Here is a 144,179-nt window from a genome sequence, read left to right on the forward strand (position 1 = left end):
TTTCCATCAATCCCTATCTTGCTTTTAATATATTTTAATCATTGTAAAAATCATTTTTGACTTAATATTGTATGAGGTGTGAAGCTTTGAATAGACAGACATTGATTGGTATGCCCCAATACTTTCCATACTTAAATAAAATGGTAGCAATTACTCATCTATCATATAACATACATAAACAACCTTAGGGATAATTCTTTCTCAAATCTTTACTTAAATAATATCTAGATTCAGATTCAAGATTCAATTTTTTTTAAAGTCTCTTACTCATCAGTACCTTTCCTATTAAAGCAATCTATTGAAAAATAATACCATTAGTTACTAATATTCACTGAGACTTGTTCATGTGTAGTTTAAATTTGTTAAAATGCTTTATGTAGGTTTTGGGTGTGAAGAGTTTCTATATGCTATAACTTTCATAAACATTTTACAAAACAAATGAAAAACAGCAATTCTTGTTATTCCTTCGAGATACATTTCCTACATTTTAAATCAGTAGGATTTTTTCTTGTAAAAAATTATATTTCTACTAATGTTCATGTCTCTAACAACAAGCACACAAATACACATTCATTTTCAATGATTCTAAATGTATTTTATATAATCTAATGACAAATGTTGATTTTGAAAGCATATTTAAGCATGACTTAGAATAATTGAAGAGACCAAATCACATTACAGACGATTTCAATGAGTATGTTGCTACAGGTAATATCTTTGGTTATCTTGCTTGCTAGCTGAACCGTGAAGTCATTGTTAGGTTAGGTAAACTAACCTCGTTTAAGAGTAGACTAGTGCAACAAATCTATCTGTCTGTAGGACTAGGCTACTTCTAAAGAAGGGTAGTATACCTTACCTAACAATGACTTCACGGTTCAGCTAGCAAGAAGCTAACCAAAGATATTACCTGTAGCTACATACTCATTGAAATCAGCTGTAATATGTAATTAAATGCAAACATTGCTCAGAATACTAATATATTGTAGTTCTATTCCACCTTTAAGCTGCCCTGCCTTGTTTCCCTTACTGGATGGCTAGGAAATGGACACCTGAAAAACAGAAATAATTGATTATCACATGTCAGTAATTCAAAGTTTAGAGCTTCTTGTATGGATGATTGATTGGTGGTTGCTTTAAGTCACCTCAGCACAAAAAAAGCTTGGGCGAGGTTTCTTGTATGGTGCATTCTTTTCATGTTTATGAATTGACCAATGTCTAAAATAAGAAGGTTTTGGTACTTTATGTTCATTAAGATATTGTTCTGAACATGCGTTAAAAAAATTTACCACTGGACTTTAAGCTACCAATAATCAATCAATTAATTCAGATATTTTTCTGACCAAAGTTGATGTAAATGAGTGCCTGTGTTTTCTTACGAGATATTTCAAATATTAATAAAGACATCAAGTGATGGCCATAGCTCTGCTGGCCCATAGTGCAAGATGAAATAAAAAATAAATCACTAAAAGTCTTTTCTTAAGCTTAATTAAATGTATATTGAACAAGAAAGTAGTTTTTAAATAAGGGACTCAACTCTATCAAATGATATGCCATCATCAGCTACTAGTGGTATTATAAAAGTTGTCTAAAAAACTATACCGTATATTGGGAAATTTTGGCGGTTTTCACTCAAAAAGCATGTGTTTTATTTTGGTGTGTTTAATTTTTGTGCTTCTTCCAATTGATGTGTTTTATTTTGGTGTGTTTAATTTTTGTGCTTCGTCCAATTGATGTGTTTAATTTTAGAACAATATAAGTGTGCGAATTCATTCATATTTGTCCTTATCTACCCGTTAATGTTATGACAAAATATCAATGGCCTTCACAAACTAGAAACAAGACAAAGTTAACTAATCGAGGAACGGATAAGAATGCAATTGCAAATAATTCTGTATCTCGGGGTTGAACGCTAAACAAAAGGTCTTTTGAATAGATAATTATTTTTTTTACAAAAATCATATAAAATAAATTTTAATCATTATCTCTTTTGCAACTACAATGATTAATGATTAATGATCAAGGATTTAAATTTTAATATGTATGTCTCTGGCAGTACTTTTATTAAGGTAGCACAATACAAAGAATTTTTCACTCCCAATCAGACAACTTTAAACTGATGTAATTCATTTCATCCTTCTTTATATTTTATAAATGAGGTATCAAAAGAAAAAAGAAAGATTAATTTTTCAAATTGTGATAATTTCATTATGACATAATTATTACATAATTAATTATTATGTAATTAGTTGCTATATTGTGATGTCCATACTTGAATGAATTTAGAGTCTTTGTTCTTCATAGCATCCCAAAATATTTTATAGATTCTTGTACAACACATGTACAGCTTGACCTCCAAAACTGTGTCTCAGATTTCCAAAAACATCAATAGAACAAATTTTATACCCAATTGAATTTAGTGGTCTCTTATGAATTGATGTCGCAAACTTCATTGAAGATTTATAAGAGAATGAAATGCAATAGGAAAAATCTGAGACACAGTTTTGGAGGTCAAACTGTGTTGTGCAAGAATCTACAAAATATTTTGGGATGCAAGGAATAACAAAGAAGCTAAATTCATTCAAGTATGGACATCACAATATGACAACATATTACATAACAATTAATTATGTAATAATTATGTCATAATGAAATTATTACAATTTGAAAGATTAATCCTTCTTCTTTCTTTTGGTACCTCATTTATAAAATTTAATGAAAGATGAGTGGAATTACATCAATTGAAAGGTATCTGATTGGGGATGAAAAATCTTTGTATTGTGCTACCTTAATAGAAGATAAAGAATTACAATGATTTTTTATATTCTAATTATCAATAATGATCAATAATGGTGTTTAATCAGCAATAGCCTGGCATATTTAGGACACATATGGGTTTTTTTCAAGAGCTATTTTGGAAACCTCTATTATAGACCTGTTTGTAAACAAAAAGTGCAATCTTAAATACTCTTTAAAATGATATAATTTTCATAATTTGTGTACTGCTTCGTAGGGGACTTTTGTCCCCTACGAAACTGCTTCTTAACACACATATTATTGCAATTTTAAATGTTTCCTATAGACATTCCAGTTTGTTTACTTTATATACTAGAAAATGTCATTTTTTTTTCTGAATTGGAGAACCATTTTTTATCGATAAAGATTAGAAAGAACTTCACATATGAAGGTACAACTCATGTTACATAGTGGACATTTTGATGCGTTTTGTAGTTGACAAAACTGTTTCGTAGTGGACAAAAAGTTTCGTAGTTGACATCAACCCTATTCTATGTTAATAAAAACATGATAAAAATCACATGAAACTAACTCTTGTTATTTGTTTTGCATGAATATAATTAAAAAAAAAAGAGTAAAAAAAAGACTGCATGGTAGTTAGTGGTAGTGTCCACTACGAAACGTTTTTCTCCCATACTTGTTTAGTAGGTGACTGTTTCGTAGGGGACATATTCATATGTTTTATTTTTTCCCCACAATCCCTATACTGCAATAGTAACAAGACTGATTGTATTCAACAAAGCATGTATTAAGCTGTACACTGATATTTTTTCATAATTTTAAAACCAGATACTGAAGGAGATTTGACCCGTTTCGTAGTGGACATTAACAAAAAAAGGTATCACTCTGGTCCATTTAATGTGCTCAATTTTTCTTACCAACAATTTAATTGCCGTTATAAAAGCATCACTTCTTTTGTAAGACCCTAATGTTTATATCTCTTGCAAACAAAATTACATTGATTTTATAAAACTGTTTATTAGCAAATTTTAATGACTGTTTCGTAGTGGACATTTTGTCAGGGTCACACCTTCTGAAATTAAAAATCCTATGTTAAAAGCTGTTTATTAAAATATGTTGGCTCTAATCATACTTTTGAATTATTAAAGAACTTATATTAAGTAAAAATAACATTTATTTCTACGTTCTTTTACAATATTTTAGAGTATGAATGTTGAACAGGCAGTCTAGGGACATGCCATTTTGGTTGTTTTGGACCATTCAGGAATCAATATCTTATCAACCCTCTAAAAAATAAACTGTTTCTTTGTTTAAAAATGTTAAATCTAATTCAATGTACTGACTGCACAAAAAATTACTTGCAAAGATCAAACACATTTTTTCAAAAGTGGCTAGGACAAGAAAGAACGTTTTTATTAAAAAACGCCCATGTATGTGAATACAAATTCATATTGTGTTTTCTTAACGATTTCAGAACATTGACAATTAAATAAACATTATAAAGTGTTGTTGTCAAATTATACCCAGTATTTCTTTGCAGAATTGGCTACATATACTCAGTAAAATTATATGAAATATACAGAAGATCTAATAACAGATGATATTTCCCCCAGCAATTAACATATGGATATTGTCATACCAGCCCTGGATTTTGGCATTTCAATATTTAGTGTTTGCTTTTTTTTCTTGTGTTTAATTTTAGCACTAAATAAACCAAAATAAAGCTACTACCAAAATAACCCAATTAACGGTATTTGTTTTAATACTAATACAAAAAACTTACATCTAGATACAATGATGAAACCTGACCAAGCTCTGAACTCTGTGCTATTGTTTCTGAAATCACGTTTTCCTGTGGCACAACAGCTTCTGTTACCACTGAAGATGAACTAGATTCCTTTATTTCCATATGTGGCACAGAACTTGATGTGGCTATCTGTGGTGTTGAATTCACTAGAAGGTGTGGTGTAGAGTTTATCATCACTACTTGTGGAGCAGAATTGTTATTACAAATTGGCTGTGAATCAGTTATAGCTACCAGTTGTGATGTAGAGTTTATAGTTAGTGGTTGTATAATCATATTTTGTGTTAAGCTGTCTACATTTGATGATAATTTTGTACATTCTGTTGTTTTAGAATTGATCTGTTTTGCAATGTTCTCCAACTTATTTTGTATTGAGTTTTCCTCAGGTTTAGGTGATGGTTCTAGCTCTAGGTTGTTTGAATCAATAATCGTTACATCGTCTATATAGCTTACTGGTTGTCTGCTTGTATTTATTTCACTAACATCAGTTGAATCTATATTTGACTAAAAGAAATATTAAAATATACAATTTATAATAAATATTTGTGAACGATGGGTATGAAATACATCTCTTTTGCTTCTACTGGCATTAGTTATACATGTATATCCGTTTCAAAATCATTAAAAGTAAAGATTTTTTTATAATTCTAAAAGTTTTCCACCTTAGTTGCAAACACTATATATTTTGTACAATATCAAAGGTGTTAGTTAAGCTGATTAAAAAAAAATAATCTAGTGGGTGACACTGTTTCATGATTGCATGTAGCTAGTTTTTTTTACAACTTTATTGCCAGAAAACAAGCACTGTTGAAATTCTCTGCTGAAAGATTACTCAAGATTTCTGCGTAATAACTGATGAATAAGGCATTTTACATTAAATAATAATATGGGCTTTCTGCTATTATGCTGAAGAAAAATAATTAGGGTTGGTAAGTATCAGTAAGGCAAACATTTTTTAATTTATTGTGATGCAAAAATAATTTCAGTGTTTCAGCTAGGTCGTTTTCACAATGCAGTCCTCCCGCCCTATCCCTAGTGCCGCCCTGTGCTGTTTTTTTTTCATGCCCTATGCCCTTTTTTAAGACACCCTGTGTTTTCACCATATTTTGATGTAAATACAATTATTCTACCTGTCTTCATTATTATGACAAGTTTATGACCCTCAGCTAATTAACATTTACAGCAGGTGTAATAAGTTGTGATTACAGATTATCCACTTATCAGCATCAGATGGGTCATCAATCCGTTAAATAAACTTCATAATTGACCATTGTAATAAATTTTCTCATTAAATTCGGTTAAGTCAGCATTTCAATTTCAATATTTCTCGAAAGTTGACAATTTGCAATTTGTTTATCCTTAGATCGTCTGTTGTCAGTTATGATGTCAAAGAATTTTTTTTAAATTGATCTTTCAGGTTTTTTAGTTATATTCAGAAACCTGTGTTACTTCACTATAATGCACTACAAACATCTGCTTTACTTTAGATGATGAAAAATATATTAATGCATATTGTGACTTAATTCTGAGAGATATTTCATAAGCTGAAAAACGGAACCAAATCTTGAATGAAGTTTGTGCAAATGTACAAAAAAAGTAAATATTTAGTCATTTTTAAGGTACCCAGGCACGGATCCAGCAGGGTTGGTTCCGGGTGTTGGAAACCCCCCTTTTTTTTACAATCAATGCATTTGAATGGGGACATGTAGTTGGAACCCCCCTTTGTCCTGAGTAAGGAACCCCCCCTTTTTAAAATGGCTGGAACTGCCCCTGGTGCCTTTCATAGCTTGCCATGCAGTTTGGGTTTTGCTCATTGTTGAATGCCATTAAGTTATCTATAGTTGCTTATTTCTACATTATTGAGTCTCTGGTGGAAAGATCTCATTGGCAATCATACCACATCTTCTTATTTGTTACGTAACTTACTACTTCTGTTGAATCTGGAGGACATTTTGCTATATCATCCTGTTCTTCTTTGGGCAATGAACCATTACACAATATATCTATTGGACATTCCTTTGATTGATGAATACCACCAGCAAATCCTTCCCAACCCTCTATTGTAATACCACTGATACCTGTTCCATCCTCCTCGTCACATGTCATATCCAAGGTCAGGGCCACCTTTTTAGGTCGACCAGGACCTCTTTTGATAACTCCATGTTGATCTATGTTTGATTTACTGGAAGATTGTTTGCATTGTTCAAAGTCATCTTCACTAGTCAGATCTATACTATTATTTATTTTTTTAGGTCTCCCTCGACCTCGTTTTGAAACTTTTTCTGGTGCAGAACTTTTCTCTTGTGAATCATCACTAATAAAACTGGCAATTTTCTTTGGTCTGCCAGGACCCTTTCTTTCAGAAATTTTTGGTCTCCCTCGACCCCTTTTTTCAGAAAAGTTTAAGTCTATATTGCTATTTAATGCTATTTCAGGACGTATAATGTCAGTTTTTTTGGGTCTACCACGGCCTCTTTTTTCATTAATTATTTTTGTGAATTCCTCTTCTTTACCTGACAAACTTTTAATTAAATCACTGTCTTCAGAATGTGTATAAGACACATCCCCACTACCCATTTTATATTCAAAATGAGGCTTGTGGATGAAATTATCATTGTCTGTGTCATCTTCAGAACTAACTAAATCTTCCTCTTTGTCTTCAATGTCCAACCCCTCTGCCAATGCAGCATAGTTTATATGTGTTTTGGACCTCCTGCCTATGACTAGATCCTCATTTTCCTTCTTATTTTCTTTTTTCCTTGGAGTTGTTACTCCTGGCTAAATAAAAATTCATTTGTTAGTAGATTAACACTTGCATGTTATTTTCCAACAAAACATATGTTTAGTTTGATAAGACAATTTTGACAGTTAATAGCAAATGATAATAAAAACAAAATGCATGCAATATTCTATCTTTAGTTATTGAACATTTATGAAAACTTGCTTACTTAGTAAGTAAAATAATGATTCAAATTATTGTCAAACAGGAAGTGATTGTCATGTAAATCTAAAAATTGCTACCATGGTACAACTGAACATTAAAAATGCCAAACCAAATATCAAATCCAAAAACATAAGCTGAGTGATATGTTACAAAAGTTATGAATAAATGAACAGAAGCCAATTCATGCAAGTTAGTGAATCGAAGTATAGTTTCAGTTCAATATCGGCAAGAACAGTTGGAAATGACTAATGTATTTCATATGGCAGGGGGTAGATAGGTCAGCTGTATGTCAACTGATAAAATAAATATCATAGAAGTACACAGCTACTTTTGCATATGTACTATTTCTGTACTAAAAATTTGTAGTACTTAAAATCTACTTTTAAAATTCAGTACTGTTTTGTTACCCTAAAATTATTGTAATATTTAGGTACCTGTATTTTACAGTACTTTATTTGTACTAGAAATTTAGGTACTACAGATTTTTGGTTACTACTGTTACATTTTCAGCTTTTTGAAAGGTTTTTTTTATTTCAAATCTCTTACATGTAAAGTTATGATTTTCAAACATGGAATATTGTATTATTTCTCTACCAAAATATTTAGTACAAATCAAGTACTGTAAATTACAAGTACCTAAATGTTACATTAGTTTTAGAGTAAAGAAATAGTATTAAATATTAAAAGTAAATTTCCAGTACTGCATTTTTTAGTACAGAAATAGTACCTATGCAAAAGTAGCTGTGTAACTGATCATTACATCATTGTACATGGCTGGAACCTTTTTCTTTAAGGTTCCATGTGTACTCCTATTAAAATAAATTTGCATTACAAAATCTTCTTTGAATTGAAATGAGTCTTTTGAATGCCTACAAAGAAGTATTTAATGTAGTTTGCCAAATTTCGGGTTTTACCCTCGTGTTTGAATTTGACAACTCAAACATCAGATATTTAGTATGTAGTAAAGAATTGCCTCAATGACATAAGTCCACATTTCATTAATTAAAACTTTACTGGTTTGAGGTGTTAACTCATTAAGTAATATTTTATATTACACAAGCAATTTCAGCAAGTCAGATAACGAACTTACAATGCTTAATCTTAATTTTTTGTTTTCAGATAAAGATGGTCGACCTCTTTTTCTCTTCCCAGGTGAATTAGTACTTTTTGGAGGTCTCCCAGGACCTCTCTTCAATGGATGTATATTTTGGTCATCATGGTCACTTTTGGGAGGTCTCCCACGACCTCTCTTCAATGGCTGTGAATCTTGTTTCTCATCACTTATTTTTTTAGGTCTCCCTCTACCTTTTTTGACTGGCTGTTCATGTTCCTCCTCAGATTTATATTCATTTTCACTGTCAGGTTTTTCTTCAAAAATATCTCCAACACTCTCTGTGTAACTAACATCTTGCTTTTCATATGGATTTTTTCGAGGTCGCCCAGGACTTTTTTTCACTGCATGTACCTGATTTTCCTCATAAGCATTTTTCCGAGGTCTGCCTCTACCTCTACTTACTGAATGTACTTCTTTCTTCCCATAATAAGATTTTGGAGGTCTCCCAGGGCTTTTCTTTATTGAATGAACTTTTCCGACCTCATCTCTAACTTTTCTAGGTCTCCCTCTGCCTTTTTTAACTAACTGTTCTTCTTCGTCCTCAGACATATATTCATATTCACTGTCAGATTGTTCTTCTATATCATGCACATCATCTGTGTAACTAAAAGCTTGTTTTGGAGGTCTCCCACGGCCTCTTTTTACTGGCTGTTCTTCCTCCTCCGACATATATTCATTTTCACTGTCTGATATTTCTACTATGATATCTTCCACAGCTTCTGTGTAACTAACATCTCCCTTGCACAGACGTGTTTTACTCTCATCGTTCTCCCCCAAACTTTTAGGTCTACCAGGTTTTTTAACAGTGGGTGATTCCTCTTTTGATATCTGTAATTAAAATATTTTTTTATTTCCACAGAAAATATTTATATCTGGCTCTCAGACATCTTTTATTGATTCAAATATGTGACTTTTTCAGTTAAATTATTACTTAGTTAACCACAAAGTCCTTACAAGTTGTTTTTAAATTTTTCTGTCTGTAACAGATGCTGGAGACACATTGAATGTCAACAACTTATAATTGATGAACATATACATATCAAAAGAATGTTACCGAATTCTATTTGCACTTAACATTTACAAAAGTTTCATATTCAAATGCTTTTTACAGTGATAAATCAAATCAGTATTATTATAATATACCAGTAACAACAAAGAAGAATGTATGCTTGAAACAAATAGATTTTTTATTTGGGAAACCTTTCAAAATAGAAGTAACAGTTTTTAATCTGACCTGTTGTGTGTCACAGGTGAACTTACAAAACATGCCAAACTAACAAAAGCCCAAAACTTCAATAAACAACGGTGTATAATCTTGATTATTTAAATATAAATAAACTGAATACAATACTTGTAAAGATTTAGGGGGTCTTCCTCTGCCTCGTTTTTCTTTCTTTGGTCTTCCACGTCCTTGGTTCTTTTTCTTTTGGGATAAAAGCTTTTCATCTTTAGGTTTATTCTTAGAACCTGGAGGCCTTCCAGCACGACGTTTTGGTGATGGTGACTGATCTTCCTGAAGTTCATGAAACATATTACCATCTGTCCATTCATCATCAGAGTAAGTATCGTCCCTTTCATCATCAGTGTATTCCATTTCTGTTGTTGTATCATTGTTTTCAGTGATATCCTCTTCCAGGCTTGTACCATTGATAGCAGACAACTCTTCATTTACTTGTTTCACAAAATCTTGATAACTCATAGATTCTTTTGATGTGAATTTACTGTACGATTCTTTTGAAATACATTGACTTTTGGTTTCTTTTGAAGTAACTTTTAAACTGCTATCAGATTTTGGAGGTCTGCCTCTGGGTCTTTTGATGACATCCTTTAAGGATTTAACTTTCTTCTTATTTTTAGAACCTGGAGGTCTACCTTTCTTCTTTAAACTATCTCTTACTGTACACTTCACTAATCTTACTTCCAGTGATTTAGTCTAAAGAAAAGGAAAACAAATGCATTAAAATTAAAATGTGCATGCAATTGAAATAATAAATCCTTATTACATTTAAATATTGATGGCAACAGATTTTCTATTATTCAGTCTTATTTATAATACATTGTATTAAAGGCAAATAAATAATAAAATAGTCATTAATTAACAGTTTATTGGTCAAGCAACTGAATTGATGTTCGAATTGACTGATCTTTAGGTTTGTGAAGCATTTTGTTGGAGTATTTGTATTGATATTTTATCATGTTGATAATTTTTCTAATTTTTTTAAATAGTTTACAAGAATCACTTGTCTGCAAACATTTCTATTTCCTTTTTATTATATCTTTATACCAAAAATCCTTCTCAAATTTTATGTATTTGTGAACAAAATGATTTGTGATTTCTTATTCTGTCTATGATGGTTTATAGAGAATTTGTATATATTACATGACAAAAAGCAAAAAAAACAATAAAAATTTAAATTATAGAAAGTAAAATTCTTACCATATTAAATGGTCTTGAAAATCTCCTACCCTCTGACTAAAAAAAATATATTGAACCAATCAGAAATTTCTCTACAACCTACAGTGCATGCATCTAAACTTCTTATTTTAATTTTGAAGAGATTTTTCACAGATATTTGCGCAAATAAATCAAGTAAAAATTTCATTATTTTTCTATTATCAAATTATAAAACATGTAAATCAAACCTTATATCTGGTTGGGTCAGAAATATTGTTATCAAGAGTCTGCCTTTGAAGAGTTATAGATAGGAAACTTTAACATGCTATGTTACTGTCGAAACACATCGGATTGAACATTTTATTTATACCTTTAAAAGAATGTAGGGGAATTTTTAGCTAATGTCAAAACCTTTAAGACTTCATTAAAACCTAAAATTCTATGAAGATTTATATAGATTACATCTAAGAACCTTTGTGAGCACACTCATACTCCTAGGGAAAAAAATAAATCATAATTTCCTTTCGATATGCTCATCTTCACAGTATGTCCTTGTTTTGTGAAATCCTGTTGTGTGGTTTCAGATTTGTAATGACAAAACCAAGACTGACATACTAAAGGATGAATGGGTCATAAAAATATACTCAACGGAACAAAGTTATATGTACCTGAGGACTAGGAGGGTGTATTCTTGGTCTTCCCCGACCTCTACCACTGGGTATTTTCTGCAAAATATACCAATTAAGAAATCTTATTATATAATAAACTTATAATAATATCTAATATTATTTATCATATAATAAAACATCAAGATAGGTCCATCATGACATTTTGACATGAGATGGTTGAACAAGGTAGGTTGAACAAGTATATATCAAAAGAAATATGCAAACAGAAAATTCTATAAAAACATCATACAAAATCTGATCACAAATGCAGGCATTGAAAGAAAAAATGTTCAAGCTTGAAAACAAGCCACTATGCAGGTTCAAGATTAGCATATAAACAATGTAATTACAAGAAATGTTATTATTATTTACTACCTGAACTGAATTGTGCACATTCAATGCTGTTTTTGAGTTATTGTCGGACATGTTGGACATGGAGAGACAGATGGACAACGGTTTACCATAATATGTAAACTAGCATTGAAGACCTGCTCTGTGGTCGGGTTGTTGTCTCTTTGGCACATTCCCCATTTCCATTCTCAATTTTAGCATATAGCAATGAAAAGACTTCAACAAGTTTCTAAATACTTAAATATATGGTAAATTACCGGAGGATGAATTCTTGGTCTTCCTCTTTGTTTTGGACCATCTGGTTTCTACAAAAAAATTTTATCAATCTTATGAAAAACTGCTAAAAATTATCAATAAATTATAAACCTGAGTTAATTCTATACAATCTGAATCTACATAAAGTTGTTTTTAGTTTGTGAATGTAAAAAAGGTTTACATTACTTTCTAATAAAATAAATATTGTTAAACTTCTGAATTTTAGGCTGCTGTTTGGTAAATCTTTTCTTTCTTCAGACTTGCAAAAGATATTGCAATACCATTTTCAAAAAGGATGATCATTTACCGCTTTCAATCACCACTGCTTACATCCAGAAAAACAGATTGTGGTTAGTTATGTGAAAATAAATATTAATAAATGTATTAGCTATGTGTGAATGGTAATAGTACATGATATATTTTGTTACAAATATTTTAAAATTTCTCAAAAATTATTACTTACAGGTAAATTATTACTTACAGGTAGTTTGAATGGATTTGGAGGTCTTCCTCTTCCTCTTTTTAAAGACTGAAAAAATACATAAGTTAATATACTTGTATATTGGTGAAGAATTACATATTAAATTCTGACATGGAACTTTGTTTTCATTGAAATTATATCAAATTTTCTACTGTGTGTCTGCTTTCTATGTCTCCATAAATTGTAGCAGACATAGACATCTTTCAAATTGACACATTTTCAATAACATTTCCAAAATCAGTCACTATACATATGCTATTACGTCACAGTAAGAGTGGATTGTTGACAAAGTCAATTATGCTCCTTGAGCATAACTGTGCCCTTCGAAGACAGAAACATAATTAGTGTTTGCCTTATCTTAATGCTCAAAATATTTAGAGAATACAAAATATATCTTTGATTGCTTCTGTTTAATTCATTTACAACTTTTATAGAACAAGTAATAATATTGAAGACTTTGCATTGCCCTTTAGATGCATATTAAGTTGTATAATTGTAGTCATGGTTTGAAATATCTGTCTAAATTTACATTTTTCCTTTTAATAATGCCTCTGATATTCAATTCCTTTTCAAAGGCAAATATCAACAGAACATTTCAATCAAAAAAAATATAGTAAACTATAATATGTCTAGTTATGTCAAAAAAATAACTACAGATGACAAGTAAAAGTTGACAGCTTCATACCCAAAGACAGAGCTAAATGCATAGGAGTCAAACTATTAGCCTAGGTTTCAATGTTCATGAAAATGACAACGAATAAAAAGAACAACAGGAGCACCATTTTTATACAAATTGGACAGAATATTTGTGAAGCTAGTGTTATATGATATATTTTGGTATTACACATACTGGGGTAACTAACATAAAATCTGTTTTCCTTTCCCTGTCGGATTGTTGTACATCATCCTGTAAATAAACAAGTTACAATATCAATCAATTTTTAATATATTTAAGTGTATAATAGCACACTGTAGCATTAAAACATTTGATACTTTCTGAAATTGATTTTGACAGTAAATAAAATTGTAATCAATGTTGTAAGTTCTGGTAATTATGGACATTAAAGAAAACTTATACATGAATGTTGTACCGGTAATTTCCAAATGTCAGCTTCAATGACATTTTTTTTAAAGATAAATCAATTGGTGCTTTTGTAGTGTATAATATTTACAGGACATATTGGTTGAATAATTTACAATGCTTTGTAATACATCAACATGATAAGGCAGACTTAACAACACATTGGCCCATGAGCTAAAAAAAAATGTCTGCCTGTTAAGGAAGTTGACCCCTTTAATCTGTACCAATTATCACTCCTGCTTTTGAGTTAATGTTTATAAATTAAGGAACTATAAACATGATAATATTCAGTTGTTTAGACTTCATCATAAACAAACACTACAACAACAAAACATGGAATGTTTATCTTTGTGTTTTGTCCCCCTTCAAACTATATTGATTACCCTTAAACACTTATTAAATTTATACTAACAAGTTTTTTAGGAGTATCTGATTTCCTTGGTCTTCCACGTCCAGTGCTGGTAGGTTCTTGTAACTGTAAAGATAACATATAAAACGAATGCATACCAATAGATTTAAATTGGCTAAGGTTTAAGATATAAGTAGTTATTAATCTTATAATTTTTTTAATGAAACTGAATTATTTTTGTTCTACTATGAGTTACTCTTATTTTACAATAAAATTTCTGTTCCATGTATCATTTCTAGTAAGATTAAACAATGTTTAAATTATAGGTAAGTCTATATAAGGTACATGTATATAATCTAACAGGGCCGTAACTATCCTCTTCTAATAGTGAGGCAAAATGTAATCGTAAAATTTTTTTGCGAAGGGCCGCTCAAGACCCGCAGAAGCTCTGAGAAAAATAACGCAAAATCGTGCATTCTGAGCGTTTCACAGACTCTTTCTGCCATTGAAACGAAAATTAATTTTTAACTATTTTTTTCGACAATATTCTAGTCTCAAAGTAAAAACATAGATTCATTGTAATTTAAGACTTTTAAGTTTTATGGACAACATTAAAAGACCGATATGTAGGATAAAGCAAAAATCGTAATTCTCATAATCATTAATAGCGGATCTGTCTGTCTGTTCTTGTCTTGTATTGTGCTCAGACTTTGGTGATTTTTTATGACTAGATTTAAATATAGTGACAGTGCAGTATTATACTTTAAGTGCTAGTACTGCTTAAGTCGACATTAGGTACTTTCTTGATCCTGTTTTACGGTATTAATGATTCTTTTATTGTTGAAGATTGTGTGCGATTATATGTTTCGTGCACATTTACTCCATATTCCTTTAATTTCTGTTAAAGGGTCTGAACATGACTTAATGCAAGTTTAACCCTTCAAAGTAAAAGGTCATATGGCAATACATTATTGTTTTTTTTTTTAAATAATTTGATACCGGGAAATTGGTGACCTTTCTTTAATTTAAACCATGTCAGCTATCTAAGTTTTATATACCAAAAAAAACAAACTTAGTATATCCTTAAAAAAAATTCTCGCACAATGTCTGGACATCGGTGGGCATGCAACATTGCAAAACCACACGTTTACAAATGAAAATCAACACTCAGACTATAGTCATAAAGTAGAACAATAAATGAACAAAAGACAAACCCGGGACACAGCAGTACAAACAATAGGTAAACAATAGACCATCAACTCTGAAAACTAAAAGTAAAATAAAAACATGGATCACGAAAAACATGCAGGGGCGACACCCGAGAGTGAAGAGAACGTGCTTCTTGCTTGACACTTTCCGTGAAAACAATTTGATATTAAGACAATCTTTTGTTTCAGTTTTTTTTTTTTTTTTTTAAATTTCTATCATGAGGCATTTGCCACATTTGCCTCAATGTAGTTACGGCCTTGTCTAACACTGAATAAAACAGCTCAGGCCTTGAGAAAGTTTCAACAATACTATGACTTGCTTGAATTATTTTTTTTTTCTGGCTACCTTCTTAGGTTTTTTAACTGATTTTTATTTGTAAAGATAAAATCATTGCATTACAATTCTGTTAATAAAATATTTTTTTAAGGTTTACACATTGTCTTTACTATAAGACATACCATTGGATCAGGAAGCTCTGAATCGGTTGACTCCTCCAGGAATGGTTTTGGGGTTTCAGTAACAGAAATAACATCATTATCCTCATCATCTGGTAACTAAGTGGATTGAAAATATATGGATTATGTAAAACATGCAAGTAATGTAAATTATGAGTACCAGTCTATTATGTATTGTATTAAGAACAATGTTATATTTATTAAGATATTGTAAGTTTCAAATCTGGTATTTGCTGCTTTTCTATTTTACACTGTATTACATTATCTATATACAGGCGGAAACCCAGTTGAAATAGAACAAAAGAATCAAATCTCTTTGTTAGAGAAGGCAATAAATACTTACTTACTTACTTACTTAAGTTAATAGAAACAAATAAATCGACAATTTTCTTCTCAATTACAAAGTGTTCTATTTTAAAAACACCATTTGCACAAGTTTTCAATTATCTATTACATGGTAATGCAGAACAATTAGATATCAAGTCAATGACATAGGTATCTATCAAGTTGAATGTAGATAATGCATAACCTCTGATGTAAAAAAAAAACCAAGAATGTGTCCCCAGTATATGGATGCCCCATCCGCACTATCATTTTCTATGTTCAGTGAACTGTGAAAATGGGGGAAAATCTCTAATTTGGCATTAAAATTAAAAAGATCATGTCATAGGGAACATGTGTACAAAGTTTGATTGGACTTCAACTTCATTAAAAACTACCTTGACCAAAAACTTCAACCTGAAGCAGGAAGAACGAACGGACGGACAGACGAACAGACGCACGGATGCACAGACCAGAAAACATAATGCCCATAAATGGGGCATAAAAAATACCACGGACGGAAAACATATCAATCTATTAGTTCAGTAATTTTCGTGTCTGCCCTTCCATTATGTGACTCAAGAAAAAATTCCCAAAAATGGGTAACAATATTGTATTGAAAAGAGAAAATCGAGTACACCTTTTTATGTTAGGGCGTGTTTAAGGTGTATATTTTGTCTTTAAAACGTACAAAGCAAGAGTATTTGATATATCATCTCGCTTCAGATTCTATCATTTTTATATATCAAAGCTACAGGTTGACTTTATAACATAAAAAAGTCACAGTACAAAAAGATGAAATATATAGGTCAAGTGAAATACCTATCTAATGAATCACAAAAACAGAGTAGGTGTGTTTGAATAGCTATTTTATTACTTAAAGTACTGGACGACAGTCTTTTAAGTTGGATGATGAAAATGTATATCTTCGAAAAAATATATTTTTTTGTGTGTGATAACTAGGGTTTATAATCTTCAACCACTGAAAAAATTTAGTCTGCCCTTCCATGAAATATTTCTTAATTAGAATTTTTTTAAATGTTTAAGAATTTTTTTATATATCAAAGCTACAGGTTGACTTTATAACATAAAAAAGTCACAGTACAAAAAGATGAAATATATAGGTCAAGTGAAATACCTATCTAATGAATCACAAAAACAGAGTAGGTGTGTTTGAATAGCTATTTTATTACTTAAAAGTACTTGACGACAGTCTTTTAAGTTGGATGATGAAAATGTATATCTTCGAAAAAATATATTTTTTTGTGTGTGATAACTAGGGTTTATAATCTTCAACCACTGAAAAAATTTAGTCTGCCCTTCCATGAAATATTTAATTAGAATTTTTTTAAATATTTAAGAATTTTCGAAAATTTCATCTGAAAACCGATCAGACAATAGTTTTAAGTTAAATCAATGCAGACAAGATCATTAATTGATGCTCATTAGCTAGTAGATACATTTGTCTTTTAAAAACAACTGACATTTAAGGATCGTAATGGTGCTATGTGATACATTGATCGTTTTTCAAGAGCAAAATTGGCAGCGCATCATCCCTACAATGGCTTCCATTTCTACGATTGTGAAAATGAACTGTCGTCATGGGGAGATAATTTTGACGAAGTAGAATCCTGACTGTATATTCTTCTATAATTCTGATCAGAACTGTTTCATTTTTCATTTTAAAGTCATTTGAAATGGTTTTTTTGGTAATTACAATGTTAGGAAATTATTGAACCAATGCATGCAATACTAAACAAGTCCTTTGTGCATTTTATATTACTTTGGGTAATGATCGATAAAATACTTATAATGTAAGTAATTTTGGGTTTTATTGCCAAAGTTTACAAATTGAGAACTTGATTCATATTGTATACTGAATATTGTGCATGGTGAGCATGTAAATAATAAGTTTTTTTTATTAGATTATCAAGTGATGTTTAACTTATGCAGTGTGATTTTCAAATTTCCCAAAAAGAGTAACATTACTAGATTACTTTTTAACCGGATTTTTGTGTCAAAAATGTCGGTTATTGATTTGGGGATGTACGGCGGGCGGGTGGGCGGGCGGCAACCAAATGTTGTCCGTGCATTTACTCATGAAGCGTTCAACCAAACCTTTTAAAATTTTGATATGTTGTTACTGACAACAAAATGGAGGTCAAGTTCAATAATGACTATTTTGACTTTTACCGTTCAGGAGTTACGGTTCTTGAAAGTTTAAAAAATGTTGTGTCCGTGCATTTACTCATGAACCGTTCAACCAAACCTTTTAAAATTTTAATATGTTGTTACTGACAACATAACGGAGGTCAAGTTCAATAATGACGATTTTTACTTTTACCATTCAGGAGTAACGGTTCTTGAAAGTTTAAAAAATGTTGTGTCCGTGCATTTTCTCATGAACCGTTCAACCAAACCTTTTAAAATTTTAATATGTTGTTACTGACAATAAAATGGAGGTCAAGTTCAATAATGACGATTTTGACTTTTACCGTTCAGGAGTTACGGTTCTTGAAAGTTTAAATTCATTTTTTTTAGATATTTTCAAAATCCTAGGTAGGTGGACTTAGTAATTTTTTCTTACTTTATGCATTAAGGGCACACAGTTTGTCCTGCTAGAGGGTCATTTTCTATCTAGTTTATATTTTGTTATTGTTGACAACATGGAAGTCAAGTTTTATATTGATAATCATAAATTTTACCTATTAGGAGTTTTGGTCCTTGTAATATTGATAAATGCCAGAACACAAATAAATGTTAAAGAATCCGGTTTACTGTCATTTTGACAGCTCTTGTTTATAAGAAGATGTTGATTTTAGATCAAAATGAACCGTCTTTGTACTGGACTGACAAGATCAGCCATGTTTTTAACGTGTATATATATGCTCACAAAGAAAGTACAATGTAGACATAACACTCTATCCTGAACACATTATTCTGACTTTGAGTTTACCAGTCTTACTCCTAATGGCAAAAAAGAAGCAGAGACAGAAAAGTTGATCAGCTATTATTTAGGAACTTGTCAAAAATATTGCGGACATGAACCATTGATATAAGTTTGATAAATATATAGTAAGAATTGTACACTTGAGAGTGTTACAAGTAAATTTTCTTAAGAATTCATTTTCATTAGGTGACATACATGTAACTCACATAAAAATAATAGATCAGCACTGATTTTGGAACGAATAGAAATGGCTACCATGAATGTATTTATGCAATACTTCACATATGCTAACTCTCACAAATAGTGAAATTAAATATTCCCCAAAAGGAATTTTCGTTTGTTGGCTGTAAAATATAGCATAATCTAGAGATGAATATTTTTAGCAATAGTGCACACTAATTTCTCAAGTATTCAAATACTTTTCATTATTTCATTAAAATTAAATACTGGTTGTCTTAAACAGTTTAAGGTTGTCCAATTAACTTACCTCTTCTATACCAATCACAGGATCTGGTTCCAAGATTAGATTTGTCTAAAAATAGCAATGCATCTGTTGATTTGACATTTATCTTCATTGCTTGACATTGTATGTTACAATAAATGAGGTAAACATATTTGTCTTCTTTTCAGCCAGATTTTTATTTATATAATATATAAACACAACAGTCACAGATTTACTTGAAAATCCATTCAGAATTCAGAAATTTAATGTTAACCTAGAATTAATGAATTTATGGGTATAATATTTCATTTTTTGTAAAACTGTACGGCAGATGTGTTTAAGTGAACATTTATTTAAATTGTGTACACTCACCATTCAGTCATATTTCAGTATAAAACTTTTAATAAACTACAATGTACACTTAAAGCTTTTTTGAACACATAATCATGATAATGACATTTCTGAAATTTTGTATAATATTCAGTAATTCCTTTTGAACTTAACACAGATTATGAAGCAAAAAACATCAAAAGGGGGTTGATTGATTGTTGTCTACTTAAAGTTAATTACAAGATGCAAATTTCTGAAAAGGGAAAATTATATTTAAAATGTTGTAGTACACGTTTTGTAAATAAACAAGAAACTTACATCATTGTCTGATTCTTCTTTCTCATCTTGACAGTTTGTTACCTCCATTTTAAGACCTAAGCGTGGTAGTTAAACTATCTACAATAAAATAAGCAAGCAGATGTTAATATCAAAGCCTAGAACGAATTACATCTATTATATTTTTCAACTTTTTTAAATTTGTCATGATATTGATATTGTATCATATTGAAGCTGAATAATTAAATTACTGAGTTTGCACAAAGGATTTGTTCTTGCAACATGACAGGTGCCATATGTGGAACAGGAACAACTTATAACCTTTCCAGAGAACCTTCGATTTCAGTTCAACCGAGTTTTTGGTGGGGTTATTGTTGTGCAATCTTTAGTTTCCTACAATGTATATGGTATTTTTCTTTTTATCGTTTTGGTTTATAGTCAAGGGGTTGTTAGTTTTTCCTTGACTTAAAGGAGATGTGACATGATTTTTTTTTTTTTTTTTTTTTTTTTTTAAATAAATATTTATTTATACATAATTACCCCCAAAAAACATCGATAACAATATAATTATCGTTTAAATAAAAAAAAAAAAAAATTTAAATGTATCGATCTGTCGACATACTAATTATGCATATTTCAATCCCGGAAGTCACTCAGAACGAGGCTGTGACGTCAGTGGTTACATCAATCATATTTGACTGACGGGTGTAAAGGCATAATAAGCGCAATTTCATATTCGAATATCTTCCAACAAAACCCATGACAGTGATCAAAAATGGTTCTGTGTTCTGCCAGTAGATGCAACAATAGGCATAAGGACAATTTGATAAAAAAAAAAATCCGTTTTCTGAGTAACCCGCAGACTAGTCCCAGGAAGAGATAGGACTTCCTACCAAGCACTAGTCATAGACTTTGTTCCGCCCACTTTACAAATGCATGTTACGATCGTGACCCAGAAGTTATGAAGAATCTCGAGGGATGTCCTACCATGAAGCCAAAACTTCGTCCAAATGCGGTACCTGACATTCCATTGACACAACCAACAACAGCTGAGCCCCACCTAAGCGGGGAGCTTGTGAGAAGCGGAGAATGGCTGAGGGAGAAAAAAATCTTTTTCTTCGCAAATATTTTTTGTGTCCCTTATTAATAATTTTTTTAATAGTTTAGTCATATTTGTGTATAATTTTATAGCCAAATATATCTCAATGTTTAAAATTTGGTATTGTGTACCTCTTGCGTGTACCTCACCACCTGTTCACGTGTGCAGGTGTTACACTGAAATATGACATAATAAATTAAAAGTCATCAACATCGATCAGAAGTTACAGGTAAGCGGCACACTTTCTGTGCAGTGCTGGGTTACCTTTGAAGTTGAAAGCTACAGGTGTCATGCCCCTGGGTGGTGATATATATATGACATCGTCAATACGCACTATTGCGTAACATGCGTCGAATCTGTGTACATCCATGATCACCTGCTGGGTGCACATGTGAGGTTGGAAAATATACTAGAGCAATGGTTACAGATATAAGTTACGTAATGCATATCTGTTTAACCTGTTTGAATAAACAATAGTCAATACCTTACTGTCGGATATGGGGGTTTACAGAATAGAGAAAAGAGGACTGACAGTGCAGCTTAAAAAAGGGGGCGGATACAAAATAATGTGTTTGTGAATTTACTTAGTAAAGAATGGAGTATAATAATATTAGATAAGCAAAATAAATAGAGAATTAAGAAGAATTGCTTCTAAAGTAAAAAATTAATAATAAAAAAAAAAGCCTGTCAGTCCCCATAACTAAAACATAACCTGTAGTGGGTACATAAATTTCCTTCTGAGTTTTCTAATAAAAATTAGGCAGGTATGAAAGGTGTATTACAATAAGTTATTAGTACTTATACCTATTCTATTTATTTATTAAAAATCATTTTATTTCTTAATAAAAAATAAATTGTGAAGAGATATCAAGTGATGCTTTTAAAATGACAGACCATTGATGCAAGGTTATCGTGGTGAAAAATTATATGCAAAAGGTGACTTGAATGAGAAACAAATATTTTGACTAGTGAATGTATGCAAGTCTTTATATTGCATAAGACATGGAGATGAATAACATAGTTTTAACTTAAATAATGCAGATATATCCAATTGATACAGACCTGGGAGTAGTAGATAATGTATAAGTATAGACTGAGTTAGTTAAAACATATTTTACTTGCTAAATTAAAGCAAAAAGGATTAGACACAAGTAAATCATACTTATGAAGTCTTCTCCATAATACAATATAAAATTACAATAAAAGTATGATATAATGGACATGCATATAAGGAAAACAGTTTATAGAATAATACTAGCTTTCATACGTAAAAAAGAGAAAAAGAAAGTTTGAAAAGTCATATGATTCTGTGACGGTGACGTGTGTACTGATGATGACAATGATGTTCCGTGCCAGTAACAATAACCTCTATCAAGGCATAAAAAATCTGTTTGACCATTTTATGAAATTTTGAACATGTTTGAAAATTTGAATATTTTGTTCATTCGAAAGTTCCATGTGTCCGCAAATTAATAGTTTTGTATTTAAAACAATGTTTTCGGATAGCCAGTTGAGATTATTGAATAAGGTTTTTCTACATAATGTGTATTTTGGACAAACAAAGAAGTAATGGTAGACATCATCAATATCTGACCCACAATGACAAGAAGGATCATTTATAAATTTATAATATTAGCTCTAAATAGATCATTGTTTAAGAATGAAGGGGAACATCTCAATTGTATTAGATGATATTCAATTTCCTTGGGCCGTACAAATGAAACGTTTCAATTTTACACAATGGCCTATCGTTTTTTTAATTCTTTCTGTTATGCATTACTACTCTCTGTTTTCTGTCGTGTAGATAATCCTGAAACCAATTCAACAAGTTTCCGTCAATACCATAAGCTTTCCATATAAGGCCCCTATGCCAAACTTTGTCGAAGTTGAAGAGAAGTCACAAAATACAAAACAATTTATAGACTGAGGATATACCACACGGAAAAAATATCACAAAAAATAAGCCAGTACTCATAGAACATTTTCAATGGGATTATTATGGAGGAGAAAAAGACATATGAATATATATTACTGTTTTAAAACTTCTTTAAATCTTACTTATAATACCTCCCCCCCCCCCCCCCCCCCTGTTATGTCATTCTTATTACACATTTATTTGGGGCAGCTTTAGCAATTCAAATTTTACACCCAACACTCTTGGTAAGGTGATAGGTAATTTATGACGATTGTTGAGAATTGTTTTTAAATTATAAGAGAGTGATCTTGAAATATTTTATTTTATTACATTTATTCATTTTCGAGTTTAGGAAATTTTTCATGAAGCTTGATTAATGAAAAAAAATTATATTTAAATCATGCAAAGGATATAATTCATGCCACAATGAAGCCATTTATAGATACCAAGCCACTTTGACATGTTGTTTTTATAACAATTATTTGATCATTATTGATATCTATTTTGAATAAATTTTAGTAACAAAGTTACTTAATATATAATAGATCAAGAATTTTGTATTTTTCAATGTCGGATGACGAATTTATATCTTCTACTTGATTATTTTCAACAAGTAACGGCTCAAACTGATACGGTTGAATATCTAAAGTTTGAGAATGGCCATGAAAACTGCTGTCAACACCGTCCATTGTTTAATTTTACAGGAATATGATCGACTTCGTCCTTTTTGAGACATTTTCTCAGATTGTATCCACTGACATCATCACAATCACATGACCGGTATCTCATTAAAAATCAAAGATTACGACAAGCGCTGGATTCTTTGACAATTAAAAGGCCGTTAAATGAGGTTTTGACAAGAAAAAATTATTACAATATGTTATTTGACCAATATTTATTAATTAATTAAAAAAAAAAAAAAAAAAAAAAAATTGTGTCACGTCTCCTTTAAAGAGTTCCGCATGTAGCCTTTGAATCATCAGCCTCTATTTTGCAACTTATTTTTCAAAGAAATGTCTCATGGTTAGCGAAGATTACTTTTACAGGTGTATCAAGTAGATTTGACCAAAGTGAATCTAGTTCATGATGTTAAAGTGAATAAATTAAAAGCACCAAGACAATTATGTTCCAATAAAAAAAACATGCAAATTATTTTTTTTACATGTTTTATCTGATGGTCCATATATAATACAGTACAGGGTGCTGTTCTCTGTGAAAATGGTCAAGCTGATCTGCTGTAGCAGACTGAATGTTGAATATTTAATTGAGAATCATAAAACATCTACACATTTATGTAGATAAACAGTCCTGAGTTGCTGAGGTCACAGCAGTGTACATGTATGTGTTTGTTGTATCTTATATGTATATATAATAAATCTTTTTTATTGCTCTTTCAACTTCAAACATATATGGGATAAATTCTATAAACATGATAAAAGCACTGATAAAAACTTCATTATAGAATAAAATGACCTACATGCAGTTATAAAAGTTTTTATTTCATAAATGATAAACACTTACTTAATTTCATGTAAATATTGCCATAAGTTTGTTTGATATAAACAATGTGGACATATTATCAAAGAGACAGATCAGCTACGGGTAAACAACCAGCAGTGGCATAAAATTTGAAAATAACAACATAAATCCATGTTTCATTGTACTTTACACCTTATTACAACTTTACTGGACATTAAAAACTATCCTGTAAAATTGTGACTTCACAGGAAAAAGTCTTACGCCACAAAATAAAAATGATTGTTGTATGACATCGATATTTAGTTTCACAAAATAGATGAAGTGTGGAAGATTTAAAAATAGCGACATGGTATATATATTATAGGATCAGTATACATGTGGACGACATTCACATTGGATTTTTTGCCAGTACATTTCAAATGTCCCAATGTTTATGTGAGAGCTGATTGTTCAATGACATAGTTTACTCCATTTAGTGTTAATCATAAAGAGGAACTTGAAATTGGTTTTATTCACAACTGAGACTACTACCCTGTATATAAAGTTAAAGAAGTTGTATAGTTTCAAATGAACTGTAAAGGAATTTGTCCAAATAATTATGACGTCTTGAAAGGCTATTATATTATCGATGCAAGGCGTCCAAGGCAAAAAATATAATAGCCTTTCAAGACTTCATAATTATTTGGACTATAAAAGAATTGGCACTAATAATTAAATAAAAAGGACCAATAGAAAAGTCTATATCATGTATTTCATAGATTGAGGAAATACTACCAATAATGTCATTTGGACGAAAAAAAATATAAAACTTGTAGGATTGTTCATCGATTGATATCAGAGTGTCTCATTGAAGTCTAATCGTGACGCAGGATTGACGCTTTTTATGAGCGAGACACATGAAATACAAATTATTTTGATGTGAAAACGGGAAATGAAGTCTGGCGGGACCCGGGAAATTACACAAAAATGACAATTGCTTACAGACATAGTGTAAGCGGGATACAGGAATCTGACAAAACAGTAAGCAGGATCCGGGATCAGAACCCCAAATCTCTTTTCTGGAGGCTGCAAAAAGGGGGAGGTGTCTGCATTTTTTATATATCAGTTTGTTTTTAGGAGAGTACAATTTTGGAATACATTTAAGTCAGATTTATTTTTATGCAAGCAATAAACATTTGAGCATTACCCTGCAAGAATATTAATGGGAAAGCTGGCTACAAAACCACAAGCCTGTTTGTTGTGATGCAGGAATACCAGCGGGTCTTCCCAACAGGTGGCGTACGAAGTAAACTTCCGTCGAAGTAAATTTCTTTGGCGGCAAATATGAATTGAGAAAAAATTGTGTGTGTGTGTATTCTTGTCTTTCATCTTGGCAATTTGCTTTGTATATATGCCTTTTTGTGCTTCTTTAAAACATATGACGTGGCTCTGTACTTATACATCCGGTTATTGTGCTATTGTATTTTTTTTTGTATTCTTATCTTTCTTTTTTGCTAAATGTGCTTTGTTTATATGCCTTTTTGTGATTTTTTGCGATTTCTTTGTTTGTTTTTATAGTGTTTATAAAGATTATGGCACACTGTTGACTGCTTTGTCACTTTTTTTTATTTTTTTTTTAAATCTATTGTCTGAGGTGTTCGCACATCGTTGTCATAATGGAATTTGATGCGATTGTCATATTTAAGTGAGAGGTTTGGCTGGCTGTAAAACCAGGTTTGATCTACCATTTTCTACATGAGAAAGTGCCTGTGCCGGCTCAGGAGTGTCCGTTCGTTTGGTGCGTAGTAGAGCTTTTGATTTTGCCATTTACTATTTAGTAAGTATTATATATAGCATACAATTTCAAATATTACCAGTTCAGTATTTTTGTGATTTTACTTTTTGTTAAATACGTGCTAACTGATCAAATCTCAACAAGTTAAATTTTTTCAATGATTTCAAATTTGTCAGATAATAATTTAGGATATAAATTCCACAACTGCTTGTCATTGAATAAGCTTTAATTAGAGTTGTTTGGGAAGCCAACTTAAGTAGACAAAAATAGCATTTTTTTTTAATATTAAACAAGAATGTGTCCATAGTACACGTATGCCCCAATCACACTATTATTTTCTGTGTTTAGTCAGTGGACCGTGAAGTTGGGGTAAAAATTCTAATTTGGCATTTAAATTAGAAAGATCACATCACAGTGAACATGTATACTAAGTTTCAAGTTGATTGGACTTCAACTTCATTAAAAACTACCTTGACCGAAAACTTTAACCTGAAATTTGCACTCTCATTTTCAATGTTCAGTGAACCGTGAAATTGGGGTCAAAACACTAATTTGGTATTAAATTTAGAAAGATCATATCATAGGGCACATGTGAACCGAGTTTCAAGTTGATTGGACTTCAACTTCATCAAAAACTACCTTGACCAAAAACTTTAACCTGAAGCGGGACGAACGGACGGAAGGACGAACGGACGCACAGACCAGAAAACATAATGCCCCTCTACTATCATTTTTGATATAAGAATTCATTTTATAATGTCAAAAAAGAAAAGCTCTACTTTTTTAAATATTAAAAGAAATGAATTTCTGATTTATGAAAATGAATTTATATAAAAAAAAAAAATCATATTTTAATATTAAAAGATCATTATTTAGTATTAGAAAATCATTCTTTAATATTAGAAAAGGAATTTTGAATATTAGAAATTGAATTTTTAATAAAAAAAAATGTCGTAAAGTTTTGTTCTCAACCGACCATCATTGTCAATTTCTAGACGTAAGTCAATGTGCGAGGCAGAATAATGTTTTTATGGTATCCTTTATTAAAAGTTCGATTGGATAGATGCCTCCAACATACTAACTTACATTAAATTATTAATCTATATAGAGGAAAGCAAAGTCAAAGATAGTGTATGAAAGCTACCCGTCGCACATGCACTGTGTTTTTGTAGGATGTATTTCTAATTGTATCCATCTGCCTTTTAGCCTTTTTCAACTGATTGTTAGTTGTGCTGTTACACCACTGTCCCAGGTAAGGGGGAGGGAGAGGATCCCTCTGACATGTTTAACCCCCGCCACATTCTGTATGTTTGTGCCTGTCCCAAGTCAGGAGCCTGTAATTCAGTGGTTGTCGTTTGAAGCGGAGTTGGAGTGACCAGAGAGAATCACCGACTTGCGGCAGAAAAAAAAGGAAATTCTAATCAAAAGATCGTAGTCGAACGTGCTGCCACGAATATTTTTCGAATACCCGATCACAGCGGTGACATGCTAGTAGTTGCTTTAGATGAAATATTTATACCATTTGGCAGCATACAGCCCCTCAACACGAAAAAGAGAACAGTCTGGTCCTATAGCCATGACGATTGCTTTTTAGAAGACGTACCAAATATGTTGTCAATTAAAAAAAAAAGTTTCTTGATTAAATGTTCACTAAGTGAATTATCTGACTAGCTCATTTTTTTAACAAAGTATGAACATTTTTTCATTGGCTTTGATTGAAAAAAAATCGATCTGTCTTTAAGTTTAAAATGAGGAATACTAGTATAAGACATTTAGATTTTTTAATATCCACATCTGATATACAATGCCCACAAAGTAGGAAGTTTCATGTAGTTATTTTGAAGCCTGATCCGGGTTCTAATTGAGTTTTGTTCTCATATGAAGTCGAATGCACCTACAGAATGTTCTCAAAGACAAACAGCACAAATTAACTATATTTCAAAGTTCTTTAACTAGACTTTCAGATATATTGATGCTGTCTGTTCCTTAATAACATACATTCAGAGCCATTAAACAAACAAAAAAACATGAAAAATAGCTAAGGTCAACGTTGACTGAAAAAAATAATGAAATCACAGCTTAATGATAATTTCTATATTTATAGACTCACCATTTTAGAAAGGTTTGTTATAAATCATGTCAGTATCGAAGTAGTGACTACTGAACAGATAAGTTGCTCACGGACTGATAGTCCACCAACAGACTTTTAAATAAAAATTTCCAATTATGTCAGTTTTTCATATGCAAAATCGGTAGTTAATTACACTTTGGGTCATAGCATTGTACTGTGAAAAATGCATAGTTTGGTCATCTGAAACAGTTTGTGAGCCTGCATATATTGAGCAATTTTAATGTTGTTGCAGGAAAATTGAGAAAAATTGCTATCTTAAAATTTCGACTGTAAAATATCCAGAAATAATCATTATATTTCAAACATATTTATATAACACTTTAAATTTTGCTCATACTTTACGATCATCTTAATCAAATATTACATAGCTTTGAAACTCTTCATTTCTGTAGACCCAAAATGGGCCATTAGCGCACCTTCTTCTTTTACTAGTTTTGTCAAATTTCCGATTGGAACATATTGGTAAGGGTGGATTTGCATGGCGGGTGATGCTTAATTTACCATGCATCCGTTGTCGCTCCGTTTGGAGTTTATGCGATTCTTTCGGGTTTGTTTTATTCCTTCATTTGTATCTTCTTCCTAGATGTAAGAGATTTGAACATTAGTATACTACTGCTGCCTCTTATTTAGTTGCTGATGGAATTTTCAACATATCTGAGCACTAGTTCACGCTCCATTTGGAGTATATGTAATTCCCTCTAATTTGTTTTATACCTTGATTTGTATTTTCTTCGTGGATGTATGAGATTTGAGCATCGGTTAAGTACTGCTGCCTTTTATTTTGTTGCTGACAAAACACTAAACCTGTCTGATTACCACCCGTACTTTCTCATCTTGGAGTTTATGCGATTCCTTCTGGTTTTGTACCTCAATTTGTATCTTCTTCTTTGATGAATGAGATTTGAACATCGGTCAATTTCTGCTGTCTCTAATCTGATTGCTGATATACTAGATGTTAGTAATTTTAAAATATGATTCGAATAGCATTTGGCAGACCCAGTAATATAACAAATCTTTAAGGATACATATGTAATTTGGTAATCCACTTACAATGAATGCTGATCCAGTTTTTGATCTTTAAGTGAAATCTAAAGGATCATAGAACAAACTAATGATTGTTCAGGATTTTCTCTTTGGTAAATGTCGTGAAAGTATGCGTCGATGTTCCAAGTGATTCGCCAATACCTAATCGCCCTACCAACGAGATTATATTATATAATTAATAGACAAAACTATGTTGGTTGTAGTTTGACAGCGGGAAAAACACAAGGTCAATATTTGTCATGGAGGAGGTACTGGGTTTTAAATAACTATTGGCTTTTTGACGAAAGATGTTGCATAAGTGTTCATAGCCCCTGAAGTTGTTCAATACCAAAATGTTTGAGTCTCATGGTATAAGTGTATTTATGTTGTCTTTTTCATTTTAAGTCCATAACTTGTTATGATCCAATCCTTTAGTACCTTAAAATTGTGTTTCCAAATTATGGATTTAGTCCAACGGTATTTGTTGTTGACAATGTTCAGGTCTCCAGTAACAACGTGACCAGCCTTAACCCTTTTTATTTGAAAACTGATTTTTCAAACATATATAAACTTGTAATAATGATTGAAAACACCAAATCTAAACTATCAAAATACATTTCAAATTTCAATTAATCAATATAGTCGTATATCATATTATCCACATCACTATTATAGCATCCATCGATGCATGCTCTGTCTAACACAGCAGTATAATAGTTACCAGCATTTGATACAGTAGAGCTCTCAGAGCCACAAGAATCTTCGTCATCCAACTCTTTAGACAAATAATCATAACATCTGAATTCGTCAACAGCATTGTGAAAAGAGTCGTATACAATATCAGAGCTTTCTCTGCATGAATGTTGAAATTCGGTGGTTGAATGATGCGACTCTAACAGAAATGCATTACTTGAGCTTTTCTTTTGCGAATACCTGAGTCTATCATTGTCCGAAAGTTCCAAATATTCGTCGTCTGAGTAATAGAACTTATCATCGTGTGAATCGTCAGAGATTTCTTTGTCTGAATCGTCGGAACTTTCTTCGTCGGAGTCGTCAGAACTTTCACCAAGACTCTGGTTATCATTCGAGGTGTCGGATTCGCATTCATCACAATAATCATATTCATCTTCAAGATCGGAACCACTGTCATAATTTTGGCCGTTTATTTTAGAATATGAATGCACATTTTTCTTCGGGTGTACATAATAATACTTGCTCTGTTGGTAAATACTAGTATCAACGTAACGATCATCGTGATTTCCAAATTGAAATATCTTACTGAAAATCTGACTGAAATAAGAATAAATAGAATTCATGAACATGTTGTTTGTATTTGTGTCTAATTTTGGCTTAGATGCCAAATCCTGTTCAAAATTTCCAAGCCTTAAAATCTTACTTTCATGATTATAAGGTGCGTATCTTAACATCTGATGTAGTGATGGCCTCTTGTGTATGAAGTCTGATGTATTACGGGAATTAAAGCGGTTTGAGGCTATACACTCGGGTTTGTAACTAATAGAAGGAATGTTACTGTTTTGTTGGACAACTGGAAAATGCAAATTCTCTAGCGGAATAGCATTTATTTCCATTCCCATGTCAACTGATTTTAAAGGTTTCATATTTAGGTAGTGTTTTGTTTTTTCGGATTCTGATTTTAAGATTATAGAAGTTGAATCGGGCTTGATTGTAGCGCATGGACTTCCTTTGATAGTTTCGACCGGTTTTATATGTTGATCATTGCACTCTAACTTTTTGTTGTCACTTGATATGCAATCTGTAATGCATTCGATATGATTATTTGAATGGCTTTGAACAACTGGCACAGTAAATATATCCTTATTCATATCTTTTGGGTCACTTGTATCTTGGATTTGGATGCTGTCAACCTTGCTATGCCAAACACCTCCAGGATTTTTACCTTTCAATATATGTACATCGGTACCTCCGTTTGTCGAAGAGCGTTTCCTTGAATCTATGCTATAGGTGATATAAACTGAAATTTCTGTACATTTCCTTAATTTTTCAAGGTGCCTGAATATCCACAATCTCCTATTATCTGCTGTCCACCATTTTCCATTCTCCTTCATGACACTTATATTTGGAATGCTGCCAATGTTAATTTTTCCCTCGGCTAAATCATCAAGTGTTTCTCCGATAGTTGTATTTGCATGCCTCGTACATCTCCCAAAGTTGCTACTAATTGATGCTTGTGTAAAGTAAATTTCAGACGGTCGCAACTTCATCGTTTACGGACTCGTAATCAATAATATTAAAACAAATACAAACAGTCGGACACCATGCAACAGATATATACGAGTTCTCAGAATTGAAAGCTGTACTTTCATTTTCAATTTAAGAATATGCACTGAACAAAAATAAAAGAAAAAAATAGAATGAAAACCCAACAAACGATAAATTACTTAAGTGAACAGTCACACTCTGTTTGACTGGTTTGATATCTAGCATAATAAGTGATAAGGTCAATAATTGTTTTTTATTTGAGACCTCAAAAACAGAAACCTATTGGATATGTGCCAGAAGTACGAGACGAGATATAATAAGTATATGTATAGTATACTGAATACACTATCGTTAGTATATACATATCTTTAAAACAAATCTTGTTTGAAATTCGTATCTGTGCAGCGTACTTATAACAGACGATGGCACATACAAAATATATATAATATTTGAGATACAACCTTACCTAATAAGTTTACCATGTTAATGGGGGAAAATTGTGAATCAAACAAGGTATTTGAGTTTGAACAGTCAAGTTCATCATAATCATCGTTAATGCTTTTGAATGAAATTAATCCCATAATACAACAGAAAAAAATAGTTCACAGAAATTTCAAATATATATTTTAAGCGAATAATGAAGTACATCATTAGAACTAAAACTGTCTATCAATCATGTAACGTAAGGGATGTGACAAAAAAAAAATAATTGAATTAAACAAACAAAATAAATTAGATTAGCCAGTCTTCTTTTGGCAACCGAGATAAACTATTGTGAAGAAAGTATTCGACAATATTCCATATTTAGGAACATATCATTATACACTGATTTGATTTGTTTAACATTTTGAGTCCCATTAGAAAATGAGGATGAATTAGTTACTTGTGGTCCCCTCAAAGAGTTGTAACAATGGCATTTTACACGGAGAGAGTGTAATATGGATACTTATATGTCCAGTCTTCAAAATGTTGTAGCTAGATCAGATGCTTCGAGAGAGAGAGAGAGAGAGAGAGAGAGAGAGAGAGAGAGAGAGAGAGAGAGAGAGAGAGAGAGAGAGAGAGCATCTGATCTAGCTACAACATTTTGAAGACTGGACATATAAGTATCCATATAACAATTTTGCTGCGTCTTGATTGACCTTCATTAGAAACGACAAAAAACGAACATGTTAATGTTAAGTATGTGTATATACTTTTAAAATGAGCTAAATGAACAAAACGGAACTTAAAAGAATACACAAAACCAAACAAGGTCAACGCTGATTGGGGTAGTTTGAGTTTCTTTTAAATTCATCATGTTAGATGCAGGGTATATACAGTCCACATACAGCAGCATGGACTCAGTGTTAGTTAATATATAGAACATTTAAAAAAGTATAAGGGCGTGTCCGTCATATATCAAATGATTTAAGCTCACTTTTTATGCTACGTATTATTACAAGTCTGAGGGTGCAAAATGGAGAGAGAAAAACAGATAACTATTATTTATATAACCAATGCTGTCATGATAATTTACTGATTATTGTACACAAATGTTTTTGTAAAGAGTAAAAAGTAAAAACACAAAAATACTGAACTTAGAGGAAAATCAATTTGGAAAGTCCATAATCACATGGAAATTTCAAATAACAAAACGCATCAAAACGAATGGACAAGAACTGTCATATTCCTGACTTGGTACAGGCATTTTCAAATGTAGAAAATGGTGGATTAAACCTGGTTTTATAGCGCTAACCCTCTCACTTTGGTGACAGTCTCATCAAATTCCGTTATATTTACATTGATGCGTTAACTAAACAGACACAATAAATAAATATTCAAAATATGGGTACATCAGTCATCATCGTATAACAATTTTAAAAGGGACAATTTAACAGAACACAAAAACATCTATCTACAAACACATTCATTGATTTGTGTGCCTGACGTCAGAAAATTTTATACGTCACATAAATTTGTCGTTCAATGTGCATGCAAACAATTTTAAATTTTACATAGGCAATGTTAACAATATATATAAAATTTATAAGAATCCACAAATAGTAAACGAATTTTAGTGATTCAGGCGTAATACCATTAGCGGTAATCTTCGAGACTTAAATGTGTGAAAATCAAAAGCTTATTAAAAATGGACAAAATGCACTTCTGGCGTATTAAAAATTTTAAACTTGTTGTCTTTTGTTAGCTTTTATTCGTGTGTTTCTTTGTCAATTGTGTTCTCCTATTTATTTATATTGTAGTCCTGTAATGTTGTGTTGTCATTTTAATGTTATATTTCACATGGTCATAAAAGAGGGAGGTTTGACATGCCACAAAACCAGGTTCAACCCACCATTTTTTCCTTTAAAAATGTCCTGTAACAAGTCAGAAATATGGCCATTGTTATATTATAGTTCGTTTCTGTGTGTGTTACATTTTAACGTTGTGTTTCCGTTGTGTCGTTTGTTTTCTCTTATTTTTGAGTGTGAATTCACATTACTATAAGACGTGTCACGATACTTATCTATCCCAAATTCATGTATCTGGTTTTGATGTTATATTTGTTATTCTTAAAGGATTTTGTCTAATGCTTAGTCCGGTTCTGTGTTCGTGTGTGTGTTACATTTTAATGTTGTGTCGTTGTTCGTTTATATTTAATGCGTTTCCCTCAGTTTTAGTTTGTTACCCCGATTTTGTTTTTTTAGTCCATGGATTTATGAGTTCTGAACAGCGGTATACTACTGTTGCCTTTATCAAACTAATGAAGAGCTTATTAACTTACAATACCCTTCCCTTTTCACGGATGTGACCTACCGAATTAGACTATTTACCGGATTTGTAATAACATAAGCAACACGACTGATGCCACATATGGAGCAGGATCTGCTCACCCTTCCGGAGCACCTGAGATCACCCCAAGTTTTGGGTGTGGTTCGTGTTGCTTAGTCTTAAGTTTTCTATGTTGTGTCTTCTGTACTTTTATTTGTTACTTTGTCTTTTCATTTTTAGCCATGGCGTTGTCAGTTTAATTTCGATCTATGAGTTAGACTATCTGGTTTCTTTCGTCCCTCTTTTACAAATAATATGCAACATTTTCCTATATATATTAAAAAAAATTAAAATGTGTGTTCAAACATAATTTTATACTAGTATATAGATGTTGTAAAAACTATATATTAAAAAATGAATAAACAATTGTACATCGAAACTCGGACAAAGAATTAGGGTTTTGAATGTAGAAGATTACCGGTGCTCGAACGACAACGTATGAAACATACACAGCCCAGTAGTACCGTTGAAGAACAAATGGTGAATTTAGTTTTTATGTGGATTTTCATGTTCTGAACAAGAAAACTGAGCCTCTTTTATTTGGAATTCCACACATGTGTGACCTTATGTATACGTAATCTGATGTTAAGCCTGAACTGTATTTAACGATCGATCTCTGTTTAGACCTTGCCACAAAATGCCAGAAGGCATTCATCACACACGAGAGAGTATATGAATTCATGACTAGCATTAAATTGATATGATGAATTTACCAAATGAAGTTCCAGTGTTAAAGGATCAAAGTGCTGAAAATTCGAAATATCAAAATTGCCTTAGCTAACATAAATACTTTATAATTTTTTTCGAAAAATCTTGTAAGGCAAAATATTACTAATATAGATATTTTGTATTGGAATTTACATGTCGTGCTCCTCCTTCCCTTTTAGAAAAATGTGAGATTAAACTGGACATTTGTCTTTCCAGATTATGACACGCTATTCATGCTTTAAGTGGATGCACCTGAATATTCTATGGAATATGCGCGGTGTCAGATTCAAAATGGAATAGAGCACCCAATGGTTATAGCGGATGATATTTGCGTTGTTCTGAACTTAAATGACATATTACTGTATTAGCTCTAGTTGCTTGTATGTAGCAATTTGAACATTACATGGTTAATCTTGACAATATCTGTGAAGTACCTGCAGAAAATGAAAGACTGTAGATGACTGTAAAGGTCGTCGAGGAAGACGGAGTATATTACTCCATAAATACAATTTCAAGATTATACACCGTATAGGCATAACAAATATTATTATCGATTTTCTGACAACAGTATACAAACTCAACACCGACAAATTAAACCAACTTTGGCATAACAAGTGTACAAATAAAATAAAAAAGAGTACACTGAAACGGTATTTTCTAAAAAGAAAGTGAGGAGATTATAATTGCAAAATGTACAACAAGTCATATTCCAGAACTAGAACTAATAATTATCAAAGGTACAAATCTTATAATTTAATACGCGAGTCGCGCGTTGCGTCTACATAAGACTCATTGATTGACGCTCAGATCAAAACAATTATAAAGCCAAACAAGTACAAAGTTGCAGAGCATTGAGAACCAATAATTCCAAAACGTTGTGCCAAATACGGCTAAGGTAATCTATGCCTGCTAGAAGAAAACTAAAGATTTATTGAAATAATAAGAGTGTCGATATCTGTAATTATAAGTTGAACAGAGGGAGATTAACCAGATGTTCAAGTTTTAGCCACTTCTAATTGTTGACGTATTAGAAGTTGGGGTTATTAGCTTTTTTTCTCTCAAAAGGATATATACATCATCATTAAATGAGAAATAGACTGCCGGTTTATTGTCCTTCAATGTATGAGGATATTAAACGATATGTGCAACCTTGAGCGAAAAGGAATCATAGTGCTGAATGACCATTTCTTAAATTTCAAATAAATAACGACATAGTTAGTAGATGTTATATAGACATACTTAGTGGTTTACTTAGTACTTTAGATGCTTTCAAATGGATCGGTCGAAAAGTGTGAACTTTGTCATTCTCAAACATATACTTAATGTTTAATGTCACCCAAATAACTGAATGCATTCTATAACCAAGAGTCATGATGGCATTCCAAGCCACTTCTGCCATACCGAGCTAATTGATTTCTCATAATTTGTCTTAGGTAGCAATACACAGTTAGAAGTTTAGTTTCGCATTATGGCCCTATCTTTTGTATCTAAGAAATACAGATTGTTGCCATGGTTACACCCAAAAGGGATTATATTTCATCCTTATGACCATTAGAAATCAAATCTATGGAAGATTATCTTTCTATAAGTATATAGATGCATAACACACATATAAAGCCTTCTTTGTTAGACAGGAGGGGAAAGACAAGGCCGTAGCGCATGTTCCTTTAAAGTGAAAAATTTTTGTGCTTTTTTTTTAGGGGGTTCGAGTGCCTGAAACGGGAGAAGCTTATTTCAGCATTACTATTTATAATAAAAAAATTTAAAAAAATATAACAGAAATGCATTTTTTTATAAACTAGCCTAGTAAGTAACAAAACAAGTTTCAATATTAAAGTTAATCTCTGTTGGTCAACCAAAACTGTACTATCGAAAAGCTTCAACACACGTTCTTATGTATATATATATATATATATATTATGCTTATGTCCAATAGCAAGTTATAAGCTTCTAAAAGACAAGAACGTGTTATAAGCATCAATTTATATATATATTTATTATACATATCATTAACGGTTTAACCATAAGAATAGGTACAGATAGGACAGTTGACCAACTTTTTTACTTAAATTCCACTGGAAGACATGTCAACCTACCTGGACACATTATTCTACCACATTTCAAGTCATTGGTGACCTACTGGGGTTCGAACCCACGACCTACCGCACTAGAATCAATGGAACACGCTAGCATACAACCAGACAATGTTTATCATAATAAAAAAAAGAAACACGAACAAAATAATTTCAACAATACCAAAAATATATTTCATACTTTTATTAAAGATAAATAAAAATCCTGAATTGGCTTATACATTAAAGACTTCCACAGAAAAGGCGCTTCATGATTTTGTTTAAATTAATTATAAATAATTATTATATTTTTAGTCAATGCATCATTTTATCGATTAGCATTTGTTTCAGTGAGTTGATAGTGTAAGCATTGGTAACTATAGCGTTATCGTTTCAAAGATAAACCAAGGAAAGTAATAAGCCAGTATACTTATAGGGGGTGTTTATACTCATGAGTTACCTTTTTCATCTTTTTTTCTCTTATAAGAACCCGTCTTCAACCAGTTTTGTAACGACATTAAGATTTATTGTTTCAATTTTTTTTTAATGATTTGTATTCGGAACACTTATTTTTTTCTGTTGCCATAGTTAAGCGTCCTTAAGTTCAAAGGGCACAAACCGAAACTATAGCGACTACGTCGGAAAAATATTAATTTTCTCGAACCATTTAGGTCACGGAAATTCCAAAATATGGCATCAGTAAGGAGAGATAACAAATAATGTGAATACTTAGAACCAAGTTCTTATTTCCAACAGAGGGGCACTCAACCTATATCAATATGTGCATGAAGCAAATTGGTTTGCTAGATACTGAATGGTAATCCTACAAGAAAGTTTGAACCTGTGCACATATACTTAAAATAAGATAAAAAAAAAAATATTTCTTTTTCAGGACTTCTGATCCAACCATGTAGTATGGCATGTTATTGAGATATGGTTTTGGTCGAGGGATGTTCATGAAGGACCTGTAGTACAAAGTGTATCACTGGATTTAGCTCTTTGTCTAAGTGTATTATTAAAGTACTTTGCTTTGAGCTCAGTTTATTGTTATGCAATTCATTCTTTGTGAAATAAAGATTTGACAGACAACTCTCATGAACAAGGATTTGTCAAAGTACATGCATTATCATCTCTATGTACAATGTAAGTAGTAGGGAGATTAAAGCATTCTATTTCGATTTGAACCAAACATTATATGTCAAGTGACCAAATTTAAAAAAAAAAAGAACAAATTTACCCGACAATGCTACTCCCGCTACTAGCAATATGATGCAAGGTTGTTTTAATACATCTGTACTGCCTATTGATGACTCGGTCCTGAGTGTAAATGGTCCTTCAATTATGTTTAAAAAAAACTAAGTCCTTTCTGGCCTAATCGATTTCTAAAACTATATTTCATTGTACATGTTCAACTTTTTCATTCATTTGTTTATTTCTTGATTTGTATGAATTAACATTGTTACAGTAAATGTTAATTACTACACTTTTCTACCACAACAAATATTGTATTGGTTTGGTACATGTATCACTTATATTTGTATCCATATAACAACAAAAAAAATGAAAAGAGAATAATTGTGCATTTTGAATACTATAACTTTTTAGATATTTTGACATATTAAGACTAATCAAGTAAATGTTGATAATATCCACTTGACATGCTTGAAATTCTTTCAGATTAGTTTTGGAGCAGTTATGAGTCTTTGAAGCATGCTCACTAAGGTTCTTTTAGTGAAATCATTTTCATATTGGTCAAAATTGTTCTTTGCTTCGACCAGCTATAGAGGAGATATTATCGAAGAAATGATAAAAATCAACACAAAGGTTTACTTCCTAGCTCATCTAGCCCCAAGCATCGTGCATGTCAGGCATTGTCATTACTAAAAACCAATGAATGTATTCTAATCTGAGGAACAATTCGGCATTTTAATAATTTTTTACTAATGATACTGACGATCCACCACAAAGTAATATAAATAGAACCATACAAATAGTAAGCAAATACATATAAAAAAGATGTGGTATGATTGCCAATGAGACAATTCTCCAAAAGAGATCAAAATGACACAGAAATTAACATTTGCAGGTCACCGTACGGCCATCAATGAGCAAAGCCAATACCGCATTATCAGCTATAAAAGGCCCTGAAATGACAATGTAAAACAATTCAAACGAGAAAACTAACGGCCTTATTTATGTACAAAAAAATAAACGAAAAACTAATATGCAACACACAAACAAACGACAACCACTGAATTACAGGCTCCTTATATCATGGTCTCAAATCTAGATATCATCTCCCATTTAGAAAAAAAAAATGAACCTATCATGCGTTGCTCTCCTAGCTACTAAATGTATCCAAAATCAAACATGTGGAACATATTCTATTATAATCATTTAGTAAGTAATCCAATTACTGTCTCTTCCATGCCCGTCTTTAGCATAAAATCTAAATATTAAATAAACAACACTCCTAATGCTCAGATTAGTTGTCATCGTGCAACACAGTTAATAACATCATATAGGAAAAACATAGAACTCCTTTTGTCATAAGACACTGTCAAGCATCCAAACATACTATCCACACTCATCTGTGTCCACGCTTGTTATATAGAAAAAAATTGTTTCATCGAATTTGTTTTCTTGCTATACAAGTAAAAATATAAAATTTCATTAAAATTCCTTTATGAAAAATGTATTATAAGGATATTTCCCTTACTAGTATATTGCGTAGTTAAGAAAAAATCAAACACAAACAAATATTTGGTATTTGTTTAAGCAATATGAATAATGCAATAAATCACTTATTTTTCTCTGTTTGGAGAAAAAGTCTTACAAATGAATTGCCATTATGTCTCCAAACTTACAGAAGCAGGGTAGATAATTAAGTTGCTAACATAAAATGTTATTATTCGCGACGTCAGACTGCGACATATTGGGAAAAGATGCATTTTTCGATTGATATTAATCATAAGCTTGAAAACAAGTATATAGACCCCTCTTTTCTTTTAATGATATTCGACCAATACAGTATGAATATGATGGTATGTGTTCCAATTTTTGGAGAAATCACCGATTTTACTTTTATAAATAAGATAAATATGCAGCAGAAAATGCCATTTTTTCTAATATAACTTTTGTAAAGAAGACATTCCAAATCTTTTTACGAAAACCCACATGCTTCTATCTTCTGAAACACCAACACGTCGTTTTCCTCTTATAGTTCCTTTGGTTTTAGTTTGTTACCCGGAATTTTTTTCTCTCAATCCATTTATGAATTTTGATGAGCGGTGTACTACTGTTGCCTTTATTTATACAATTAGTTGTATGTTCTTTATGGATGTAAGAGATTTTAATATCAGTATACTACTGCTGCCTCTTATTAGATTACTGATAAAGTAGATTTTAATAGTTTTGACTGATGCTTCGTAGAGAATTTGTCAAATCCAGTAATATAACTAACTTGTAAGGATACTTATGTTAATTTGTTATCCACTACAGTGAAGTCCGATCTAACTTTTCAACTTAAGTTTAAATGTAAAGGATCATAGAACAGATATATGATTGTTCAATATTTTCTATTTGATAGGTTTCGGTGGAGTATAATTTGAGTTTCTAAGTGATAAGCCAACTGATGTATATATCAAGCAGTTTACACGCAAAACGATGTTGTTGGGGTTTAACAGTGGGTTACACACCATACTTGTCATAGAGGAAGGATATGTGATAGGCAACATTTGGGTCCTTGAAAATAGATGTAGCAATCGTGTTCATATACCTCTTTAGTTGCTTAATTATACTTTTTATCAACACAGCTTAATATATTCACAAAGTGTATCTATGCTTTCGTATTTCACGCTAAATCCATTGCTTGGTATACTCTTCGACTGAACACTTTAACATCTAAAGTTATTTTTTAAATCTAAATCAATGGATTTAGGCTTACCACGGTATTAACACCTTTGATGAGAACATTTATCAGTGTTGTCGACAATGTTTAGGTCACAATTAACGTGATCATTCAAAAACTGGTTGCATGATTCAATTAACAATATCAATTTTATTGGTATTCATTAGAATGTAAAATCTAGAATATGTTTAAAATTTCAATCAATCAGTATAGTCATATATCATATTATCCACATCACTATTATAATATCCTGCGAGGTAAGCTCTGTCTAACACAGCAGTATAATGGTCATCATAACTGTCTATATTTGATATGGCGGGGTCTTCCATGTTCAAATATTTAAATGAATTATTTTGTTCGTCGTAAAAATCACATGAATTTTCCTCATCACAACCATTAGACAAATATCCTTCTTTCTTGTATGTAAGATCATAACATCTGAATTCATCAACAGAATAGTCAAAAGAGTCCTGGGAAATATCGGAGAATTCTCTTGTTGAATCTTTCAGAAGTGCATTTTTTGAGATTTTCTTTGGTGAACAATCATCATAGTCTGAAAGGTCTGAATTTTCTTCGTCTGATTCACAGGAATCATCATCACTTGATTCGTCGGAAGTTTCTTCGTCTGATTCGTCGGAACTTTCACCAAACGCTTTTATTTCAATGTTATCAGGTCTCTGACTATCATCCGAGATGTCGGATTCGTATTCATAACAATATTCATATTCATCTTCAACATCGGGGACAGTGTTATGATTGTAGTCGTTTATTTTGGGACAGGAATAGGCATTCTTCTTTGGATAAAAAGAATAATACTTCTCGTAGTGTTGGTAAATACTAGTAGGCAAGAAAGGGTCATCGGTTATAGTAAATCGTTCTTTCGAACTGAAATAAGAACTATTAAAATCAATGTGCATGTTACCTGTGTATCTCTTATATATTGTCTTACACGCCATAGCCTGTTTCAAAGTTCCAATACTTGAATACTTATGAACACGTTTATAAGGTGTGTATCTGAGACTCTGATGAGATGACGAACTTTTGGGTAGAAAGTCTAAAGTATTTTGTGAATCAACAGGACATGATAATACAAAGTCGGTTTTGTTAATAGCACAAGAAATATTTTGGCGAACAAACGAAAAAGGTGAATTTTCTGAAGGAGTATGGTGCCTTTTCGTTGCCATGTCATCTGATTTTAAAGCCATACTTAGGTATTTTTTTAATTTTGCAGCTTCTGATTTATAGACACTAGAAATCCGATCAGGCATGATCATGCTGTGTGAACTCCCTTTGTTACGTTCAACCGGTTTTATAGGTACATCATTACACTCTAATATTTTGTTGTCACTGAATGTGCCTCCAATTTGGTTGTTTGCATGATGTTTAACACCTAGTCCAGTAAATACATCCTTGTTGTTGTGTTTATCTGGTATTTTAATACTTTCAACCTTTCTGTGCCAAAAACCTCCAGGACTTCTACCCCTACAGATACTGACGTCGGTACCACCGTTTGTTGACGAGCGTTTCCTAGAATCTATGCTGAAGATGATAGCAACTGGAATTTCTGTACATTTCTGTAATTTTTCAAGGTGCCTGAATATCCACAATCTCCTATTATCTGCTGTCCACCATTTTCCATTCTCCTTCATAACACTTATTTTTGGAATGCTTCCAATGCCAATTCGTCCCTCAACCAAATCATCTAGAGTTTCTCCGATTTCTTTACTTTTATGACTGGTACGCCTACCAAATATGCTACTTATCGAAGACTGTGTAAAGTAAATCTCAGACGGTCGCAAATTCATTTTTTTACTCTATATGAATAAGGAAATAATATTGTCAACTTTAAATCAATACCATTGGCACGTCAAAATACAGGACTAATTCAAGTTTTCAGAATTCAAGTTACTTTCATTATCAGTTTTATAGGGTTATTGCATGAATATTGGGGAATATTGTCCCGAGTAGAATTTTATATTGCACGAGCTTGCGAGTGCAATATATGTTCTACGAGGGACAATATTCCCCAATATTCATGCAATAACCCTTTTATTGTATAGTAATATAATATTTAAAAGTACTAACTGGTTTAAACTAAGATTTTGTCGTTGATGACGTCATGAATTTTGAGGATTTATTGCACTAGTGCAATATTAGAATTTATTGCACGCTAACTTTTGGTTACTTTCTGTTGGAAATATTATATTGCTATACAATAATATCGTATACACCATTAGGCATGATTGTTATCGATAAATTTTGCCCTACATTAGAAATTATTCATCCCATTATACACCTTTGGTGATATATAAACGAAATTTATTAATTTCTTTGGGAGGACGAAACCTGCTTTACTTAATTTTCAATAAAGCAGCTTGTCGTAAACTAGCTGTGTTCCTCTTTTTTTTATTGTTCTTTTTATTATATGAGGTAGACTTCAGACAGTTTAGATAGGAGCTTCTCTGAGGAAAAATGAAACGAAGCTATAATTGTCCTCTAACTTACCGTTTCCAAAGGCGGATCCAGTGTGTGTAGGGAGTGGGGGAGGGGGCTAGGGTCCCTAGGGTCCCGCCCCCTTTTGATGTGAAAATTCGCTTGATTTCATAGGCAAACAAGAATGTGTCCTCAGTACACGAATGCCCCACTCGCACTATCATTTTCTATGTTCAGTGGACCGTGAAATTGGGGTAAAATCTCTAATTTGGCATTAAAATTAGAAAGATCATATCATAGGGAACATGTGTACCAAGTTTGAAGTCGATTGGACTTCAACTTCATCAAAAACTACCTCGACCAAAAACTTTAACCTGAAGCGGGACAGACGGACGAACGAACGAACGAACGGACGCACAGACCAGAAAACATAATGCCCCTCTACTATCGTAGGTGGGGCATAAAAATCAAGTGAATGTTTTACACTTCAAGAGGGTTGGACCCTACCCCCCCCCCCTTTTAGTAAGAAATTCGCTTTATTTCATAGGGAATCATTGGAGCATGACGGGATCGCAGGAGGTGGGTTCCCAACCCAGAGTAAAGGGGGGTCCAACTATATGCTCCAATTCAAATGCATTGATCGTCCAAAAAAGGGGAGATTGGACCCCCTGGATCCGACACTGGAGCGCCCCCGCCGCTATGAAAAGTTCTGGATCCGCCACTGGTTTCAGTCTTGCTTTTTCAAAAAAATTGTAGGGTTTCCGCGGAACCTAGTGTCTCGCCTACATTCTCTGTTAATTGCAGGCTCAACAAAAATGAAATAATAAATCAATAAAAATATTTCTCTTGATACTATCTTTTGATTGTAAGAAGCTTCTGTCCAAGTTTGGTAAAAATCCAGGATAGTTTATGAATCTAATAAATGTTAAAAAAAAACTTTAACTGCAGCCCGAATGTAATGTTAACTGGAAGAAAACAAAATTTCCTTCTGGATACAAGTATTTGATCATAAACAAGCGTCTGTCCAAGTTTGGTACAAATCAAAAATAGTATAAGAAAGTTATTAAAATTTTAAAAAGTTTAACCAAAGAGTGAATGTGTTGTTTCCTGGCAGAAAATCTAAGTCCATTTCAAAGTAAAACACAAAAAAAAAAATAGATTTATTTTTTTACAAAATTTCCTTCTGGATACTAGCTGTTGATCATGAACAAGCTTCTGTCCAAGTTTGGTACAAATCAAAAATAGTATAAGAAAGTTATTAAAATTTTTAAAAGTTTAACCACAGAATGAATGTGTTGTTTCCTGGCAGAAAATCTAAGTCCATTTAAAAGTAAAATACGGAAAAAATGGAATTTTATTTTTACAAAATTTACTTCTGGATATTGTCTTATGATCATAAACAAGCTTCTGTCCAAATTTGGTAGACATACAGGATAGTTTAAGAAAATTATTAAAACTTCAAAAACTTTAACCACAGAGTGAATATTTGTGGACGCCACCGCCGCTGCCGCCGACGACGGAATGTAGGATCGCTTTGTCCCGCTTTTTAAACTAAAGCCGAATTTAAGGCTCGACAAAAATCAACCAGAAAAGCAGCGCGGACTTCGTCCAGTCTATTGAAAAAAAGCCCAAACAAATGGCACCATCGAAACGGTATCGTCTGAAATTGCAGGTGTCTCATCACCCTGATAAGTCAGTATCAAAAACAAAACCGTCAAGCGAATTTTTTACACTACAAGGGGGTTGGACCCTACCCCCCCCTTTTAGTCAGAAATTCGCTTTATTTCATAGGGAATCACTGCAGCATGACGGGATCGCAGGAGGTGGGTTCCCAACCCAGAGTAAAGGGGGGGGGGGTCCAACTATATGCTCCCATTCAAATGCATTGATCGTCCTAAAAAGGGGAGATTGGACCCCCTGGATCCGCCACTGGGAGCCGGCCCCCCTTATGAAAAGTTATGGATCCGCCGCTGGGAGCGTCTGGGTAGTTGATGCATGCTCTTGAATACTGAATAAGTTGGGAAATGTATATCCTATATGCAGGAGAAGTTGGTATATTGCTACTGAGGTGGGAGAAATTGATAAATTTAAAAATTAAAATCGTCTCGTTTGTCATAGATTCTGGTACTGAAAATGACCGTGTATGTCAAATTCGAAGTATAGGCCTATACATGAGGCGGAGAAGGCCATGTCTGAGTTTCTTTAATTTCTAGTTCCGATGGATGCATTAATGGAACCCAATCAGAAAAGATTGGATTGCCAATAGAAAGAACATCATCAATATAGGTGAATGTGAAATTAAATGACCTGGCTTCTTTGATCTTCTTGTTTTTGACAAGTGTCTGATGGAACTCCGATTCATATGAAAATAAGGGGTCGACAAGGAAAGGCGCAGTTTGTTCCCATAGGAATATAATCCATCATCAAATAGTTGATTCGTTCATTGAGGACGTTAATAATCTAACAGAATTGGGTTAGGGCAAAGAGGTCAAATTTAACTTCATCAAAAACTACCTTGACCAAAAACTTTAACCTGAACTTTGCACTATCATTTTCTATGTTCAGTGGATCATGAAATTGGGGGCAAAACTATAATTTGGCATTAAAATTAGAAAGATCATATCATGGGGAACATGTGTACTAAGTTTCAAGTTGATTGGACTTCAACGTCATCAAAAACTACCTTGACCAAAAACTTAAACCTAGTGCGAACGAACGCACGGACGAACGGACGAACGAAGGCACAGACCAGAAAACATAATGCCCCTCTACTATCGTAGGTGGGGCATAAAAATCGAAAGATAGTACACACAATCTAAATCTGTTTCCTCTTGCAATAGTATTAATACATTTGACTTTTCTATCCTTTACACAAGTATTCCCAATTCCAGACTAAAAGAAAATTGAAAAAATTGTCCTGCTTTGTTTTAGAAAAAAGAATGGTCAACGAAGATATAATTAAGTATCCAGTTTTTATGGAGGAATGAAAGTCGTACTTTGTACAAAATCACTCCAATTCGAACAAAATATTCTCTGAAACTGACATTATCAAGATGTTTGATTGAATATATATTTGCAACGTTTTGGGGACGGGTTTTTTCACCAGACAATCATCATGCCAATAGGAACCAACTGTGCTCCTTTTCTTGTCACTTTGTTCTATTATATATTTAGACTGACTTCACGGACGAGTTACATGGGAATGCAAAAAGATAGCCAAATCCTTTAACATCACGTAAATAACAAGGTAAGATATTGTAATAGAATTAACCATAAAGCTAATACTTCAAATAATCCACTGGAATTTTTTAAGAGAAATTCGCAATGACGTTATTAGTTTAGTTAGAAAGGCAAATGATGACTATATGTGCAAACTGACATCACAACTTATTGATAAAACATTCCGCTGTTAAAAGGTGGTGCATTGCCAAGTTAGTGTCAATTTTACAAAGAACATGGTTTATCCCATTTTTAGAAAAGATATGCAAAAGATACCAAAAGGGTAACTAAACTATGAGTTTGTCTGTCCCTCTGGTATCATTCGCCCCTCTTTTAAACTCGAAGTTGAAAATAAAATGGCAATGCCATGGCAAAAACTGACAAAAACCAAATCACAAGCAACAGTATAATAAACACAACATAGAAAACTAAAGACTGAGCAACACGATCCCAACAAAAACGAGGAATGAGCTTAAGTGATCCAGAAGGGTGAGCAGATCCTGCTCCACATGTGACACCGCTCGGGTTGCTAATATAAGTATAAATTCGATGATAAGTCGAATTTGGTTGGTAACATTGGGGGAAAACTTTAGTACTAGCACAATTTAGATGCATGCATATTGTTAATTTCCATTTAAAAAGCATGTTACAATAAACAATCTAATAACATTGTGACTGCTTCAAGGAAAGCTGACCAGTATATAGCTTAGATAAATTGATATGCTCTATAAATGCCATTGGTTCTTTAGATGTTTTATACATTTAGTTTCCAAACTTTGGCTAATGCATTCCTTATTAAGGATATTTCAGCGACACATGTGGTTAGTATTACTGAGACAGCATCGTAGGTTTATATTATATGGATTATAGACACTAAATGCAGCTGATGACCAAGTATCATTAACTAACTTGTTTATTAAAACATTATGATAATGAGACAACATGCAAATGCATGATTTAAATAATGCAAGAGGAAAGCAATTGCAATTGGGAAAATAGTGCCCTCTGTGACTGATAGTCCACTAACAAGTGTAATGAACCAGTGGTTATACAAAAATTTAAAGTATAATATTGGTGTATGCAATAATTCTATGCCTGAGAGCTTACATAGGCTATGCCTGTTGCCCAATCCAATTAAATTTATTTGAATAAAATATTGTTTAAACTAATTCTATACATTGAATGAATAAAGGTAACATATGTACCCACTATTTGTATAAAGCTTTATATATCAGATGGTAGATAGCTGGTAAACCGCTTATAGTGGCAGAGTAATTTACTAAGCCTCAAAAACTGAACATTGGAAAACTAAATTATATAATGAGGCACATCATCTATATAAATGTTAAAGAGGGGTCTTCCCAATATTAATTTATCAAGCTAGGTTTAGTAAAGGTTGAAATATCTTATAATAGGTTTACAGATGTTTCCTTGTGCCAAATGACCTTGAAATAAATTTATGGGTCTATTTCACTAAATGAGACATTATCCTCTTAAAACTGATAAAGATCTGATTTACAGTTCTAAAGATACCATCAGGAAACTTGCCCTTAATCTTTGATCTACTGACCAAATAATCAATGGGCCACTACTTCTTTCTAAGGACATTTTTGAACTTGCCTTTTGGAAAAGTGCCCTTTTGCCTGGTGACCTCCAATTAAATCAAATATGGATCTTCTTCAACAATATGGCATATCAAACAAAAATTGGTAAGTAAATGGTTAATAACTATTTTTTGTCCAGAAACTGAACTGTTTAAATATCTATAATTGCTGGACAGCATTCCACAATTCATGGTAGGAAAGTATAAGTCCTGCAAACTGAATTGTTTACATACCATATGTGGACAGCATTCAACAAATGTTATGCAGGGTTAAACTATGTGTCAACTCTGTTCAAAATGTAATAATAAAACAATAAAATAGTGAGAGCTTTAGCTAGCTATAAAACCAGGTTTAATCCACCATTTTCTACATAAGAAAATGCCTGAACCAAGTCAGGAAAATGACAGTTGTTATCCATTCTTTTGATGCATTTGAGCTTTTGATTTTGCCATTTGATTATGAACTTTCTGTTTTGAAATTTACTCGGAGTTTGGTATTTTTGTTATTTTACTCATACCATATACACAATTCAATAGTTTTCACCAAAGATTAATCTAATAAATGGATGATTGTCTATCAAAACCACATTGATTATAATGGTGTATCAAAATGACTTATTTCATAATATTTTTTTGTAAAAATTGTAAAAAATATAGTTGATGCTGTCAATGGCATTGTCGTTACATAAAAAAGTATGAAATATTTCAATACATATATCTATTTCATCTTAACTACATGTGGTGCTAACATTTCAGGGTCTATTAATGATTTCTCCAAAGGAGTTTCAAAGTTATATTCATGAGTCTGTTGGCGACGTGGTAATCCACGTTTACTCCTTTGAGGTATGGGTAATTCTGAATGATGTGCTGGCAGGGGTTCTGTGAAAAAATATGGATGTAATAAAGCGTCTTTTGCAGATATGCGTTGTTTTGATGGATACACTAAAACTTTTTTCAGCAGATCTAGAGCCTCAGGTGAAGCATCAGGTACTATTTCCTCAAATGGTATGGGTTTGTTTTCTGGGAATGTTATTTTGTTGTAATCTGGCAACTCTGATATTCCCTGAAATTAACAAAATTAATGTACAGATAAATGACATTTAATTGTAGATACATGTTTCCGTTGCCAATTTTAATTATTGTTTGGACATGAAAAAAATCTTTGATAAATGACCTTCTTTCTAATTTACTTAACTTAAATTTTATGGACACCTGAACCATGCAATGAGAAAAAAAAAAACAGTATCCTTAAATGACACCAAGCATTGTCTTTCAGTACTCTTATAAACATACTGCTCAGTATAGTATGCTGTTAATCATAAACTGCATCTTTATACTATTCTCTTTTTGATAATATAATTTATTATCTACACATTGTTATGTTTATAGTTCATTTTGATAATATGTGATTTTTAAGCAACTTTATTGAAATATTAAACCATTTTCAAAGTATAAGTTATAACCTATTTTCTTATTGCAATTGCCTGTTATCTAATTCTACCCAAACAGATATTTCTTGCATCACACTTAACAGGGTGTAAATAAATAGGTGGAAAAAAAGTAAAAATTGAGTTGACCTATTATTCAATGCAAAAAGAAATTGTGACTGTTACATTTCCTACTGTCAATGATGACTTTAAAAGGTCTACTTTTCCTCTGTGTCAGCACGAAACATGCTTCAAGCATACACAATTATAAGCCTAGTATCTTTGAGGAGGTTTTTTTCCCATATAAACCATAATGAATTTCTGTGGTAATTTCAAGTATCTCATAAGTTTATTGCTGCATTGATATCAACCCAATTATCCTTAATCACATATATAAAGGTAACAACCCAATTATCCTTAATCACATATATAAAGGTAACAAACAATACATATGTTATAGTAATACTACTTACAGGCCATATCTTTTCATTGGGTGTTCCTAGCACTCTAAGTACACAACATAACTGTTCAATATCATTTTCTCCCTAAAACAGAAATATTATTGTCATTGAGAAGGAAATGGAACGTCATATTTGAGTTATTATGCTTGAAATAAATATGAATTCACATGCCAAAGATCACTGCAGCTTATATGATTTATGCGACATCTCACCTAAATACAACAGACAGAAATGTATATTCTCAGATTTTACTGAATATGTACATTATGCAATTTTTATTATACACCTATTTTTTGTATCAATTAAAGATACAAACACTAACTCATGAATAAGTATGAAGAAACCAATATTTGCATATATGTCTGATTACCGTACTAACATAGAAACATAAAACCCTCTGACAAAAACAAAGCTGATGTTTAATATACAATCATAGTTAACAAACAAATACATTAATTGTGTTATAAACAAAAGTTAAATTGAAATCTATCAGACTGGTATGAGCAGTGCACAAGGGATGCACATACCAAATACAACTGATTTCCATTTATAAACTTTTTCAGGTGCAGGGGGTGACTTAATAATTCACCATAAAAAAACACTTTTCTGACCTTCAAGAATTATGTTTCAAGTAAACCAAAAAAAAACAGTGCTTTCTGAACAATAGTATACTTACAGGAAACAATGGAGAGGTGTTTAGCAGCTCACCAAATATACAACCAACTGCCCTATAAAAAGACAAGTGATCTTATTAACTTGAAAAACATACTAAATTAGAATTATATTCATTTTCTCTAACATTCAGTTGCATTGGGAAACTTTGATTGATTGGATGATACATATTTAGAAAAGTTGACAGCATTTTTTAATAGTAAAAACATATCAAATAAAATACATTAAAAGTATTTGAATAAAAATTTATCATAAAATAAAATTTCATTTAAAAAATAAATAAAATTGAGTTTTTTACTTACCACAAATCTACCCCTTCGTCATATTTTCTAGCTCCATATAGCAACTCTGGGGCTCTGTACCATCTACAAAGGAGGTTTGATGTTTAACTCATGTGTGTTATCTCAATCCTTAATACACACACGAGCAAAGTTACCAAACCAATTACATTTTCATGAACAAATGACTAATAATGTTTCAAATAAAGACTTTGTCTAGTCAAGCAGTAACTTACGGATTATGTCTGATATGTTTTTGGTATTTTTTCATATTGTGTCCTGTATCACAAAATGGAACGGGTCATCGAATTACCAGATATGTTAAAAAATCAGTGCTTATCAACTTCAATTCTGAGCAACAACTTGTATAGGATTTATTTTACCTGAAATCTAAATTAGGGAAAATTGCATTTTAAGCACTCCCACACTCACATTTCTTGTTAGATGTATATGACATTTTTAAAGGTTTAAATCAGAGACAGGTCTTGAGAGATTTGATATAAATATTTGCACAGGAGTTATGGCTTGGAAATAAAATCTGCATGGGAAGTTAATCAAAATGTAAAAAAGAACCCAAAATTAATGAGTTATTGCCCTTGGACAAATAAATCAGTGCAAGGGTAGAAGACATTTGAAGGTTGTTTTTTTGCATTAACAGTTTAAAAATAACTGTTCTTTAATTATCTGGGGTCATTCTTTGACATTTCAAATGACAGATTTAAATGGAGAGCAATAAGAAGATCTGTAAGCCCATGTTTCTAATATTAACCTTGTAGCTACTTGGTGGCTATACTGTCTATTTCCTTCATTCTGAAACACCCTGGCAAGACCAAAGTCTGCAATCTTCAGATGACCTGTTGAACTAATCAACAAATTTGCTGGTTTCAAGTCCTGAAATTTAGATTAAAGTGATTTATATGCATAATTTTACTATTATCTTCTATTGTCTTTTGCTCAATTAGTCTCTAAACTCTGTGATTTGTACTTGAGAAAATATTGAAATGTATCATGGTATATTGGACACTTACTTATAAACAAAATTACATTTATAAAATAATTCGTTAGATATAGATTCATATCTAGGAAGATTTATTAAGAATGATAGCGCTCATTCAGTCTGAAAAAATAATTATTCTTGTGGGAGAAAATTTCTTAACAACAAAATGATAAAACTACTAGTAGAACCTGACCAGCTTAGTCAACCTGTCAGTTTGATGTATGATGCTGTAACTGACAATGAAGATGTTAGTCAATGTATTTCTATATAAATAAAATCTTTATTAACCTAATCTGTAATGCGATCAACATCACCAAATATAAATCCAGTATTACTGAGTACTTGAAAGTAAAATCAGCTAGTATCAAAAATCAAAGTTTTACAACTAAATAAACAATTTGTAAGTGTTTTGCTCCAATACAATTATAAGATTTTTAAGATAAAAAATTTTTTCTTAAATTTTCTGGAAACAATGTGATGATAGGAAGGACCTAACTGAACTTTTCATTTTATTCTAAATCTAAAATGGAATACTTACTCTGTGCATTATATTGTTTTCATGGCAGAAAGCTACTCCTTTTAAAAGCATCAACATGTACGACTTGACCTGTGCCTCTGTGATTGGTCTTTCTGAGTTCCTAACAACTTCTGATAAATCTGACAGCATATATTCAAAGACTAAAACCAAACTACTACCATGAGGAAAAACTTCACGTAATTTTACCACCTGCAAAATAATATTAATGATATTCAAGAAATTATATTTCAAATGTTTTGTATGCAGAACATAGATCAACAAGTTTACTTTCTCATCTTTAAAGCCACTACTCATAAAGAGGTAACAATCAGAGCTATCTACATATTATCTCCCTTTGAAAGTTGTCATAGTAAATACCCAGTATTTGTGAAAAAATATAAAATTTCAGAGGCACTGATTATTCAATTTTAAATTAAAAAAATTGTAGTAACATACAAATTTTGGCTACAAGGCCATCCTCAAAAAACTATTTGAAAAACTTTTATGAAGATGTTCATTTCTTGGCCTAGTACTACAGCTGACTATGCAGTTTGGGCTTTGCTCATTGTTGAAGGCTGTACGTTACAGTGGCCTATAGTTGTTAATTTTTGTGACATACAGTCTCATATGGAGAGTTGTCTCATTAGCAATCATAATACATCTTATTTTTATAAGTGAGTTAATAATTAAATATACCGGTATACAGGAAAACCTAAATCTCACAAGTTATAAAACTCTATATTGTTTAAAATTTTCTCAAGTATCTTACTTACATATGGATTATCTTCTATTTCTTGTAAAGCTTTAATTTCCCTAAAGGATTTAAACATATTCAGTCAATGAAGTAGAAAAAATACATTTGATAAAATACAAAGCATCAAGTATCAAAGAAACACAAATGTATTGTTTATTTTATTAGTTTTTGGAAATACTGATATTCAAAGTTCTACTATCAAAAAGATTGCTGAAGAACGTTAAGAGGGAAATCAAAACTAATTTAGGGTTAGAAAATGAAAATAGTTGAGTTGTTGATGTTAACAACAGTATTCTTTCTACCAAAATATAAAGCTTGTAAAATTGCCTATAAATTTTAAGCAATGTCAGCTTTGATTGTTTAATTACAAATCCATCTTGAATTTATGTTGAATTAACTGCTAAAGATTCTCAATACAAAGAGGGTATCGAATTATTTCAGTTAGTCCAATATTATTGTTATCATGCCTTTATAAAAAATCAAGACAAAAAAATATAATTTTCTGCATTTCTCTCAATATTTTTATAAGTTTATATAACAAAACATTATCTATTTTATATTCTGTTCTAAAATGAAATATAAATAAGTACCTAAGTGCTGTATTTGGAATGCCATCTTCAAGTTTTCTGAGTGGAACTTTTTTCAAGGCAACAACTTCGCCACTCTATTAAATGTACATGTATATCACATATAACAAATAAATATGTTTCACTTAAATTCAATAAATCATTACTCAAATTTCAATGAATAAATGCATACAAAAATGTATCTTTTCACAAAAATATTTTCATGTTTGTCATTCTAGTTTTATATTATAGTCCATCAGTGTAATCATTGATGAACTGTCAAAATAACAAGAGACATCTGACAGAGTTGTCTAGTCAAAGCAGCCTAGTTATTTTATTTTTTTTTCAGATTAAGTTTTGGTCTCATGACTGGAGATGATTTTCTAATATATATTTACTTATTGCTGTTTTTGGTTTGTCCTTAAGAAAGTTAAAAATCATTTAAGGAACATTCTTATATAACTTAACATATTGTTTTCTATTATTCATACTTTTATCAATAAACATTATTTCAAGGAGTAGAATTTTGAAAAACATGAGAAAACATAGAGAGTATTAACCTGATGTTGTGATCATCTATACATTGTAGCTGTCAACTTCTGTGTCACTTGGTCTCTGGTGGAGAGTTTTCTTAATGGCAATTATACCACGTCATCTTCTTATTTCTATATTAAATGTGAAACTTATACTGCCAAAAGTGTTTGAAATACATATTAATTAGGGACAGCAGAGGTCTCAAAAATCTTGAGAATTTTATCCCCCCTGAAGGAATCATGAACATGCATGTAAAATACAACCATAAACAAACCTCTATATGTTTGGCTTTAAGGACAATGCCATGAGCGCCTTCTCCTATCCTTCCCAATATTGTGTACTGTTCCATTTATACCAATCTATAAAGACAATTCATATGTACAGAATTATGAATATAACATGAACTTAAAACTAAAACCAAACTGTTAATGTATATGGTGAAGTCCAGTGTATCCGTGCATCAAAGACTTATAACCTCACTTTATCAACCTAATAAACAAAAAATCAGATTAAATTGTGTGAACAAATTCAAAACATGCTTTTATTTCATAAAATATTCTGTATATACGGTTTCAACCTTAAAATTTTGTGGAATGTGTGTCCAAAATTAGGAAAATGCCTATTATGAGAGTTCTTCAAATGTCCGGTGATTGTGTGCATGCTTTCTAAATATGGCTTATTTTGAATGAATGAAAAATTTTATTATACGAAACATAGTTGAATTTGAACCAATACACCTTATCACTATTTAGTCCAATCCGGAAAAAACAGCCATTTATACAACTTCCTGTTTGGGTCATGCCGCCGAAAATAGAGGTCATTTGTAGTGAGCTGAGGGAAGAAAAACTTTAGAAAGCGATCATCAAGAAACTTTAATAGAGTATGATCCACTTTTTTCGAAATTAAAATTGAAGTAAAAAAATAATTTGGTTTGAAGTATTTACGGTAGTTTAAACAGGTCTCATTAAAAAGTATCATGCATGGTGAATTGTTTAAACAGGGTCCCAGATAGCTTCAACTGGATGAAAAAGTTGTGTAATTTTAGAACTTATCCGGAATGGAATAAATAGCGATTAGGTGTATTTGAATGCTAATGATGCAGAGCAAAATTTATTTCAATCTGATATAGATTTGACTTAAATGAAACAAGTTTTATCTAATGGTGTAATTTTTCATATTACATGTAAATTGGCTAAATATGGTTAGTTGTTGGATTGCATTAATAAATTTGCTCTTGAACTTATCAATTTTAATCTTTTCTGACCCTCAAACTTATACAATTACAAGAACAATTCTATTAATAAGATACATTGCGGATAAGACAAAATCAGGTACTGCGTGATATCACCAACCACACAGACACTGGAGACCCCACTGTATGCCATTTATATCTAAATGGGCATTTCTTTAACAAATCTCAATATACACTTTTGTAACTTATTACAGATATCATATGTTTCTCAATATCTATCAACCTGTTAAACGGACTATGCATGTGCTGATGTGGTGTCTTTGCTGGTTGTTACAGAGAATTGCCATTAATGTAGATGCTCTATAGTATCTCTTTTCGAGCTGAGAACAACTAAATGCATTACTACATGTACAGTGGAGTCCCCTGTGTCCGCACGGTCGGTGATGTTGCGCATTGCCTGATATCCTCATATCAGCAATGTTACACAAATAGAAACATTCTTCAAATTATTTTAGTCTTCTGAAGGGCAGAAAAGATTAAAATTGATAAGTTCACGAGTAAATTTAAAACTGCAATCTAATGATTAACCATATTTAGCCAATTTCCATTAAAATAGTTATCAAAGGTACCAGGATTATAGTTTAGTATGCTAGACGCGCATTTTGTCTACATAAGACTCACCAGTGACGCTCATATCAAAATATTTATAAAGCCAAACAAGTACAAAGTTGAAGAGTAAAAAAATACATCATGATAAAATTTCTTTCATTGATGTCAAATTTTATCAGATTTGAAATTTGTTTTGCTCTGAGAAGATGTAAATAGAAGCAAGGTTTTGAATAGTAACACATCCTTGGTCTTACTAAATGTATACAAATCCTTGATATAAAGTAATAGAACTAGAAGATAACCATCCGATCCTATATAAATCAGACTGTGGCAGTGGCATGCAAATTAAAAAAAACATTTTTTTCTGTACAATTTTAACTAATTGAATGATTTTCAACATTTCTGAAAAGTTTGGGTACACTTCTTCTTTTATAGTATGCTTTTTGTGTCAATTAATTTGTAAAAAATACTTTGTTGTTGTCAGGAAAGCATTTTTGGTCTAAATATGTTTTCTTATGATAAGAACTGAGACAAGGGACATAACTAAAAATGTAAATTTGTTTAGTCTTCGTTCGTCCCACACTATGTCGCCCCTTCGATATTATCATACATTATACACTACTCTAGGAACAAAGTTATCTTCTTGTGATCAATACACCTATATTGTAATTATAAAAAAACATGTGATATTGAAAAGAATTTTGTTAAAATAATATATAAATTGAATAGGTGACAAAGTTTATATATTAATATATTATGCTTTTTGGCAAATCATTGACTTTTTTGTACCAAAAATTTATCAGCCTAATGTTTTAAATTTAAATTTATATACTTCAGCCTAACATGTAGTGTTATCATTATCTCCTTGTCATACTGGAAACTGGAAATAACAACACCCGAATGGTTTAAATTATATTTGTATTTTTCTCCTTATACCAAAATCATATCCATAAAAAGTCTTATAGTGTTCTGATAAAAAAAAATATGTATCAATGATCACTGGTATTAGACTGCACCATGTATATATATATATGGAAATATGCTAGAAACATGCTGGAAAAAACGTCTGTGTGCTTGTACCATCCATTTGTAGTGTTAAACGGTTCAATAAGCAGCATATACTCTATACATCTACATCATTGTACCAGAGAATTGTATTATATGTCTCTGATTGTACCTGGGACCATTATACTATTAGTATATAGACGGCATGTATACACCTGAGTCCACAAACGCAACGTCTTCAAATAACTGAAATCATTTACGACGTCGGCACCCGTTACTAATAATGTGGATTTTAATGGCTAGCATTGATTACACGCCGTCATAATAGTCCCAGATTGTACAGAGTTTCTGTGATAGAAAAAAAATGCGATGAGAATTGTGAATCTATGGTAGTGGAAATGTTATAAAATAGTGTATAAGACAAGACATTTGAAGAATCTTTTGCAACCGTAAACGGTTTATCATCATTACTTTCTTACATACAGGCTTGCTTTTTCAAATTTATATATATTTATATATGCAGGCTCGTGCAGGCACTGATAGTTTGGGAAAAGTGTGACACTGAATTGCATCAAATATACATACATAATATCACGAAAATGTAGAACCACAAGTTATTATACATAACTTAATGTAAAAGATACATATTTAGTTATGTTTAAATGGTTATATCAAAAACTAAATCAAGGTTAGTATCGATAAAAACAATACCAAGATCTTACTGCGGTGACAATTGGTATTCTTTCATAATGGGTTTATTCAGAGGTGCAACGATATAACACGGATAATATCTAAGTTGATACGCTTTTAAACAACATTGCTGTCAAAATTAGGATGTAATATCTGGTTTGAATTCTGCAGGTAGAACCACATCTTTGAATATATGAAAGAATACAGTGGCGGATCCAGAAATTTTCATAAGTGGGGGCCCACTAACTGACCTAAGAGGGGGCCCGCTTCAGTCACGCTTCAGTGATTCCCTATATAAGCAACCAAATTGTTTCCCAAAAAGGGGGGGGGCCCGGGCCCCCTGGGCCCCCCTCTAAATCCGCCTCTGGAATATGGTAAAAATTCTAAGTAATATATATTAACGAAATCCCTAACTCTTAAACTAATGCCCGTCCCATTGAAGAATTTGATTTTTATAACATCAGTTGAAAATCATCACTATTGCATTTACCAACACCCAACTAATTTATAAAGATATAAGAAGATGTGGTACAATTGCCAATGAGACAAGACGCAACGTCAGATATTGCTACCATTTATTGGAACAGAAAAATAACGTTAAATTGGAAACTCGCACAATTTATTGTTTCCTTTCTCCTTGTTGGGTAAATGCATAAGTATTATACACAAGTATAAATGCCGCCGAGATTCCAATTCAATATGATTTTATAATTTAAATAGGATATTAGATTTTACTGTCATTAAGTTTGTGTTTTTGTGGAATATTTCTGCATTATTTAATTCAAGCGGAGGTACAAGAGATAATACAATGGCTTATAATTATGATACTGAAGTTTTTCTTTCTTTTTGATGGTCTTATAGATGTGCATTCAGTTTGTAATATGTGCACCATTTCGTATTGTAGAAAGCAGGACATTTATAGTAAGCGGAAGAAGGAACCCGCGAATGCAGTTCATGTCATCTCTAGCATATTACGCTTGTTGCAACATCAAATAATGTTAACGGACAACCTCGCAAGACATTTTCATTAAATAGTATTTATGTTTAGATAACCTGTAATCCTTATACAATTTTGTGTACCAAATACAGCTTTTAAGGTACTTTTTATTGGTATAGTTTTCAGAACCCAAAAATAGTCTTCACGAAATTAATTCTCTGTTATTTGGCCGTAAAATTTTTGTGAAGGCATGATAGTTTAACTCGGACATTTCCGCAAGACATTGAATATTATATTTTTATTCTGTCTCTATCATTATGTGAAAATTTAAGAACCAATATTTATTTTCATATATAACATGACATATCTATTTCGGCATTTCTAAGAATTTTTTCCTGTGAATTATTTACATAGCGCTATTTTTCATGGTAGTAGCAATATCTAACGTTGCGGCACTAACTCTCCACAAGAGACCAATAACACAGGCGCTAACAACTAAGCTATTATGACGTTACGTTACCATACGATATCGGCATATCTCGAAAATGGAGTGAGAAGGATCTTTCTGTGTTATAATGACAACCGTATCCTTAAAAGAATACAGTCCAGACAAAGGATCATGCCATTCCCCATCAACTCCAACTAAAGGGTTAGACAAGACAAAAGTTGCTAAGGTAAATATGAATGTTTTATTCAAAGAATATCATGGAAGATATTAACGAAGCCAAATAACATTGGATTGTATAAATACTCTTAAAAAATGATTCATGTTATCAGGGAAGATCGTGAAATAAATAATTCATCACGTGTTGAAAATATGAAAAAAAATCTATCGGGGCCTCATATAGCTGACTATGCGGTATGGGCTTTGCTCATTGTTGAAGGCCGTACGGTGACCTATAACCCTTAATTTCTGTGTCATTTTGGTCTCTTGTGGAGAGTTGTCTCATTGGCAATCAAACCACATCTTTTTTTTATATCATAAGACACTTGTTTTCTGTTATATGTGAAAAGTAATATAGGTTTTAACAACTGTATACGTTTTACGTTAATTTGAATTTTGATTTTGGTAGTTTGACACTGACGCGACGTTAGATATTGCTACTACCACGATAATAGCGCTAAGTAAATATTTGGTAAGGAAATTTTCTTAGAAATGCGGAAATAAATATTTCAAATTATATTTGAAAATAAAGATTGCTTCTTAAATTTTCACATTATGATAGAGAAAGAATAATAATATAATATATATAGGCATCAGAATACACAGATGACACAGACATTAACAACTATAGGTCGGCCGTCTCCATATAAAATTTGCATAGATATTTTGAAAGAATATGAATAAATGACTGTCCCAGGGGGAATTTATTTTGGAAACTTGAAACATTTCAGTTAAAAAAAAAAAATAAAAAAAATTGACATATGATTTACTAAATTGTAAGCACGATCGTTTTGTTTTAAGTGTAAGCTTCAAAAATTCAAATTAATAAATAAATTGAGCTACATATTCGATTCAAAACAATAGGTTTGCAATGTCTTGCGTAATGTCCGAGTTAAACTTTCAGAAAACTTTTACGGCCATAAACAGAGATTTTATTTCATGAAGATTATATTTTGGTTTTGATTATTATACCAATAAAAGGTACTTTAAAAGTTGAAGTTGTTACATCAAATTGTATTAACATTACAGGGTTATCTATAAAAATGTCTTGCAAGGTTGTCCGTTGACATTATTTGACGTCGCCACAAGCGTAATATGGCCGGGACGGCGTGAACTGCATTGGCGGGTTCCTTCCTCCACTTAATGTTAATGTCCTACTTTCAACAAAACGAAATGATGCACATATTACAAAAATACACATCTATAAGATGATCAAAAAGTTAAGAAAACTTCAGTGTCATTACTATAAGCCATTTAATTGTCTCTTGTTCCACTGCTTGAATAAAATCATACTCGGGTTGTTTATATATAACTAGAACACACCCGCGAAATCGCGGGGAAATAGAGCGTATGCAAGTGTAAAAAAAATTATCTGGAGAATTTCAGGAGATGACTGTATCAAAAGTCAAAGGTACTTGTGGACTTGGCACTTTTTTGCCCTCCCCCTTTTTTCCAAATACCGATTTTTATTCTTTCTGTTTTTCTGTATACTATGAACAGAATATACACTATAATAGCTATGAACGGTCACTGATATATTATATATACATATATACATACATCAGTGAGCGCCTTGAACAGTAAAGGACCCCCCCCTGAAATACTTTAAACAAGGATGACAAATGCTAGAACACACCCGCGAAATCGCGGGCATTCAGGGCGTGGTTGAAAGTATGTAAAGTGTTGTAGGATGATTTTTTTAAAAGATTTAATGACTGAAGAGTTTCAGGAAAGGTATCAGAAGTTATAGGTACTTGAAGACAGTCGATTGTTTTTCTTTCGGCAACCCCTCATCCTTTTTCCCAAAATTCCCAATTTTTTGTTTTTGATTTATTACAATATGAACATAACTATACGTTTAGTATATAATAAACATTCATTACTATAAATATAATGTGTTTGCTTTTTACTATCAATTCTCAGTTTACTAATGAATGCACGGCGGTCATTGATTTACATGTATTCTATAGACCCTCTCTATTTAATATACTTAGTGACTCGATCATCGAATTTTAGTAACAGATTTTATGACTGGAGAATTTCAGAAAAGGTATCAAAAGTCATAGGAACTTTGGAACATGACAATTGTTTTTCTAGCCCGGCTCCTCATTTTTTCCCTCCCAAACTCCCATTTTTTTCACTATCAATTTCAATGATGTTAGCGTTTATCTGTATATTATGAACATTCATTACTATAAATAAAGTGTATTTGCTTTTTTCTATCAATTCCCAGTTTACTAATCGATCCACGGCGGTCATTGACATATCATGTAATGTAGACCCTCTCTATTTAATAAACTCTGTGACCGCCGTAGATAGTTAACTTGAAAATGATATCAGATAGCAAATACACTTTATTCATAGTCTTTGTATGTTCAAAGTATAGAAAAACGCAAACCGGAATTCTAGTCTGACTTAAAATTTCGTCCAATGACGGAAAAATATCCGGACGCATTTTTTTCGTTTTTTCTCCCAAAATAACCCAAACTGAATAATCATAAGAATGGATGACAAATGCGACTATACATGGTACATATAGGACACACAGACAGGATGATTAATTTATTGTGGAAGGAAGAGAAGCGACACATAAAATGAGGTCTTCTCGTTTAAAAGTATAGATGCAGCAATATTCCCCCAAAAAAAAACACATAACTACTAACATAACTACTAGGAGTAAAATTTAATATCCTATGTAAATTATAAAATCATACTGGATTGGAATCTCTCGGCATTTCTACTTGTGTTATATTTTGCATTTAACCAACAAGGAAAGCAGGAAAAACTTGATAGTGCGCGTTTCTGTTACACTAAATGGTAGCATTTATCTGACGTTGCGTCACTGCTTTTTGTTCTCGCCGCAACATTGGGTACTGACGCAGCTTACAACCAGTCCACTATGATCCACTATCCACCAATGATTAATCCGAAGTAATAACAATAACAACTATAAAGCCTAGCGGACACACACAAAAAAAAAAACCCATTAGAAATTACAACTAGATAAGTGAATAATAAGAATAAGCCACACAAAACAAAAACGTATTATTAAACTCCAACGGCGACGTACCAGATGACCTATCTCGAACTGCTTGTCATTCATTAGTATTTACTCCCCCTTTTAGATAGGCAGTTTGACAGCGGGCAACCGAAGCAGGGAAGGTTGCTGTACTGTCAAGGAAATACAAGGGCTATCCCTTTTAAATAGAGAGCTGACACACACACTTAAAAGTCGAACAGGGATACGTAGAAAACCGAGAGAGGTAAGTGCGCTATCTAAAGGAAAGAATGTGTTTTAAGAATCTTTTAACACACCGTGGTATTTAATCTCATTCGAATGATGTGGACAACGTTAATCCAGGGCGTAATGTATTACCATTAGGTACTGTTAAAATCAAAAGTTTAGAATGAAGCAGTTAAAAGAAGAAGAAAAATAACTCAATTACTAGTAGATAATGAACCACATACTGCTTACAGCTTCTAAGAAAACTCCAACAATTGAAGATTTCACGTTAAAAAAAATCATTTAAAAAAAAATCCCACCATGCAGAGTCTTTTAATCTTTACTAAAATTCACAAAATGACAACATCATGTGTATAGTGCAGGTTTGATAATTTGCAAATTTTTAGTAATTTTGCAAACATGAATAAAAAAAATATTCTCAAACAAAAACCCAAATTCCATTGGGAGAAAACTTTTGCCAGCCGCAATGTTGTTCTCTGTTCAGAAACATATTCTGTTTAATGTTTGAACCGATATAGTAACAAAACTGTCTTCAACAACGATGTAAAGCGCGAAAAAACATTTTCTGTTTATGATAATTTGTAATATCTATATAGTTAGTATTGTTGCGACTTTTCTATATACACATTCCAGGTTTTAACCTTTTTCTGATTTTGAGTCTGCGATTGACAGAAATTCACTGGAATCAGGACCTACTTCTTTCTTATAGTTATATATATGAGTTTTAATACCTCTAGTTTTTTTTTATATGCCTATTTCTTAATTCATTAATGATAAATATTAGGCATACCTATACCAGAAGAGATATGCCGCCACTAAGTGGTTGATACATTTATTTGTTGCAAAGAGAATGGAAAAAGAAATTACCCCAAGAACATAAAAACACAAAGCACACATTAAAACATAATATTCCTTTTTTTTATGTTAAGATTGATCTTCTTCCACAAAGACCATCAACTACCCAGTATTATCAGCACACGTTTTATGATCCTGCATGCGCCAAAGATGATATACAAACAGGACCACTGAGTGTCAATGGAGAAAAACTGGACGCTCTATCCAACCTGCAGTTCCGTTTGGTAATATTTCAAAAATAAAATTACATCAGAAATTGTCAAAATTTGTATATATAAAACGTCTAGATATATATATTAGTCAACGATCCTTCTTACGAGGGCTTTGGGTCGTTTGTACACAATCTAAATGATATGTACGCCAAAAAGTATACAAAACATCATAAACATTATGATTATTGAACTCTATGAATCGGATATAACAATCAGAAATATAGAATTGCATCTCTTCAGGAAAAGTTGACCTCAGACAAGTTATTGGCCTTTATGCAAATTGTGTACATCTTTGACCGTAAGTTTTCTAACTTTTGGCTTTGAGTGTTTTAAAGTGGGTCGACTTGCATCCCCGTAATTGATACGAGTAGCTTTGATTATATTTGCTTAACCATACTGTTTGACCACAACTAAGAACACTGTATGCAAAAAAAAATCATAATTAAATTCTACCTGCACATGTGGGGACATTTGCTTCTGAGGGATAATGGTCATTATGGGGTCATACCTTATACAGCTGGCAATTGAAGGCCCCGAAATGACAAAATTTAAACAATTTAAAAATGAAAAACCTTTGGTTGGTATTAACTCTTAAAAAATGAATTACAGTAATTGCATTTCTACATTCTTTGTTGATCTTTATTGCAGCCAAGTACGCCACTAGTACTTAGACGACAGTATTACATCAGCCAATCATATAGCAGTACAACTTGTAGTGAATGCAGCCAATGTGGTGGAAGATCGTCTCCCGATAACCCACCGTCATCTCCCATTCGAGAAGCATCTTATTTAAAGCTGGATGGTAAAAAAATGTCATGTCCTGATTTCAGATCTAAATCTGAGGTAAATATTTTTAATGATATCTGCGTTCCAGCTAATACATAGATTCTAAGATCGTTGACAATAGATTAAAAACACAAATATCAGAAATGTCACAGAGAATTTCGAAATCTTACATGCTTGACTTTCATTCAATAGAAAAATAAGAATCATGTAGAATATCATAAATTGTTGGTGTTTAAAGACACTTTCAGTGATATTGGCTATATCGTGGCAATTAGTTTTTATTTGAAGTGAAATCGGAGAGAACCACCAAACTCCTGCATGAAACTTGAACGGAAAATCCTGATCATTTAAAGTTGATGTCGAAAACTGCTAAGACCACTCTCATACGAGACCTCCCTAACAAGATAAAGTTTCATTTTATATTACAAAATAAAAAATATCGAAACATAAGGAATATCTTTATCATATTAGTCAAGACAAAACTTCAATATATCTTCTGGAGCGCCTAGTTGGTATCATTTTGAAAGCATTTTTATTGCTTTTAAACTTTAGACGCCTTACCGTTCATCGTCGGTCTTCTGTTTTTAATAATTTGTCTTGTTCGCGTATTTTCCTCTTATTTTTAAATATTTATTTCACTGTTTCCTCACTAGGTTTGTTATGTTCTATATAATACTAAAGTATGAATATAAGGGCAGTTAAAATAAGGATAGAAAAATAGTCTTGATCGCCTTAATAATTAGGCCATAAAAAAGAATAGGTTTGTTTGCCCAAAGTCTACATACCCAGAAAAAAGCTGCCTACTCAAATTCTTTTATTGTCCTGATTTGAAGAAGTTTTTTTTAATCAGATAGACATGAAGACTAATAAACATCTGATACTTAGATTTCTTTTTTTGAAAAAAAAGAAAGAAAATGCCTACCTACCTACCCACTGTCTCAACCTTTGGGTAGGGTTTGGACAAACCAAAATATTTTTAATTGTGGCCTTATCCAGTATCAGTACATGTAGTAATAAAGTATATATACAGGTAGAATGTGAAGTCTATATATGTTGTTTTAATAATTCGCTTTGAGTGATAAGCTAGCTTTAAACTAAGAAACTTCAGTCTTTAAAAACTTCGTCAACTAATGCTTACGTTATACATTTCATTCTGGTATCAAGCCTATGTTAGCAAAATACTACATTTTCGTAGAAGTTCAGTTTAGAATTCATAACAAGTGTCCCAAATTGACATTTGCAAATTCTTCAAGAAATATGTGTTTCTATTATCGGCAATGTGAAAAATATTCACTTCACGCATTATTATTTGAAACTAGATGTGTCAAAGCGACACGAATGGCCCCGTCTCAAAAAGTTGAAAAATCTGCAATTTCAATTACACATGTGGACACAAACATGATGGTAGTCTCACATATCAAAATTCAGCTCAAAATCTGAAGCGTATAGAAAAAAGTCCATATAACTGTGATTTTCAACAATTTTCAAAGTTTTAAACCCTTAATTTTGGCAAAAATTAGCGGAGCGGAACAAAACTTAAACTTGAGCTGTAACTCATCATGGTTAGTTCACATACTAAAAATCAGTTCAATATTTGAAAGCATTTAGAAAAAAGGGCCGTATCACTGTGATTTTCAAAAAATATCAAAGTCCAAAGCCCGAAATTACAGCAAAAATTAGCCGAGCGGAACGAAACCTAAACGTGATCTGTAACTCATCATGAGTAACTCACATACCCACAATCAGCCCAATATCTGAAAGCGTTTAGAAAAAAAGTCTGTATAACTGTGATTTTCAACAATTTTATATCTAAGTCCATGCCCGTAATTTCGACAAAAATTAGCCGAGCGGAACAAAACTTAAGCTTGATCTGTAACTCATCTTGGTTAACTCACATGCCAAAAAGCATCCCAATATCTGAAAGCGTTTAGAAAAAAAGTCCGTATAATGGTTTGCTGCGGAATGACAGAATGACGGAATTACGGAATGACGGACAAGGGTAAAACTATATGGCACCAACAACTTCGTTGCGGGACCATACAAATATCTACGTACAAATTAATCTAGCTTCGTAGGTGGCCATGAACTAGCGTCATCACAAAATGCATTTGTTGTTCGTCTTTGTAGTTAAAAGATTTCAAACCCGGATTGTTAAAGAAAACGTCGTATTGCTGTGTCAAGTGTGAGGGTAGAATGATAAGCCACGACACATTGATGTTGGAATCGGAAAGTCCATTCCAGTCTTATTTCCGCCAGCCAGCAACTTATGCAGAAACCCTGCCATATAACAACATACAACCACTACACCCAGACAAGAGTTTGGAAACTTGTGAAGAACTGATTATTGACCAGCCTCTAACAGACAGTTTTCTAAAAGACGATATGTTTACTTTACCAGAATTACCACACCCTATTGCCAATGAAAAAGTAATATCTAAAACTGTATTAGAAAGAGGCAAAGGCGTTCCAAGATCAAGGCCCAGCCCGAGATATCTTCATCATAATCAAAATATAATAAGGTCTGATGAAAATGAAGAACTGTCAAGTTCAGCTTGCATTATATCTAAACAGATATTTCACAGTTCTAACGAAACAGGTATTTCACAGTTCTAACAAAACAGGTATCTTCTACATTTAGGTAGACATTCTAATTAATATACACATGCTTATCATGAACTATCTGTTTATCTTTAAAAAAAAAAATAATTGTCAAATCTTTGTATGCTTTAAAGATAAAGATACAAAACGAAATAAACATAAAAACCTAACTTAAGCCGTCAAATTCAGAAAAAAATGTGTTCAATTTAAAAGGGTTTACTTTTATGCTTCTTTGACCTGCCACGTTCTTTGTGTATTTTCCAATATTTCAAGGACCATATAAATTTGACCTCATTTTGCCATCAGAAACAAATACTGAAAACACATAAATAAAGGCAACAGTAGTATACCGCTGTTCGAAAGTCATAAATCGATAGAGAGAATACACACCAGGGTTACAAACTAAAACCGAGGGAAACACATCAACTATAAGAGAAAAACAACAAACAACAGAAAAAACTGAAGTAAAACAAAAAAACATACAGCGAAACGGACTATTTGATAACAACTGCCATAAGTGCTATTTTCCAAACTTACTAGGACCTTTATAATAAAGACACAAAGTGCTATTTCAAAATCCACCCATGAACGGTAAAAGTGAAAATCGTCAATATCAAACTTGATTTCCATTTTGTCATTGTCAACATCATATCAAAAATGCGGTTCAACGGTTCAAAAACTATTGCACAGAAACTGTTGTCAGCATCTGCATTTGAAGTCCTAAATTTGAATTATTTATTTTTAAAGATTTATAGAACTCAAAAAGAATGATACATTAGACAATATTGAGTAAAATATTGGTTAAAGTTTAATAATGATATGATTGCTTATTTTAAATGCTTTAAAACTATTTTGATCTGAGCGTCACTGATGCGTCTTCTGTAAACGAAACGCGCGTCAGGCGTATTAAATTACAATCCTGGTACCTTTGATAACTCTTGTAACATCGTTACAAGATGTGCGTCGTCAGTATACAAATCTTATATTTGTAATGCAACATATACATTATATAACTTTTTGTCCTTAGAAATTATAAACGAAGAAACAACAAGCCAACAATTTAGAGTTTCTACCAATGAAACTAATGAAATTCACCAAAACTCTGGAGAAAGTAAAGAAAAAGATACAAAGAAACGTGCTGTTGATAGGATAATTAATCCACTTTGGCCAAACCACCAACCATGCGAAAAGTACTTACATTTACCTATCACTTTGCGGGAGCAACCAAACATCCATCCACGTGAAAAGGACTCACATTCACCTGTCCCTACGTGGGAGCGGCTAAATCACCAACCATGTGAAAAGTACTCACATTTAGCTTTCCTTTCGAGAGAGCGTCCGAATTACAAACCATGTGAAAAGTTCTCACATTTACCTGTCATTTCAATAGAGAAAGCCTCATCGATGTCAACCAGTGATCTGACACAAAGTGAAGAAGCAGAAGCACCACCATCACCTGATTTAGAACAAAGTGAAGTAGCAGAAGCACCACCATCATCTGATTTAACACAAATTGAACTAACAGAAACACCACCACCTACCGATTTAGGTACTCCATATAATTCAAACACGGATATGCAGATTGGAATACATTTAGAAGATCCTAGTATTTCTGTAAGCATACATAATCTTCCGAGTAATTCGTCAGCAAAGGATAATGCCATTAGAATAGAGGCAGAAATTTTCAAAACAGAAGATGTCAACCAAACTTTGACAAATTCAGTATATTCAAAAGAAGAGTTCATAGGAAGAGTAAATGGCATGGAATCAAGGTTAGCGTTTTTACTTTACTTTTATCTTCAAACGTACTTATCAAATCAGGAACTTTCACACCAATATTTTAGTTCTAGCTTTGATATTGTTTTGGTGTATCAACAATAAATAAAAAGGATACACATTCTATTTCATTCGATAAAACTAATATCCTCTATAGCTCTTAGCTAAATTTACAATATTATCCTCTTTCACCTCATTTAGCACAGCATCCTGCAACTTTCTTGGAACTACGTCTATTATATCGAAAGACTACTAATAAATGTTTTTTTTTCTGGTGTCGCCCATTCTATCCATTACAGATGTTCAAAGATATTAGACGTAACTTGGTCGGATAAGTTTCTTTTATAACTTTATCAATGTCATTAGTATTTTTGAATGGAAATGTTATGGTAATACATGTAGTAATTTATCCTTTTTTTCAGAGAGATGTTACAAGACATCATTTGTGAGTGTGCTCAGGGGTTAAGAGATGGATCTCATAGGGGATTTTTGCCAGGTAAGGATATTAATAAAAAAAATATGTTAAAAGACTCTTAATTTATATAGCATTTAATAAACTTACCATAGAAACCAGGATTGGCATTTTGTATCCGAAAAAGGTGAAAAAAAGCCAAATAAAGAACAAATTGAAAGAATATTGAGGACCAAAAATTCTTAAAGTGTTGTCAAATACCGCTTAGGTTACTACATACAAGCGGATATTTAATATTATACCTTTTTGGGAAAACGAAATGCTGTGTGGTAGCTTGAGTTAAATTTTAAATAGCTTCGTACTTGTTTTCAGACATTTCTGCAAGAAATGACTTTTACTTTGAACCAAATACCGACAAACGGTACAACAGATGGAAAAGAAGGCGAAAGAAAGTGAGCAAACAGGTTCGAGATGGAAAGCAGCAAGAGTTGAGATCACCCGATGACAGCTCGGCAGAAGAAGAAGCCAATGACGAGGAAGACTCCATCGCTCCGGAAAGACCCGATTCACAACCCAAGTTTCGCCGTCGACGCAGAGAAACCTTAAAAAAACTTTTTGGTAGCGAACAAGCAATGTTGTGCTATGATGCTAGTTCGGATCTAACATCTTCAGACAGAGATAATTACATGTCAGTGGCGAATAACCTACGAACTTGTAATCGTGCTCCAATATCTGATGAGGAGTTTGGCGCGTTTATAGATAAAAGTAACGGTATATATCTTTATTTGATTATTGCGTTTATACTTGCAGTGTTTTATAAGCGTTTTAATAATCACACAACAACTGATCAAATTTGTAATTGAATTGCACAAATCTGTTTTACTGATTGATTTATGAAATATCTAATATACTTGCATGTTCTTTTCCTAAAATTTAAAGTGATATACTTATTAATAAGTTTGGTATAACAACTGACTGATACAGACATTTTTTTTTCTAAGTCTAGAAATAAGGCTTGTTTACTTCAAAGCAGTTAGGATATATTGTTTGATTGATATTTATCCCTAAGAGTTTAGGATTGATTTAAAACCCTGCCTCACTGTAGTTGGTTTTAGTTTTAATGAGAAATATAGAAAAAAGTTTAAAATAATTTTGTCATGAAAAATATCTAACACACACATTGCTGATTTACTTTAGATGGAATGCATCTTTCGTCACCGTATATTCAGCAAGAGAAATGTACAAGTTCAACCTTTTTACAACAACTGGGTTCTAACATAGAAAGATCAGGGATGTCACCAAAGACTGTAACTCTGCCAAAAGATGGTATGCCACTAACAGAAGGGTTCGACGGGAATGATACTGATACTATCAAGAGGGTCAACAGCCGTTTTAAAATGCAAGATAGGCAAACACAAAATAGATCAGAGATAAAAGAAAGCAAGTGTTTAGACAGACATCATAACGAAGTGAGTAAAGGAAATAGATCAGAATTACCTCAGAATAGAAATGTTGAGGGATTAAATGTTGAAATTATTCATAGAGGCAAGCATGCAGAGGAGCCGAGTTTTGTTCGGAAAGAAGGAATTTCATGTGAAAAAGATGGGAAGAAAAATAACAGAATGCCTGAGTTGGAATCTCAGGAAAATGACCTTATCACATCTCAGGATGACTTGATTAAAAATAGATACTTATCAGCTCCTGATCAAGTGTTGGGTACCATCAGTTATCGACAAAATTCCTCAGCTTCCGGTAAAGTGTTGGATGCAAGTGGTTGTCGACAGAATTTATCAGCACCCAATCAAGTGTTAGATGCAAGTTGTTATCGAAAAAAATCCTCAGCTTCCGATCAAATGTTGGATGCCAGTGATTATCGACAAAATTCATCATCTGCCGATCAATTGTTGGATACAAGTGATTATCGACAAAATTCATCATCTGCCGAGCAATTGTTGGATACAAGTGATTATCGACAGAATTCATCATCTGCCGATCAACTGCTGGATGCCGATGATTATCGGCAAAATTTATCAAATGCTGTTCAAATGTGGGATGCAAGTGGTTATCGACAAAATTCACCAACTGCCGATCAAGTGTTAGATGCAAGTTGTTATCGACAAAATTCCCCAACTGCTGACCATGTGTTGGAAGCAAGAGGTCATCGACAAAATTCATCGGATATCGGTCAAGGGATGAATGCAAGTGATTGTCGACAAAATTCATCAACTGACTGTCAAGTGTCAAGTAGTTGTCGACAGAGTTTTTCAGCTTCTAATCAAGTGTTAGAAGCAAGAGGTTATCGACAAAATAATGTAACAAATGGCTATTCCGAACCAAGTCTGCAAAATGTGCTTCTTTCATCGATGAATTCCGCAAGTGACTGCGATTCAGACCCCTTTATACGAGTAGAAACTGTACTGCAAAAGAGTCAACAGTATGGAAATCTTAGCAATCAAATGCTAACAAAAGATAGTAGCGAAAACATCACAGGTATCCCCAAGCAATCATCTCGTCACCGTTTTTACAATAAAGATAGGAAAAGCGAGTTCAACTCCATCTTAGATCTAGAAAGATCAGTTTTAAAGTTGGCAAAACAGCACCACCAGAAAAATCAGTCTTTGTCCAACAAGAAGTATTCTGCAGGTCAGCTTAAACCCAAACTTCCTAATATTCACGATGTCAAGGTATCAACTCGAAATACAGATAAAGCGAAACAGTCAAAGAATTATAAAAATATATTGGATAAGTGAGTGGACCTTGTATTATAAACTATACTATTCTATGTTGACCGTACTTTTTTTTCATTTAGATTTATAATTTCAGGTTAATATCTCGAAAATAGTATATAAATTGACAAATAAGTATTTCAAGGTTAAGATTCAATTTCAAATCCTCGAAATGCATTGAATGTGTGTTCGTACTGGCCGACAAAGTAACCAAACACTGTGGTGTGTGGTATGAAATAAACGCTATACGGGAGTTCTAAAATTTGAAATTAAGCCATGTGTGAGCAGAACAAACAGCCGTATCTTCTCATTTCTATGCAATAGATAAAATGTCAAGGAAAAGTGAAATAGTAGAAAATCATATAATTACCCCTTCGTGCATTCTCATGTATAATTACGTTTGGTCGTTGATGTTTAACGCCCCTTATTTCTTAAATCAGATCGGCCAGTTTTTGTTTATGGAGAGACTCGGAGAGAGCCATCGTTTCTTATGTTTTGTATTGACTACACCAAAACTCGCCAATTATCCTTTTGTCTCGGTTAAAAGATAAAATACTCTATAACTTATATTTCTGTCATTTTAACCCAAACACCCTATATTCCATACTATTATTTTAGAAATTATAATTTCATTTTGTAATGTAGAGTTAAAATGAAATTAATTATTTTTGAGGGTACGTTTTAGATAAATTAGAAATTCGGATGGAAGTTTGTGGGTACTTTACTCAACGTTCACTTAAGTTTAAGTTTTTCTATTTATTCCAATGACAAATAAAAAAAAAACTATTTGCTGGAACTAATATAATGCATTCTTCTGTTAGTGAAAATATATAAATATATATTTCTCATGTATTCCACGCTGTGATCTATTCCCTTGACATCAAATATAAACGTTTCAGCAATGCAGTTAATACTTGCCGTAACTTGATATTTTTACTTAATACTATCAAGTATTCTCTGGTAAATAATTTAAAACTTGATGGCTATGTTGAACGTATAAGTCCTATAAAAATTGAGATACAGGATACATCAGATACAGTTAAGTCTGTCTCATGTCTTGACTAACGTCTAGGAATTGAAAATGAGGGTCTGTTGAAAAAAAAAACACTCTGCGACAAAAGAGACGATGTCAGAGTCCCAGTTTTGGACTTTTCATTCTATGTAGCAACACTTCAGCAGCGCCTGCATAAGGATTAATATCTCTCAGCTTAGTACGACCTGATTAATATAGTCATTCTCTTCCAACAAGAATTTTACAGTATTTTCTCATGCTGTGGTGTAACACTACTATCTTATCTTTTTGAGAGGGGTTGGGTGTGCACAAACATGCTTAATATCCTTTGGTGGACAGTTCATTCATTTCTCAATCATACCATATTTAGTCTTTTTCTAAATTGAAAGAGTGATGCTTTTTTTTTCAATTTAAAATTACCATTGATCTGCACTTATGTATCTGATTGGTATTGGTATTCAGCGTCTTTCTTCAGTATGCATGAAAGGCTTATACAAATGAAAATTGACGAAACAATGATTTATTATTAACTGGTCAGTTTCAAAAACATTTGAAGATAAAAGTTCCAATTTAAAGGTTATTGACTTTTGGTAAATGGTAACACATTTTTCTACAATTTTAGGTTTGTAAAACCTTTGGACGTCCAGAACGTTGAGGGAAACAATAATCCGTACCTTAAGGAGAACGATGCTGTCCTTGTCACAACGACATATAGACAGAGGAAGGAGAATCCTGTTATAAAGAATGATAAAGTGAAAAGAGAAAAACGTTCACAACGTCAACCCCTGTCGAAAAAGCTGAATAATTCAACAGGTAACTTGAGAAACTGATTCCTTTGACATACAAAAAACGTAATTGAAACAAAAACAAAGATTAATAACTAAATAAGACGTGGGTAGTTATAACCTATGTTCCTCAAAAGAGGAGTCAAATCAATAACTAACAGTAAATGAAGGAATCGCATGATATCGTATAGGAGCGAGACCGGATGCGTCGAGACGGCACGTGTTTCCTGATATGCACGCATAACTTGCCATACAAGTTTACACCAAGAAAAAATGTCATAATCGGAAACAGGACACAATCGTTAAATAAACAGATCAGACAACTATACTTTTATATAAGGATCTAAGACTAAGAAAATATGTCGCGATTATCATATCGGTCAACCATTTCATTGTTTTGACCATAACACGTAAAAATGTCGTTTCTTTTGGTCTTGTTTTTGTTTCAAGAGCACACTTCTGTAAAAAAAAGTTCGTAAACTATGAACATGCACGAGCGTTAATGGTGCGTTACGTATCACTTGAAATAAGTAAACGCCATACGACGGAGCATCTAGGGAAAGTAACTATTGAGAAATGGGAAGTTGGAAATTGGAAAGTTGAAATTATGATGTTTGTTATAGATTTTAGTTTGAAGTCACCGTTGTGTCAATATTGTAGAAAATATTAAGATACGAAGCAGGCCTTCTACTTTTGGTAGTACCCTTAAAATCATTTCCACTCTTTGTATGAAATGTAAGCACTCAATGACATGTGGGCTATTTAGAAGTAATTGCAACTTGATTCTGCAAAAATGTCAAGAACTTCCCTTTAAAATTTCCAGGCAAAGCATATTAACACAGGTAGTTTATATAGGTGACATAATAATACTCAACTTTAGTATCGATCACAATTATAATGCATATACAATTAACAATGGTAAAAAATTCATATAATGGGGGAAAATCTTAACTCGTACAACTGTGTGTCTGATTATGTCCGATACTTCAGTGTAAGTAATCATCCTGTTCAGACATCCGCCAGTAACCCAATTTTAGTCTGAAACGGTAATGTTGATCTGAACAGCTCTTAAAAGACTGGCTTGCAAAAGACAAATGGTCATTGTCAGTCTTTCACGGTCTATTTTCAGACTAATCCACTGCGGTAAATTCAGAACTGTGAAAAAAAATCACTTGCAGTGAAGATCTGTTTAGTCAAAGTTTATGCTGTTCAATAACTGTTATGCATCTGTGCACCTCAACTTCATAGTGAATTTTAAAAAGCAACTGAACAGTACTAAATTAACTACAAATGAATTTTCTGAGCAGTACTGTACTGAATTCTCCGCCGAGGATAAGTCTGAACATAAGTTGTTCAGAATTTTCTGAAGATGTTTAGACTTTATATCAAAGGACTCTTGAAAACTAAAATCAATTTACTAGTAATATCTACTTGATCAGTGGTGTCTCACATGTTAAATGCCCAGGAAACACGTTTCATACAGCTAGATTCGGATTTGGGAGTTCCTGATGAAGGTGAATCCAGAAAAACACTTGGAACATATAAAATTGATAAAGTGTTGTTTTAATTTCTATATCTTGTCTTTAGTCAGTACCATTATGACTTCATGTCAATTATTAACCAATATATTTAGTTAAACACTATACGAAAGGAACACTAAAGAACAAAGTCTGTCGTATGTCTCAACATGAATTCCTTTGTGACGATACAGACATTATCTAAGCAAAGTCAAATATCTGGTTTTTTTTTTAATCACATTAATTGTCTTTTAAATTGCCATGGCGATCAACAGTGAAAAATAACTCCACAAAAACTTTCAAGGTTACATCATCAACTTGAGTTATTTTTAAGAAACTAGTAGTTGCGATCTGAAATATAAGTCGTGCCATTGTAATCATTATATAACATACTCTTAAAAGCCTGAACCTGAGGTTAACAACGAGAAACACCTATGAAACACACCAACAAACGACAACCACTGAACAATGGGCCCCTGACTTAAGCTTTATTCTCATTACGTTAAATGTAATCTTTTTAGAACAATCTGTACAAGACAACGCACCTGCTGAAACAGAACTATCAATGCTGACACTGAATCAACTTTTGCAAACAATGCCTGGAAACAAAGTGAAAAAGTTCATCCATAAGGTGGCGAAGAAAATAACTTGTGATCAATCGGATCAAGATTCAGGAAAAGAATTACCTGCATTAGATGTGAAGGTATGTAAAGTGTCCAAATCACATGAATTAGAATTAAATTGGTCGTTTAAGCGTCATGCTTATACGACCTTTCACAGAATGGTTGTTAAGATGCAAGGAAACATGTTTTCTAAAGACAGACGTATCTGTTTAAGATGTGAGGCCTTGTATGACATTGGACCTTATTACCGTAGAGATGGGGGAGACAGAATTACATATTGCAGGTGACATTGGACAAAACCAACCAGAGTGGAAGTATAAGTGTCCTTATACATAATTACCTGTATAATAAGAAAGCTACAGTTGACCTTAGAGAACAGTATTATAAAATATGTAAAACTTTAGGTGGCTTTAGACAGAAGTATCTGTATTCGATGTAAAACTGGTGGCATTTTACAGTTACCTTTATTAGATGTAAAGCTACACTAGTCAGGAGATGGTTATTCACTTGCATAAAGTGAAAGTGACCTCGATAAAATTACCTGTTTTAGATACAAAGCTATGGTGATCCTTATACATAAACATCTGTATAACATGCAAAGCTATGGTGATCCTTATACATAAACATCTGTATAACATGTAAAGCTTTGCTGATGCTTATACATAAACATCTGTATACTAGTAACATATAAAGCTGAGATGACCTTTGACAAAATAAAATGTTTAAATTGAAGTAATATAACTTTGAAAAGAGAAGTCCTGATATGTCACTATGCTAAAAATAATAATCTTTAGTGTTCAAAACTATTGAAGTTCCTGAATAGAAATGAAAGGGATTCTGACTTCAATAGTACCATGGAACCTATATTTAGTCCAGTTTAACAGGTTTAATTTCTTCTTCAGAAACTGAATATGATAGCCAAGGCATACAACGATTCAGAGCAAGAAGAAGTCAGTCTGAAATGTTTGGGAGAACAAACCAAATCTTTACCCAACCAAATTAAACAAGCTGAATCTAGCCAACCTCATTTTCATGAAAGAAGCATATCTAATTTGTCTTTTTCAAGAGCTTTCACTTTCTCAGTGTTTGACCTACCAGATGGATACAGAGAAAAAAATAAACAACTACAAAGAAGAGCTTATACTGCTATCAAGTCTCGTTAGCGATAGATATTTCAACAACCAAAATGAAGACAATATATGAAGATTCTGTATTTGAAAATAATGTTTTTATCATTAAATATTAAATCCAATTCATAATATGTTTGTATTTTTCATAGCATTTACAGTGTAAATTTAGAATCGAGTAAGCAAATTGATGTCAAAAACACATTTTTTTAAACCCAAAAATTTAGCATGAAATTTCAAAATGTCAGAGTTGTGTGCTACCTACGTTTTATTCCAAACAAAACTTATGTTTATTTGCATAAAATAATAATCCAATTCGTTTAATTCCATTGCACTGGTGAGTCTAATGTTGACCAAAATAACGTATGGTTTACCAAATGATAAGTTTGATATCTTTTATGAGTTTGATTTTTAACCACTGGGCCGATTCAACTACTGGTGAATGTTATGTCCTCAAAAATATCAACAGCCCAGTAGTCATCACTTTTGTGTTGACATGAAGTATCATTGATATGTGAAATGTTTTTTTACTTATTGTTTTTATACGCCCATCAAAATTTTGACGCACATATTATGGTATACAAATGTCCTGCGTCCATCCGTCTGTCTGTCCGGCGTAAACATGTTGCACTGTAACTTTAGAACGACTTATCCAAATTTCATGAAACTTATTATAGTTGTTTCTTATGATGGTCAAATGATCTGTATACTTTTTGGTGAAAACAGGATTAAAACTTTTTGAGTTACGGCACTTAGAAACTAAAACAGGGGTGTGTTTTTTTCACATGTCGTACTGTATCTCAAAAACAATTTTTGATTATTGGTTAAAACTTTATACACTTCTTAGTTATATTAATCTTAATATCTGTATACTTTTTGGTGATGATTCAAAATTTAATTTTTGAGTTATTGAGTATTTTGTAAAAAAGGGGGAGGGTTTTTTTTACATGTCGCGCCATATCTTAAAAACGATTTATGATTATTGCTTAAATCTTTACACATGTCTTTGTTATATTAATCTTAAGATCTGTAAACTTTTTGGTGATGATTCAAAATTTCATTTTTGAGTTATTGAGTATTTTGTAAAAAAAAGGGGGAGAGTTTTTTTACATGTCGCGCCATATCTCAAAAACAATTTATGATTATTGCTTTAAACTTTACACACTTCTTTGTTATATTAATCTGAAGATCTGTATACCTTTTGGTGATAATTCAAAATTTTATTTTTGAGTTATTGAGTGTTTTGTAAAAAAGGGGGAGGTTTTTTTTTTTACATGTCACACCATATCTCAAAAATAATTTATGATTATTGCTTTATACTTTACACACTTCTTTGTTATATTCATCTAAAGATCTGTATATTTTTTGGTTTTGATTAAAAAATTTATTTTAGTGATATTTATTTTTTTGTAAAAAAAAGAGGGGGGGGTGGGGTTCACATGTCCCGCCGTATCTAAAAAACAATATATGGTTATTGTTTAAAACTCAGAAACTATTTATGATTATTGCATACAAGAGTGCACACACTGAAATGTCTCGCCTTCTTTACTAATCATTGATATTATGTTGATACTCCTAAATATAAAGCTTTATTACGACTGTCACATAAACTTAACATAAACCATGAAAATGAGGTCAAGGTCAGTTGAACCATATGCCAGGCAGACATGTACAGCTAACAATGCTTCCATACAACAAATATAGTTGACCTATTGCTTATAGTTTAAGAAAATAGACCAAAACACAAAAACTTAACACAGAGCAATGAACCATGAAAACCAGGTCAAGGTAAAATAAAACCTGCACGACTGACATATAGATCATAAAATATTTCCATACACCAAATATAGTTGACCTATGACATAAAGTGGGAGATATTATGGACATAATTGTGCAAATCGTGATACAAGCATGAAATTTGGTATAAAGGTTGACTAAATGATACTAAAAAAAATTCCGCTGCTGGCCAGAAAAAAAATATCATTTTTTCAAGATGGCCACCACACATTTCGGAAATGGCGTCATTACAAATTGACAATAATTCGTTAATCTTTTAAAAGGTGTGTTATATGTAAACTCCAATGTTAGATTTGATGAAAAGTAAATGACAGTTCCTAATTACGACTAGATAATACATTAATGAAACTAAAGGTGACTTCCGGTTTCAAAATGCCGGAAAAAAAGTCAAAAATTTCAATTTTTATACTTTCAATCAACTTAACAAGTGTTAACACTCTTTGTTAAGTTTAAATGCCTAGTTTGGTTAAAAAGACAGGTTGCTTTTTTTATAATTATCTGATAGTTGCCTATACAACAACCCGTACAAGGAAGGCCAGAACGGTAGCATCTAAAGTTACCTTCACAGCTCGGTTTTTGGCTCCGCATTTCAAAATTTTCTGACACGAGGATGCAACGGCAGTCAAAGAAGTCCATTTTGGTTTCCAACTGTCATTGATTATGTCTTTCATCCAACCACAGTGTTCATGACTTTGAACACGTACCTGTCGAATTCATGAATCAGGCTGAGCCCAAGCAACTCCTCCTTGATATACTTCTCTTTTGATGTGCTCTGGAAAAGAACCTCTTGTAGGCGGAATTGCATAACAATATCGCTGCTTCCTGGCAAACAATTCACATCGTGCCTCGCTCCATACTTAAGCCTAAAAAAACATCCTTTAAATCTTGAAAACCTTCAATTGTTAGCCAAGCTGACCTTATGCCTTTCTCATGACAATTCGACAAAGTGCCAAATCCACTGAATGCATGGACGAAAGGAAAAGCAGCAACACAAGGACCAAACGCATTTGATATGTCACGTGCAGGAAGCCATCAAAAGTCGTTATTCCTTCCATAACCTATCTGCAATTTGTTGTACCTAATTTTGCGATTGCTGCAATTCTTGATACTATTAGATCTGTGTCAGAACTACATAAAATTACATTTTACAACACTTTTCATAATCATGCCGAACATGGACAAACATTCGTGAATCTGCTTCTTCATGATTACAAGGGGATAGATAGCAAGTATCTTTATTGAAATTGCAAAGAATATTTTCACCATGAGTAGCATACACATTTGTATTAGTCTCTTAAGAAGCAATTTTGTCAGCAAGAAACTTAAACAATTTCGTTTTGCTGTCATCTTCACAGAGAAAACTACTCCATACCCTTGGTGTTCTACCAGAACCAACACCTTTCCATCTGGCACAAGAACCTTGCCTTTGTCTTGTCACAGCCTTTTAAATATTCATTTAGTAAAATCAAATACAATGTCTACTTTTGAATACTTATCGATGCAAGATTTTACATAAGGCAGTATGACATCATTAGCCTAATCTTCAAATATTTTTGCCCAACTTTGTGACCTGGAATTAACCATTGCTGACCCACCAACGATAAATGCGTCCGAATTCGGATCAGCAAATCGTAGAATGTTTCAAGTAAACCAATTTGCAGCGATTTAATACCACTATTTCAAGTGACATCCTGAGATGAAGACGGACGAGCAGTTTGGTTTCTATGGACAAAGAAATATTCCAAGTAAAACTGTCTACTGTGACAAGAAATGAAAAGTCTAGAAAAGATATCGCAATCACTTTTAAGGTTCTTTAGCTTTGTTTTTGACAAAGACGTTTCCAGTTTAATTTTGCGGCCAAAATAGGAAGTTGTTCTTTTTTATTTGGTTATAAAAAGCAGGTTTGCCTTCGTTTTGTATTTGCTTCAAAAGATCTTCGTATTGTTTGGACCAATATCTTGGAGTTTATTTACATATCTGACCTTTTTCCGAATCAACAATATCCTAAATGAAGTATTTCTTTTACAAATCTGACGACTCTTCTAGAAATGAATTTCCAAACTCGTTCATACTTGCAAAGCCTTTAAAGCTGTTTAAAGAAACCTTTTTTTTGTGTTTTCGTAGAGTCTTCATTATGTCGTTCGTCGGTTTTAGAATGACCCAAACCACTAGATCTTTCAAATTAATCTTCTAGTATACTGACTCCTGGTCCAGCTACCATGCATTTGTCTAAATGGGATCTTCGGTTAATCCTATGGCACCAATATCGCCCTTCACAATTGCATTATTCTGCTTTTGTGTCTGATCAATTGTGTTACAAGAAAGAAATTTACTGGTCTTACGTACAGTGAAATTATCATTTTCAAATTCCATTGCCACCTGTGGGTGATGTTCGGGAAGGGAAGTCATATCTCGGAGATGAGTCGGTAACGATCGAGCATAATTTACACGATTCAGACCTAAAACAATACGCTATCATGCTTTATATGGACTGTCTAACTCATGAAATGAGCATAATACCAAAATCAGAAGAAGTTTTTAATTTATAATTGAACGCCAGGAATTAAACTGTGGTCGAGATGACTCTATTTCCTTACACCAGTCTTATAAATAATTGAACGTCACAGAGTCATGACATAATTTATATTCTGAGTTTAGCTTTCATAATCTGAAATTAACAATTTTTAAGCAAAATACATGCAGTTGTCTGATGCGCCTGTCTAGTCCTAGGTACATTTGAACACACATAAAAATAATCTGCCGTTTTTGGTGTTCAATATTGGCTTCAGTAAGACAACATGTCTATCCCCTATCACGCAATATATTACCCAGAGTTTTATAACAAGTCATTTCAATGTGCATTCCACCAAACATGACGATACACTTATATTTTCCTCACAAATCATGCCATTCCCACTGAATTTGCTTAGGCATTTCCAAAAGTGGCTGATCTGCAATTACATTTGATGTTTCTCCAGATTAACTACATTTTCGCCTTAACCATCGAATACCTGAGAATTGCCTGGTAGTGCATACAAATCGCTCTTGATGTCTATGAATAGTTTGCACATGCGCAAAAGTGTGAAACACATGTGTATCATAACCTTGAAAAATGTTATTAAACCCATTCATAATATCATTAGAAATCCAAAAACACTAAATATATAGTAAATAGTTCAAATGTTTTTGAAAGAATTTTGTTACATTTTCGCTCATGCGCAAATACTGGATATGTCAAATATTGATTTTTAATAAATAAGTGATGTAAGGAAGGTAGCCACCAAACCTGGTAATTGTTTATTTTACTAAAAGAAGTTCAAAGAAAAGTTTTCAAGAAAAATCAGTATATCAAACTAAAGAAAACAGCCATTTTAGAAAATGGCCGTGGCCATCTTGAAATTTTTTTTTTTTCAATGGCCAGCAGTTATTTCTTACAAAGTATATAATAATGATGCTTTGTGGTAATTTTCATGCTTGTATCATAATTTGCACAATTCCCTCGATTTTGCTTGCTAATATCTTCCACTAATATAGTATAAGATAAAAAGACCAAAACTCAAAAACTTAACTTTGACAACTGAACCATGAAAATGAGGTCAAGGTCAGATGACATCTGCCCGCTAGACATGTACACCTTACAATCATTCCATACAACAAATATAGTAAACCTATTGCATAAAGTATGAGAAAAACAGACCAAAACACAAAAACTTAACTATAACCACTGAACCATGAAAATGAGGTCAAGGTCAGATGACATCTGCCCGCTAGACATGTACACCTTACAATCATTCCATACAACAAATATAGTAAACCTATTGCATAAAGTATGAGAAAAACAGACCAAAACACAAAAACTTAACTATAACCACTGAACCATGAACATGAGGTCAAGGTCAGATGACACCTGCCAGTTGGCATGTACACCTTACAGTCCTTCCATACACCAAATATACTAGACCTATTGCTTATAGTATCTGAGATATGGACTTGACCACCAAAACTTAACCTTGTTCACTGATCCATGAAATGAGGTCGAGGTCAAGTGAAAACTGTCTGACGGGCATGAGGACCTTGCAAGGTACGCACATACTAAATATAGTTATCCTATTACTTACAGTAAGAGAGAATTTAACATTACAAAAAATCTGAACTTTTTTTCAAGTGGTCACTGAACCATGAAAATGAGGTCAAGGACAATGGACATGTGACTGACGGAAACTTCGTAACATGAGGCATCTATATACAATATATGAAGCATCCACGTCTTCCACCTTCTAAAATATATAGCTTTTAAGAAGTGAGCCAACATCGCCGCCGATCACTATCCCTATGTCGAGCTTTCTGCAACAAAAGTTGCAGGCTCGACAAAAACTGCCACACAAGGCGTTGGGCGTATCATGCGCTCATGGTGCAGCTGTTTATTAAATTGTGCAAGTATTTGAAACACCAAGGTTTTTCTTACACCAGGTATAGATTGCATTTGCAACATTTGACAGTTTTAACTTTCTTTTTGATTTGGCCTTCTAACTGTTTAGATTTGAGTGCCATCGATGTATCTTTGAGTTCCCTTTTTCCATAAAAAAATATCCTCATTTTTTATGATTTTCAATTCTTATCCAAGTATGTAAAATATGTATTGTAATTTAAGTTAAAGTCAGATTATCTCTTTTGGAAAAACATAAACACCTTACAATGAATTTATTAACCAACTTTAGTTGACCTATAATATGTACTAACTGAAAACCTTACCTTATTACTAGATAGACCATTATACCATGATAAAGTGGTTTAGGTTAGATTTATACTGTCAGACCTTCAAACACATTTTTCTTTTGTTTTATTTACCATGGATTAAACTGTCTGTAATTGATGCAAGACTATAATGTCCTTAATAAAGGCAATAGTAGCATACCACTGTTTAATAGTCATAAATTGATTCAACTAAAATAAATCTTGGTCACAAACTAAAACTGAGGGAAACATATCAACTATAAAAGGGAAAAAAATGGAACAACAGAAACACTGAACTGCTTAAAAAACAAACGCCGACATAAATAGAAACAGACTTTTTGATAACAACTGTCATTTTCCCCCGACTTGGTTCAGGACATTTTAAGAAAAAAATGGTGGGTTGAACCAGGTTTATGGCTAGCCAAACCTCCCATTGGAATGACAATGTTAAAAATATCACTAAAATAACAACATTTCCTGACAGAAATGCAGTACAAATAAATGCAAGAACATGCAGGACAGAGAAATACATAAATAAATAATATAATAGTACATTTCATCATGTAAACCACAAAATAAAAAGAACACCTAGAATTAATTTGCGACAGTATATATGAACTGGTTGTCACACAATGTACATTGCAGAATAACATGTACTAAATTTAAAGGTGCTGATGACCTTTGACAAAATCACATTTATTTCATTGAAAGCTACAGGTGGCCTTTGACAAAAACAAAAAAACTGAAGGACATATGTCTTTATCAAATCCAATTGTGTCTAAGGTAAACAGAACCAATAAAATTTGTACAGTTGGTCCATTACTCATTGTAAATGAAATATTGATATAAAAACAAAAAATCAACACTATTTAACATTGAAAACACTGTCAAGGGTAAGCTGGAGATGGAGGATTACACTGTGTTCTATATAAGGCAGAGATGGGGAAAGGTTTATGGTCAGTATTTCTACATTGTCAATGCCAATGGTCAAGAATTTAGAAAATCCAGGAATTACTCTTTATATAAATAAATAGACATCATCACAATTTCTAAAATGGCTAAAAAGTACTCCATTGTGTTTATAAATACATCAAGCATACATTATCACAACTGGTTAAGTGGTGTGATTCCTAACAAGCTCAGTGCATGACACATAATTTGATGAGTGACCTTCAACAGATACAGTCTGGCATACATTGTAGGCAACAGGTGATCTCGGTTTTCCTGAAATAAAAGATCAGATTTTTGTAATGTGCATCAGTAATTTTTTTAACAGAATTTGTTTCATTGATGATAAGGTGGCTAAGACAGTCAATAACTATGTGCCACCCAACAAAGAAACAATTGAGACAAAACACATTATTGTTTTTGTGAATATCAAGCATATTTTTCAATATTTGAGAATAAAATATCAGTCATTCATTTTAGCTGGTTAGCATCAAATGAATGACTGATATTTTATTCTCAAATATTTAAGAATAGATTTTCAGGGTTATCATCAGATAATCTTCAAATATAAAACTATGGTCAATGCTTAGTACGACTCTCCAAGGCTGTAAATTTAGTCATTGTTTTGTTGTCTCTTTTATCTTAGTTTCACATTTCCTTGTAAATGTAAACTTTATAACCACAGGTTTTACAATACAAATCCAATATTGTCATAATAAATTTAAGGGACCATTTCTTGATAGTACTGATCTAAATCTTCAATGCATCAGGAGATGAATCTTAATCCATGATTAAATTTCTCTTAATTTCATACGGATTTCAAATGGATTCATTAATTGTGTTTGATCTACACAATCTTTTTTTTGAAAAGTAATTTCTCACATGTTTTCCAAGATAGCTACTAGGAGCCAACTGTTTATAAGAGTCTACATTTCATTACCAACATTCAAATATATTTACACTAGTGACTTACCCCTAGAACATGTGTTCTGCTGTAGTATGAACTCAGATGCCTGCTCAAACTGACCAGAAAATTACACACCTACAAAGAATGAGTAAATTCAAATGATTTTTCTTTTAAATGTAGTTATCTCCCTTTTATTAAGAGTGCTCGTTTTTGAGTTTATAAATTTTCTTGCATTTTTATTTTTATTCAACTCCTATTTTTTTCAATATTCTCAGAAATGTAGGAATTGTATGTACATGTATTAAGTAATTTGCCAATTAACTTAATACTTATTGATGTTGTATACATGTACAGTTAACTCTCGTTGTCTCGAACTCGGTTGACTTGAAATTTCGGATGAGTCGAAGTTTTCACGTGGTCCCGAACTTTATTCCATACAAAAGTATGTAATTCGACTCCTGATGAGTCGAAATTGGATGAGTCGAAATTTCGGTTGAGTCGAACTAAATCTACGGTCCCAAGGTTAACAAAAGCATTCAAAATTCATTTTTTATCTCGAACTAATACACATATGTCAAAACATGACCTCCGGGATTTAAATGGATTGAAGAGTTAATCTGACAATACACGTGTAATTAAATTTCCGGTCATTGACCACTGTATTGATTTATGACATGCTATTTCCATGAGTGTTTACCTAAGATTATCTTTTATAGAATTTTGATAAATAATTAGTGATACATTGTTAATGTTCATGAAAAAGTATTTAAAATGTTTACAAAACAATTAATTTGTGATTTACACTAATGAGCTTGGGTGTGTATAAAGTGAGGATTATGGCTTCCGTTGATGATCACCTAAAAACTACTCAAACGGCGTCTTTGATCTTGTTATATTTTGTTTTGAAAAGAAAGAGTGAGATAAAACAAAATGAATAGAAATCAAAATTTTCTAAATCTTTTGTATCCGAGAATAAACAATTTTGTCAGCTATAACCGACCTGAATAACGAAATTATCGATTGGAATTTACACTCTTGGAAAAGCCATAGGATACATTTTAATTGAAACAATTGAATAAGTAAAAATAATGTCATTATAATAATAAAAGACTGTGACATACAAATACATCGATCTGATACTAGAATATCGATCCCCTTGCCATATTCACCCGGATTTATTTTAGCTTTACCAAGCTAAGCAAGAGTTGTGTCCCTTAGATTGTCGAACTTCCGGTGTTCGTTTGAGTCGAACTACGTGTATCTCGAAATATTTCTCTGGTCTGGCTGACTTCGACATAATGAGAGTCGACTGTATATGTATTTGTGACATGCAATTCAACTCTTTTATTCTTAACATATAAAGTCCTTTTTGGTACAAAGGATATAACTTAAAGAAGTAAGGGTAAAAAAAAGAAGCAGTTACTTCACAAAGTTGATAGAAAATACCAGACTTGCAGAAGCAAAGTCATCTGCAAGAGGTAGGGTATTTTTTTTTCCATTTGACACAATGTACTTTTTACATATGAATAAGAGTTGTTTCAAAATTAAAAACAATTTTGTTTATTAATTGTGGACAACATGCACTACAATTCAAACTTTTAAAGTATCTTAAATCTATGACAATGAAACAACTACAGCATGGAATTACAGATTTAAACTGGAGGTTGTTCAAATGAACGGAGCAACAATCAACAATACAACTGCATTAAAATTCTTTTTACAAGGAAAGTCAAAATAATGTAGTTATAATTCTTAATCAACAAGAAACAGATAGGCCTGTTCCATCTTTGTTGTTACTTTACAAGCCTTTTTTTTGTCTCTTAAGATAATAAGAAAATTAAAATCTGTAAACGTTTTTATTCATCTATTTATCTTATCTTTTGTATTTACATAAAAAAAAATTATTGGTAAAACAAACTTAAATCATCATCTGTAAACCATCTATTTATAAAAAAATAAGACGTGGTATGATTGCCAATGAGACAACTCTCCACAAGAGACCAAAATGACACAGAAATAAAAAATTATAGGTCACCGTACTGCCTTCAACAATGAGCAAAGCCTTTACCGCATAGCCAGCTATAAAAGGCCTCGAAATGACAATGTAAAACAATTCAATTTAGTATGGACATTAAGACAGTTTGACAGAATAATCAACAATGATTTTTTTCATTTTTTTCTAACCAATCATAAAAGATGATATTCCTATCATTACCTTATGAGTGTGAATTTTAGAAATTATACTGTCTTCAGGTATAAACTTCTCTGCTGTTTCTGATATCAGCTCTCCATAAATAAAGATGTAGTTGTAGAATAATTCCCACTCATCCTAAAATACATAAATATTTGAATAGATGACATACAGACTTCTTTAAAACAACCCTCCCCCTTACATATAAGACATGAATATGGACAATTGAGTTACTGCATAGTCAGGGGTAGGATTGATATCCCCATTTATTTGATCATATACAGGGGGTTTAAACAGCTCATATCTGAAAATCTTCTGAATTATTAGGTAACATTGTATTCAGCGTAACCTAAACTAACAGTTAATTTAACACAAACCTCCTCTCTAAGTGTTGAAAAGTCTATACTACTGATCTCTGGTAATGGTGGATATATACCTGGAACATTACAAAACAAACTCATTAAAAATGGATGGATATTTAAAAAATGTAATTTCAACTGTTTGAAGGAACTGAACTAGATTGAAATTAATTTCTTCTAGTTGTCCGTTATTTATATTCCCACGCTTTATGGGATATAACCACAACAGAGCGGACTCGATAAGATGTGTTTCCCAGTTCATTTTTTCATCTTGCTTATGTGAATTTATTTGATGTTATATTTAATGTTTTGATTTCAGTTGTAATTATAAATTACTTGACTATATTTTGTCGACATGATATAATGTATCATAATGTGCAGTTAAAATCAGCACATGGCACTATCGTGTGGGTATTAAAATTGAACTTTAGTTTGTTTTTTATTAGTGTTATGTGTATAGAGTTGGGTAGTATAAGGGCGTTAGTAATTGAAGAAGAACAGCTGTTAATCTTTTAATGATTTATTGGCTTGTATTTCCTATATGGCCATTGAAAAAACTATTTTCAAGATGAACATTTTTTATTTATATATATATACATTTTATCAAATCTGTTTAGGACTGTAAGTGTGGTATTGCTTAAAAGGCAACTTTTTATATAGCTTATAGTAGCAAGGGTATAGCTCAGTTAAATACTTTCAATATCTACAATTTTTTTAATTAGTTAAAATATTGTTATCAATCTAATACTATGCCCACAAAAATTTGTAAATATTTACTAGGGTGCAAGGTTTTGCAAGGCTATTTGTATGCATCTTATATTTTGAAGGGCACAACTAGCAGAAGAAATAATAAACCAGAACGGGTTTATGAACTAAAGCAAAGCATTATTGAAACGCTTTCCATATTCAATTAAAATCCATCAAGTACTGTACAGATTACCAGGTGGATACATGCCATATAAGTCCAACGGACAAAGAATATATAATGCGTGTAACAGTTGAGGAGGTTTGATGGATAGAAAAGAAGATAAACACACCTTTTGAAACGTTTTCTTCAAAATGTTTAAATAATGTAGCCAATCTAGCACAGTTATACATTACAAATGCTCCTGCCCTGTTATCTATGCCTCCTCCAAACTCTTGGCCTTGTGATAAATCTAACTTCAACTGTGAAATATAAAATAAATGTGAAACTACTCAGATTAGAGCATATGATCATAATTATGCTTAAACCAGATGCTCCACAGGGCACAGCTTTATACGACCGCAGATGTCGAACCCTGAACAGTTGGTGCAAGTATGGACACAACATTCAAGCTTGATACAGCTCTGAATTTGGATTGTGATTAAATATTTGACACAGAATGAATTTTGGTCTAATGAACTTAAAAAAAAATATTTGCTTTTAAGCAATACACTGCTGTTGAATATTAATCCCCTAAAAAAAAATTTGAAGAAATTTTTAATTTAACTTCTTCATCTGAAATGAGAAAAGTTGTACCCCAACAAATTCTTATTTAAACAACAACCCCCCTCCACCTTTTCCTTATTCCAAAAGAAATTTATAATGTGGTTTTTAACAATAACTACTCATTCAAATACATCATCATATATTAAAACATTAATCACTTACAGTTAAATTTAAATTGGATTACCTCCCTTACACTGCTTTTTAATGGTCTAAAATGTCCTTTAACCAGAAAAAACCTTGTTTTCGAACTTTTTGCCCCTAATTGCTAAAATATTTAAGCCATAACCCCTCAAAACCACCCCTTTGTAGTATGAAAGCTTGTGGTATAATTTCAGTGAGATTTATACACTTAAACACAAGTCATTGACTGTAAACTACAAGAAGTTATTGTCTGGAAACTAAAAAAATGTGTGTTTTTTTGCCCTTTTATGGCTCCTGATTCCTGCATGAATGGGACAATAATCCCCATAGCCTTCTTGTTGTGATATGGAACTTTGTGGAACAATATCAGAGAGATCCATACACTTACACATCAGTTATTGTACATAAACTACAAAAATGCTTGTTTTTGGCCCTTAATTCCCAAACAGTTGGTACGATTACCCCCATAATGAATCCAAACTTTCTACTTGTGGTATTAAACAGTGTCGTTCAATTTCAGAGCAATTGAAATTTTATACATAAGTTAATATCCTGAAAGTAGAAAAATGCTTGTTTTTGGCCCTTTTTGGGCCCCTAATTCGTAAACGGTTTGGACCACCATCCCCAAAATCAATCCCAACCTTCCTTTTGAGGTATTGAACTTTCTTATCAAATTTCAAAGAGATCCATTTACGTTAACTTAAGTTATTTTCTGGACACCAAATGTGTCTTCGGGTGACGCAGACGACGACATCATACCATTATATGACGCAAAAAAAATTTTGCGGTCAGATAATAATCAAGTTTTAATATTCTCATAACTCTGCAACCATTTTTGTGACACACTTTAAACAATTTAGAGGTTTCAAGGAGCTCTACTGATATTGCTAAAGAATAAAGCTTGCTAAATCTGTCTTGGAAAGATTACTTATTCCAAAAAAAATCCTAAAATCACAGACCTGCCAACTTTTGAAAATTTCCATGGGGGATTTAGCACGTGACCAGATTTTTTAGGGTTACAATTTTAGCGACTTTTCTGTGTGCATTGTTTTTTACTCCTTAAATAGTCTAAGTTCACTTCTTTTTTCTTTTGGTATACTAATGATGAGCTTGTAGGCCTTGATTTCTTTTATTTGCATGATTCTTGTACTATTGAATTATCAAATTGACAAAATAACTGAAGTATAGAAAAAAGTGGCATTAAAAATAAAGGATTCAAAGTAGAGACCGCCCTTTTCCCCCTCCAAAGACCTTCTTATCTATGAACCTCGACTCAAAAGACCTAAAACTACATGTCCTAAAGTCTGAAGGATGAAGACAGATTTTGATTTAGTCTTACTTATGGTCTTATCAGTATCAATGAGAAAATGGATAAAATTGAGTTATCTTTCTTTGTATTCAGAGGTGCTCTTACCGGCGGAGGCTAATACAGTAACACAGTAGAAGTGAATAACAAAATGGTGTCGATTTTAAATCAACAGACACACGACGTCTGGTTTCAAAAATTAAACAGATTTCAAGATAAACGATGTTTTCTTGAGAGTTCATTACAGTTCTCATCTTTCAATTAATTATGATTTTGTTGTGGAACTATGGCAAATGTTGCAAATTGTGCTTGTATGATAAATTGATTAAAATTGAAAGGCTGTTTGACCAAATTTGTGTATACAAATTAATTTTGAGAACTGTAACAACCCATTAAGTAATCTGATTACATACAACCACTAATTATGACACTTGTTGTGACTGTTGATTAGTGTAGGGTCGTTAACTTGTCATAATATGTCCCCAGGTAAAATTATAGATTTTTTAAAAATTGATCAGAAAAACTTCAAAATCGGTAAACAATAATTTTTTCGGGTATATTTGGTGAAAATCAGGATTTTTACTAGTTTTACTATCCCGATATCGCGATTCGGGTTGAGGGATAAAAATGAGACCGTGAAAATCGGGATAGTTGGCAGGTCTGAAATCATTGGCGGATCCAGGGGGATTCCGGGGTTTGGAACCCCCCTTTTTTTTATTTATTAATGACACCATCTTGCATAACAAGAAACAAAACTCATAATTATGACAGGAAATTATAGAATGACCAGTTCTTCACTATTTCCTCAAAACAGATCTCTGACTTATCAAAATGATTAACATATTATTTGTTTAAGATATTCATAACCAATAAACGATTTCAATGGAAAACATTGTAAAAAAAAGTATTAAAACTTTTGAATAACGATAGAAATGGAAGAAAAAGTAATCAAATAAAATTTAATTGTAAGGGAATCAAATTTTTAGACAATCTTACAGACAAACTGCATAAAGACCTTTCCAGCAATTCATTACTTTTACTCTAAACTTTGAATCAGGTTATTTCCCTTGCGATGTAGAATTGCTTAACAGCAATGAAGAGTCAATTATTAGCAGTCAATAATATCTATTGACTTATAGATAATCTTCAGTTTATATTAATATGAAAATTATTAATAGATTTTTACACCTTAACAAACTTGATAGATAACTCAATTAAACATCTCAAAATGTTTGTGAATTCAAACAACAATTTTTTTTATCAATTTTAGTGACATCATTTAACACAGCTATGCTTATTTAACTATAAATACATACCACATTTTTGTGAATAGACATAAGAAATTCAAATTTTAAGCTGGCCATTGTCAATCTTAAAATAGTATTCTCCCATTTAGGACCTATAAAATAATAAAATCATTTTCAACCAAATAAAACATCATACATCCAAAAGTTATATGTTACACACAATGAAATAAGCATTCTTCTGCTAGTCATACCTTAGGATTGGTAAATTTTTATAGCAAATTCCTTAGCCTGCTGCCTAACATATACATTTTTCCCCTTCAGTAAACCTATCAAACTGTAGCCATAAATCAGGACCTCCCTATAATATGACGATAAACCAACTTCATTGTTTATAGTTTTGTACCTAAATCTGGCTGCTAGTTTTCACGTTTGAATTGGTAAATATTTGTCATTTTAGGGTCTTTTATAGCTAACCATGTAGTATTGGATTTGCTCATTGCAGTACATTGACCTATAGTTATCAACATCTTCATTATTTGGTCTCTGGTGGAGAGTTATCTCATTGGAAATCATACCAAATCTTCTAATTTTTATATTTATGTACAATATTTCAAAAGAAATAGGTCACTGATCATGTTAAAATAAATCTATTATTGTTCCCATGTGCAGCAGTAAAATGTCAGGTGATTTTACTGATGCCCAAATTTACTTTGCATCATTATATTTTTTAAACATACCATTTACTTTGTCTCCATACTTCATTACAGAAGCCTCTTTCATCTGCTGAAATCTTGTTCTAAATATATATAGAAATCATATATCAAATATGTAATAAATAGTTGTAATAGTTTGGCTGTGTCTTTTCTTATCTTATTTTTAAATGATATTTTTCTTGACCTCAATATTTTACTAGAATGGTCTTGTAAACAGGATACCATGAATACATTGCAATTCAGGCTTCAAAAGTAGGACATTTTTCCTGGCTCTTGTTTATTTACACAAACAATTTCTCCAGCTAATTAAAAAAGCTTGAATACTTTGATAAATATGAATTAAGATTAAAACATTACAACCTTTTAATCTTTGTCTAATTTCCTATACAAATTATATCATATAGGTATAAAATGTATAAACCATTTATCTAAAGACTTATCAGTTTGATTTTGAACTATTCATTAAAACAATTGTTAGTTTGTAAATAGGGTGCTCCAGTAAAACAACAGACTTTGTGAGACTGGACAATATATTTACCTAAGTTGCATCCTAACATTTTTGTTTTAAAAACCTGATATCTAAAAGATCAAATTTTAATTTATCACTTGGAAATCTTGGTTAACAAGTGTATGATTTCTGTTGTCAATGTTTCAAATAAACAAAGCAATCTAATATACAACAAGGAATTACAAGAGTGCACATGCTGAAATGTCTCGCTTTCTTTACTAATCATTGATATCATGTTGATAGTCCTAAATATAAAGCTTTATTACAACTGTCTCATAAACTTAACATTAACCAAGATAACTAAACATTGACCAATGAACCATGAAAATGAGGTCAAGGTCAGATGAACCATGCCAGGCAGACATTTTAACAATTCTTCCATACAACAAATATAGTTGACCTATTGCTTATAGTTTAAGAAAAACAGACCAAAACTTAACACTGAGCAATGAACCGTGAAAATGAGGTCAAGGTCAATTAAAACATACGAAACTGACATACAGATCATAAAACATTTCCATACACCAAATATAGTTAAACTATGGGATATAGTATTATATAAATAGACCAAAACTCAAAAGCTTAACTTTGACCACTGAACCATGAAAATGAGGTCAAGGTCAGATGAAATCTGCCTGCTAGACATGTACACCTTACAATCATTCCATACAACAAATATAGTAGACCTATTGCATAAAGTATGAGAAAAACAGACCAAAACACAAAAACTTAACTATAACCACTGAACCATGAAAATGAGGTCAAGGTCAGATGACACCTGCCAGTTGGACATGTACACCTTACAGTCCTTCCATACACCAAATATACTAGACCTTTTGCTTATAGTATCTGAGATATGGACTTGACCACCAAAACTTAATCTTGTTCACTGATCCATTAAATGAGGTTGAGGTCAAGTGAAAACTGTTTGACAGGCATGAGAACCTTGCAAGGTACGCACATACCAAATATAGTTATCCTATTACTTATAATCAGAGAGAATTTAACATTACAAAAAATCTGAACTTTTTTTAAGTGGTCACTGAACCATGAAAATGAGGTCAAGGACAGTGGATATGTGACTGACGGAAACTTCGTAACATGAGACATCTATATACAAAGTATGAAGCATCCAGATCTTCCACCTTCTAAACTATAAAGCTTTTAAGAAGTGAGCGAACGCCGCCACCGCTGGATCACTATCCCTATGTCAAGTTTTCTGCAACAAAAGTTGCAGGCTCGACAAAAACTCACTGTATGAATTCTTCTGCTGTCAATACTTTATGGTGACTGCTCCCTTGCCTACTGGAAACTAAACCATAGTTTATATGAATCTATAAGAAACAAGTCACTGTTGGTTACAAGTTTTTACAGGAAAGCTTATTGTTTCAAAAGCTTATTTTTTATGTCATTAATGAATTTTATATTGACAATGGATCCATGAAAGACATCACAGAAATCAATCATGACTTATCTTGACTTTGGGCAATTTAGAACTTGACAAATGGTATAGACAGCACTTTTCTATCAATGAAAATCTTATGGTGATCTCTTAAAACTTCTTTTATATCATTCATGAAAACTCAATAATTTCAATAATAAAGAAGGTAAATAAAAAAACTTTTATCATTCCATATAATGAAATTATCATTATTTAAATTTCTCCATGTCAATTTCCTCATAATAATGAAATGTATGTAACATGTATGCAAATAATTAATGTTACATACTGAAAAATAAAATCACACAGACACCATCATCATCAATGTTGAGTTGCTGACTAAATATGAAGTAGTTCTGTTTAGTAGTTTCTGCGAAAAGTGTTATGGAATATAAAGCAGGGTATAATAACATAATGAATAATGCTAGATAATTCTTTCTCACATTCTTATTGCGAATCCTATCATAGTTTTCCACAGATTCACCTGCAAGTTACCTGTCCATTTAAACTTTTGTAAGTCCTATTGTCCCATCTAACAAATACAACAGCTATTGTTCTCTTTTTAGTTTATTCAATGGGACCTTTAAATTTCTTGCAAGAGAAATCTATCACTCACTGATTAATTTACCTGAACAAAAAAATTGAACTGTCACTGATGGAAATACATGAACAAATAAGTAATTACGAAACTGCATGTGATGTTGTATTTATTCAATCAATAACACATTTTCAATTTGTTTGATATAAACACTGATTTAAAAATTAAAAGTTGATTTCTGATCAAATTTCAACATTTTACAGGGTTCTCACTAAGGCGAGTCCATAAATCCTGGACTCATCAAAATCTGTCTGGACTCACAATTTTCAAAACTGGTGAGTCCACAGATGCATCAAGATTGAAATATTTTGTTTATACTGATCACAGTTAAACACAAATATCATCATTTTATAGCAAAAGTTTAAAAGTGATCTGAATTTAATGTCATTTCATTGCTCTGTTAGGAAATGGAGACTAAAAAATTACATTATATTGCAATAAGATATTTTCTTCTTGCTGTTGGACTCATCAAGGCTAAAAATGACAAGTCCCTGGACTCTCCTTCAAAAATCCTTAGCGAGAACCCTGATTTTACCTATTAAAATTTGCTTTTTTTTAGTCTGTTCATAAGTAAAAACTTGAAATGATAATGTTTAAATAAAGGTCTTCATAAATGTATTCTTTATAACTGAAAAAACATGCAAATTCTTTAAAACATAAATGCATGCAATAGTTAAAAAAAAATCAGTAATAAACTTTTTATAATTAAATCAGTGCTTATATTGAACAGATTGAAAATATATTATTGATATTGAATAAATACTGTATCACATGCAGTTTATGTGAGTTTATACATGTATTTCAGTGAACAAAGAAGATATTTTTTGGTCAGGCAAATTAATCAATGAGTGATAGATTTCTCTTGGAAGAAATTTAAAGGTCCCATCAAATAAACTATACAGAGAACAATACCTGTTGTATTTGTTCAATGGGACAATAGAACATATAAAAGTTTAAATGGACAGGTAACTTGCAGGTGAATCTATGGAAAACTATGATAGGGTTCGCAATAATACCTGGCTAATATTTTGTTCTCCAAATAATGCTCTCCATAGCAGATCAACTTTCTGCTCGTGATAAAATCTTCTCTCTGAATTTAAATGCACTACAATAACACTTCCATTGGGCTGTAAAATAAGATGCAGTAATAATATTGTAATACAGTTTGGAAATTAAACGCTTATGTGACAAAATTTAAAAAACAAATTACTGGTAAGTTTTTCAGGTGTCTTTCTCCTTATCTCCCATTACATCTAGATATAATTGTACATTTATAAAGATTATCAACATCATGTAGCAGTGTCATTTCTGTTTAAAATTGTGACCTTTTGAATGGGACAAATATCAAAATGTTGAAGTGTCCTTTAAAAGGCCTCCTATAAGCGGTTGATTCTGTAAAGGTTTTTTTGTACAAGTATGGTTATAATTATCTATTCATTTGCCACTAACTCAAAATTCCAAGAACTGTGACAAATCTAATTTAAAATGTATATACGTATTTAATATGAATTTATGAAATGTAAAAAAAAAACTTTGTAAAAATCAAACTAAACATTAACAATATACTAAATTTCCTAAAACCAAGTAATGCATCACATATGATAGGTCAGTTTGATTAACCATGATCCAAAATGGCACTAAATTGTTTAGTTACAGAGGTACATTTTGTAAACCAATGAACCCTTGTCTCAACAGCTGGGTATAGCTTTAATAATCAGTAAAAACTTTTCTTGATAACTTCATAATTTATGTTGCACAGCTTCATACCTGTGTTGTATGTTCCTGAAGATGAATAACTTCACACATTAAATCTGTACACATGTCATCTTTACCAGAAACTGAAAAAAAATACAGACGAATAAATTTAACAGCACATCATAATAGAAAGAACAAAATTTCATTTAATTTTAGCTATTTCTAATACATTCGTGTGATGAGTCAACCGACTCTTTACAGATTACCCATGTAGATGTAGATGTAGAGAAAAATCTACATATGTCATTGGTCATATCTAAATTTAAAGTGTATTTGCAGAAATTAAAAAATACATTCCAAAACTAAAGACTGAAAAACATCTTTATTATATATAAAATATAAAATTATACGTATACCTGCTGGAGTTAACTCCTTCAAACTTTTCTCATATCTTCCTTTCCCTAGTCCTATGTTGAACTCCTTTATACATAATTCAAAATCAACAGAAATGTCATCATTCTCTGGACCGTTACACAAAACTCTTTTCTCTTCCTTCCATCCTAAGCATTTACAAATGGCAGTATAACTGGATTTAGTCTCATTCTGATCAGACAATAAGTCAGATGGTTCAATATCACTCTCAGTTTGACTAAACTTACTTTCACTTTCAGTTCCTGATGATTTACTGTTTTTAACTATTTCTTTATGTATAAGATATCGATTATTTTGTAAATTGAATTTTTCTAAGACCTTTGAAAATCTTTGTTTTGCGGAAACTTCCTCTATAAACAATTTTTCTGCATCCAGTCCAACATTCTCAAATATTGCTTTTCTGTCTCCAGACACCACCTGAGGTATGAAAGATACTTGATATCTGAAAAAAGAATCAATGGTCAAATCAATTTGACATCTATACCTTTTATTTCTTTAAGATAAAAAAAAAACTAGATGTGTCAAAGCAACACGAATGGCCCCGTCTCAAAAAGTTGAAAAATCTGCAATTTTAATAACACATGTGGACACAAACATGATGGTAGTCTCTGTATCAAAAATCAGCTCAAAATCTGGAGGCGTATAGAAGAAAAGTGTGTAAAACCGTGATTTTCAACAATTTTCAAAGTTGTAAACCCTTAATTTTGGCAAAAATTAGCAGAGTGGTACGAAAACTTAAACTTGATCTGTAACTCAGAGCAACTCACATACCAAAAATCAGCCCAACATCTGAAAGCATGATAAAAGTCTGTAAAACTGTGATTTTCAACAATTTATCAAAGTCCATAGCCCGTAATTTCGGCATTAATTAGCCGAGCGGAACAAAACTTTAACTTGATCTGTAACTCATCTTGGTTAACTCACATGCCAAAAATCATCCCATTATCTAAGTTTATTTGAAACAAAGATAAGATTGGTTATCTTCCAGTGATGGTTATTTTTTATATTTTATATCCATTTAGGTGTAATACCACCAAATCATGGTACGTCACATCCGGTTGTATACAAAAATAGGTAAAAAAAAATATTCCCTTGAATTTGACAGTTGTAGGTAATTAATTCTACATTTTATTGCAGTTAAAGATTTCTGTGTCATAAACATATGTCTTGGGTATTTCAAAGCACCATTATCTTTTTATTTGGGATTTCTGTAGAATATTTTGTAATCTTGAGGTTACATGGTGACTAAACCTTGTACACAGATAAAATAAGGGGAGAAATTTGATTGGTTATCTTCCAGTGATGGTTATTTTTTATATGCAATGAAATGTTATGTGAATTTTTTTCTATAGTATTGGACAGGATAAACCTTTACTCATGCCAAGTATTTCTTTATTTGAAACAAAGATAAATTCTACAGAATTTTTTGAAAAGTGCAAATTTAACAAAGACTAATAGGGGAAAATCAATGGTGGTATTACACCTTTAGAGAAAAAAACGTATAACATGTGATTTTCAACAATTTATGAAAGTCCAAAGCCCGTAATTTCGGCTCCGTATAATGGTTTGTTGCGGAATGACGAAATTTTGGACAAGGGTAAAACTATATGGCACCGACAACTTTGTTGTGGGGCCATAAAAAAGAGGTGCATTAATGACTGATAAATCAAAGATAGAGGCTACTTGGAGCCTGAATTCCTCAATGAGGTAAAAAAAATTGCCACTTTTACATGTATTTATCATTATACATTGTATACCTTTTTAAAACTGAAGAAGAAAAAAACAAAAAGTAAAGAGAATTTTTTATTATCAGCAAAACAAGGTCAATCAAAAAATAAGTTTTATCTTTGTCCAAAATGTTGGATGGAGTCCATTATTGCAGCTGCACATAGACCTATGTGACTGACACAGGACTCTTGTTATCTACATTGTATGTTGGCTATGTTGGTTGTCAAATGGGGGCATCAGACTTATTTTTCAAACTAGATGACCCAAGTTGGCAATGATGATTGTTTCCAAGTTTGGTTAAATTTGACCATGTAGTTTCACAAGAAATTTTTGTAAAAGTTAAAGAACTAGCTATATATAGAAATTTTATTTTCTATGGATGTGCCAAAGTCTCTGTTAAGAAGACTTTAACAAATGTTCATTTGATTAAACATTCAAATAAGTGGTTTACCTTCACTAAAAAATTCCACAAAAAATGAATGAAACAAGTAAATTGAATCCACAATGCACCATTATTAAATTTTATTGATAAAGTTATAAGTAATAAAATTGAGAATGGAAACGTGAAATATGTCATTACAACATGACCAAAAAGCAGAAAACAGCCCAAAGGCACCAATGGCTCAACAACACAGCGGGCTTCAGCTGCCAGTTGGTGGACTCTAAACAAAAAAAGTTCACTTTATTTCTAATTAAAATCTTACCCATTGTCAGACAGTAAGTGGCTAACATGCTGTAACAGTATTGCACATCTTAAATCATCTATAGTCTGTTTTTCATTAACTTGTAACCCAACATTTAATAAAACTACTCTTTTGTCATCACTTCCACATCTTCTGGACAAGAAATCACTATTCAATACTGCTGATAAAATATTTCTGTACATGGTCTCTTGGTGATAATGGAATGCCAGAAAGCAATAAGAAGGGGAGGTAACTTTTGATATCTTCCATTTTTGTTCAGATAGTATCTGAAGAAGTTCACTTTTAATTGTCTTTTTTTCCTGCAAAAATAATGAAAATTATGACAACATTACATACATGTAAGTCAACAGCATTCCTCAGATTAAGGCTGTCCAAATACACCTAGAATTCATCCGCATATCAATTAGCTGATTCAGCTATCAGATGGCAACATTACAATAGTCAACATTATTTCACAGAAAGGCTGTCCAAATACATTTAGAATTCATTGGAGTCAAATATCTGCTTGTGGTATCAGATCAGAAGCACATGGCTATTAACCTACAAGTACTGTGGATTCATTTTTATTCATGGGTTGTCAGATTTTTTATCATGCTTATAGTGTGTCTTTCTATGTTGTGATGTTATACTATACTATTGTTTCAGAATGGGGAGAAGGTTTGGTACCATTACAACGTTTAATCCCGCTGCAAATGTTTGCACCTGTCGTAAGTCAGGAATCTGATGCACAATTAACAGTAGTTGTTGCTGTAAATGTAATTCATACGTGTTTCTCGTTTTTATATAGATTAGACCATTGTTTTACCTGTTTGAATGGTTTTACACTAGTAATTTTTGGGGCCCTTAATAATGCAATCTATGCCAACAATAAACAACAATAATTTTTTAAGCAACCTTTTTTCACTTCTTGTCGCTTCTTAATGCTTCTTTTAGCTAATTAGTGAGACCCTTTATTTTTATACACCTTATTGTTAATCCAGGCTGACCTGGCCGCTTGAACTTTTGACGCATACAACAATCACTTTTCCATTGTGGCGTCAGATATTTTATTTTATGATGTTAAAATTTTACGGGAACCTGTGTGATATCCAGTAATGGAGGACAAATAGTCATAAGGTGTATTGTGTGTACAATGCATCCGATTTATAACCAAAATTAACTTGAAACTTCACATTGACCATTGAACAAGAAAACAATCTATTCACAGTCAATAGGTAGTTCTGAATTATGATTATATTCGGTCCGAGTTATCTTCATAGACATGCCTATTTGTTTTTTTTTCTAGACGCGGGTCGGGTCCCCGTTTCCTTCAGATCGAATTGTCTATAATTTTAGCGCACTGTACCTCTACCGAAACAGCTTTTACAAGACCTGTTGGTATGGAAACATCACCATCTTTGAGATCTCTGTTTCTTTTACAAAGAAAAAGCCGCTGTACACAAATATTATGCTTTTTCAAGCATGATTCAACGAGTTTTTCACAAGTTTTGATACTTTGTTGAGTCCACGTGAAACTTTCCATGTTTGTTTACATCGACTCTGCATCTTTCGTGCGTTTTGAATATTTGGGCTGTACTTGATTTGTCTTCTTAGAATAATCTTATTACATTATGTTTAACCTGTGACTAGCTACGAGTACTATAGTAGTCCCGGTAACCGAATAACTGTTACGTTTAGTTTTTGACATCAAAAAATGATTAAAAAATATCAGTTTGTCGACACTGAGTGTGTAGGTCTTCCAATGAGCACCAACTGCGCCCATCTGAAACTGTTATAAATCACTGATTAAATTTTATGATAGAACTCAGAACTTGAGTGATCCGTAAAGATGAGAGCGATTGGAAACGGGGAAAATTAAATTTAGTCAACGATTTCGTTATATTTAAACATATGACTTTACACAATTATTTCCAATTCCAAACTAAAAGGCAAATTGAAAGAATGTCGCGGTATCGCTTTGTTTAAAACAAAAAATGGCCAACGTAAATACAAGTATCTTGTTTTAGAGAGGGATAAATCCTACCTTGCAAAAAAATCACTCAACATGTTGAACGCATCTTTCCCATCGAACTAAAGATAAAAGCTGCCGCATATCTTGACTTACGTCTAGAAACTGACAATAAGAGTAGGTTGAAAACAAAACTTTACGACAAAAGAGCTAGACGATTTCAAAGAGCTAACCAACTTTTTAGTAAACTCTCCATTTCTATGTAGCAACATTACACCAGCGCTTGCATACCGAAGTATGTCTCCCAATTGATACAATATTCCCGAGCTTGTATTTCCAATGATTATGATTTCTTTGACAGGTTTGATAGAGGGTTAATTTGCTGTTAACAAGAAAGCTATTTACCAAGAGTTCCAAATGGTGAAGTTGAAAGCATCCCTTGGTTGACCGTTATAGAATATCCGTTTTACAGATGATCGGATATTTTCCTTATATATCGTGACTACAATCCGTTCCCTTTTCAAGAATGTGATATACCAAATTAGGCAAATAGTACTATGATTTACCGGGTTTGTAATAATATGAGCAACACGACGGTGCCACATGTTGAGCAGGATCTGCGTACCCTTCCGGAGCATCTTAGATCAACACCAGTTTTTGGTGGGGTTCGTGTTGCTTAGTCTTTGGTTTTTCTATGTGATAGTTGTAAAATGTATTTATGAAAAAAAACATACCATGTTTTTATATGTGTTACTTGAGTTCAATTAAAGGCAGTCATCGAATGGTGCTATCATGTATGTTTAGTAACTAAGTAAATAATTAATTCATCTAACTATCTTGGTAGTAGAGTTAATGCAGAAGGAAATATGCAGAGATTTAAAAAAAAACATGGTTACACCTGGACTCAGATAGAACGATTTGGAGGTCCCTTGTTGGTGCCTTATATCTTCAAGACCATGAAGAGGTAAGTATGCTTATAGAGAAAATGTAAACATATTTTCCCATTACCGACTGCAGAGACATTACATGTACATGCATAGTACTATCATAGTCGTCTTTGTCGAACTTTTCCAATTTCATACCATTTTCAACAAACTATAAGGGATATAAACAGTAGTGTCTTAAAAAAAATATCCGGTAGTACACCGATAATTGACCATGCAGCCTTGTGCTAAAGACTTTAAACCAAATACTAATCTGGAATGAGTTGTCGAACCATTTTCGAATGGAAACATCTTTTAACCAATTCGAAAAAAAAATGGAGCATACTAAGCTTTTAACTTTTATATGTCATCAATGGTATCTGCACTGTATGTTTAGAATTGTGTGGTTTTCATGACTTTTGTATGTATATATTTTGTTATTCAATCGATTTTAAAAGCTCGCTAGAGCTTGTGTTATGTAGTTTTGTTGAATGTGGACTTAACATAAAATTGAATTGAAAAAAGTGTGACAGTAGTCTCAGACTAAAGAAAACCTTTCTTCTGTTTTTTTTTTAAAACAATTTATCAGATTGAAAATATATCAATTTATTTAGGTGATGCTAATGTAATTGAGTCAAATGAATGTTTATGCCAGAAATGACCAATGACGAATTTGTTTGATTCCATTTTGTTGCTTTCCATTTTCATTCCGCTCCATTTCATTCTCGATATTCCATTTCATTCTCCATTCCATTCTCATTTCCATTCTCTATTCCTTCTCCACTCCATTCTCCATTCCATTCCCCATTCCATATTTCATTCTCCATTCCATTCTCTTTTCCTTTACCATTCCATTCTCCATTCTATTCTCCATTCCATATTCCATTCTCCATTCCATATTCCATTCTCCATTCCATATCCCATTCTCCATTCCATATTTCATTCTCCATTCCATATTCCATTCTCCATTCCATATTTCATTCTCCATTCCATATTCCATTCTCCATTCCATTCTCCATTCCATATTCCATTCTCCATTCTCCATTTTATATTCCATTCCATATTCCATTCCATATTCCATTCTCCATTCCATATTCCATTCTCCATTCCATATTCCATTCTCCATTCCATATTCCATATTCCATTCTCCATTCCATATTCCATTCTCCATTCCATATTCCATATTCCATTATCCATTCCATATTCCATTCTCCATACCATATTCCACTCTCCATTCCATATTCCATTCTCCATTCCATATTCCATTCTCCATTCCATATTCCATTCTTCATTCCATATTTCATTCTCCATTCCATTCTCAATTTCATTCTCAATTTCATTCTCAATTCCATTCTCTGTGATTCGGATTTCTTCATTCCATTCTCCATTCTCCATTCCATTCTCCATTCCATTCTTCATTCCATTCTCCATTCCATTCTCATTTTTATTCTCCATTCCATTCTCCATTCCATATTCCATTCTCTATTCCATATTTCATTCTCCTTTCCATTCTCAATTCCATTCTCAATTCCATTCTCAATTCCATTCTCCGTGATTCGGATTTCTTCATTCAATTCTCCATTCTCTATTCTATTCTCCATTCCATATTCCATTCTCCATTCCATTCTCCATTCCATTCTTCATTCCATTCTCCATTCCATTCTTCATTCCATTCTCCATTCCATTCTCCATTGCATTCTTCATTCCATTCTCCATTCCATTCTCCATTCCATTCTCCATTGCATTCTTCATTCCATTCTCCTTCCATTCTCCCCATCCATTCAATTCACCATATTCCATTCCATCCATTTTCATATTTACCATTCACCGTAACCGTTCCATTCAATATTCCATTTAGGATTCTATTCTCCATTCCATATTCCGTTCAATATTCCATTCAATATTCCATTACATTCTCCATACTATATTTCATTCCAAAACGTTGTATGTATGTGATCCACTGGAAACAACATCCACACAAACTGTCCTTACCAAACATTGAACAAGATGTTTCGAAAAGCGGCCAGTTTATTTTAGTCCTCGACCAGAATATATGAGTGATGAATCAAGCTCAATCTTTTTAAAGCATGTATCTGACCTTGATCAACCCGAAAAATGAGAAAGGGACATAACTCTTCACTCTTGAATCTGAGGCGGGAATGACTATAATCGTCGTTTGAAATGACATTGTTTCCCCTTACATGTTCAGAAAAATAGTAAATATTCTTTCCTTATCTTATAAAAAGTTTCAGCTTTTGATTACACAAATGAAAACAGTATTTCTGGTTCGAAAAAAACAGCATTGATAAAGTTGTGTCGTTGTGAAAGTAGCATCACATATCCATTCATCAAAAATACAAGTTTGCTTATGTGCTGATTTCGTTTTAGAATATTTGGTATTTAGTGAACTGACATATTAAAAGAACAATACTTTTTTAATCAAAACAATTTAAACGAGACAAATCAATAGGGTTCAGGAAATACATGTATACAAATGTATATTGGGTAGAAATTAGAATAATTTCTGGTTTGTCAGGTCACATAACCGCAAGCTTTTAATACTTTTTTTTTCTATATTTTTACCATATTTATATATCAAATGGTTGAATCTTATTACATTTCAAATTTGAGAGTTTAATCATGAGAAATAAAAAAGTTGCTAGCCTTTTCATAATTTTTGCACTGTCATTGTGAGATTTATCCTGTCATTATCAGTGATGGTCATGTCACATTTTTCCCAAGCTTTAGAAAATAAAAATTGCATATTTTTTCTTAAATTTATGTATTAAAAGATGAAATCTTACATGTATATTTCAAATTTGAGAGAAATATTTGAGAAATAAAAAAAGCATTTGAATTTGGTCCTGTGACCTGTCATTGTCAGCATTTTTCATGTCATATAAAAAAGAAGATGTGGTATGATTGCCAATGAAACAACTATCCACAAAAGACCAAAATGACACAGACATTAACAACTATAGGTCACCGTACGGCCTTCAACAATGAGCAAAGCCCATACCGCATAGTCAGCTATAAAAGGCCCCGATAAGACAATGTAAAACAATTCAAACGAGAAAACTAATGGCCTTATTTATGTAAAAAAAATTAACTATAAACAAATATGTAACACATAAACAAACGAGAACCACTGAATTACAGGCTCCTGACTTGAGACGGGCACATACATAAATAATGTGGTGGGGTTAAACATGTTAGCGGGATCCCCCCCCCTCCCCCTAACCTGGGACAGTGGTATAACAGTACAACATAAGAATGAACTATAAAAATCAGTTGAAAAAGGCTTAACTCATCAGATGGACAAAAATACAAATGGACGTGGCCGGGTACTTATACATCCCGACACAAAAAGACACAATGAACAGATCTAAGAGTACTCACAGTTATCTGACAGCTAGTTCAAAGCCACTAACAACTAATAAAAAAATCATACATCTAAGACTAAACTATCAATCTGTACACATCCAACATCCAATGAATTTAGTGTAAAGATGTAATAAACAGCCAGAGAAAAACATGACCTTGTGCAATGCCAAGTTACAGGTACCGACAGATTGTAGATCCATGAATATGTATATGTATATAACATACTAGTAATATTTAGTTGGCTTTTAATTTACTGATAACAAAATCAATATTTATACCAATAAAAACAATATTCAATAATCTTATTCATATTTTCTGAATTTTTTTTTTTAGTTTTTTATTAAAAATTAATGTTTTAAAGACATTTCAAATTTGATAAAAATCCTTTGAGAAATAAAAAAGTCATTAACATTTTTTTTCATTTAGTCCAGCTGTCATTGTCAATGTTGGTTCTGTAATTGTCAGCATTGGTCAGGTCATGTTTTCAAAAGCTTTTAAAAAATAATTCTATATTTCTTCTTAAATCTATATGTATTTTAAAAATTATAAAATCTTATAATCTGATAATATTGAAAATTTGAGAAATAAAAAAGTAATTAGCATTTTCATTCTGGTCCTGTCATTTAGTCCAGTCAGAAATGTAACCTGTTTATAGTTGGTTGTTTCTTGCTGATTCCTTTAAAAGTGTTTGCATTGATTCTTTGAGCTTTGAAAAGTGTTTTGCTGTGATCTAAGGTGGTATCTAACACTACAGGGAGATAACTCTGTAAAGTCATCTAAACGTTTTAATTACGTTGTGTTGTAAAAGGAATATTAAGCTTTTCAATGATCAAAGTTGGTGTTTGTCAAACTGCTATACATGTATAACCAGTGTAATTTTTCTGACAAAACGGTTGGTTCAAAGTTTTTGAAATTTTTATATTTTTGTTAAAGGGTCAAAGTAAATACTTAGACAAAATTTTATGAAAATTAAACGAGCCAAATTAATTTTAGTTAAAGTGTTGGGTACCACCTTTAAAGAAATATATATATGTTGAAAATGTACTGACTAATAGACATAATACTATATATTTCAGGTTTTTGAAGATGCCTTCAAAGTTTCAGCTTGATAAAGCAGCTTGGCAATGGGCAGAAACAACTGATCCTGATAATGTCACGTTTGACCATGTTCGGACAGCATACAGATTGAACTTAAAACCATGTCCGTTAGGATCTTGTAAACGAAACTGCAAAGGAAATCCCCTTTGTCTCAATGCAATAGGAGAAAGAGTGTGGTTTGGTAAAATTGATGATGATGATTGGCACCAAATTGAAGATCCAAATTACGAGAGGCGGGATGATGATATGTTTGTTGGACTCAAAAATCTTGGAGCCACCTGTTATGTAAACACATTTCTTCAGTTATGGTTTCATAATCCTGTTATCCGAAATGCACTTTACAAATTCAGAGAACCAGATGAACATGTGACTAGAGATGTAACAGCAGAATGGTCACCTTCTTCCATTGGGGGTCATCTTCAAGCATTATTTGCATTACTTTCATTATCTGAGAGAAGATATTTAGATCCTAAAGATTTCATAACACATTTAGGTTTAGATGCTGGACAGCAGCAAGACGCTCAGGAATTTTCGAATCTATTTTTAACATTATTAGAAGATGCCTTATCTAGACAAAGGGATGCATGTGTGCGAAATGTTATTCAAAATCAGTTTAGGGGAGAATATGCATATGTTACTACTTGTAATAGATGTGGAACAAAATCTGAAAGACCATCAACATTCTATGAACTAGATTTAAGTATAAAAGGTCATAAAACTTTAGACGAATCTTTAAAAGATTTTTTACAAGAAGAAAAATTAGAGGGAGATAACCAGTATATGTGTTCTTCGTGCAATAGTAAACAAAATGCATCACGAAAAATACATTTAAAGTACCTTCCACCTGTTCTCAATTTACAACTTTTACGATTTGTTTTTGACAAGAAAACTGGAATGAAAAAGAAACTGAATAGCTTTATTCAGTTTCCCGAACAGATTGATATGACAAAATATTTGACTGTGAATAATTGTGCTGGAGATTCAGCCACTGCTGAAGGTGTTGATGGGAATTCTGTTACATACAATCTTACAGCTGTATTGATACATCGTGGACCCACTGCTTATAGTGGCCATTATATTGCACATATCAGAGATATCAACAGTAAAAATTGGTTTAAATTTAATGATGAGGAGATAGAGAAAATGAAAGGAAGTAAGCTTCAGTTGGGTACCGAGGACGATCCAGAAGAGACGGGTGCTAAACAAAAAGGCAGATGTCCAAAAGGATATCATTCATCACGTAATGCATACATGTTGGTTTATACACTAAATGAAGAAAATCCCTGTAGTACTGATAGTAAGGTAGAGGCTCAACAACTTCTACCAGCTCATGTGTTAGATTATGTCATTAAGGACAATGAAACATTTGAAAATTGGGTGTCTGAATTAATGTTAATTAGAGATCAGAATATAGAAAGTGGAAAGGAAAAACAAGAAGAAATAAAAGAAACGTATCAGAAACTAGCCTTTGATAAACTAGAGGTCAATGAAGGAGAATGGATTAGCCTAAAATGGCTGAATTCATGGTTAACTGACCCAGCTAAAGCAGAACCGATTGACAATAAACCTTCATTATGCAAACATGACAAATTGTCTCCTGCAGCAGCTATGAAACTGAAATTTGTCAACTTAAATGGAAGTGAAAGTTTATGTAATAGATATGAAGGAGGACAAAGACTAATTGGAGGAGATAGCTTATGTATGCTTTGTGTCCAACAGCAGTGCCATGTGATTAGGACAAAAATAAGGATGATGGAAGATGATAAAGTTTTCGGCAGCATGACCAAACCGAATGTCATTTCTGGTCCTAGTTACTGGGTGGGTAAAGCTTCATTTAGATCATGGAAGAAAATGGTTTTAGAACAGCTTGGAGAAAATGATGAGGATAAAAGGGATTCAACTGATGTTGAACCTTCTGTAGAAAATGGTTTGAAAGAAAAAGAAAGTTCAAGTGCCAAAGAAGAAGGACAAAAAGAGAAAGAAAATACGGTAACAACAGAAGAAGCTCTGTCTAAAGAGGAAGAAAGCTTTAAATTTAATGAAGATATTCTCTGTGAAGCTCATGATAGACTTGACCCAGATATGACATGTAGAAAGTTAGTCCCAGTAGAAGTTTGGCGTAGGCTCAAGGAATATTTTGCCAATTGTCCAGAGTTTGCTAAAGATGATCCTGTGTGTGGGCAATGCAATGATGCAATGAGAAATGAGCAGCAAACAAAAGAATACTTGAGAAAATTAGCTCAAGAACAAAAAAATGCTCTAAACGACCTTCTTAATGATAGAAAAAGACCAATAACCCTGAAAAAACCAATAGAAGTATTTATTTTAAATAAAGCATTCTTAGAAGAATTGAGAAGATTTATTAAGGAACCACTTAAATACAAACCAATTCAGAACATAGGAAATTCCATACTGATATGTGAACATGAGGGTTACCTGTATCCTCAATCTCAAGGACAACTAGAATTATATGTTAATGATAACTTTGTTTACACATGGAGTTCAGAGTGGGACAAGATCAGTCAAATGTTCAATGTAGATTATGAAATTAGTATTATCAGTTATGAAGACGATGACAAAAATTTAGGAATTGTAACACTTCCACAAGTTTGTGATGAATGTGTTGTTAGTCGTCTAAATCAAGAAGAAAATGCAAGGTTTGATTATGATGAAGCAGTTATATTTGTTCGTAAAATACCCAAGCAATTGCAGAAATCGGCGGGATCCAGTTCTCTCAATCCTAACGATGAGAATTCTAAGGATTATGACCCAGACTTTAATCAGCATGGTTCAAAGAAAAGAGGCAGCACAAGTGATCCTTTGGAGGAACCTCCGGAAAAAATATCCAAAAATGAAAACGGAACAAGGAAAAGTCAGCGTCATAGAAAAGTGAGAGGTGAAAAAGAAGTGAAAGTTAAATCTACACAAACTTTGAAAGATTTTAAGCTACAGTTAATGAAATTGTTTTCTGTGCCACCATTTGATCAAACTTTACTGTTGAATGGCCACAGTTTGTGTGATGACACTGCCACATTAGGTGGCCTACGTATTGCACCAGGATCCATTATCATGTTACAAGCAGATGAACCTGCTGAAGACCTTTTAGTGTTACAAGATATGATTCAAGTCTCTTCTGGACCTGAATCAGGCTTTAAAGGAACTGGACTATTAGGAAATTCAGAAAGAATATCATAATTAGGGTTTTACACTGTTTCTTAAATTTTTAAATTTATGCATCCATGTTTGTGAAATATTCCATGTAATCTGTCAAAAAATTGCAACAACCATGGTGGCTATAACATTTTCAATAGTTTGTTATAATTTAAGTTTTGATATCATAATTAAGAATATAATAACAAATCTAATTAAATCATAAATGCAAGATTTTCTGTCATAGATATTTAAATAGTGACGTATTTTACCAACCATTGACATGAATGTGTCCGTCAGTTGCAACTCTTTCTTTTAATTTGTTCAGATTGGGAAAAATTTGAAAAGCTTTGGAACTCAATTTTTCAAAATTTTTCATTTGAATTTTGTTGATATGTATTGAACTTGTGATACATAGAAAAGTTTTGAATACTATACAACAGAACATTTTAATAAAGAGAAATGTTAATTTTAAAACCACTCTTTCAGTTTGAAATCAATTGGTGTCCTATAATCCAAGTTTTAAAGACTAAATTTTCAATTCAAAAGAGATTTTTTAATGAAATTTCAGAATTTTTTTAAATGTTTGTGGTAGTTTCTTATAAGAAAGTTTGTATTGTTTTCTCATCTGGTCTAATACATATAGTACTTTTGAAAACAACTTGACCGGTTGACCCATATCCCTTAAATGTTGCAAATACATGTGTTACTACCTATTGTAGTACAAACACTTGTCTCATTGATGTATACTCCATATGTTCTTTTATTCATACTTTTTTTCTACTAAAATTGCCTTCACTGCCATGAAGGTCACAAAGTCAAATGGAGGCACTAACACTTTAATGTACAGTTTACTGGTTAGGTCTATTTCTGAATTAATTAGGTATTTTAATTCATCCAATTGTGTACTAAATAAATTTTTATTTCATACTCTTTACTGAATTTAACTTAAATATATATTTTTAATCAGGTAAGCTTGAGAAGCACTTGAAATTGAAAAGAGACATCCACTCCCATTTACAAGTAGTTTGTAGCAGGTTTATTTTATATGTCAGGCAAGACATATATATTTAAGTTTATTGTATTGTAGGGTTACTGTCTCATAGGTGTGTTCCCCAATACTCTCTTTATTCATACCTTTTATTGTTATTTTTGAAGCTTGACAATTCAAGACTTAATAATTTTGTGTTGAAACTAAGGTAAAGGTTTGATCAATTGCTTACAGAATTCCCCCCCCCCCCCCGGCCCCCCCAAGTTTTACACATGTAGATAGTTTCTCATTATACAATTATGGTCAGTACAAGGTCAGATTTGTTGGTGAAATGGCATAGTAATCTTAGCAGCTTAATTATTCAAATATTCTTATTGGGTCAATTTATACATTCAAGTGTTTATATACATGTATGTTACATGTATTAAATTCTTAACCCTCAGTACTGTTCATTTGTTTCATAGGCATCTGCATATTTTACCAGTAGTTTCAAGGTCATTATAAGATTCTTATCCGGTTTATGTTTTAATGATTTTGAAATTTTTATTTGTTTTAATATATTATATAAAAGCTTTTCTTATTTTTGGCTAGAAAAGCATAAACAGCTCAATGATTATGTTACATTAAAAATTTAAAGTTCCGTCACAATTTCCGTGGATAGATCATGATCATGATAAGTGATATTTGGTATAGTTTTCCATTAGTTGATGCATAAAAGGGATATACATTTGTACAATCCCTCATTTAATTGACAGTATAAGTTTTTATTTCATAAAAAGTGAATATGACTTTTGAAATTATGTTTTGATAGAGTTACCCCCTTCCAAATGGCTTGTTCGATTTTGCTTCAAAGCAATCCTATGGTGATGAGTATAAAATATGAATTATTGATTTCCTTAATGGATACCATACTTTCATCTCTGTTTTACTCCAGCACTTTCCAGTTAGATTGTTAGAAAAAAACATGAGACATATTGACTAATTAAGCCTTGACTTTTTCATTTATTTGCAATTTTTAAATGATTCAGGAATGAGGTTACAACTTATTACTAGAAACAGCTATTCCTGTAACAAATCAGTGCTTTATTTTATTGTTCATGTTGTTAATTTATGTTTTTGAATTGTAATACAATGATTGTTAACTGTATAATTTGTTGTAGTAAAATGTTTATTGTAAAGGTACATTTTTTCATCTGGTGTAAATGTATTTCCTTTTCAGTTGTCTATCCAAGTCTTTAACTATTGATTAGGGTTGATAGCTGTTTTTGTACGTGAAATCCCTGATTCCTGATAAAACAAAGCATTCTTTCTAAGACCCATAGAAAATTGATAATTAATTCCCTATTAATATTCCATTTTTGTCACATTTCTCAGCATCCTTATTAAGGAATTATAAATAAATTCATTTGGAACTTTATTATGGTGTGTAGTACAATTTTTAAGAGCAATTTGATCATGTCACTTCCAGTTTCAAAATTTTTATACCCACTGATCATGGAATTTTAAGTGACTGGATTTATATTTTGCACAAACATTGCATGTAGTTCCTTGTTCAATTTTTATGCAATATCATCGTTATACAGCCTCTAAAACAAATATTAATGTTATACACAGTAATCATAAATCAGTGCTACAACTTGGTATGTCTTCATTTATCAGAACCATAGAAAACCATGTCACATGAAATAAACATACTATGCAGTGTTTTGTAAAATGTAAAAACTTGATATATTATACAGTGAATGTCATATGATAAAAATTTAATTTACATTCACCATTTAGTAAGATTAAATTAAGTTGGATTCAGCAGCAAATTTCATATTGTTTAATACTTTGCAATATTATTGTTTAAGAACATATTTTATAACTTTTGAAATGGTGTTTGATTTATGCTAAATATAAACTGGTACAAAATATTAGATATTTTAAACTTGGTAAACATTTCTTTAATTAATGTTTCACTGTAAATACCAGATATATTTTGTTTGTAACTCATTTTAATGTTGTGTTACCATTACATACAATTCATTAATAACCATGATCAGATTATTTATTATTTAAACCATTTATGGTTTATATGGGATGTTCAACAAATCATTCATAAAATCATTGTTAGAATATATTTAGTAATTAAAACGAATAACTGTAAACATTGAAAATTTTAATGGCAAACAAGTATTATATTACTAATTTCTGTGATCAAAAAAGAAATACAAGTTATCCCTACTCCCCTAGAATTGTTTTATAGTCTACAAACCAAATGATAGTCATTCACATTCATTAATTAGTATCAAATTAAGCTTCTTCAGTTCATCATAAATTATTTTGAAATTAGTAGTATTGGAATTGCACTTATTTGCTCAAGATAAAAACCATCAATTGTTTTAGTACAAATTCATTTGTTTATTAAGACTGGCTATACAGCAATGCGTTATTTTTGTTAATTTATCCATTTGTCTATTTCAAATATAAATTATTACGGCTATTAAATAGCAAACTACTGGAACAGATCATATTGTTATTTTGTAGTTATTTTGTTATGTCACTGTTACCATTATCCTTTCCCCCAGATAGTTTAAATTATGTTTATTTTTTTGTAATATAGAAATTAAATCTATCAAATATGTAGACTTCATACCATGATTGAATATTATTGTCTGTCGTGTCACATATGAACTTTATATTTATTGGATAACCTCTGATCATTTTAAAGCCTCATTCATTGGTTAGAAATCATTTGCCTTTCATCTTTCATAAAGACATCTGTAGACTATATTAAACTGTATGTTTGTAACTTGAATGCAAAGGATGCATTATGTGGTTGTGAAATAGATGGAATACATTTACATGTCTTTATATGTAACATCAGGCCTTCATTAAATGTTGTCAAGTAAACAGCTTTGGATTATTTATAACAGGCATTTGTAAGAGAAGTGGTATATGACTGCCAATGAGACAACCATCCACCAGAGTTCAAATGACGAAGATTAAACTCCTATTACCACTAAACAGTTAGAATTTTAATGTGTAACTTTTTACGTTATAGAGTTATGCCCCTTTATAAAAGGAAATATTGATGATTTTTTGGTTTCTGTTCTCTAACTTTTTTTTGCCTCACCCAAATGTTATGAAACTTGTAAACAATACTCATTACCAAAACACAGATCGATTTTGAATTTTGGTGGTGTCACTTTTACCATTCTAGAGTTATTTCCCTTTAAAAGTTATGCTACCCAAATTTGTACTTGACCTGTGTTTTGTGGTAATAAGCATTGTGTTTCATAAAATTTGGTTGAGACAAACTTGCATCAGAGAATGAAAACAAAAAACTTTTAGAGTTCTTGAGTTATGTCTCTTTATAAAGTTACTAAGCAAGCAGGAGCATCATTTGTGTCCCATGGACACATTCACCATTTTTTGTACAATTTCTCCATTTTAATTTATTGCGTTACATTGCAAGAAGAACAAGCAAGCACAAAACTTGTATTGGAAATTACAATGTTTTTTAACAATATTGGAAATATATATGGAATTCACAATAGCTGGAGATAGTATATTGTGGAAAGACTTCAAGGCTCATATTCATCATTTGGTAAATGAAAAGTACCATTTCCAAAACAAACAGATTGAAGATAACTTCATGGTCTTTAACGTTGAACAGAAAATCAAACCAACAAAAACTCTTTAAAAAGGCTGAAATCAAGTTTCTGAAGTGGCTAGTTCATTCATGTGTGCATGCAATATTAAAATACGGAAAAAGTGTAAAAAATGCAATTGACATCAACTTGGCATGCTTCTTTTTTGTCTCACTGGCGAGAAAAGTCTTACAAAGCAACACATAAGGATTACAATTCATTGCAACGGTGTAAACTGTTTGTATAAAGCTTGATATTATAGAAGGTAGAATACATGTATGCTTCATGCCTTGCATGCAGATAGCTTTTTCTACACCACATAACTTTGTTGTGTAGGGTACAATGTTTTTGAACTATTTATCTGCCAGTCTGTCTGTCCATCAGTCCTGGTCTTGTCATCCCAACTCCTGAAACCACACAACTGAATTTCATAAAATATAAATAGATAATAAGAACACATTATGAAATTGTACATATCGACAGGAATTTACAATTCAATTTTTGATGAGCCTGCAACATTTGTCGCAAAAGGATCCACATAGGGATAGTGATCTTACTGCGGTAGAAGGTGGGAGACCTGAATGCTTTATAATTTGTATATTTTTATAGATGCCTTATGTTATGAAGTTTCCTTCTATCAAATGTCCATTTTCCTTGACCTCATTTTCATGGTTCAGTGACTACCTGAAAAAAAGTTCTCTCTTGTTAAGAGTAAAAGGATAACTATATTTGGTATGTGCATACCTTGCAAGGTCTTCCATGTCGGTCAGACAGTTTTCACTTGACTGACCTCATTTCATGGATCAGTGAACAAGGTTTACTTTTGGTGATCAAGTCCATATCTCAGATACTATAAGCAATAAGTCTAGTATATTTTAGTGTATGGAAGGATTGTAAGAAGTACATGTCTAACTGGCAGGTGTCATCTGACCTTGACCACATTTTCATAGTGCAGTGGTTAAAGTTAAGTATTTGAGTTTTGGGTCTTTTTTTCTAATACATATGCAAATTATACATCAACTATATTTGGTGTATTGAAATATTTTATGATGGACATGTGAGTCTCATTAGTTTTATTTGACCTTGATCTCAATTTCATGGTTCATTGCTCAGTAATAAGTTTTTGTGTTTTGGTCTGTTTTTCTTAAACCATAAGTAATAGGTCAACTATATTTGTTGAATGAAAGGTTTGTAAGCTTTACATGTCTTCCTGGCATGGTTCATCTGACCTTGATCTCATTTTCATAGTTTGTTGGTCAATGTTTAATTTTCTTGGTTAAGTTGGTTTCTTAGAAACTATAAGCAATAGGACAACTATATTTAGTATATTGAATGATTCATCTCTTTTTCTCAGATCATGTTAAGTTTATGTGATAGTTTTATTAAAGCTTTATATTTAGGACTATCAACATAATATCAATGTTCAGTGAAGAAGGCAAGACATTTCAGCGTGTGCAATTTTGTTTCTCTAGATTGGCCTAAATGAACTGCTGCAACAGTTTGTCATCATAACCCCTCCGAAACAACATAACAGAATTTCATTTTTGTTTTTTATATTTCCTGCAACAGATCCATGAGAATGAGTAGTCCGACATTGATGGGAAAACTTTGTTTAACGCTTTATATATCAGATTTCTCACCTAGTTAACCTCTAGATTTTATCTGTTATCCTTGACCTTATTTCATTGTTCAGTGACTACATAAAAACTTCCATCATTTACTGTTTTATCACTGTTATTACAACTAATAAGAAATTTGAATTTAAAGTTTTGTATGTACAATTTCAATAACAAACATGGCAGAGTATACAAATAAAGATTTTACTTATATCTGGTTTTCAGTACTCCATGATTCATAACCCTGCCTGGCAATATTACATTTAAAGTAAGAGACATTAAACAATACACGACCAAATTTGGTTACTAGTATTTATATAGAGTCTTTGATCTTGCCATTCTTAGTATTATTGCCTTGTTGAATTTTCTCTATATCTTGTCAAGATATTTGACAATTAATGCATTTTACCTCGATGTTCAACTTTTAGCCATGTTAGTTTGTTGAATGGAACAAAGATCAAAAACTTTTAGACTAGATACATTCAGACAAAATTTGTCCAGTGGTTTCAGAGAAGATATTTTTTAAACAGTGAGGAAAGCCAATAAATGGCAATAGATCGCATAAAGCCAAGTGAACTAAACAACTGTTTAAGACTCATTAGAAAAGGTTAACTTAGTGTTGGCCAGATAACATGAATGTTGCAGATAGTAGGTCCAAAATAACTTCCATAAGGTGCTGATGTGTCTTTTATCACTCCCTTCTTAAGAGTTATGATACAATGAATTGATGAAAGCCTTAATTTATGAAGCCAGTGACTGAGTAACTAAGTAAAACAGTTAAATGTGTTATATTTTTGTATTTTTTGTATATTTTAATTACGAGGTAAATAATTTATGCACTGCTGCCAATAGTCCATCATTCTAGTTCAGGTCCAGCAAAATATTTGGCTGTGAGATGTCTTCTTCTAACTGGCTGTTTGCATACAGGACAAACCTTGTCAGTCTGAAAAATATAAACTTTATGGTTAGTGTAATTTGGCTGAAAGATATTCAAGTGTCCAAACACAGTACATCAATTGTTTGTGTGTATAGCCGTACAATATCAAATTCATGGATAAAACAATACTATTTGTTGAAATATATTCATGAGAATACCTCTTTACATTTGTGAATTTGAATTTGGTCTAAGATAATGTGTATTAACCCATGTACATTTTACAGCATTATATGACAAAATGGTATAAAAAAAACTTAAAAGGTTTTTTTTTGGGGGGGGGGGGGGGAATAATCACATGAAATGTTCTGTAGATCTGTTTATAATTAAAATGAAGTTATTTATATTGCTGTGATCCTTTGCATTTAAAAATCAACTATCATAGCCTTAAATGTAAAAGTGTAAAAAGTGTCTACAAGAAAAAATAAGCAAGTCTTCTCTACACACCTTCTTGCTATGAAATAGTAGTTATAATACATCACTCAAACTTTTATAATTAAGACATGTTCATGGTCCAGTGGCTATAGTTTAGTTTTTAAGTTATGATCTGTTTTTCTTATATTGTATGCAAGGTGTACATGTCCAACTGGCAGGTGTCATTTGACCTTGACCTAATTTTTATGGTGCAGTGGTCAGAGTCAAGTTTTTGAGTTTTGGTCTTTTTCATTATAATACATCATTCAAACTTTTAAGACATTAAAAAGGAGAGTGACAATGGTGACAAAAACAAGTGCTCCAATTGTTTTTTGTTACAACTAGCTAAAACTTACATCAAAAGCAGTTCTCCAACAAGGAAAACAACAAATATGTCCACATCCTGCTTCAAATGGTCTTTCTGCATTTTTCTGGCAGCATTCACAAGTATATCCTACAAGTACAAAACATTTGTTCTATGTTATTTTTAAAGGTTTTGGTACTACAGAAAATACAACACTTGATAGGCAAAACCAATGTTGGGAGCAACTAGATGTATAAAAAATGACAAGTTAAAAATGTTTGAGGTTTGATAGGATCTGCACAGTGAATGTTGAGCAATTGTTCAAGTACTATGGATTCATTTATTTTTGTGGTTATCAATTTTCGTTGATTGCTAAAATTTGCCTATTCGTGGATATTTGATTTTGTGGTTTTGTCAATCTCTGTGTACAAAGCCTATCGGAAATATGTTTTTTCGTTCAGCATTTGAATTCGTGATTTACCTGTACCCAAGAAAATTGGTATCCAACAAATAATAATGGATCCACAGTATGTAGTATATAAAAGTTCCATGGTGGAAAGATTTAAACTGCTATATCAATTAAATGTCAGTTAATCATACCACAGATAATGACTCGCTTGGTATCTTTTTCTGACGATGAGAACATTCTCCTTAGTTGGGTTATGTGCCTGTGACATTGACCAATATGTGACTACATACATCCTGCAACTGTGTTGGCATAGAATAATATAAAAAATTCATAAATGTTTAGAGAGCAATACAATCTGCCTTATACGAGTATATGTACCTGATGGATATTTACTTGGGCAGGTTATGTCATCAGCCTTTACAATAACATTGCTATCATGCTTCCGAGATGGTGAACATGGTTCTGTTTCTTCAAATAAATCCTCAGAACTTTGATTTAAATAGTCTGTTTTTATCATTGATGAGGAAGGCAAATTTTCTAAATTATTTTTAGTCACAGAATAGCTCTCACTTTGGCTATTATTATCAGATACATTCACTTCCTTTGGTAAATTTACTGATATTTGTTTTCCAGTACTAGATGCTTCAGGTAAACTGCTTAAATTTGTATGGACAGTTTTCTGACGTTTATCTGCGTTACCTATATAAAATATTTAAATTCAGATAAAAGTTATTGATAGTTCCATACAATATATTTATGTAAAGCAAGATTTTGTATCAAACATGTTAGACTCATCATAGCTTAAAATGCAAGTTTATGTGACAAATAGCTTCTCATTAAAGTTATATGTTTCATGAGTTTCTTAGTATTTAGTCTTCCATGTTGTTTCCTGTGTACTATTATTTGTCTGTTTGTCTTTTTCCTTTTTAGCCATGGCTTTGTCAGTTTATTTTTGATCTATGAGTTTGACTGTCCCTATGGTATCTTTTCCCTCTTTTATAATATTGTTGTAAACATTATTTTATAATGAAGTGAAAATAATAATTGACAATGCAAAGTGTCTTCCTCAGGTTTTCTTGCTATTCCTTTTTAAATTTTTGTTGTTGTTTGTTTTGTTTGTATATCAGTAAAAATTAATACATGCAGATATTGTACTAAGAATCTGATTTTCCTAAATATTTGCTCACTTGAATTATCTGTTTGTAACCTCTTTCTGAGTATGGAATCTTCTGGTCTATAACCACACCCAGTTCCTGTTATACTTTTACATAGCTTGTCATATTCACATTTATCTTTAGGTCTTACAAATCTATAAAATTCTGGAAAAGATAAAAAATTAATATAATAAAGAAACTAAAAAATCATACATTGCCTGAATCTCAAAGCTTATTAAACAAAATAGTGTATAAGAATAATGTGAATTTGGATTGAGAATTAAAACAGAAATTATGAGGCAACATTTGGGAATTTTACTGAAAACAAAAGATGACAAAAACCAAAGAGTTAGTTGGAGATCTGACATTGAATGTTTTTTTATTAACAAACCTCTAAAGAAGGGATACAGCTCAGTGTCTTCTGTGAAAACACCAACTAAAACTGGAGTCAACTGTTGAAAATCACCTATCTTCTTATAATCTACTAATGCTTTTGAAAACATTTTGTATCTGTCACCATATAAAACTCTTTTTACCTGAAAGCAAATTACATTTTTTTTTAATCTATAACAAGAAGTCCAATTCACTATATGAATAGATTGGACTAATTTCCTGGTAATACAACACCATGGCTAAAAAAGAAAAAGACCTGGACCTGCAACTGAAAGTATTAATTCCCTCAGTGTACTTCAGTAATAAACAGGAACATTAGTTATATGCCATCAAGTTGACAATATTTTTGGAGGTTAAAAGCCTCTGTATGTTGTCTCTGACACTGAAGGGAAGCTACATGTATGGATGGCAATTGGAGCTATAAAAAAACCCAGTATTTTTGGAAGAAGCCTTAGTATTACAGCCCCAACATGGTAAGGGTTACAATACATACAAGGGTACTCTGGTAATGGATTTTTTTGCAATTATGAAAAAAATAATTTCTAAGAAAATCACTCTCCTTCTTTCCACTTTTCCTGCTCATTGATTTTATTGTAAAATTTGGTATCCTTTTAATGATGTCCCATAAACCATATGCCATTAAAATTGATAAAAATAATTCATATCTGTGACTCCTATTTTTGGCTCCAATTTTCAAAACGAAAGTTTTGAGCGTTATTAGTCTATCATGATAGTGTGAATATATACTGTAAAGATTGTTGCCTATCTTCAATTTAAAAACAATATCTTTGGTTTCTGGATATTAAATAATGACTAAACAACTTTTAAAAGTATCAGAGATTATTATTATCAGTAATAATAAATACAGGTAACAGGGGTTTCATTATTTTTTTAGACTGGAGGTACATTTGAGATTATAGGGGGAACCAAACCCAAACGGTGAGGGGTCTGGGGGCCGATTAAGGCCCCCAGTAGGTCCAGGGCTAGCCCTGGTAGGGGGGCCAGGGGGGCAAAGCCCCCCGTAAGCTCCTGGATTTTAGGGATTTCAGCCTTAATTTTTTACTTTAAAAAATAGGGTAAAGTCTGTAATATTTGCTTCAATTTTGGGTAAGTTAACATTGAATTGTTTTTTTTTCTAGAGTAATTATCTGAAAATACATTGCTTATAATTATTTTGTAATCAGTTATAAAATATGTATGACCTATACATGCTATAATGCAGGGGTTTCATGTGAAATGTTGTTTAAATGTTTTGTTTGTTTTTATACTTTTAATAAATGTTTTGCATTTGTTCAATATTGTAAAAGAAATTTCATAAGTTACAGACATTGTACTAGTATATATTATTAAATTAACATGCTCTCATGCAAAACACCAAACAAACGTTTTTGATATACGCTAAGTGTTGTGATGATTGTTCTTGTCAGATAAAAAAACATGTATTAACTTTCACTTAATAAAGGGGTGATTGTGTTAGTAAAAATGTTGTTTTTTTTTCACTTCTTCAGAGCTGTCCTTTTTTTTTTTAAATTTTAAAAGTCTTAAATCTCGTCAGATATTATATTTTGTAAAAGTAACAGTTATGTTACTTCAGGTTGTTTCACGAAGTCTTACACTAAAAATTCACAACATAGAACACATATCGAGAAAACGGAGATCAGTGACAACGTCCAACGGGAAACGAACTGATTTGATACAATTAACGATTTTCTGAATTCCATAGAATGTTCACCTTTATTAAACCTTTTATTCATAAAATAATCTGTGATACAAGCTGCTTTCCTTTTATTAGACATAAGTATTGTGCTGTTGTTGTTTAAATTCATCAACAATTTGCCGCTTGAAAATATACTGCTAAATCGTCTCATTTTAAAGCGCTCTTACGATACAGATACAGACACGTGGTTTATGATTATCACTTCTCCTACTTTGGAGGTGTGCTTAAATTGGCAGATAGATCTATACTTTAACGCGGACCTCGACGAAGACACCTATAAACATAACATGAACGACGTACACGGAGATTATCACTTGAGGAAAGAAATAAATTAGATTTGAACGATCTTCAAAAGAATTTTACACATTATTTTTTTTTGTATTTTTATTTTTTCTGCCGGTACCAGACGCTTCCGTAGGCGGGTAAAAGTACCGGGTACCGGGTCTTAATGAATGCACTGAGGTAAATGAAATACAATATGTTAAAACGTTTGAATGTGTTTTTCGTGTATGCGTTATTACCTCTTGGATTCTTTTAAGCTTGGTTCAAATTCGTTTCGTTATAAGAAAAATCCGGTTTTTATAATACTTAGCACGCCTTATCCTTGCGTGTAAGAATATAGTCTGTAGCCAGTCAAGGTTAAATGTTATTATTAAAGTTATCGAGAATGTAAACATAGAATTATATTGAAGGAATGGACAATTTCATCCGACTTTACACCGATTTAGGAATATAAAGCAGGTAAAATGCAGTTACTAATGAAATGTAGGATTAATAACAACTGAAAAACAAATGATGTTTCCCGAATGCCACATGTTGGCGGAATTTCATAACGCAAAATAGGAAACTGTCAATTTTGCCGGGAACAATATTTTCGGCTAAACAAAACTATGGAAATATAATTAAACGTTCATAACATATACTAACCTCAGCTATATAAGATTCAGCTGTTTGTAAATGATTAGATTTCACTGTTGCTGGTACATCATCTAGAATGTCAGCAGCAGAACTCTTACTATCTGTTTCCCCTCTTTTCTGAAATTAAAAGATCAAAACTACCTGTAAATTCAAATTCCATTAGAATTAATTGTGAATAAAAAAGACCAATATTTTTACCAATTTCAGTCATTAATGTTGATGGTTTCCTCAATAGAAAATGAAAGACTGATAAGATCATGGACAAAATAAAGCTAACAGGAGTCCATAACAATATATTGATTATCTCCCTTTATAAGATGTCGGCCCAGAACTATATTCCTGTATGCACATCCTCAGGTATTGTCCTGTATACAGTTTCATCAACAAGTCAGCATGTGCTGCTGTGTTTAACATACACCCACTTGTAATTCAAAGCATAGGAAAACAAAAAGTATGTGCCTGGCAGATCTGAAGAGCACTTCTGTTAGTGCAAAAATTACAAATGTTTGGGTCTGTATCAAAAAGTATCAAACTCTTTTTTATGTCCCTTCTCAAATTACTTGACAGCAAAACTGCCACAATACTTACCTTAATTGTTATCTTTTTCCTAGCCTGTTTTTTGTAGACCATTTTATCTGGTGGAAGCCTAAATGGTGAGCCCTGAAATATTAACCTGACATCATAATTTCAGTCTGTACAACTGCCTACATCTAAACATGGACTTTATTTTTGTATCTGTTATTTCCTTTTCTTACAGCATTTATTGTAAATTTCTTAAAGAATTTAAAACAGGTAGCTACTTTAAAAGATTTGGGAGTGAGTTATTAATGAAATCTGAGAGAAAAGGTTATAGAACCATTCTTGCAGGCATTACTTCCCTAAAAACAAATCTCAATGAACACATATTTCAAAAGAAACTAGAAGAAAAGACATCAACATTACACAATATTTGGGACCTAACTTATGGGATCTTTTACAATATTCTATGATATTTGAGAAAGCATACCAATACTACTACTAATAATAAAAATATTACCTGACTATCAATATCTGGTGATTTACACTGAAAATAAATGTGTAATTTTCAAGTATAAATTCAAAAAAATATAAATCATACATGAAAGTAAACAAACAATCAAAATCTTAATATTTATTCTTCATTCTCAACTGAAAAAAATTAAATATTCTTTTTCTATAAGAACAAATTCTACTTTTAAAATATTTTACATTTTGAATAATGTGATAAGAATATGAATGCTACAAGCAAGACATGCAGAGTGCAGAGCAAGATTTTTAATATCTAGTTGACAAGACGACAGTCATCAGGAAGCCCTGCAAGCTGACTACTCTTTTAATATTCTAGTTCACAAGACAACAGTCATCAGGAAGCCCTGCGAGCTGACTACTCTTTTAATATTCTAGTTCACAAGACAACAGTCATCAGAAAGCCCTGCAAGCTGACTACTTTTTTAATATTCTAGTTCACAAGACAACAGTCATCAGGAAGCCCTGCAAGCTGACTACTCTTTTAATATTAAATCTAGTTGACAAGACAACAGTCATCAGGAAGCCCTGCAAGCTGACTACTCTTTTAATATCTAGTTGACAAGACAACAGTCATGAGGAAGCCCTGCAAGCTGACTACTCTTTTAATATCTAGTTGACAAGACAACAGTCATCAGGAAGCCCTGCAAGCTGACTACTCTTTTAATATCTAGTTGACAAGACAACAGTCATCAGGAAGCCCTGCAAGCTGACTACTCTTTTAATATATAGTTGACAAGACAACAGTCATCAGGAAGCCCTGCAAGCTGACTACTCTTTTAATATCTAGTTGACAAGACAACAGTCATCAGGAAGCCCTGCGAGCTGACTACTATTTTTCTTACTTCTACATAAATATCAGAGAAGCAGTAATGACCAGGTTCTAGGATAGAATCCATCACTTGAGGAGAGCATGCTTTCTGATATACACTGATACAATTTTATCTTTATCAAGGAATTATCCTAAAATATTTATAATTACTGTTGAAGAAAATGTTTTCTACTGGCTAGATTAGATATTACTATAGCTGTTTTCTTTAGGAAGTAAATGAACATACATGTAGACCAAAAAGGCTACAGAATTAAAAAGAATTTATTATTCTTACTTCAAACCCAGCAATTCTTTAACATACCTCACTGTCTGTTAATGCTCCAAGTAATCCTCTTTTAATTTCCTGAGTTGAAGATGAAGCTTTGCTACCTCCTTCATACTGACTACTTAACTTGGCATAGTTATTACTGTTATCTAGGACAAAAATTAGATTATTCAAATAAAAGAATATCAAAACAATACATTTTTATAAATCAACAATCCTTAATAGAATGTACTTCAAATAAACTTCAATGTGTTTTGAGCATGACAAAAAAAAAATGAAATGAAAGAATTGTCCCATCAAACTTCTTTCTGATGTATCATTATTAAACTTTGTGTTGGTTTTTTTAAAACTAAACCAAGAGAGTTTAGTAAATGAATTTATCAATTGTAACAGTTACTCAGTCATATAGAACAACTAGAGTACACATGATGACATGTCTTTCCTACTTCATTTTGAAAATCTTTAGATAAAGGTATTACTACTATCACAAATTTAACATTATCATGGTTATAATAGTGACACATAATAATGAGGTCCAGGCGATAGAAACCCTGTAATTAGGATGTTCACCTGATATAGTTGACCTATTACAAATAGTACATATGTAGCATTGATCCAACCTTTGGGTTGTTTCAGACTTGTGTAATACTGAACAAACCTTAGAAATGGTTTGGTATGTTTCAAACTTATTTCAAATTAACCTAACCTTTGGTATGTTTCAGACTTCTGTAATTTTGTCATTACCTTTGGTATGTTTTAAACTAGCAACATGATCAGATACTCTTCCAGCTTTAGCAATATTTGTAGGACCAGCTGATCTTGACGTAGTTGGAAGGAAATATGCTCCAGGAGAAGTTTTGATACCAATCTTTTTCTTAGGCTTTGTTGCAGGCATCTGTAATAAACAGCAATGAAGTTATATGCTATGTAGTTCTGCTACAAATGTTGGTATCTATTGGATCATCACTCTTAGCATTTCAAAAAGTTTGTCGAGTAATTGCTTCAATTTTTTTATGCTTTATCAGATAATATAGGACTTAATTCTTTTACAAGTATCAAATTATGATTTAAAAAATTTATTACACGAAAAACAAGAATGTGTCCCCAGAACACAGATGCACCACTCGCACTATCATTCTCAATGTTCAGTGGACCATGAAATTGGGGTCAAAAGTCTAATTTGGCATTAAAATTAGTAAAATCATATCATAGGGAACATATATACTAAGTTTCAAGTTGATTGGACTTCATCAAAAACTACCTTGACCAAAAACTTTAACCTGAAGCGGGACAGACGGACAAATGAACAAACTGACGGATAAACGAAACGGATGCACAGACCAGAAAACATAATGCCCTCTACTATTATAGATGGGGCATAAAAATAATTACCTTCTGTTCAGCAGTTTTAAAAAACACTGTTATTTCCTTCAGTGCTTGTCCAAAGTTTTGACACTTTTGAACATTTGGCCTCACCCAAATTGGCAACTGACTTATAGAATCAGGTGAAGAAAACCTTGAATTGAAAGTAAGACACTTATTAGAATGATACAAACCCTTAAAAAAATTTCCTAAATAAGTTCAAATTTTAAAGTACTAGCAATGACACTTTTTTTTGTCATCTGTCGACATTTTAGTATATCTCGTAATAAATAAAAGGATTATGTATGAGTGCAATGAGACAACTCTCCATCCAAGTCACCATGTATAAAAGTTTACAATAATAAGTTGTAGTATAAGTAAGTTGGCAATTTTGTAAAAAATATATCTTACATAATAAAAGCCCTCAAAATTAACAATGTAGTTTTTTAATATGTGGTTGTTTAAATGGTATATGGTAGTTTTTCTTTAGGTCTGTACATCTGTGGATTTTTCCCCGAAGAATATTACCACAGTGGTACTGTGGAGGTATACACACCTAAATTGCTAAATGTATGTAAATCAGATCCTGCCATTCAAGAATTTAATTCGTAATAATTTACAGTTGGCATTTTCACAATATACCTTGTATCACAGAGTAAAATGGCACCAAAATCTTGTCTGTGTCGTATAACTCTCCCAATAGCCTGATTTACTGCTCTTGAGGCTTGCTGTCTGTACCATTCTTTACCAGTTAAATGCTGTAATTTGATACTATTTGATACTAAACAAGCTGTACTGTGTGATATTGCTATTACCATAAGTATTTGAGTAACAGATAACTGATAGTTGTGAAATGCATCAAATAGTATAGCTTGTTAATATGAGACTCAATACCAAATTTTTACAATATAATAAGAGTGTTATTTAGAGATAATATATCCTCTGTAACATCAATAACATCAATAACATTTAATGCAATTCAACGATTGGAGACAGGTATAAAGATACCTAAAAAGAGATCAAAGGACATCGGAGGAAAGGTGAAGTAATGTGTGTAGACAAATAACATAGCACACTATCTACAGCAAAAGAGGGAATCCATGACTTTTGCTTTGAAATAAACAGTTGGATAGATTTGGCGTCAATAAAAATGACAGGCTTTGGCACTTTTTAGCAACTAGACATGTTTTGCATTTCAACAACAGAAAAAGGTGCAGGTTTGAGGGAATGGACAAGTTTCTAGGTGTTATATATCCTTTTCAACTGTATACCAAGTCATATATCCCTGATGATTTATTAGAATTTCCAATATAAGTTATTGATCTAAGGGGCTTAATTGCGGCAAAAATAATCATTTTTTTCTGATGTTTAAATTAGACTACAATATTGCTGATGATTTCATGAAAATTTAATGAGAACTGCAGGTATTAGAGAAATCATAATGTTGATTCCCCATATTATAAATATTTTAAAGTAGCAAAATATTGACCTTTTCGCAACAACTTATTAAGGAAAATGTTTTGATACCTTTACATTAGGTATTCTTTTAACTTCATCTAAATACTGCATTTTAAGAACTACTCTAGGGTCCATATATGGTGGATATGGGAGACCAGTTATCACAACAGCTCGGCCATTCTCATCAGCAAAGTCTAATCCTTCACTAACCTGACAAGTAAAAAGTTAACTGTAATTTTCTCAATCACAAGTCATAAATACTGTAAAGAAATTATTGCATGCATTTAATATTGAGATTTTTGAAGAATAAACAAAAATGGGAGATTAATTATTGCTTTTTCAGGAAAGTCTGCATTGGGTTTTATACATCAGATATCATAATGTGAGTTCTTATTATTGCAATAATCCCCAAGTCACATTATTTGCATTAATAAAATGCCTCCCAATCGTTTCTGAATTTACAGTAACCATATCATCTTCTGAGGAAAAATGAAAATGATCATAAAATAACACATTAAGGAACATTATCTTGAGACAAAATCCTAGAACATTTTTTTCAATTTTTTATATTTGAACCGATTGATAGGTCAAGTAACAAGATCATTTGTTTAGTAACTTCAAATTTAATTATGCAAATATATCAAAATCTTTATCATAGCATGTAACATTATTATGACATCTTACCTTTCCTCTGCATACTGCAACAAATATAGCTCCATTTAATGATGGGTCGTTTATTTTATTATAAAACTCAAACATAGCCTACAACAGAAATACAACAAATATAGCTCCATTTAATGAAGGGTCATTTATTTCATCATACAATTCAAATAAAGTCTACAACAAAAATACAACATAGATGGCTAAAAAAATCTGATATTAAAGCTATCGAAGATCAAAGATAAATAGTATAAGAGTACTTTCCCTATGATTTCATATTTCTTAAAAGATATTTTTTGTTGGGGGTTTAAATCTGCTGTATAGGTCTGACATTCATAAAGGAAACGGATCCAAAGTCCACCAGTCAAAGGAAAACTATCTTTCAAGTTAATTTTATAGTTGTTTATCAGTTGGAGAGTTTGGATGCTGAAAATGAATGATTCTGATTATATAGTGTACAAAACATTTTCTGGTGCCTGATAACATACAAGTGTAAAAGGAGTTAACATACAGTTCTTACTGTGATATTATATTTCTACACATCTATTAAATAAAAAAACCTTACATCTTGGAAATCCATTTTCCCTCTAGGTTCTACAAATACAGGCTTATATTGAGATATTCTGTTGAATATGTTGTTCTCCTACAATTAAACAATAAAACTTTTATTGCAAGAACTTAAGAAAAGCAAAGGTTTATGGGTCATGTTATAGATTTTATCATTTGTATCTTACGATTTGATCCAACTTACAAAGACTTCTACTACTTTGTTTTTATGATCTTATGAGTTGAAAGGGGTGTGGCTTTGGGACTTATGTTTTATATATTAAGTCATATTCATTACCAAACAGAAAAATAAGTAGATAAAGAAGGAATATATTTAACATAACATCAGCATAATTTGGGATGTCTGTGATAAAAGTTACATTTTTTACTCACGAAACATGCACAAAAAATTTCCTATACTGAAGACATAATAATTTGAACATACTAATGTATATGCATATCCCTTCAAATAAAAATAATTCAACAAGGATATCATATCTGACATACTGACACGAAAAATATGTAACATCAATATACTTATGAGGACAATGAATGTGTAAATTGTGGGGTTTATATTGTTGATTAAACAATATGATAGATATACAAATACTATCATATGGGACACTTTTACATTATATTTCTGAACATATTAACAATTGATAAAAAAATGCATAAAAACATACCTTCCAAAATTCTATACATTTATCCATTACTGGGTAAGAAGGAAAAAATATGAGTAATCCATTTGGAACTATTCTGGCAAAATTCACTGGAAATAGATTAGAAATCTGGTGTTGTAGAAAGAATTTATAATTATAGATTATCGTTTTTTTTTTATACCTATGATGACTTTGTTAATTTCATTGACTAGCATGTGCATCCTTAGTTTCTAGCTATAATGTTTCATATCACACAACTGTGCTGAGAAAGGATAATATCAGTCAGTAAGATCAAAGGAAAATATCAGTCAGTAAGATCAAAGGAAAATATCAGTCAGTAAGATCAAAGGAAAATATCAGTCAGTAAGATCAAAGGAAAATATCAGTCAGTAAGATCAAAGGATATTATCAGTCAGTAAGATCAAAGGAAAATATCAGTCGGTAAAATCAAAGTTAAATTACATAAAATAGCTATAACATATCTTATTCATTTTAAAAAGTACAACAGAAAACATGTCAGTCTGTAGATAGATATCTCATTTACAATCAATTTTGCAATTGCTAACTTAAGAGGCGTTAATACGAATCCTTTAGTTCTCGTCAAACTGTACAAGTCAGTAGTAATTTCTACTTTTTTATATAGCTGTGAAGTTTGGTGTGACCTGAAGAACCAAGATATCACATTACTGAATAGACTTCAGCATTTTGTTGTAAAACATGTACAAAAGTTTAAGACGTCAACAAGATCAGATATGTGTGAAAGCATGGTCGGACTACGTAATATAACCTGTGACATTGAAAAACGTAAACTATATTTCTTTGGAAAACTTTGTAAAACGAAAAACTCTTGTCTTGCAAAACAAATCTTTCTACAAAGACTTTTTTCGTGCCTGTTAGATGGACTAAACCATATTGGATTTATTCCGGACATATTAAACATTCTATGTAAATACAATCTGTATGAATTGCTTATAACCTATATTAGTGATGGCAACTTTCCTGATAAGCTGCAATGGAAACGTATTGTTGTAAATGCAGTTGAATCAAAACATGATAATGACTGGCTGATTCGCATCAATTCGGAAAATGACTTTAAGAGGTTCAAATATATTCATAAATCCGTATCTGCAGCTCATGTGTGGAAATTCCCTTCGAACAGCTCTGAAATTCGCACTGCATTGTTTATCGGAAAACTTATATCTACCGCGCCAAACCATGTTTTCAAATTTTGTGAAATTTGGGACCGTCCGTTCACTGACGTTTTCGTGCATGCATGCTTTGGCTGTACGTGTACATCAAGCATGCGCAGCACTTGGATGGACTTAATCATAGAAATCTTTTGTCTCGACCTCTATGTTGAACTAAGTGAGTGTGATGATGAATCTTTATATACAATCTGTCTAGGAAAAAACCCTTCAACTATGCTCAGTGATTCCGACTTAGAGTCTTTCAAGCGACTTTGCTACATCCATGTTACAAAATCTGCATCCGAATACAATCATCAATTGAACACTATAGTATAATGCTAGCACATGTAATATCGACAGCACGCAATATAAACTCTATTGCTCTTGAACTGATCATTTTCATTTATATGTAAATATTGCGTATTGCTCACAACTTCATCATTTATATGTTCTATTATTAATGTTTTAATGTATTGTTCATGATTATATAATTCATGTAATCTCTGTAAAGAGGAAATAAAGATATGAATGAATGAATGAATGTAGATAGATATCTCATTTACAATCATACCACATTTAATTATTTTAAAAATGAGATCCAACACCTTATGAATAATATACAGGAAACTCTGCAAAATATCCTGTTGAAAAAATGGTCACAAATCTTTTATTGCTTGTAAAATTCAAAAATTACAATAATAATCAAGGATTTTCTCAAGATTTCAGTTTAGACTATGGTAAAGATTTTCAGAAGTCTGTTATTCTGCTAGCTATCTAAGTATAAAATGTTTTTCTGTTTAAAGTGAGGTTGACTTATGCAATCCATTAAAAAGGTCATTTAATAAAAATTTTGGTTCTTTTATGACAGAGTAGATGACTAAAAAAAACTATCTGAGTTGACAAATTCTCTATCAGTTTTTATTGGGGGTTAGTTTATAGGGGTTCTTACATTGTGGTATATTTAATGATAAAATAAAATTACATCCTAAGAACTAAATTATTAAGTTATAATATTTGTTTTTATGAATATGACACTGCATCAGAGGACAATCAAAGACACTGTCTAATAAGAATGAAACTCAGGAGTATATGATCAGGAATCAAAGTGCCAATAGAATCTTGTTTTTTAGAACCAACTTAACAAATCATTTATTTACATGCAACTTACCTATTGAATTTCCCAATGATGATTGGTAAGTTGGTGTGTACCTAAATAATAAAAGGAAAAGCTGAAAATATCAAATAGAACAAACTCTAGCATGGAAGAAATTAAAAGAAATCACACAGACATTTCAGTTAGCAAAGTATTAATTTAACATGTGAAAATATAGATTTTTCATTGTTGAATCAAACAGTGATTAAAAGTTTTGTCTGTGGCTGTCTAGAAAATGAGAACACAAATATTTTTATTTATTCATCTTTATAAAAAAAAATATGCTGTAATATCAAATAAATTTTTATGGACTGAAATTTCATCGAAGGTAGGTTAAACAGAATAAAACAGAAATAACAAACTCGGAGTATTAAACACATAAATAAATGAATTCTCTCAAAAAATTGGTTCAATAAACACAATTAAATTAGATGTGATTTTATTTTCTGTTAGGCAAGAACATTGAATTAATTTTAAATAGATCTAATAAAATCAGCGTTTTACATTTCCGAAAATTGGCATTACTTTTCCGGGAAAAAAATATGACGTTTCCGGAAAAAAAGTTTGCGTTTCCGCAAATAAATATCTTACTTTTCCAGAAAAAAGTAACTATTCCGGAAAAAAATCAATTATTACTTTTCTGCAAATAATTAGTAAACCTGTTGATCGAAAGCAAAGCCATAATAAACTAGAGGCTCTAAAGAGCCTGTGTTGCTCACCTTGGTCTATGTGAATATTAAACAAAGGAAGCAGATGGATTCATGACAAAATTGTGTTTAGGATCACCAAAACACAATTTTGTCATGAATCCATCTGCTTCCTTTGTACATCTTACTTTACTAAAGTCTTGCTGCTTACAATTATCTCTATCTATAATGAACTTGGCCCAGTAGTTTCAGTGGAAAATGTTAATAAAAATTTACAAATTTTATGAAAATTGTTAAAAATTGACTATAAAGGACAATAACTCCTTAGGGGGTCAATTGACCATTTCGGTCATGTTAACTTATTTGTAAATCTTACTTTTCTGAACATTATTGCTGTTTACAGTTTATCTCTATCTATAACAATATTCAAGATAATAACCAAAAACAGCAAAATTTCCTTTAAATTACCAATTCAGGGACAGCAACCCAACAACGGGTTGTCCGATTCATCTGAAAATTTCAGGGCAGATAGATCTTGACCTGATAAACAATTTAACCCCTGTCAGATTTTCTTTAAATGCTTTGGTTTTTGAGTTATAAGCCAAAAACTGCATTTTACCCATATGTTCTATTTTTAGCCATGGCGGTCATCTTGGTTGGTGTGCCGGGTCACCGGACACATTTTTTAAACTAAATACCCAAATGATGATTGTGGCCAAGTTTGGTTTAATTTGGCCCAGTAGTTTCAGAGGAGAAGATTTTTGTAAAAGTTAATGACGACGGATGACAGACGCAAAGTGATGGGAAAAGCTCACTTGGCCCTTCGGACCAGGTGAGCTAAAAATAAATATTTATCAAGTTACATGTCATCATAACATGCAAGTAAAATTCTCATTAAAATGTATGAAAACGTAAGTTCAACAGTCAGCACTAATCAGATATATCTTGATATGAGTTCAGAAGTCAGTTCTGGCAGAATATTTGCAGCCAACACGTCGTACAAAGTCCACAATAGTACATTCACCGTTTACAAGTTTTGTATTTTGTTCAAGGAGAAAGTACATCTTCTCCATTTCATATTTGCAAATTAGCAGATATGCAATACGTCCAATAAAATACAACTGGGTGTTATGTCTATTATAAACATACTCTTATTAAATAAAGATATTTTTCCACACACCTTGTTTCAAAGTTAGAATTAAGAGTGACACCATCGGGTCCTTTATTGACAGTTCCTATCCAAACCTGGTGTTTTTCTATCACATGTGGGTTTTCTAATGTCACTGGAAACGGTCTGAAAATCAAAGAACATATATCAATCCTAAAATGTTTTACAGAAGAATCATAAATTACTAGCGTCTTAAGTCAATTTTAGAAGAAAAAAAATCAAGCAAGGAGGGCATCTTTTTTACTAATTGGCATGAAATCAATATTATATAAATATTCTGCTTAATAAAATTGGATATAAAAAAATGTGTTATTTGTTTCATTGTTTAAACACTTGCATCCCCTGCTATTTTTAAAATATCATATTTTCATGTCAGATTGATTAAGGTTCACTATTATAAAAAAATTCTTACATTTGCATCTCCAGAGTAAAAGATGAAAGAGGAGACAAAGTTCCACTGGTTAATATAATACATTTAATGCCATGTGCCATCAAGTCTACCATGCTGTGTCCAGGGCTGAAACACCAATAGCTTAATGTTTTCCCTGTATATGAAAAGTATGCAAAATGTTAAATAGAAAAATGCAAGTAGGTAATTCAATTTTAAAAAATCTCCAACTTTCTTTTCCAATTTTACAATCATGAAAATGAAACTGATCAATCTTTGAATTATCATAAAACTATGGAGTCAATTTGAATCTATTGCCATTGTTGTTTTATTTTTGCCTCAGCATACTTGACAACTGTCACTATTTGCAGGGGATTTCCCGCACAGAGGCACCCAACTGGAAATTTTTAAAGAGCAATTTTGTCTACAATTTTAAACAAAACAATGAATTTTACAGATTCAGTGAAAACCTAAAGACTAACATTTGTTTCAAGAAATAAAAACTATGGTATAGGTTGGTGTTACAAATATATCTAATCAAAGAACATTGAATTAAAACTATGAATCATACTTAAATTTGTGACATTGTTTGGTTAAGAAATTACTATTATATTACTTCAGATATTTACCTGTTTTATCAGATGTACTGCTATTAGTAGCCCAACTTGTTATCTTTTGGAATTTCTTAGGCTCGGTCTTCTGAATGTGAACCTATTGATGTAGCAATAGAATTTAAATTATTACTGAAACGAATTTTAGGAGAATCTAGACAATCTTGGAAAAACTATTTATTCAATAATATTGCTTTTCCCCTGTGTTTTAGCCTACTTGTTTTTCTATGCATTAGGTTTTTATCGGTTTGTGAATGATACAGCAATACAAAAAGTGACCTAGAAATACATGTAGATTATCAATGAAAATACAACTTGATACATCAAGATCAGATAATTAGTAGAATAATAGTTCAGTCAATCTAACATAAATTTGACCCTAACCTGAAAGTAATTGCAACAGAAGATTTTTAAGTTTTAATCTTTAGCATTTTACCCCAAATATACACAGACTAGAGGCTCTTTATGTCGCTCACCTTGGTATATGTGAATATTAAACAAAAGAAGCAGATAGATTCATGACAAAATTGTGTTTTGGTGATGGTGATGTGTTTGTACATCTTACTTTACTGAACATTCTTGCTGCTTACAATTATCTCTATCGATAATGAACTTGGCCCAGTACATTCAGTGGAAAATGTTAGTAAAAATTTACAAATTTTATGAAAATTGTTAAAAATTGACTATAAAGGACAATAACTCCTTAGGGGGTCAATTGACCATTTCAGTCATGTTGACTTATTTGTAAATCTTACTTTTCTGAACATTATTGCTGTTTACAGGTTATCTCTATCTATAATAGTATTCAAGATAATAACCAAAAACAGCAAAATTTCCTTAACTTACCAATTTAGGGGCAGCAACCCAACAACGGGTTGTCGGATTCATCTGAAAATTTAAAGGCAGATAGATCTTGACCTGATAAACAATTTTACCCATGTCAGATTTGCTCTAAATGCTTTGGTTCTTGAGTTATAAGCCAAAAACTGCATTTTACCCCTATGTTCTATTTTTAGCCATGGCAGCCATCTTGGTAGGATGGCCGGGTCACCGGACACATTTTTGAACCTAAATACCCCAAAAATGATTGTGGCCAAGTTTGGATTAATTTAACCCAGTAGTTTCAGAGGAGAAGATTTTTTGTAAAAGATTACTAAGATTTACGAAAAATGGTTAAAAATTGACTATAAAGGGCAATAACTCCTTAAGGGGTCAACTGATCATTTCGGTCATGTTGACTTATTTGTAAATCTTACTTTTTTGAACATTATTGCTGTTTACACTTTATCTTTATCTATAATAATATTCATGATAATAACCAAAAACAGTAAAATTTCCTTAAAATTAACATTTTAGGGGCAGCAACCCAACAATGGGTTGTCCGATTCATCTGAAAATTTCAGGGCAGATAGATCTTGACCTGATAAACAATTTTACCCTTTCAGATTTGCTCTAAATGCTTTGGTTTTTGAGTTATAAGCCAAAAACTGCATTTTACCCCTATGTTCTATTTTTAGCCATGGCGGCCATCTCGGTTGGTTGGCCGGGTCACGCCACACATTTTTTAAACTAGATACCCCAATGATGATTGTGGCCAAGTTTGGTTTAATTTGGCCCGGCAGTTTCAGAGGAGAAGATTTTTGTAAAAGTTAACGACGACGGACGACGACGCCGGACGCAAAGTGATGGGAAAAGCTCACTTGGCCCTGTGGGCCAGGTGAGCTAAAAAAAGTTACATAAAATCTTACTTAAGGAAGACTAAAAAAAAATGGCCATTTAAAATTCCTATGGAGATTTGCAATGAAAAGGGTGATAACTCTTGCAAAAAAGGCAGAAATATCAATTACAATTGATACAAAATTATAACTTTACCGCTTCTATTCATCAGAATGTATTAATTCTTGATTTTTTAGCGGTCTTTAGAGTATATCAAACAACTCTTAAGGTGTTTTCATATCTTTTATCAAGCTTTAATCTAGATTTCGTAATTCATTAGTTGGTCATTTATTGAATTTTCCAACATGTCAAGGTAAAGAATCTCAAATTTAATAAAAATAATTAAGCATTGTATTCGTCTTTTTATGGTTTTTAGTTTCTTTAGATAAGTAAGATGCTGAAAAAATATAATATACAGATATAAACAATACAAAGTGTTGTGGGTAGTTTTTTTTTTTGTGTGTGCATTTTTCATTTAAGAAATTGCAAATTTGAAGCTTTGTGACCATTTTGAAAAAATAATGTGAAAATTGATAAAACCAAAGTGTTGTGGGTAGTTTTTTTTTTTGTGTGCATTTTTCATTTAAGAAATTGCAAATTTGAAGCTTTGTGACCATTTTGAAAAAATAATGTGAAAATTTGGGTTTTGTACATTTAAGGAGCAGAAGATTATATTATTTAGTCAAATACAAACTTATAATCCAATCAAAGCATCATGCTTTACATAAATTTCAAGTGAATCAACCAAAAACTGACCAAAAAAAAGACTCATTTTGCGGAGTTATCTTCCCTTCTAGTGTTAATTTCCATAGAAAAATAAAAATGTTGATTTTGAGTTTTCCTCAAGTTAGATTTTATGGGACATTTTTCTGTGTTTATTAAGGGCATTATGCTATAGATTAGAACTAAAACATTTTCTGTTGCAATTAGTTTGAGGTTAAATCTTAGTTTGACTGGACTATAATTCTTGATTTTTCAATTACATAAGCTAAAAGTAAAATGTCACAAATGTCTCTTATTATTCGAAGATGTATTTACAATAGAACACAAATAAATGAAACAAGAAATGTAAGTGAGAGTGACCTTCTTCTTATTGAAGGATGTTGTAATAAAACCAGGTGAACTATGAAATAATATTCATATAATCTCCTTCCTATAGCACATGGTCAAACTCTCAACATTTTTGTAATAGAATACCTTATATGATTTAGCCAATTCAGCCATATGTAACTGCATGCTCCCTCCATCCGATAAATCTCGACAAAATATTATCTGAAATGAAATCAAACAGACATAGTACAATCCTAATGTTCATTATAATTATGTATTAAATTAAAGACCAAATATGTATGTATTCTCTGTTCATGTTCAAGAAAGCAGAATCCCCTTAATTGTATTAGCAAAAGGAACTTTTATGTCAGCAATTCTTTCTTCAATATTATTTTGGCAAATTTAAAAAAAATAACGTTAAAGACAAATTGTCCACTTCAAGAAATGTTGTAAATCATATGTATTATTATACCTTACATATATTTCAAACAATTCTATTAGGTATCACCTTATCACGTGACCTGGAATAATATAATTAATTTTCATTTAATTGCAAGGAAGGACAAATAACCCTTAAAATTTCAACCAGCGGTGATAGTCACCGGTGAGTAACCTCTTGAGTTTTAGATTTGCACTAGAGTTATCTCCCATGAAAATGACGTCACAGACGGAAATTAACAAAATGTCAGCATTCACGTTACACTGGAAGCCCTTTAAGAGACAAGGAAATAAGGCTTTGGACATGAATAGAGTGCCAGCAGTTGTTATGAACTTTTCAGGGCCATCAATATTTTACAAAAACATACTACCTTTGTTGTACTTTCAAGAAATTCTAGAATGCAAATGTATTTTTAAACGTCAGCTGGTGTTTGTTATGTAAAGAATATATTAAGTGTTCAAAAGGCCCTTCCACAGTTAGTTGAGTATAATAAAACAATTGAACCAATGAAAGTCCAAAATTGTCAACCCTTAAAATATTTAACTTCATGCTGCGTCCTCGTTGAAATAACTTTTTGGTCTTAACAATTTTGGATATTGACCTTTTCAATTGTATATAAGTTCTGTTGAGTAAAGATAGAGGTATACACTAACCTTAAGTATATCACAGACTTTAGTGAGACCAGCTCCCTTTGTACTGAATCCAGTCAGTCCTTAAAAAAGGAAAAACAGAATGCTTTAAATGGGGGAAAAAATTAATAAAATATTTAAATGATTTCAGAGCTTACAATCTCCTTATTAACCCTAGTACTGCCAGCTATAAATAGATTATCAGTTCAATGCAGTGCCATGATGCTAATTAGCCTGTGCATCTCACTGTGCCGAGTTGTTTTCCAGAAATTTATCAGTTTTACACCATGTTATTGTTTTGTTAATTTTCTTTAATTTCTGAACATTTTAGAAAATAACATTGAATGTATTTGTTTTGCAGAATTGAATGCAGAATTTCATAGTGTAAAATAAGTGACAGTGGATTATGAAATTATTTAGTTAAATCAAATAAAAGTAGAAAAATTATGTTTTTATTTATTTGATCATTAAACATATTTGTTTATCTTATTTAATTTGTACTTAAAAGTTAAATAGAGTGGGGTGCACATATTCGCCGGGGACACAATTTCGCCGTTTTATGATTTTGAGGTGTAAAAACTTCAAAGGATGGCTGAAATGGAAGAAATATGCTGGTAAATTATATTTTAATAACAAAATTGATAATTTTTTAAACTGAGACAAAATTTCGGCAGTTATCGCAAAGGACCGAAAAATGGACAACGATTTCGGCCAATTTTCTGAATGAAAAACATGATTTCAAAGAAGTATCTCTTAGTAATTCTTTGAGGCTGATTGCCCCAAGTATCAGTTCTTTACACCTTAGAAATGTCTGCTTTTCATCTAGAATAACATTGATTTGATAAACATTGTTTAAAGCTGCAGTTATTTGGTTTTCAATAGATGTGTTAAAACGGCGAATATGCGTCCCCTTTCACAAAACATCAGGAAATTTCAAACACCCTTTATTCTAATTTGCAGATGATTTTTTCAAACAAACACGTTGTCAAGCTAAAAAATGTTTTGCATTTGAAGTTATCTTCATATAGAAATATCAGTATACTTCACAAGCATAATGACCTGAACATAAACTGCAGAAAACATGGAAAGATATGGCGAAAATGAGCACCCCACTCTAGCTGTTTCAATAGTATATTTTCATTTTTGTGAAACACAACTTCATGTCAACCCTGGTAATTTGAATATGAACCACGAGTGTGGTTTCAATGTTATTCACTTATTGTCCTTTCTAAGAAAAAAAAGTTTATAGTGTTTCTGTTTGTTTCTTCAACTAATTTATTTATGAAATTTTAATCAATAATTAAACTAAAGAAATCTATTATCACTGGATTTTGTCCAACGGCAGAGTTTTAACTTCTTTACAGCATCAAAAGCGAGACCACGTGTATCCAGTTTTCCACGTGTTAAATTTGCTATTTTTTCATCATTTTCTAGATCATCCTCATCAAAACAATAAATTCTTTAATACAATCATCATTTAGAATTATTTCTTCAACACAATCATGATTTTCAGGGTCTACTTGCTATAAAAACGTATCTCTGTCCACTACTTCTTTGACGACTTCTATTGTTTAAAACTCGAATGTAAACAAACTACAGGGTCAATTTTGTCATCAAAATAATTTTAGAATGGAATGCTGGAAGCAACCAATGAAAACATCTTTCGACGGGGAAATCCTTCTTCTGACATAATATTGACTAAAAATAAGAATAGCTGCGTGATTTGATTGGCTAGAACTCGAAACATTTACCTTGTATAGAAAGTTAATATAGCGACGACCGGCAATGAATGAAACTACCGGAAGTTATCAATATATCGACGACCGGCAGTAGAGTAAAGTTATACAGGTCGTCATTATATCGACGTCCTGCAGTACTAGGGTTAATTGACAAAATAACCTCAAAATCAATATTTTGATAGCTTTTCTGAAATTTTTTTTCTTTGCAGTTTATTTTCATTATATCTTATTTCAAAATCCTAATCAACAAAATGTAACACCATAGTCATCCTTAATTATCATAATAAATAATATACATACCATCTTGAGAAACATAATTTATTATCTTGTCCAGCAATTCAATTAAAAAGTTCTTAGTATCAAAGCCAATAGACACATTTCTCAAAAGTTCAAAAATAAACCTGTAAAAAAAAAACACAAGTAAGGATATTGAATATGCATGTGCAGAAATGCTGATACAGACATCAATGACACAAGGTTCAGTTCCTAGCTTTTATTTCTTGCTATAACTGTGAGGGTGAGCAATCACAAGCCAAATGAAATGAATATTTATCAAATATAAAATTTCTTTGAAATCAAATCATTATCAACAAGAATATTTGTGTATTACAAGTGTTATGTCCTGCTAAATAACATATATCTAACATAGTTATACAATCATACATAAATCTTCTATTCTTCAATTCCATTTACTGATCCAAAAATTGAAGGTAATTCATTCTTTGACATTAATTTAGTGTAGTTGATATCTTGTCAAATTCCTTGATAGACTTTCACATCGATATCTCTTTTACTTCACATCAAAATATCTTGAAGTTTAACACTAACTGATATTATTGTATAGCAATATAATATTTCCCACAGAAAGTAACCAAAAGTTAGCGTGCAATAAATTCTAATATTGCACTAGTGCAATAAATCGTCAAAATTCATGACGTCATCAATAACAAAATCTTAGTTTAAACCAATTTTTACTTTCAAATATTATATTGCTATACAATAAAAGGGTTATTGCATGAATATTGGGGAATATTGTCCCTCGTAGAACATATATTGCACTCGCAAGCTCGTGCAATATAAAATTCTACTCGGGACAATATTCCCCAATATTCATGCAATAACCCTATAATATAACATTATTGTAGTACATGTATTAAACCAATTTGAAGACGTTTTGGCCGAAACTTCTTAAAAATTGGTTTAATACTGCAATAATGTAAAGTACGTTCCCTATTGGAATTTTTAAAACAAGGATAATATAACAGTTCAAGATAGTTTTCAATTCACGTTTTACAGTCTGCAGTGATAACTGTAGAATCAACTTGTTCCATGTTCTTGTGCAGAAAAGTCACATATAACCATAGTTTACTATTTAGAAATACAAAATGAAGAGAACTTACATGCCAGGTTTTGTGACTCCTTTACCATTATTAGGAACAGGTATTTCATCTATTTTATTTTCTAAATCTTTTAATGTGGCTAAAATAAAACAAAAAAATAGGCTATACTATTATATGTTTGCCAAAATTTGATTACTTTCATAAAGTAGATCATTAAAAAATGTTGACCAAATTCCTTTTTGTCACAACTATACAAAATTAAAGTCAAGTCAAATCTAGTAGGATTAAAGTAGGTCTTCCTTTTGCAAATGTACTACTGACATTGATGACTTGCCTGTAGCTCTCCCAAATTAGTTTGGTTAAATTACAGATCAGTTGTAGTTTGATTTAAACTGTAAAGTTGTAAGGACTGTCCCATTAAAACGTACATGGTACCCAGGGTAGGCACTTTGATAATAGAGTGACCACCCATAGAAGCAATTTAGAATCATGCATAATTTTTAACCTGTTCAACACAATGATTCTCATCCACCCATAGTGGCAAATTTAAGTTGCCTTCCCTGGGTCCTATGTATGTTTTTATGGAACAGCCCTGAGAATATTAAATGAATATTGCATGGTTTTTGTTGTAACTTATAAATTTGTGTGGTGAATGATCAGTTGTGTCTGGTCAGTGTTTATACATGTAACTGCCTTATCCAGTTCACACATTGTGTTTTCAAAGAAATATTCATTTGATCATTTCATATCTATCTAGCCCCATTTTTGATATAAATTAACAGGTGCTCCACAGGGTGCAGCTTTATACAACCGCAGAAGTCGAACCCTTAACAGTTGGGACAAGTATGGATACAACATTCAAGATTGATACAGCTCTGAATTTGGATTGCAATCAAATTTTTGACATAATATGAGTTTCTGACACAAAACAAATGTCAAGATCTTACATATCTATTTCGCAATATTGTGCAATTAAAGATTTCTTCTTTTAATTTTTCAAAAATTTGGAATTTTGAGAAATTTGACAAAAAAAAATAAATTAAAAACAACTAACACCCCCCCCCCCTTTTTTTGCAATTAGTCCAAAACCTGACATTTTTTTATACATAATATACAAGTAGTGTAAGGGAGGTTAATCCAAACATACCCAACATTGTATGTTTGATGTTTTAGAATTACCACCCTTACACTACTTTTAAATTGTCTTAATTGTCCATTGAACAGAAATACCCACTTTTTTGGCCCTAATTCCGAAGCATTTTGAGCCATAACCCCACCAAAATCAATACTATTCATCCCTTCATGATATGGAAACTTGTGGTTTAATTTCAGAGAGATTCATACACTTAAACATAAGTTATTGTTTGAGAACTACAAAAATGATTATTTTGGGCCCCCTTTTTGGCCCGTAATTCCTAAAACTATTGGGACCATAACCCCCAAAATCAATCCCAACCTTCCTTTAGTGGTATTTAAGGTGGTACCTAACACTACAGGGAGATAACTCTGTAATATCAGCTAAACGTTTTAATTACGTTGCGTTGTAAAGGCAATATAAAGCTTCTCAATGATCAAAATTAGTGTTTGTCAAACTGCTATATAACCAGTGTAATTTTTCTGACAAAACGGTTGGTTCAAATTTTTTAAAATTTTTTAATTTTTGTTAAAGTGTCAAAGAAAATACTTTGACAAAATTTTATGAAAATTAAACGAGCCAAATTAATTTTAGTGAAAGTGTTGGGTACCACCTTAACCTTCTTGTAAAAAATTATAGAGATCCATACACTTAAAAACAAGTTATTGTCTGT

The 144,179-nt window shown here is 32.0% G+C and overlaps 8 protein-coding genes across 13 annotated transcripts in view; 2 read left to right on the plus strand and 6 right to left on the minus strand.

Annotated features, from left to right (window-relative positions):
* Nucleotides 1–895: 895 nt before the first annotated feature.
* Nucleotides 896–25,948, minus strand: LOC143050233 (uncharacterized). Of its 2 annotated transcripts, XM_076223806.1 has the most exons (15): nucleotides 25,859–25,948; nucleotides 20,222–20,299; nucleotides 19,619–19,663; nucleotides 15,864–15,959; nucleotides 14,260–14,322; nucleotides 13,617–13,673; nucleotides 12,767–12,814; nucleotides 12,288–12,335; nucleotides 11,680–11,736; nucleotides 11,054–11,089; nucleotides 9,968–10,549; nucleotides 8,593–9,444; nucleotides 6,485–7,336; nucleotides 4,538–5,062; nucleotides 896–1,049 (listed from the first exon to the last, which is right to left on the minus strand). In XM_076223806.1, the coding sequence occupies exons 2-15, from the start codon at nucleotides 20,267–20,269 to the stop codon at nucleotides 1,035–1,037; spliced, it is 3,324 nt and encodes a 1,107-aa protein (XP_076079921.1). In that variant the 5' UTR covers nucleotides 20,270–20,299; nucleotides 25,859–25,948; the 3' UTR covers nucleotides 896–1,034. The 2 variants fall into 2 exon arrangements, with proteins under 2 accessions (XP_076079921.1, XP_076079922.1); XM_076223807.1 differs by lacking the exon at nucleotides 11,054–11,089.
* A 4,275-nt stretch (nucleotides 25,949–30,223) lies between these two features.
* LOC143054054 (uncharacterized) lies at nucleotides 30,224–31,868 on the minus strand. Its single transcript, XM_076226951.1, has one exon. The coding sequence runs from the start codon at nucleotides 31,841–31,843 to the stop codon at nucleotides 30,230–30,232; it is 1,614 nt and encodes a 537-aa protein (XP_076083066.1). The 5' UTR covers nucleotides 31,844–31,868; the 3' UTR covers nucleotides 30,224–30,229.
* Nucleotides 31,869–40,430: 8,562 nt separating this feature from the next.
* LOC143050259 (uncharacterized) lies at nucleotides 40,431–43,188 on the minus strand. The gene has a single exon (XM_076223809.1). It carries the CDS (start codon nucleotides 43,142–43,144, stop codon nucleotides 41,540–41,542), a length of 1,605 nt encoding a protein of 534 aa, XP_076079924.1. The 5' UTR covers nucleotides 43,145–43,188; the 3' UTR covers nucleotides 40,431–41,539.
* Nucleotides 43,189–49,295: 6,107 nt separating this feature from the next.
* On the minus strand, nucleotides 49,296–57,152 carry LOC143050275 (cyclin-dependent kinase 20-like). 3 transcript variants are annotated; one of them, XM_076223810.1, is made up of 10 exons: nucleotides 57,072–57,152; nucleotides 55,075–55,159; nucleotides 54,291–54,364; nucleotides 53,720–53,759; nucleotides 52,968–53,156; nucleotides 52,202–52,323; nucleotides 51,457–51,519; nucleotides 51,159–51,210; nucleotides 50,495–50,566; nucleotides 49,296–49,657 (listed from the first exon to the last, which is right to left on the minus strand). In XM_076223810.1, the coding sequence occupies exons 2-10, from the start codon at nucleotides 55,147–55,149 to the stop codon at nucleotides 49,313–49,315; spliced, it is 1,032 nt and encodes a 343-aa protein (XP_076079925.1). In that variant the 5' UTR covers nucleotides 55,150–55,159; nucleotides 57,072–57,152; the 3' UTR covers nucleotides 49,296–49,312. The 3 variants fall into 3 exon arrangements, with proteins under 3 accessions (XP_076079925.1, XP_076079926.1, XP_076079927.1); XM_076223811.1 differs by having other exon boundaries at nucleotides 57,021–57,118; XM_076223812.1 differs by lacking the exon at nucleotides 57,072–57,152 and adding an exon at nucleotides 56,856–56,966.
* A 2,602-nt stretch (nucleotides 57,153–59,754) lies between these two features.
* On the plus strand, nucleotides 59,755–78,968 carry LOC143050311 (uncharacterized). The gene is made up of 12 exons (XM_076223813.1): nucleotides 59,755–59,907; nucleotides 63,023–63,160; nucleotides 64,071–64,220; nucleotides 64,857–65,051; nucleotides 67,122–67,590; nucleotides 68,620–69,364; nucleotides 69,791–69,864; nucleotides 70,153–70,551; nucleotides 70,978–72,526; nucleotides 74,141–74,331; nucleotides 76,342–76,523; nucleotides 77,346–78,968. The coding sequence occupies exons 1-12, from the start codon at nucleotides 59,809–59,811 to the stop codon at nucleotides 77,604–77,606; spliced, it is 4,452 nt and encodes a 1,483-aa protein (XP_076079928.1). The 5' UTR covers nucleotides 59,755–59,808; the 3' UTR covers nucleotides 77,607–78,968.
* A 6,136-nt stretch (nucleotides 78,969–85,104) lies between these two features.
* Nucleotides 85,105–102,051, minus strand: LOC143050343 (DALR anticodon-binding domain-containing protein 3-like). 2 transcript variants are annotated; one of them, XM_076223815.1, is made up of 13 exons: nucleotides 101,836–102,051; nucleotides 100,491–100,789; nucleotides 98,043–98,500; nucleotides 97,699–97,769; nucleotides 96,948–97,058; nucleotides 95,147–95,226; nucleotides 93,409–93,467; nucleotides 92,741–92,823; nucleotides 89,544–89,673; nucleotides 88,525–88,583; nucleotides 88,172–88,285; nucleotides 86,023–86,091; nucleotides 85,105–85,325 (listed from the first exon to the last, which is right to left on the minus strand). In XM_076223815.1, exons 1-13 carry the CDS (start codon nucleotides 102,010–102,012, stop codon nucleotides 85,206–85,208), a joined length of 1,830 nt encoding a protein of 609 aa, XP_076079930.1. In that variant the 5' UTR covers nucleotides 102,013–102,051; the 3' UTR covers nucleotides 85,105–85,205. The 2 variants fall into 2 exon arrangements, with proteins under 2 accessions (XP_076079930.1, XP_076079931.1); XM_076223816.1 differs by having other exon boundaries at nucleotides 101,862–102,028.
* A 3,407-nt stretch (nucleotides 102,052–105,458) lies between these two features.
* On the plus strand, nucleotides 105,459–111,403 carry LOC143050327 (ubiquitin carboxyl-terminal hydrolase 48-like). Its single transcript, XM_076223814.1, has 2 exons — nucleotides 105,459–105,577; nucleotides 107,822–111,403. Exon 2 carries the CDS (start codon nucleotides 107,832–107,834, stop codon nucleotides 111,036–111,038), a length of 3,207 nt encoding a protein of 1,068 aa, XP_076079929.1. The 5' UTR covers nucleotides 105,459–105,577; nucleotides 107,822–107,831; the 3' UTR covers nucleotides 111,039–111,403.
* Nucleotides 111,404–118,012: 6,609 nt separating this feature from the next.
* The window catches only part of LOC143050370 (regulator of telomere elongation helicase 1-like), a 40,624-nt gene continuing 14,457 nt past the window's right edge, over nucleotides 118,013–144,179 (minus strand). For both annotated transcript variants that reach the window (XM_076223817.1, XM_076223818.1), the window contains 24 exons: nucleotides 142,432–142,510; nucleotides 141,332–141,432; nucleotides 139,317–139,375; nucleotides 138,372–138,446; nucleotides 135,477–135,558; nucleotides 134,872–135,004; nucleotides 134,472–134,585; nucleotides 132,660–132,700; nucleotides 130,329–130,414; nucleotides 129,665–129,742; nucleotides 129,124–129,201; nucleotides 128,509–128,649; nucleotides 127,624–127,739; nucleotides 127,012–127,135; nucleotides 126,364–126,514; nucleotides 125,656–125,768; nucleotides 124,515–124,541; nucleotides 124,067–124,138; nucleotides 123,488–123,595; nucleotides 120,842–120,986; nucleotides 120,484–120,615; nucleotides 119,675–119,995; nucleotides 118,940–119,037; nucleotides 118,013–118,178 (listed from right to left, as the gene is read on the minus strand). In XM_076223817.1, coding sequence (XP_076079932.1) covers nucleotides 118,092–118,178; nucleotides 118,940–119,037; nucleotides 119,675–119,995; nucleotides 120,484–120,615; nucleotides 120,842–120,986; nucleotides 123,488–123,595; nucleotides 124,067–124,138; nucleotides 124,515–124,541; nucleotides 125,656–125,768; nucleotides 126,364–126,514; nucleotides 127,012–127,135; nucleotides 127,624–127,739; nucleotides 128,509–128,649; nucleotides 129,124–129,201; nucleotides 129,665–129,742; nucleotides 130,329–130,414; nucleotides 132,660–132,700; nucleotides 134,472–134,585; nucleotides 134,872–135,004; nucleotides 135,477–135,558; nucleotides 138,372–138,446; nucleotides 139,317–139,375; nucleotides 141,332–141,432; nucleotides 142,432–142,510 — 2,561 coding nt within the window. In that variant the 3' untranslated portion in view covers nucleotides 118,013–118,091. The remainder of the gene's footprint in view (nucleotides 118,179–118,939; nucleotides 119,038–119,674; nucleotides 119,996–120,483; nucleotides 120,616–120,841; nucleotides 120,987–123,487; nucleotides 123,596–124,066; nucleotides 124,139–124,514; nucleotides 124,542–125,655; nucleotides 125,769–126,363; nucleotides 126,515–127,011; nucleotides 127,136–127,623; nucleotides 127,740–128,508; nucleotides 128,650–129,123; nucleotides 129,202–129,664; nucleotides 129,743–130,328; nucleotides 130,415–132,659; nucleotides 132,701–134,471; nucleotides 134,586–134,871; nucleotides 135,005–135,476; nucleotides 135,559–138,371; nucleotides 138,447–139,316; nucleotides 139,376–141,331; nucleotides 141,433–142,431; nucleotides 142,511–144,179) is intronic.

This window comes from Mytilus galloprovincialis, chromosome 1, assembly GCF_965363235.1.
Source record: "Mytilus galloprovincialis chromosome 1, xbMytGall1.hap1.1, whole genome shotgun sequence".
In the NCBI taxonomy this organism is placed as follows: Eukaryota; Metazoa; Mollusca; class Bivalvia; order Mytilida; family Mytilidae; genus Mytilus; species Mytilus galloprovincialis.

Coding starts and splice junctions, on each gene's coding strand:
- LOC143050343 (XM_076223815.1), bottom strand. CDS start 102,012: ATGGAAAGTTTCACGTGGACTCAACAAAGTATCAAAACTTGTGAAAAA. Junction 98,501..100,490: donor CACTTACTGTCTGACAATGG/GTAAGATTTTAA, acceptor TTCTTTTTTCAG/ATATCAAGTATCTTTCATAC. Junction 88,584..89,543: donor TGAAGAAAACGTTTCAAAAG/GTGTGTTTATCT, acceptor GTAATGTTCCAG/GTATATATCCACCATTACCA.
- LOC143050259 (XM_076223809.1), bottom strand. CDS start 43,144: ATGAATTTGCGACCGTCTGAGATTTACTTTACACAGTCTTCGATAAGT.
- LOC143050233 (XM_076223806.1), bottom strand. CDS start 20,269: ATGGAGGTAACAAACTGTCAAGATGAGAAAGAAGAATCAGACAATGAT. Junction 12,336..12,766: donor CAAATCCATTCAAACTACCT/GTAAGTAATAAT, acceptor ATTTTTTTGTAG/AAACCAGATGGTCCAAAACA. Junction 7,337..8,592: donor AAAAATTAAGATTAAGCATT/GTAAGTTCGTTA, acceptor ATTTTTATTTAG/CCAGGAGTAACAACTCCAAG.
- LOC143050311 (XM_076223813.1), top strand. CDS start 59,809: ATGACAACCGTATCCTTAAAAGAATACAGTCCAGACAAAGGATCATGC. Junction 67,591..68,619: donor TCACAGTTCTAACGAAACAG/GTATTTCACAGT, acceptor TTTTGTCCTTAG/AAATTATAAACGAAGAAACA. Junction 74,332..76,341: donor AAAGCTGAATAATTCAACAG/GTAACTTGAGAA, acceptor TAATCTTTTTAG/AACAATCTGTACAAGACAAC.
- LOC143054054 (XM_076226951.1), bottom strand. CDS start 31,843: ATGAAGTTGCGACCGTCTGAAATTTACTTTACACAAGCATCAATTAGT.
- LOC143050275 (XM_076223810.1), bottom strand. CDS start 55,149: ATGGAACAGTACACAATATTGGGAAGGATAGGAGAAGGCGCTCATGGC. Junction 51,520..52,201: donor AGCCACCAAGTAGCTACAAG/GTTAATATTAGA, acceptor CCTCCTTTGTAG/ATGGTACAGAGCCCCAGAGT. Junction 49,658..50,494: donor CCAATGAAAAGATATGGCCT/GTAAGTAGTATT, acceptor TGTTAATTTCAG/GGAATATCAGAGTTGCCAGA.
- LOC143050327 (XM_076223814.1), top strand. CDS start 107,832: ATGCCTTCAAAGTTTCAGCTTGATAAAGCAGCTTGGCAATGGGCAGAA.